General features: G+C 39.4%; 5 protein-coding genes across 7 annotated transcripts; 4 read left to right on the top strand and 1 right to left on the bottom strand.

Annotated features, from left to right (window-relative positions):
• Positions 1–6990: 6990 nt before the first annotated feature.
• LOC448276 (UDP-Gal:betaGlcNAc beta 1,3-galactosyltransferase, polypeptide 2-like) lies at positions 6991–8426 on the top strand (the record flags this gene model as incomplete). Its single annotated transcript, NM_001006126.1, is given in 1 exon segment — positions 6991–8426. A coding segment is annotated over 1 exon segment (1167 nt). The 3' UTR covers positions 8257–8426.
• A 19609-nt stretch (positions 8427–28035) lies between these two features.
• Positions 28036–66046, top strand: ivns1abp (influenza virus NS1A binding protein). 2 transcript variants are annotated; one of them, XM_012961453.3, is made up of 14 exons: positions 28036–28225; positions 38926–39050; positions 39880–40049; positions 44706–44781; positions 50607–50780; positions 51757–51882; positions 55071–55169; positions 55914–56040; positions 59154–59378; positions 61432–61553; positions 61925–62051; positions 63487–63618; positions 63708–63881; positions 64962–66046. In XM_012961453.3, the coding sequence occupies exons 1-14, from the start codon at positions 28159–28161 to the stop codon at positions 65213–65215; spliced, it is 1998 nt and encodes a 665-aa protein (XP_012816907.1). In that variant the 5' UTR covers positions 28036–28158; the 3' UTR covers positions 65216–66046. The 2 variants fall into 2 exon arrangements, with proteins under 2 accessions (XP_012816907.1, XP_012816908.1); XM_012961454.3 differs by lacking the exon at positions 28036–28225 and adding an exon at positions 28306–28406.
• Positions 66047–69000: 2954 nt separating this feature from the next.
• glrx2 (glutaredoxin 2) lies at positions 69001–77589 on the top strand. Of its 2 annotated transcripts, none has more exons than XM_031900091.1 (5): positions 69001–69106; positions 73711–73788; positions 74674–74731; positions 75881–76057; positions 76671–77589. In XM_031900091.1, the coding sequence occupies exons 1-5, from the start codon at positions 69054–69056 to the stop codon at positions 76788–76790; spliced, it is 486 nt and encodes a 161-aa protein (XP_031755951.1). In that variant the 5' UTR covers positions 69001–69053; the 3' UTR covers positions 76791–77589.
• Positions 77590–84205: 6616 nt separating this feature from the next.
• On the top strand, positions 84206–129545 carry cdc73 (cell division cycle 73). The gene is made up of 17 exons (NM_001016031.3): positions 84206–84346; positions 90582–90687; positions 91152–91221; positions 92940–93002; positions 93128–93180; positions 95202–95290; positions 95583–95799; positions 96606–96704; positions 96823–96901; positions 98115–98179; positions 118086–118143; positions 120554–120589; positions 120684–120771; positions 121570–121731; positions 124473–124573; positions 127554–127695; positions 128978–129545. The coding sequence occupies exons 1-17, from the start codon at positions 84216–84218 to the stop codon at positions 129012–129014; spliced, it is 1596 nt and encodes a 531-aa protein (NP_001016031.2). The 5' UTR covers positions 84206–84215; the 3' UTR covers positions 129015–129545.
• LOC100487440 (beta-1,3-galactosyltransferase 2) lies at positions 107790–113111 on the bottom strand. Its single transcript, XM_002932145.5, has 2 exons — positions 112438–113111; positions 107790–109991 (listed from the first exon to the last, which is right to left on the bottom strand). Exon 2 carries the CDS (start codon positions 109852–109854, stop codon positions 108589–108591), a length of 1266 nt encoding a protein of 421 aa, XP_002932191.1. The 5' UTR covers positions 109855–109991; positions 112438–113111; the 3' UTR covers positions 107790–108588.
• Positions 129546–144179: the final 14634 nt, after the last annotated feature.

Below are 144179 nucleotides of genomic sequence, written 5' to 3'. Positions count from 1 at the left end.
ATCGGGTCTGTTTCTAAAGGAGCTTGTCTTTTAATATTTTGCAGATCATCTCTCTGTCCCTGGCAACCTATTTGAAAGCCATGCTAAGGAAAACACTTTAGACTGAGACTGTTTAAATCAGGGATCCCCAACCCCCCAACCCACATTCTAATGGAAAAAGTGTTGGGGAGCAACAGAAGCATGGAAAAAGTTAATGTGGGTAAAATAGGAGCTATAACTGGCTATTTGCTAACCCCTATGTGGACTGGCAGTCTACAGAAGGCTCTGTTTGGCTTTACACTGGGTTTTATGTAATCAACACTTGCCTCCCAGCCAGGAATTCAAAAATAAGCACCTGCTTTGAGGCCACTGGGAGCAACATCCAAGGGGTTGGGGAGCAACATGTTGCTTATGAACCACTGGTTGGTGATCACTGGTTTAAATCAACTAATAACCTTTCTTACCATTTTGTTTATATATTCCATGGGCTTTAAATATCTCCAGCTCATACAAATATTTAGGGAGGTTACAGTCACTAAATCTATCTCAAATCTAAACAGTAAGATAGAGCATTCCCAGCTGTTCTATATTCCATACTACCCCCTTCATAGTGACCCCATTGGCTTTGAATACCAGCTTGCTCTCTTGACAGTGTTATTGGAACTTTAGCTTTCACTGTGAAGAGAAAGTAGTGTTTAGCATTGGAGTCATTGGAGTCTATAGGCGTTTTTTTTCACTGAAAAAACTTGTGAAAAATGACGCCCAACACTAGCCTGTGTCTCAGATATCATGGGTTATACTGATGCCTCCTTCAAAAGGTCTATGTGACCTACTAGTAGCAGGGCAGCAGTGTAGCCAAAGATTATATTTAGTTGCCCATCCTCCTCCAGGGCTATGTAGTGTATGGGAAGTACATCAATGTCTGTTAACCTTCAACATCAGTGATCTCCAACCAGTGGCTCCTGAGCAGTGTGTCACCCCCTTTGATGTTGCTCCCAGTGACCTCAAAGCAGGTGCCCGATTTTTAAAAATCTCTGGCTTGGAGACAAGTTTTGGAAGCATAGAGACTCCAAACAGAGCCAGCAGAAGGCCAGCAGTCCACATGGGGTTACCAAATAGCCAATCACATATTATTTTGAATCCTCAAGGAACTTTTTTCATGCCTGTGTGGCTCACAAACACGTTTTACATCTGAGTGTGGCTCGCGAGTAACAAAGGTTGGAGATCCCTGTTGTACATTATCTGTTCCAGTGAAACACTGAAATTCATTTGCTATAGACCTTAGCTCAGAGCTGTGTCTCTAGGGTTCAACACAATTAAGCAAGCATCATTAAGATGGGCTGCTTTTTGCCATCTGCTCTTTTTAAAGGAATTGTCAATCTGTGTGAAATCTGCGAGGAAATTTGTTGCAGGGAACAACTTTCTTCCATGATACCACACACAACTGAGAGCGGGAATTATACTCTGGAACAATATCTGCTTTATTTTTCCTGTTTCCTGCATTATTCCTGTCTCCTACTTCCTGAGTTTTCCAAAAATAACATATTTCATTCATCATTCAAGAAGACTCATTTATTTGCTAACGCTGCTATGTTTCCAGTGGTCCAATACAATTCTCAATTTCTCGAGTTCAAGACCTTGAAGACCTTTCTCTCTTGACATCATTTTCTATGACAAAGCTCAAGAGAAATTTCAAGGGAAGATCACCTTTAAATGAGCTTCTAGTATTATGTAGGCAGGAGATTTTCTCAGACAGTTAGCAGTTGGTCTTTATTGTTTTGTGGATTTCAACTACTTAGCTTTTTCAGCTGTTATCTGGTTTCTAGGGTCCAATATACCATAACTACCAGAACAACTGTGAGGTGCACACCGACAAGGAATGTTCTAATGCCCAGCTGCTTGGAATACTGCGATATGTAACCAAAAATATTGCAGCACTCTCAGGACTTGGTGAAGAACAAATTAAAATAAATAACAAAAATAATTCAATCAATTCAAACATTCATCAGGAATATAAATGTAAGTAAGGAAAATTATATACAGTACATTTTCAAAGAACCACCCTTAGGGGCCCATTTACTTACTCACGAACGGGCCGAATGCGTCCGATTGCGTTTTTTTTCGTAATGATCGGTATTTTGCGATTTTTTCGGAAAATTATCGCGACTTTTTCGTTACCAATACGATTTTTGCGGAAAAACGCGAGTTTTTCGTAGCCATTCCGAAAGTTGCGATTTTTTCGTAGCGTTAAAACTTGCGCAAAATTTTCTCTCTTCTCTCTTTAAGGATATAGATTGTTCAATACAAAATGACATTATATTGATATCCAACCTGTAAAAGTTAAAATGCAAATAAAAATCATTGAAAAGAAAACTTGCGCAAAAAGTTGCGATTTTTTCGTAGTGTTAAAACTTGCGCAAAACGTCGCGCCTTTTAAGTTTTAACGCTACGAAAAAAGCGCAACTTTTCGCGCAAGTTTTAACGCTACGAAAAAATCGCAACTTTCGGAATGGCTACGAAAAACTCGCGATTTTTTGCGCAAATCGTATTGGTAACGAAAAAGTCGCGATAATTTCCGAAAAGTCGTAAAGGCGCCAAAAAAAATCGCAAAAAATACGAAAAAGTCGCAAAATGTTCGTTTTCCAATCGGAATTTTTCCAATTCGGTCGGAATTCGTGTCTTAGTAAATCAGCCCCTTAGTGAGTTCACATCATTATATTTTTTTGGGTTTACACAAACCAAATAACAATGGAGATTGCCCACATCTAGTAACATCAGTGTATGGATCACAAGTAGCAAATTTAAGATTATTTATTACAGTATATTACCCTTAAAAATTTAAAATATTTGGAGAGCATTACCATGGATTGGTTCTACAAAAACATGACATTTTATTAATTTAGTATTTTATTAATTTATTTTATTGATTTATTTGATTAATTTAGTATTAATTTACAAAGTAGAATGTTATTGCTTAGATTTGTGTATTTCATTAATAGAAAAAAACGCCTTGCTTTGTATAAAAGGGTTCACTATCTAATTTACATGGAAAAGTAACTGTCAGCTTAGTTATTACAGGGAGAATGGCATTTTCCATTGTTGCAGGTTAGATGAAAAAAGCTATAAAATACAGCCATACCGATAAGACCTTGCATGCTTATGTGGTAGAACACAAGGTAGCAGCAGGGCAACTAGTAAGAATTGTATTCCTTGTGATAACATTAAAAAAAGAAACACAAGGATTTCTATCTTAAAAATCCCTTGGAATAAACATACATGCAGTTGTAAGTGAGGCAAATGGTATCATGCGTTTAAGCACGAAAAGGTGATGTACCGTGTTAGCCAGTTAAAATGTTTCCAGGGTAACCCTTTTGAAATAAAAACAAAAATGGTATAAAGGTGATACCTTTATTGGTTAACTAAGATAATCATAGCAAGCTTTCAGAAAATAATGGTGTGTCTGTGGGATACAAAATGGTATGAGCCATTATGTTATGATAGGGCCCTGGGGCATGTGATAGGATAAAGCACATGCCCAGTATAGGATTCAGGAAGAGGGTGCTTATTCCTGGAACATTCTTTTTCTAGCCTTCTTTATTCACAGTCTGCTTGTCCCGTGTTCTACTGTAACCCCCCTTCTCCCTTACATCAAGCCAGGGGGAGGCGTGAGTCAGTAAGACACGCTGGTGATTAAATTCTCCAGGCATATCATTAGTGGGAACAAGTCCCTGTGTTTGCATGAAGCCTGTGCAGTGACATAGCAGCATAGCAATTTCCCTTTCTCTAAGTCAGAGGAAACATATCATTAGGGAGCTGCAGTCCTTTAATATCAGCATGAATCTGGAGCTTACAACAGCAATGTCAGGAGGGAGCCTAGGATCAAAATGAATGTGTATTAAATCTCAAAGTCCTGAAACGGATGGAAGCATTGTTGATGTTTGGAATTGGTGCCAGGGCAGTGTTGTGTTTTTACAGATCTTGCTTTTTTTCTTACTGATCAATGAAAATGTAACTGTCAATAAGATTGCTGAAGACCACAATTGCTACCCAAGGAATGCTGCTTTGTGCAGTGCATAACATAATGATGATCACAGACATGGACAGGGTTGGCGGCAGATAGGTGGGAAAGATGTTTAGGGGAAGTACATTTCTAGATATTTGCAAAAGCAACTTTTCTGTCAGACAACTGATGGGAAACAAAGCATCCAACTTATGGGTGCCTTGAGAGAGTAAGGGGGCAGTGTACAGGCATGGGAGGGCGAAAAAAAAAAAAAAGCAGCAGTGACTGGCATTTTGGCTGTGTTTGCAGATGAAATGCCAGAGGTATTATTACTGTTCTTCTGTAAAACACTGATGATTTCAAAACACCACTTTAAAGACAGAGGGTTAACCTGTTCACTGCCAGACCATTCCCCACAAATATGTGTATCAAATGCCAATACTTTGACATAGACATAGGCTTGAATGCATGTATTTATACATTTATTACAAGATATATGGCTCTAAATGCCTAAAATGGAAACAAATAAACATATTTCCCAATAGAAGTGTGACATAGCCATATTCTTATATCCATGAAAACGGAAGCAAGCCAGAAAAAAATATATATATAGCTTCATCCTGACATGTAGAGATCATAGCTTCACAGCAGTACAAAAGCGTTGATTCATAGCACTGCACCAGAAATAAGTACACTTTAATGGCCACAATACATTCCAAAATACCTGAATATTGTAAATTCCACTGAATTCATAAAGCCGCACCATCATCTTTTTCCAGCATATTTCCAATAATATAGCATATTGTTTTGCAAAAACCCAATTGATGGATCAGCAAAGCACTGAAAAAGTGCTGCACGCCAATATGCCAATTGTGTTTGCTTTGAAGAATAGGGTGCAAGGAGCAGAGCTCAGGGCAGCTGTGTTTTATATAGGCCTTGAGTCCTGGGGTGCCATTGTGCGTTTTGTACCATAAGGATACCATCCTTAACTCTATTTATGATGCTGCACGCCCTTACATATTGGTTTATCTGGCACAAGTTGCATTGCACACAATTTTTTGCCAAACTTGTGTACATATTTAGTTAATGAGCCTTTATATATCCTACATGCTCTTAGGTACAAAAATAAAAGAATATAAAATTTGGCACTTTAATGCTTATATGGTAACAAAGTGCAAAAATGTACATAGTGGATATGAAGTCTCATGCCTGACATCTTGAGGTTTATGTAATAAAAGGTGCAACGTTTGCTATTGGTCTAGTCACCCATAGTAATCAATCAGCAGGAATCATTACTATTCAGCTGCTTAAAAGAGAAGGAAATATTTTAATCGCTCACCTGATAACCTGTGCCAGTGCTCCTGTTAGCAGAAACTGCACCAACCTAGGGTACTTCTGTGTGAGCTACTCGGCGCAATCTTCTTTCCGATTCCCTTCATTGTGCTGTGTATACAGGATAATTAAAAGCCAATCATTCCGTGGTGCTTGCTGAGAAGTACCCCAGACAGTGCAGTTTCCTGCTAACAGGACCTCCAGGCAAGTGCCGCCCTGCTCTCTCCCACTCCGTGCTTACAACTCCGTGCTTTTTTCATAAAAAAATGAAAATTCAGCCGCTTTTTGTCACCCCTGGTAACTGGCTGGTCACTGCCACCTTACCTCATGGCAGAAGCGCCCCTGCCTCCAGCCCAGGGTATCAGGTAAATGATTAAAATAATTGTGGAGTATTTAACTTTTGGAAACCCCCAGTGATTTAACCTTTCCTTTTTCTCAAAACACAAACATTTGGCACTTGCAAACACAAAATGTGTGTTTTATATGTTATAAAGCATCTAAACAGTATCTAAACTGTAGAAAACCAAGTATTTTGGAAACTGCACATTCTGAAAAATTCAGAATGCAAAAATATGTCTGTTTACCCAGACACACCTAACTGCAAAACAAACAAAAAAAATCACTCTTATCTCATACATGTTTTTAGGTACATCATAAATATGACTGCCAAGGCTATTCTGACTTCTTTCATTCCAAGAATATCCAAATATCCACATATGTGGCATGTAGAGAAAGGCAAGAGGTCATTTGCACTGAACTGTTATCAACAGATTAAGGACACTAAGACATTTTGTGCATTAAGCTACCAAGAAATGCCCTGCCTTTTACACAAAACATGGATTGTTTGTCCATATATTGCATATTTTCAAGCTACATCAAAGTCATCCCCGGTCTGTCCAGTCCCACACTCACTTTTATCTGATTCAGTAGGCTAATGCCACACTGAGCGTATGGCGTATATTTTCGGCAAGCCGAAAATTGCTTGCTGAAAATACCGCCATACACTCCTACCTGTGCCTGCACCTGAATGAATGAAATACGCTCGGGTGCAGGCACATGTAGCCGATAACCGACGAAGATACGAAGTCTTGAGTTTTTTGGTGGATACTGGCTACATGTGCCTGCACCTGAGCATATTTCATCAATTTGGGTGCAGGCACAAGGTAGGGCAAGTGCACAGTAGTGGGGCGTATTCTCTGCAAACATTTTTCGGCTTGCCAAGAATACGCCTGTGTGGCATCAGCCTTACATGTAAGTCAACTACATCTGTATGGGAATGGCCTGAAAGCACCTGGTGCACTTCATGGCAGGTGATTATGTCTTGAAAATGCTTACTGGTACACTCTCAAGCAATTCCTATTAAAATGAAAGCAGAGGTGGTTTAGAGCATCTTGTCCCCTGCCCACCAAGCTACCATTGCCCTAGAGATGCTAGAAGAACTGCCCAAAACTGCAGCAGAAGTGAGTCCTTGAAAGTTATTAACAGCAGAAGGAAACACAGAGATAAAATGCTTTACATGCTATAGCCCTGAATATAGAATGGCACTTGTGTTTGATAAGGAATTATCTCTGCCCACATAGCTGAAGTGGACGGGGTGATGTAGAAGTAGGAAAATGTCTTTCATTGGATAGTACTGATCATTTTGCATGTGTATCTGTAATTGTGTTCCTGTTTTGCAGGCAGAAAGGTTCCAAACAAGACAAGCACTACATGGATTATAACCAAAGGAAGTCTAGGTATAAATAGTTTTATTCATTTCAGATCCGGACAATTCTAGCATGTCATCCTGGAGAAGACGTCATTGCTTCCCTCTTGGGTGGAACTGGCATACCAGGCGCTTCATGTTCCATTGCTTTGTATTACTGGTCCTTTTCTTCTTTATGTTTGTTTTGTTTCATAATAATCGATGGCTTCCGAGGCAGATAATGGACAAAGGAATCATTCAGGTGGATAATACCAATAGTTTCCAGTCAAAGGAAAGTGAAACAATATCAAAGATGCTCCAGAAGTTAGTTGTCTTCAGTCTGAAGAACAATCGGTCTTATCACAAAAAGGTCTTACGTCAAAGAGTGACTACTGCGGAAATTACGTCTAACAGGGTGTCTCAGAATACACTGCATTATGGTTATATAATTAATGAGCCTGACAAATGCCAGAAAAGCACTCCATTTCTCATTCTGCTAATAGCAGTGGAACCACAGCAGCTAAGTGCTCGTGAGGCTATAAGGCAAACTTGGGGAAAGGAAGACCTTTTCCATGGAATTCTGATTGTTAAGTTGTTTTTGCTTGGCAGAGATTCTAAAGGAACGGACAGAACTGACCAAGCAATTGTGGATGAAAGTAACCAATACCATGACATCATCCAGCAGGATTATTTAGACACCTACAACAATCTGACAATTAAAACCCTAATGGGAATGCACTGGATAGCCACTTTTTGTCCAAACGTTTCATATATCATGAAGACAGACAGTGATATGTTTGTGAACACTGAGCACTTAATATACAGGCTTCTGAAGCCTGACGCAGCACCACAAACAAACTATTTCACAGGATATTTTATGAAAGGGTATGCGCCCAATCGTAATAAAAACAGTAAATGGTACATGCCCCCGGAGCTATACCCCGGAGATCTATATCCCCCATTTTGTTCTGGGACAGGCTACGTGTTCTCTGGGGACCTAGCAGAGAAGATATATAAAGTTTCTTTGAGTATTCCACGTTTGCATTTAGAGGATGTATACATTGGTGTTTGTCTTGAAAAATTAGGCATAAAGCCAGTGCCCCCTCCCAAAGAATCTTATTTTAATATTTGGAGGGTTTATTATTCAGATTGTGTGTATAACCAGATAGTCACCTCCCATCAGTTCCAGCCTTCAGAACTACTGAAATATTGGAATCAGTTGCAGCAGAACAGGCATGTCTGTAGCAAAACCCCCAAGTAAAGAACAATTCTGATCAATGTTGGGGTACTGTCTGTGGGGCAGCACTTTCTCTACAGCAAGATACCTTCAGGGAAGGGCACTTGCAAAGGAAAAGATAATGTTAATTGCCAAATAAATAAATAAGGTTTATTTTTGCACATTTTGATATGTTCAGCATATTACATGACAAACTTTGATATTTGTTTTTACTTTCATACCCACCTATTGACTTAAAATTGCTGTTACTTTTATGGTGTCTGCTTTAGAAGTATGAAGAAAAAATATGTTGTAAGGTAATTATCACAGATGTAGGGCTGGCACCTTTTTATAATAAAAACATGCAGCCTGGGGGCAATTGGGGGTACCAGGGGTGGAACAATTGATAATTATATATGAACCTGCCTTGACCATTAAAATACCGGCCAGGTGGCAATCCTACACTGCTACAAATGCCTTCATATACCGTATTCACTAGGAGATGTTGGACACTAGAAAACACCAATGAAAGTGTATACACTAAATATCAAATAAGTAGTCCGTTACTGGGTAAACTGTCCCTATTTTACATGGACACGCCCTGGTTTTGACTCTTGGAAAATTGTTGTTGCTGGAAATGACCCTAGTGCATAAAACAATGATAATCTAATGACCAAATAGCAACTCACATTGTCTGCTCTCACTCTGTACCCTATAGTCATTAAAAGGGTATACATGAAACTAGTGCTGGGCGGTATACCGGTAAAAACCGATCACCGGTGTTTTTTTTGAAACCGATATGTATTTTCTACATACCCCCATACCGGTGTGCTTGAATACTTCCGGGTGCGCACGTGACGTCAGCGCGCACGTGACGTCAGCGCGCACGTGACGTCAGCGCGCACACTCTACAAAAGCGCCATCGCATTCAGAGTCGGATACCAATGTGAGCTGTCGGGGGTGGGGGTGCCTGGCAAGTAATTATATTTTATGTGAAGGGGATGGGGGGGTGTTATTTATGTGAAGGGGATGGGGGGGTTATACTTATGTGAAGGGGATGGGGTTGTGTTTGGGGGGGTTGTGATGGGGTGGGGGGTTATATTTATGTGAAGGGGATGGGGGGCTGTTTGGGGTGGGGTGGGGTGGGGGGGGGTGTGCGGATGGGGGGGTGTTTGGGGTGGGGGGGGTGTGTGCGGATGGGGGGTGTTTGGGGTGGGTTGGGGGGGAGTGTGCGGATGGGGGGTGTTTGGGGTGGGGTTGGGGGGTGTGTGCGGATGGGGGGGTGGGTGGGTGTGTGCGGATGGGGGGGTGTTTGGGGTGGGGGGGTGCGTGCGGATGGGGGGGTGTTTGGGGTGGGGTGGGGACGTGCGTGCGGATGGGGGGGTGGGGGGGCTGCGTGCGGATGGGGGGTGTTTGGGGTGGTGGGGGGTGTTTGGGGTGGTGGGGGGGGTGCGGGTGGCGGGTGTTTGGGGTGGTCACCTAATCATGCATGGGGAAAAAAAAATACCGTCAAATACCGTGATACCGATATAATTTTGAAAAATACCGTGATATAAATTTTTGGTCATACCGCCCAGCACTACATGAAACACAACTGCACTGTTATAACCACGACTACTAAGCATATATGGCAGACGTGGCACATTATACAACTGAAGTGCAATTTTCATTTTACATTTAAAAGAAGTGCAACAAAATTTTGATTACTTTGGTTGATGTCCATTAACTAACACTGGGCATATTTGGATCTTGGCAGTAACTTATGCACAAAAATAGTGATTACTATTGGTTACTGCCCATGCAAATTTACAGGTGCATATCTGTCCAATGTCAGTAAATGAGTTCCACTTCTGTTACTATTCTCAGAGGTGATTGGGGCAGAGTATATAGGTCTCACAGTTCCACTATAGAGCATGTGCTCAACACTTTACTGTTTACCAGGTTTGGTTGAATGAAGGCCATTAAAGGGGACTTGTCACCCAGACAAAAAAGCTGTATAATAAATGTTCTTCAAATTTAATATGAAATCCAAACTCCCTTATTTTATTATTTTTATTTTATTTTTATTTATTATTTTATTATATTGCCTTCCGCGCCTTAGGCATAGAGGCGGGACAGACAATTACTTTCCTTTTTGCACTTCATAGATGTCACTGCCACCCTCCTCACTCTCCCCCCTCCTCACCATCGTATTGTGTAGCCAGTGCATGGGCATGAGCATCAGGTCCCCCATTCTGGAACATACACAAGATTTTGGCATGATGCAAAGCTTTCCTTACTAACAAAATGGCACCTCCCTGCTTGCTGTAGTTATGTTATGTAACTGAAGGAAATAAGCTTTAAATAATTTGTATAGTGTAAATGAAGTTTATTTTGCTTGACAAACACAATAGAAAGGAATTTGGAATTATTTCTTTGTGTGACAGGTCCCCTTTAACCACTAATTATGCTACTGTACATTCCATGATAAAAGTGTATGAATTCTCTCTGTTATAAATTTACAATGAAAGAGAATTCCTAAACATTACTTGAATATCTTTTATTCATAAACCTTTATAACCCAAACCATAGTGCAAAGAAATACAGAGGACTGCAGAGTCATACTTCACATCTCCCAACATTTAAAAATAGGAAGAGGGATAAAATGAACTCATGTAGCACAGTGAAAGATTTCGGCCACATTCATCCATATCACAAATAATGTATTATGCGAAAAACTATTTAAAAAAAAACAAACCTATGTGAGAATAAAACAAAACCTGTGTGTAACATATAACTGTGTGGTGTTGTGTTTTGGTTCACTAAAACATTTGCGTTGGCTGAAAAAATATTGGGCACAATGGCAAAATAAAACACTTACGTACAAGTGACAGTTTGAGGAATAGCCATGGCCATTTTGCTAAGTAGACTAGCTTTTCCAAAAAGTGATATATTACTTTCCAATTCTTTGGTCAGAAAAGTTTTTAAAAAGCAGTTTTACAGAAGAAGTGCATGTGCAGTGCATGATGAAATTCCTGGCTCCTTTTTTCTGGATACAACCCCCCTGGCCTGCTCACTCTCCCAAACAAAACCATAAACTGGCTTTGCATATTAATGAAATCGGAGCTCCAGTTTTCTTCTTGGTAAAATGATCCCAGTATTTTAATTAAATGCAGTGTCGGAACTACTCTGCGTCAGGCTCCCCTGCAAAAAAAAACCTTTGAAAGGGCCCAGCGCAGACTAGCAAACCACCCCCCTTCCCATCTCCCTCCTCCCTGTGCTTACGCATCCCCCTGCCCTTACGCGTCCCACAGACACATTCTTATTTAAATCCCCACTCCCGTCCCCTCTAATTGAGAGCCAGCGGTAAGCAGAGATCAAAACACTGGAGGAAGCAGACTCCGCGGTCCAGGCCCCCCTACGACTATGGGGTCTGCATCTTCTATTGTTACACCACTGAATCAGAGCATATCTGTCTATACAGATGGGTCAGTTATATGGAATCTATTGGCACTGCATTGCCTGATGAAAATAACATATAAGCTGGCAGGCCTTTAAATAAAGTGTTATACCACATTTTCCATACTTGCATTAGATGGTAAAGATTTGGTTGTGATCCCACAAATGTCCCATGTACATAACTGATCACTGTATATTGTACAGGCAGTTTCCACCAGGCCTTCCTTCCTTTGCAGCTCTAATTGCCATCCAGAACAGGAGATCAACTCAACCAGCCCCTTCTGATTTTGACATAAACATGTTTAGAGTTGGACTGGGGCACCAAGGGCCCACCAGAAAACCTGATATTAAGGGCCCACCAGCTGAAGCCCTAAAATCTTTTATTCTTGTAGAGGACAACTCTGGTATCCCCATATTTGAGAGATTCATTGATCAAATGTAACTGATTAATATTACCAAGCAGGCACTGTTCTTTGCCCACTAGATGCCAGTTTACTGAAGCCTATGGAAATGTTTTATACATAGAGATATCACAGAGATCAGTGTGGAAGCTTTAGGAATAATTCTATGTGGGCAGCTGTTCCCTCCTATGTGTTCACTTTGAAGCATTATTGCTGCCAAGTATTGGTTACTGCCCATGCAAATTTACAGGTGCATATCTGTCCAATGTCAGTAAATGAGTTTCACTTCTGTTACTATTCTCAGCTGTGTAATTGCGCAGAGAAATGCAGTGTATACAGACAGACTGACAGTGTTCAGGCAGAACCTCTTTATCTCAATGCTATTAACAGCCCAGGTTATAAGTTTTGTGTAATCTATTAGCTTTTGCTCTTTCATTTACACTGTATCAAATTTCTTAAATGGACCCCCCCCCCACACTATATAACTAACATCCTCCATGGATTTTCCTGCTTATCTGTGGCAATAAATGGGGCCTCTGCAATTTCGCTGACCCTATGACATACCATACCATATCACTCTACCCTTTTTTTCTCACTGGTCGGAAAAAAATTAAGCACACGCAGAACCTGAAAAAGGTATAAAAAAGAGTTAATGCTCTGGGCAAAGGGCCCACCCGGTAGGGACTGAATTAGGGGTAGTCAGAAGAGGCATCTGCCTAGGGTGCAATGCTGGTGGGGGGCGCTGGGTAGGAGGTAGGTAAGTAGCTGGAGTAGGCAAGGAAGCACATTATAGGACAGCAAGGGGACAATGAGTGGAGATGGCAAGAGAATCTGGGAGAATCAGGGAGTTACAAGATTGAAAGCATCAGGGCAGCAAGACGGGGCTTAGGTGAAAGGAAATCATTTGCTATACGTATGGGGCGTGACAGAAGAAATGTATAGTGAATAAAGTCATCCTGCACATGGGATTTTCTCTGCTTTACAGATCATGTACAGGAAAGCAACAATCTGGCTTGTGAGTTCAGCGAGTGATTGGGGTTTTGACTGGCAGAATCCAGTGAATGGTAAACATTGGTAGAGGCAAGAATGTAGTTATAGTCATTTACAAGGGTTGGCAGTTTCATATAAAGGCAGAAATTGCCTATTTTTGCACCTTATGATGACTGGATAATCGGCCTCTGAAACATAGGCAGATTTTCATTAAGACTTGGGAAGGCTAATGCTCCCCAAACCTGCCTGATTAAAAAAAAAAAAAATCTTTACTGACTGGGGCTAAACTGGGCTCAAAGAAGTGTTCCCTTAAGCATGTGCCTAACAGCAGAGGTGGGCCAAGCCAGACGGGCTCCCAAGGCAACCTGGCCGGCCAGCTCGCCTTGCTGCACGTGTGCACAGGGATGTCGTGGGGGGGTGTATGAAATGGTAAGCGGCAGCTGGGGAAAGAAATTGCAGGCAGACTCGGGGTAGGCAGAACCCCATTCCTGCCTGCCTGTGCCCCCTCATCATTGCACCCTAGACAGGTACCTCTTCTGCCTACCCCTAGTTCCGGCCCTGCCTAACGGAGCTGAATCGAATAGTGGAAAAATGTCACTGAACCTCGGATCTGAGTCAGAGCAGCCACTCTATAGCCCAAGCACCGTGTCCTGTCCATCACAAACTTATTTATACTTTAGTTGGATTTACTCTCTGTTTAATGTGCGGTTTCCCAGTGTCCAACTCTTTCCCTTAGAAACACTCTCCTCCACATTCTTATTCCTAACAGGTGTTCTCCTGCCTTTTGCTGCCCACATTCTCAAGCTAACCCAATAAATACTTATAGAAGGAACTGAACATAGTGAAGACTTTTGCTTTGCAACTTAGGTTAGGGTTATGTGTGGCACATTTAAGATTTAAAAATATTTAATGGTGATAATTGTATGTTGTAATAAATTATTTTGAAAGTACATGTCTTAGCTGGTGAGGCAAGTTTAATCAAAATATAGAAATGTGTGGAGCATCTGGCATGATCTGGCCCTCTTCAGCCTATAGTATATGTACCATGGAACCAATAAAAAATGTTTATGATAAACTTAAAGGAACAGAGACTTCCACATTTGTGAATGGGATAATTTAAAGACTTAATGCAGAAGAATTTGATTTCTTTTGCCAGAATTCTGCAGTAAAACAAAACATATAGCACTCTTTGCTGTAGCTTTATTAGGGAAATCACTGCAAAAATACACTTTAATAAACATACAACTACTTTTGTAAATTTGCTACCTTCACATGATGTTACTGGCTTATTCAGGCTTAATGCAATGTTAATAATGACTTTTTTTTCAAAGATATTTATACATTTGCAATGGTTAACTTACTGGCATGTCTTAATTTAATGCAGTGTTCATTATCCACTTGGATACTGGTACAGTGTGTGCAGTGACAGGTGAAATACATTTTTGTCAGTGCCAAATTATTAGCATGGTAGGGGCCAAATCAGCTGTTTCTGTGAAAGTGGATAAAACCACTGCCTGTGACATTAGCCTCCCCAAACAAAAAATCCCCCCCCCCCCCCCCCCCGTCTATGCTATGAAATTCTCCAGAATCTCAGGGGATTCCTAAAGCCTGTGCATAAACATAAGGTGCTTTCCCTTTGAAGTTTCCCAGTTAAGTCTATGGAACAAACTTTATGATGGTTGTTGGCAGCAGATAAAGCCTTATGGTCTGTAGTTTTACCGCTGTCAATTATCTCCTTTATTTAGGAGAAATGCAAATACAAAGCAATAGCGCACTCTGCTGGTAAAAGATACTAAATCAAATATTTAAATGAAAACACTTGTAGAACTGCACCACTGGGAACCACTAATATTACCTTGTCTGTATCTGTAAATGTTGCCATATTGGATGTTTCGTCTTTGACTCTAATGCAGTGCAGTTTGCTGAAAAAAGGCACTTCATTCAGGTATAATGTGAACCTGAGATGGCCTTAGTTTTGTTTTGTTTCCCCAATGTCTTAAAGAAGCTTGCTACAACATTTCTGATATCTTTGTAGAGTTACTGGTCCCAGAGCCTCAGTGAATCACATCTCTACTCCTCCTTGCCATGGCCATGACCCTCATGCATTTCTTTTTAAACAAAGACTGCCTCTTTAGGTTGGTCCATTAAATTCTGCGAAATACATAATAACATTTTGGTATTTTTTTTAAAGCGCCAACATATTCCGCAGCGCTGTACAATAAGTGGGTTTCATACATTGGACATACAGAGTAACATATAAAGCAATCAATAACCGATACAAGAGGTGAAGAGGGCCCTGCCCAAAAGAACTTACAGTCTACAAGGAGAAAGGGTTGAGACACAAGGTGTGGGAATGGGCATGACAGAGTTGTGAGAGGTGTGGCGCAGGGTATTGCTTTTAGCAGCACACTGAGGTTATGTTAAAGTAGACTAGGGTAAGCTTCTCTAAATAAATGTGTTTTTAGAGATCTCTTGAAGGCAGAGAGATTGGGAGAAAGTCTGACAGATTGTGGCAGCATCTTGGGTGATAAATGATCGTATTTTGAAAATATTTCTTAAGTGAAAGTGACGTGATTTGATAAGTGACTGGATATGAGGAGTGAAGTACAGGGCAGAATCAAGGATAACCCCAAGGCACCGGGCCTGGGAAGATGGGGTGATGGTAGAATTGTTAACCTTTATAGATACCTCAGGAACAATGTGGGCGCTGGATGGGGGAAAGAGAACCAATTCAGTCAGAGAGGTTTAATATAAGGTAACGTTGGGCCATCCAAGTGGAGATAGCGGACAGGCAGGAAGAGACACGATCCATGATCCTTTCTGATACAATAAAGCAAGAGGAGCATGCAGACAAAATAAACAGCTCCTCATCAATTAAAACCATTACCCTGAAAAAACAGCAAACCAATATTATTCCTGAATACATTACAAATTTTAAACCGTGAAATTCATTATAATATATTGTACAAAAGTGAAATAATTTAGTAGCAATGCACTAAAAATATTTATAATGCACTAAAAATAGATAAAAGTGTAATTTGCAATCTTTTTAGAATTCTAAAAAGATCTACAAAATATCATATTCTATGTTTCTCTTGTTGCAAATGGTCTATCTAAGGATATTCTATAACGTAGCATATTGATATTTTGTAGATCTTTTTAGAATTCTAAAATAGTGTCAAGAATTTATATACGGAGATATTGGTATGCATAGTTATACATTGTTATGGATGAGTTTTCAAATGTATGTATGCAAATAAAGTGCTGTCTTGTATAAAAAAGGGCATTGACTCAAGGGATGAGAACATAATTTTGCCCCTTTATAGGTCCCTGGTAAGGCCTCACCCTGAGTATGCGGTGCAGTTTTGGGCTCCAGTCCTTAAGAAGGATATTAATGAGCTGGAGAGAGTGCAGAGACTGCAACTAAACTGGTAAAGGGGATGGAAGATTTAAACTATGAGGTGAGACTGTCGAGGTTGGGGTTGTTTTCTCTGGAAAAGAGGCGCTTGCGAGGGGACATGATTACTCTGTACAAGTACATTAGAGGGGATTATAGGCAGATGGGGGATGTTCTTTTTTCCCATAAAAACAATCAACGCACCAGAGGTCACCCCTTTAGATTAGAGGAAAGGAGCTTCCATTTGAAGCAGCGTAGGTGGTTTTTCACGGTGAGGGCAGTGAGGTTGTGGAATGCCCTTCCTAGTGATGTGGTAATGGCAGATTCTGTTAATGCCTTTAAGAGGGGCCTGGATGAGTTCTTGAACAAGCATAGTATCCAAGGCTATTGTGATACTAATATCTACAGTTAGTATTAGTGGTTGTATACATAGTTTATGTATGTGAGTGTATAGATTGGTAGGTGTGGGTTGTGTGTGCTGGGTTTACTTGGATGGGTTGAACTTGATGGACTTTGGTCTTTTTTCAACCCTATGTAACTATGTAACTATATGGTGAGATTGCAAATTACACTTTAATCTATTTTTAGCACAATATAACTATTTTTAGTGCATTGCTACTAAATTATTTAACTTTTGTACAATATTTTATAATGAATTTCATGGTTTAAAATTTGTAATGTAACAGGTGTTAATATGTATGCACTAATAATAAGTGAGGATGGTCAGGTATTAGCCTATTTGAAAGCACATATACACACCACGATTGGATAATCACTTAATGGTCTGTTGATGGGGATTGGGAACAATTCCATTGTGTTTGTATTAAGAGTGTATTTAGTGTTTTGTTTAGACACTATTATACTATCCTTAAAGGAGAAGGAAAGATAAAAACTAAGTAAGCTTTATCTATTGTGGTAGAATGGCCCAACAAATGAGAGAAAAGGTGAGTTTTCCCTTCAAGTTCTCCATAGTGGGAGATGTAATCTCTAAGGGAGAGGATTATAAACCGAGAAGGTTTGCTCTGTTTAAAAGGTTGTGCTGTTTGGCCCTGGAAGCCATAGGGTTCTGGATAGAACAAGCGGATCAGGCGATCCATTCCAGCAGTCCAGCTCGCCTATTGGAGCATACTTTCCACAGGAAGGCTGTCCTGTGGAAAAGGTATTTAATGCTATAGAAAGGTGTGAGACACTCTCTCAGAGCAGGGCACAGAGCAGGAAGGATACCTCTCTGTGTTAGGACTCCCAGAGGGGCTGGGGGTGCTGCCTGCCACTGCCAGAAGCAGAGGGAGCCCAGACTTGAGAAAGCTGCCAAGAGACTGAGGGTCTAAGGAGCTGAAAGGAAAGCCAGGAGGCTGAGCTAATCCCCCAAAAGTGTTGTGAGTACAGGGGTGACCCCAACATTTGTGTTTTCCCACTGGTAGTCCACAAGGGGCCCAAGTTAGTGAGGGGACTAATCTAATGTGTGAAGGTAGCGCCCAGTGGGCAGGATTTATTTTTATGATTTGTTTTGTATGCTGAAATGGGCACCCCTGTATAAATAAACTGCCTTAAAGCCAAGAAAGTGTCTGTCCTGGATCCCGCTAGTTTACACTATGCAAATACAGCCATAAATACTCACAGAAACGCTGCACTGAGTTCTCTTTCAGAAGAAATACAGCATTCAGCTAGTGGCTTAAAGGTGCTTATTTATATGCTGCCATATTTTTTTCCTTACACCACAGTTCTAAAGCAGTGCCTCCCTTTCCAGTCACTGTAGCGCCACCAGCAGTGCCTCCCCCTTTATTCCATGTATGGTTTTATACACAGACGCAAGCTAAAGCCACTCGGTAGGATCTGCATTCCTTTTCACTCATCCCTCAGACTGCAGAAGCCGGGGTCTGCAGGCTGCCTGGGTACAATGGAATGCCAGCTTTAATGTTTACAAAAACATTTTAAACAACTGCAGCATTAAAAGCTGAGCTACAAGGGAGATATTGTTGTATGTCTTGTGCTTTTGCCCATCTCAGAAAATGAAATTAGAGAACAGAGAGTTCATTCTCTGATCAATTCTAAACAGAGTAACATCACAAGACTTCCTCTTCTTGCAAAATTACATTTTGTGCTATTGTTTTAAATTATATATAATAGCAGTTTAAAAACGAATATCTTGAAAACTTGAAAAAAAAGTCTAGAGCTCTCCGAGAGATTGCAAAATAATGTAAGAGGATTTACATTTGCTTTTTTTTTTTTTTTTTTTTTTCATCCCACAAAGTCTTGTGCTGCTACATGCATGGCGAGATTTTGTGATGCCCTTAAAGTCCCTAGTCTTAACTGTGCTTAGTTTTTATATTGCCACTGGGTGGATTCTCCACTAGGTGGCAGCAATATACAGATAATTGTGCAAAAGGAAGTGATGAAAATATTGTTCTTTGGGGTATAAATATTATGCACTAAGGTAATAGTTTTCACAATAGCTCTTGTTCTATATAATATTCATGTGAACATGTGACACAGCACAGTCAAAGAGATATTTTACATTATATATAATAGACAGAGAGGCGCACACCCTTCACAAAGGCAACCTGAAGTACTACCACACACAGAGGGACTTAGTTCAAAAGAAAAAAAGTTTTATTGAAAAAAAATCCAACGTTTCAAGCACAAACAGTGATCTACTTCAGGGACAAACCAACAGACTGAAATCCAACAACCACATTAAATACACCAGCACAAAAATGGTGCCAAAAATGGCCACAGTAACCATAGAGACCAATGTAAACAAACACCACTGAGAAAGAAAGTGAAAAAGTAAAAGCAAATAGAGTAAAAATAAACTTGCAGCAAAGTGCAAAATGAACTTAATGTTTTAAGATAGTGTTGATTTGAGATTGAGGGGCCGATTCACTGAAGGTTGATAACGCTTATCGCATGCTTTTTTGCATTAAAAAGCATCCAATAATTAAAGGAACAGTAACACCAAAAAATGAAAGAGCTTTAAAGTAATAAAAATATAATGCACTGTTGCCCTGCACTGGTAAAACTGGTGTGTTTGCTACAGTAACACTACTATAATTTATATAATAAGCTGCTGTGTAGGCATGGGGCAACCATTCAAGCTGGAAAAAAGGAGAAAAGGCACAGGTTACATAGCAGATAACAGATAAGCTCTGTAGAATACAATAGTGTTTTATCTGTTATCTGCTATGTGCCTGTGCCTTTTCTCCTTTGAATGGCTGCCCCCATGGCTACACAGCAGCTTATTTATATAAATTATAGTAGACTTTCTGAAGTAAACAAACAACTTTTACCAATGCAGGGCAGCAGCACATTATATTTTAGTTACTTTTATACACTTTCATTTTTTGGCGTTACTGTTCCTTTAAGTCCTGATTCATCAAAGTAATTTCGCATGCGTTAATCCGCATATCGCACGCACAAAAAACGCACTAACGCGTTATTTACCTCGCATTGCGCTAATTAGCGAATAGAAATAATACTAACGCATGATTCACAAACACATATGAAGCATTAAATGCGCTAAATATCGCATTAGTCTGTGTGAATATTAATACCTACTTGGGGCAGGTGGTACTTAAAGAAAATTGCGGCTCCTGAGCTTTTGGCAACACAACATGAACTTTGCAGTGGGATTTTTTCAAGTATGTGTTGGCCCTAGAGTGATGCAGCCTCCACTTTTCAGGGAAATGGTAATTTTCAGAACAGTAGTTTTCTGAAAGTAATGGTTACGTGCGTAATATCGTGCACTAAATATCGCACACGGCGAAATATATAATGCGCGACAGGAAATAATGCACACGGCGGGAAATAATGCAAGAAAATCGATCATCGTGAGTTAAATAACGCAAAGTACATCGCGTTTGAATTATGACAAGTGTCCTTTTAGTGAATCAAGCGTTAAGTCGCAAAAAATAAGAAGCAATAACATTTTTAACACATGCTACAAATAGCGCTCGTTTTATCGACCTTTAGTGAATCGGCCCCTAAGTTTCAAATCAGAAATGACCAAATTTTCAAAGCATTACAGCAGAATACTTTAGATTCCAAAGCCAAAAATCCTAGAACATTATGTTTAACCCAGGAAACCATATATTTTTGAAAAGTACACATTCTGCCGAATCCAAAATAGGTAACCATGTCTTTCTACTACTAAATAATGAACAGCAATGTTTTTTTTTCAACTTAGCAGTTTTTTGTATGAAAATTCTAAAAAATTGCCTCAAAGCTTCTTCTTTCATGCATCTTATCTCCCAAATAGTGTTAGGTACCAAGAAAACACATCCTAAATATGAAAGCCAAAGGTCCACTAAATAGTTAGATATTCATTGTGCACAAAAAAATTACGTTGACCAATCAAAATCATATATTTTTGGAGAGTACACATTTGGGTGAATTAAAAATGGGTACCCATGTTATACTCCAAATTACAGAGTTGCAATGCTTTTCCAAAATTGGCAGTTTTAATGAAATACCTAAAAAATGCCTTAAAGCTTCCATTTTCATGCACTTTATCTGCCACATAGCATTAGGTACCAAGAAAAAAACATCCTAAATATGAAAGCCAAGGGTCAACTGAATAGTTTGATGCCCAATGTGCATAGGATTACCAAATTATCTGGAATTTAGAGACCAAGCTTCCAGAGTCCAGTTCTCATGAAAGTGGTAAGGCTTCTACCTTAAGCAGTTGTCACCTAAATATTACACCTATAAGACAAACTGCCTACAAGGGACAAGGTATATGCAAACAAGTTTATAAAATTGCTTGTGACACAGTCTAACTGTAAGTTATTGTAGAGATATCAGCATATTATACTGAAATGTTTAATATAACTAATCAGTCAGTGAGAGTGGCTTACATTTTCTTGAAGGAAAAGTCCTATGGCCACAAAGATGTCACTACAGTGTCTTTTTTTTCCATTTGTAATTGGAGTACAGAAAAGCCTTTAGCATATCATTTATATTTGGGTCTGAGGGTAGAATTAATTATTTCTGTCTTCATACTTTGGCAAAGGAAAGAGACATGAGCACAGGGACGGACTGGGCCACCGGGACAGATCCCAGTGGGCCCCAGTGGCCCAGACCCGACCTTTGCCGGCACTCTTCCTGCCCGACCGTTCCTCCCCTGACGTGTTAAACTTACACGCGCTCAGGGGAGGACGTCAGGTGGGGGACCCTGCAAGGGGGGTTAGGCGGGCCCCTGTGGGGGGGGTTAGGGGATGCGGCCGGCGGGAGCCCCAGTGGGCCCTGCACCCCCCAGTCCGACCCTCCATGAGCATATGAATCTGAAGGAAAAAAACATGGTGGTTAATAATGTTTCATCAAAATATTGTACTATTAGTATCATATTCTGGTATAATAATACATAAGCACACACTGAAGCACTATAAGTAAAATAAACACAGAAGGGCTCATGAAGTAGGAGCAGTGCACCTAGCATTTGCATGTACTTGATCACTTCAATAGATTCCACAAGTCTCTGGCACCCTGGGAAATGTAGAGTATGGCTAGCCCCATGTGAAATTTCAAAATTAAATATAAAAAGAATCTGTTTGCACCTTTGAAGAATGGATTTCAATGCAAGATTCTGCTGGAGAAGCTCTATTAACCGATGCATTTTGAAAAAAAATGTTTTCCTATGACAGAATTCTTTTAATAATATTTGTAGGAATATCAATATCAGTAAAAGAGAGAGAACTTATTTATGGGTCTGGTAATTAGACATAGTAATGGAGAAATTATCATTTCTATACATTTTATCAAGCCAGAAATCACTCACTATCTCCACACCACTTGATGCATAGATATACTAGTATACTGCAACTTTGCAAATTTGTCACTCCAAGGGTGTTTCCCTGTGTGTATTGCTCCCAGTGTAATAAGGTTCCGAAATATACTACATTTATTTCACATACAAATTTGAAGTCTTACAAAATAATACTATTTCCTGTCAGTCTATGCACTGTGAATGTAGACTGCAATTTGAAAAAAAGCATTATGCTCTGTCAAGGGAAAGTCTAACATTAAAGGAGAACTAAACCCTACCCCATTCTCAGCCTCTTCAATGCCTCCCTAAACCCTGCAAGAGATACACTTTTCAGAAGTGCTAACCTGCTATAACTCTACAGAGTTGTGCGTGGAGTTTAACAGCACCATCTTCTGTCTGTCTTCTGATCCTCAGTTGTCAGTTTATCAGTACAGAGAGGATTAGAAGACACAGGAAGATGGCCCTCCTTGGTGCAACTCTGCAGATTTATGGCAGGTCAGGACACAGGGAGACTTCTGAAAAAAAATAAATGCTTCAGGGAGGGAGCTGGGTGGCAATGGAGGGTGGCTAGGGTTTAGTTCTCCTTTAATGCCGCACTGCCTACACCTTGTCATTAACACTGTACTGTATTTTATAATTGACTTAATTATAATTGAATCCTAGGTTGCTTTATCACAGTTGCCTGATTGTGCATGTTCACACTATTTTCTTCTGGTCTCATAAAATTTAGGTTTTATAGTATAGGAGCTTCAGGGTTGAACTAATGCTGTACACTTCACAGCAAAAGGTGGAGGTTTATATTTGATACAGTGAAGGGAGAGTTGAGGGAGAAAAGGAAAGAAAAGGTAAAGGAGTACATTGTGAAAACAGGAGCTTTGGTGGGCATCTAAGGGTATTGGCACACAATATGTTTTGTCCCCATACTTCATTTCCAGCATTCGCAACAACATGTACAAAAATACTTTATATTGGTTTCAGTGTGAATTTCTACCAATACTTATATACTTATATACTTACATATTCTCACCTGTGCTGGAGGAGATGAAGCAACGGTGACAAAACATACTGTACATAGTGTAACACTTGTTTGGCTTAATAGGGGTATTATACCAGGCTAGTTGGATAATTAGAGCATGGGTTACATTCAACCCCCTTTCCCAGGAATGGGCCTCCGCTATATGGGAGCTACGTCAGGCTAGATGAGGTAGTTGAACTACAACTCACACTGGTGTTGTGCAATATAATAAGTGATTGGACGCCAGGAGCTCTTGCAGTTAACTGAATAATGGTTTATTGAACAAGGCACATATAGAATAGTGCAACAGGGTATATACTCACAGTCACAGCAGTATAGAACTTGGTCACAGAGAACACAGCAGATGTGACACTCAAGGTAACAGTATAGCCCACTTGGAGGTTATGCAGAGTATTAGCTGTATGCCAGGAATGGATGCCCTTTACTGGAACGGATCCCCTCCAGCCAACTATGGTTCAGGGTAAGGAACTGCCTGAATCCTGCGTCTTAACTGTGGTCCCTACAGCAAGGCATACAAAGCCTGGGTTAGACTAAACCCTTACAGTCTCCTTTGATGGGGCTAGTGCTGCCCTTACTAAATAAGCTATCTATGCTCACCACTCCTAGAGGGTGCTATTACATATGACTGACTGTGCTGGCTTTATCTCATTCACGGGGCCCTGTCCCCGACTTACAAATCAGCAGTTCTCTTTACTGGGGCCTAATTGCCTCAGGCTCAGTGACATGAAGCCTCAGGACAACATCAGCCAAAGAGGAAGACACTTCCTTGTGCCAGACACTATATAGCCTGCACAAGGGGAGTGGTCAACCTGGGCTAAACCTATAGGGGGTAGCCTAATACTGTAATCTGAGTGTAGAGGGCTCTGCCCTATTACAACACAGATAACATAAAGGTAGGGGATAACACCATAGGGAACTTAACCCTATGGGTCCCTACAATAGCATGAAGCAGATTGTAGTGTAAGGTTAACAGAAATGTATGATGAATTTTATGACTGGGGATATCTGGATGATCTCTTAAAGAAACAGCTAAATTAAATTAGTTTGCAAGATAGAATATAAATGTTTGGAAGGTAAAAAATAGGTTGATAACCATGTCATTTTTGTCATGCAATACGATACCATTAGTAAGCAAATAGTGAAGATTCTGAGGTGACACGGGTCACTATTAAAAGATTATTATTATTAACATGTATTTATAAAGTGCCAACATATTCCGCAGCACTGTATTATAAATGGGTTTATTTATCGGAGGTGAAGAGGGCCCTGCACAAAAGAGCTTACAATCTGTAAGGAGAAGGGGTTGAGACACAAGCTGTGGGAATGGGCAAGATGAAAAGGTGAGAGATGTAACACAGGGTATTGCATTTAACAGCACACTGAAGTTATACTAGACTAAATGAGGTTAAGCTCCTCTAAATAAATGTGTGGTTAAGAGATCTTTTAAGGCCAAAAATAAAGGCTTATAAGAAAGCTAGACATTAGTGATGAACAAATCTGTCTCGTTTTGGTTCGGTGAAAAATTAGGAAAAATGCAGCTGTCCCTTTTTTTTATGTGACTGCGAATTTTTCGATGTGACTGCGACTTATTTGACGAGATAGTCACTTTTTTACATGACTGTGACTTTTTCCTCACTTGGCAAAATGTTTGGCATAATGAATTTTTGTGGCCAGTGGCATAATGCGAACTTTTGCAGTGAATCCAAATTCGCTCATCACAACTAGACATGTAATCTTCAGTAATGTTGGCTTAACCACTATAATAATAAGCGTTCATCACAATCCACTAGGACTTAATAAAGAATATGATTTCACACCGATTTTGGATTATCCCTTTTTTTTAGCTTTAATATACAAATTGCAATTTTTATTTTTTTACAGATTGTCAGAAAAATCCAGCCCTGCTGGTGACTTTTTGGGTGCCTATTGCTTCTTTCCATAGCAACCAATGCAATGCTGCATTTATGCCTGTAGTATGCTCAGATAACAATGAAAAGGGTAAAGAACTTTGCATTGGCAATGGAGATCACAGCAATATTATAAGCCACGTACTTGTGTAGGCATACCACCTGATTGCACATTTATGTTCATCCTTTATGTACTCTCTGGCACCCTTTCCAAATAGAGAAATCATTGTCTGTAGCAATGCTTATTGTACTGCTGTAACTTAAGTTAAAAGCCACCTACTTGTGTAGGCGCATATGATTGCGCATTTATGTTCATCCCCATGTGCCTGCTGGTGCTTTTACCAAACAGTGGAATTATCAATTGTAGCCTCGCTGGGTTGCCAATAAGTTCCAGTTAGTGCCCCATTAACCACCCTGCCTGGTGATACCACCTATTTTACTATTGTATACAGTATTGTTGAGCGCAGTCACAGTTGTCTTTAACCAGTAACCTTATCTCACATGAAGATACATGTCTTGGGACACACATTTTGCTGTACTACCAGGCAACAATTTCTTTCAATCATTTTTCGTTACATTTACTTTGAAACAATGCTTTGTTGCTGATATGACATATATGTTACTGTCTTAGAACATGTAACTTTGATGTAGTTTCAGTCCACTCCCAGTTTTGGCTCCGTGTTTTGTATTTAGTTTGAGCTATTACTTTGGCTAGTCCTTTGATGTGTCAGAAGACCTGTAAGTGTGGACCTTATTTTTCCCTGAGTGAAGGGTCTGGGGCAAGGCACCTGGACCAACTTTGTGAAGGGGTGAGTGAATGCAAATTGAGACTGGCTGTTTTAAATTTTACATTAGACTTGATGTGCTGGGTGGCTTAGAGCAAGTTTTGGTATTATTGTATTTGCTGTGGACCTTTGACTAACATTGCTAGTCTCATTTTTTTGTCTTTACAGACCTACCAAGTAATGAACCAACTTATTTGGTCCCCATCTTGCTTGATTTTTAAATTAATAGATATGTGGCTAATCCCTGGCCAGATATCAGTCAGGCAGGCTCACAATTTTGACCCCATATATAGACCAATAAGTTACTGACAAAAAGTTGACACCTAACATTGGCTATGTATGACCTATGTAAAGGGGTTGTAAACCCGACCATGATGCTGTCCCACTGTGCCCCCTAGTTTTGCTATAAAAGTTGCCAAAAACATAATTACAGATGCAAGAAAATTCACCAATGAGAATTCTACTGATAAAAAAACTTCATTATAAGTAAAAAAAGAATTGACCACTGAGATCGCCGATTCCCAGCACTATGTCAGGCGTTTTGCTGTTATCTTACATATAGAGATAATTATATCATTTGTTCCCTTCATTATATGACACTGTAATCAGAAATGACAGACTTGATCAGCGCTCAGAAACTGTGCTTAAGGGCTCTGGCACACGGGGAGATTAGTCACCCGCGACAAATCTTCCTTGTCACGGGCAAATCGCCGAAGTTGCCTCGCGAGGCATTTTTGGCGATTTGCCAAAATCGCCTGAGCAGCGTGTGCCATCCCACCGGCGACTTACATTTTCGCCGGTGGGATGGCAATCCGGGGAGATTAGTAGCCCGCGAACAGGAAGACTTGTCGCGGGTGACTAATCTCCCCATGTGCCAGAGCCCTAAAGCTCCCAACTCCAATTGCAGAAAAAAACAACATGGAGCCCGATTTATTCAGATCAGCTAGGATTTTCATTGGAGGATTTTTCACATTTTAAAGCAGTCGCTGGCTGTGAAGATTTGGGAAAAAGTTTTGGAAAAGTATTATTGTGCAATATTACTTTAAAAATACAACCTTGATGTTGTAGAACTACAGCTCCCAGCATGCCTCAGCCTTCATTATGTTACATTATTCTGGGATTTGTAGTCCAGCGGCAACTGATTAAAGTTTGATTGAGCAGTGCTGTGCTGTCCTACATTTAACTCCTGCTCATTTAAAGGGACAATATAAACCCCTTTTCAACATGAGCTCAATGAATAGGGTTTGTGCTGAGCATACTTTTTACCTATTATTTTAATTAGGAAATATAATTATATTTTAATATATATTCCTGGCACTAAACAGAAATATGAATAGCCAGTTTCACTACTTCCTGATGCCAGCGAACTTCAAAGGACCTGATAAAACCAATAACCAGTCCACTGAGAAGCCTCTAATAATCAGCAGCGCAAAGGTTCCTTATATGTTACTGTAGGGGGTACTTTATTCACTATATACACCTATATATAGATTAAAATGGTTTGGTCAATGAAACATTATTTACCCATGGCATGGCATATTAGGTTTGCAGCAGTGCATATTTGTATTTGGTCCTTGTATTTATAATAAAACCCCCAGGGCTATTCCTGGGGCCAGCCAAACACCCTATTATTTATAATATAGCTTGCAGCTCTGCACTACAATTGGCTGTTTAATTATCATATAAAATATCACCATTGCTGTACTATACTATATACACACAATATCCCACATTTGCAGCCACTCTGCCGAAACATAGCGAATCTGTGACTGCGGGGTTCTTGCCCTCAGAAGGAAATAAAGGCAGATGGATATCAGGTAAAGTATTACTCGCCAAGGTTAATTACTAGTATGCACCTTGCAACGTTATATCCCTCACTCTCAATAAGCAATTTGATAGAAAAGTCGCAAAATAGCACCTTAATGATTGCAACTCTCGCAAAGACGCTCCTTATACCTTGTAACTATTCCGCTGTCCTCTGCTTTTCTTATTATTTGTATTTCTTTCTTCCCTATCGGCCATCTTTGAACAGGTCCAGTACCATACAAAGTAAAGACATGTCACTGCAAGATTCCACCTTTTCGACCAATGGCTGGCGAGTTTGCAGGACTCAATTCAGGGTGCCGAAGCCGCCCGCCTCCGCTCCTAAGGCGTGACGCCAGCTGTTGCTAGGCAGGAAGCGTGCGAGTGCTGCTGGCGCCATCTCCTTGGTTTCGCGCGTTCCCGTGTGGGATGCAGTGTAGCTCTGTGGCATCGGCCGGCTTGACATTACAGTGTCGGGACTGTGGTGTGGCGCAAGGTAAGCCATATCTTCTGGGATTTGTCAGCCCCGGGCGAGTTTATGGTTATTGCGTTGTGGGTCATGGGTAAAGATAGTTTGTAGTGAGTTAGTGGAGGAGGGCAGCCTTCCGCTGCTGAAGTGAGGACGTGAGAGAATGATACACTAGGAGATGGCGTCATGTGCTTGAGTGCATGGCAAGGCGGTTCATTCACTTTGCCTCTCAGATATGTAGCGAAGCACTAAGCTCCCATGGTTTGATGGATACGAATGGGGGACGTTGCATTTCATCGGCGGCGGCGGCGGCGGCAGGTGGAGGGGCCGCGCTACTGGGTTACTAGGGAGTCGGGAAACCTGGGAATAAGCGTGAGATGCGCTAGCGGGGCCCCTTGTAGGGGATGACGCTGCTGGAATGTCCCATTGGTAGCGGAGGGGAAGGGACCGGCGGCCGCTGGAGGGAGGAAGCGTGCTCGCATTGTCAGGTGGTGGCCGCTTCATTGCGTTCCTTCTAATGGGCCTCCGCGTATGCTCGCTGCCAGGGGGCGCGCTGGGCGACTGTGTCCCATGCCCGCAGCGCTATGGCTGCCAACTGTGATGTGGCTTCACCGACCCATCCACTTACATGGGCTGCGCCATCGTTTGCCATTATCTTATGGCAGGGCCGCTTGTTTCGGATCCATAGTATGAGAATGCCCTTGGTGGAGACAAAAGGGCAGGAAATAAAATAATCGTTTTAGTATATAAAGCATTGTTGCGCAGCCTGTTGTTAAATATGCTGATATTTGTAGTCCAACTACAGATTGGATTTGGATTTATGTAGCTATTCCCCCCTCCTGTATTGCCATGGTCTTTCCTCTCCAGCTCTGACCTTGTACCAAAGTGCTGTGTATATTTACCTGTCGGCTTAGTTACATTTATAGAGCTCTTCTGAGGCAGAACTGGCTGGCTGGCCTGGGCAGGGGGAGCCTATGTTGCAAGCCATAAGTTGCACATCCAGCATCTCTTACTCTCCAGTAAAAGAAAATCTTGTAATATAGTTTTTTTTACGAATTATTTTTCTTTTTGCAGTTCCTTTTATGATTTGCGAGATTTTGTTTTTTGCGGCTGTAACCAACCCACTCATGCTGTAAGTTGCTGACCAAACTTGTCTGCTCTAACTGGTTGATTTCAGCTAGAGTCAGCAACTTGCAATGCAAAACTGATACACAGAAAGTCTGAATTGTTTGCAGTAGGATACAAACGTATCAAAAATGATTAGAAAAATTGAATACATTTGTGAAAAAATGAATTGTTAAGCTTCCACTGCAGTTTAATGGAGAAGGAAAGGTGCAATCAGTGAAGTGTGTGGCAAAATGTTAGGCACTACCCAGTTTTTGTACCCTTCTTTCTCCTTTAATTTTTTTTAAAGCAATTGTTTTGCATGAAGTGCAGCGCAACTAAACTTAATGATAGTTTGTGTAGTTTACCTGGACTATGTCCTCTTTTTGGTTAGTGCCAGAGGGACCCTCAAGGTGGCCATGTGCATCCACATATGGTTGTATGCCATCAGAATGGTTGGAAGACAAATTGTTTGGCATACACTGTATAGTTTAATCTACTATTAACATAAAGACTGCTGTCTTGGAGATATGATTGTAGTAAAATGGCAGCTTGATTCTTGGATAGGACATCGTCACCTGGAAAGATACATACAGCAACTGTCATGTGACAAGGTGACACATCCAAAATATTCGATCTATCCACTATCCATGACACTGTGTCATCTGTCCTAATCATTTGTTTAACACAAATAAACAGATTATTGTACAAAACCTTGTATCTCATTAAAAAATCTGTACTTTGGTGGCCATTTTTTTTTGTTTTCTGGGATGGCTTTATCCGATGCAGATTGATTTGGTGATCCTCCTTGAGTAGCAGCTTATCTGTCTGTGTATGGCCCCTCCCAGTCTGCCTTCTCAATAGTTACGTGGCCAAAGATTGACCAGATATCTATTAGGTAGGTTTGAAAATCTTGTTGGATGGGGAGTGTATTGGCGCATTGGTGAAGGCATGTGTTGGCCCCTTTTAAGAAACTATATTTTGGCCTGGGATCAAATGGTTGCATCAGTCCGGTTTGGCCAAGAATGTAGGTTACAAAATCAGGCAAGATTCAGTTGTTCACAGACTGCAAATTACAAGCTCACAAAAATCTGAATGGAATATTAATAGTAGAGTGTCTGAGAAAAATATAGGCTGCTGAAAATTGAACTCTTTAAGTTGCACATCAAGATAAAGATGAATAGGAAGGTAATAAATAAAAAAAATAATTGACTACCTGTTAAATTGTTTACAACTACTTCCATTATCTCCCCAATTAGAAGGTCTGTCGTGGTGAAATTCTAGTGATGGGAGAACATTCAGGCAACAGCTTTCTTAAAATCATTGGCTTGCTGTGCTGGTCCTCTCCCTGACCTATATTACTATTGTTGTCGCCTGGCTCTGACTCCTGAAACAGTGTTGCAACCTAGATGATTAAAAGAACTTGAGGAGACCTGATTCTCTGTTACATTGTTTTAGAGTCACATCCAGAGAACAGAAATGATTAAACACTGTTTTCAAGTGAAGTTACATTTATAAATTAGTTTTTAAAATGCCTAATTTTTTAATTGGTTTATATTTGAAAGTTGCATAGTATTTTATAGTTAAATTCATTTTTTTTTTGTAATTTCTTTGTTAAATTTTGTAGTAAATCGGTTTTTGGGTGGAGGTCCCCTAAATGAATTTTTTTGTGCTTCTAAATGGCTAAAATAAGCCCAACAGGGGTGATTGGGATAAAAAAAAAAAAAAGCATTGGAAGGCAGAGAAAACTGCCCAAAAGTTTTTAAATGTTTAAGGAAGCTGGATACATTTAGAGTTCTTGCATACAAGCATTCCGTCCCATTCCCACACCTTGTGTCTCAACCCTTTCTCTGTGTAGATTGTAAACTCTTTTGGACAGGGCTCTCTTCACCTCTTGTATTGGTTATTAATTGCTTTATATGTTACTCTGTATGTTCAATGTATGTAACCCACTTATTGTACAGCGCTGCAAAATATGTTGGCACTGTATAAATAAATGTTAATAATAACTCTGTCATGAGTTCCCCTGCATTGACTCTTTCATGCATTCAACTGCAAGGAACCACGTGATTTAATACAGCCCATTCTTTGCTTGCTGTTTGTACCTGCTGTGCTGCACGGAGGCACTGAATGCAGGTGGAAGCCATGACCAAACGTTTGTGTGTAAAAGACCTTAGTAAGGTTTTAGAAATGTATAAAAAAAAAAAGTGGGATAATATCATATTTTACCCACTAAGGTCGTACAGCTGACCTTTAATATAAGAAAGAGGTACATATTTTATCTTTTTTTAACCCATTAAAACTCACATACTAAAGAAAATGCAAACTAAAAAGTTAAAGCATTCTGTAGTGGTACAGCAAATATATCTGTTTGTGAAACACCTTGTCTCGGGAACATTGATCTCTAAATAATCTGTTGTACTATGGCCCCATATAGATATGACATAACTGTGAAGTTGCAGCTCACCTTTCAACAGATAGCTGTTAGTTCTGTTACAAATATTTGACGTTAAAAGATTTATACAATGGAACCTGATGTTATAAATATACTTCTATACTGTGGAATTCCTGTAAGAGCCAGCCATTCTGGTCATTGCAGACCAGCCTAGTTTGTAGTGTATATTTTCTGTCTAATGCTAGAAAAAGGTCATTTGAGTTTTCCACTGTCAACAAACATATTATCATAATAATCCTTAACATTCCCAAGCTCTAGTCCAAACAAGTGTTTGTTATTACTTTAGTATTTTCTGATGATAAAAAGGGAACAGTGAATTACCGTGAATCATGTCCTGATGCTATTAGTGCATGCATCTCAAGAGAAGAAATATAAGTACTCAGGGTGTTGGACCTGCTAGTGAGGTAAGGTACTCGCGCTGAGTTTACTGTTGTACATGTTGAACCCATCGTGAATTGATTGTTGAATGAGCTTAAGTATATATGTGGTGAAACATATATATGTTTTGAATGGGGTAAATAATTTTTTTGAGCCTGAATGTCCTTTTTTACTACACCCAGACACCTGCATTTTTTATTACCTTTATGTCCCCAGAGTATGTGTTCTCCACCCTCACTATAAGTGTTTGTTCATTTCTGCCAAGTTTGATGATCAGTAGCTTCACTGGGCAACATTATCACACCAACTTTTTTTTTTTTTTTTTTATAGCCCAAACCCACCTACAGATTTTAGGCCAGTGCACAACTGCACACATCTCTGGTTAGATGTAACATTGTATGCTGCTTCTTTGAGTTAAGGTACTGTTACTGCTGTTTCTGCTTGCAGTTTCTTATTCTCTTGAGGGTCATTCCAAGGGTGTCATCAGCTCTTTTCCTATGGCCCTGACTACTTGACCCCCTCTGGGGCATTCTCTGAAAGCAGTTGGTAATCTGACTTGCTCTTTTCTACAAGCTGAGGAACTGAACTAAATAGAACTTCATCACCCCCAGAGGCTTTGTTTGTTTACCGAGACTTCACTAGCAACTGATTTGCATTAAGCCAAATGACACCTTCTATTCTGCCAGGTTATTCATCCTTTTCTTGTGCTCTCAAATATAAAAGAATAAAGTTTAGCTATTACATTTTATAAAGTAACATACCTTAAAAGCCACAGCCTATTCAGATGGTGGTATATAATGGAGTATGTGTGCTGATTCCTCTGTGTTGCTAGGAGAGGCTGAATCCACAAATGATTGTTTGAGAATGAGAAAACCGAATTGTTTGTGCATATGTCTTGCATTATTGTGGGAGAATGGTTACCTATTGACTGTATTCCAATATAACATTTATTAATCATTTAATGTAGAAAATAGTGGCTTACTAGATGTCTAGTTATACTTCCACATGTAACCCATTTGTAGATTTCATATTCGTTTCAGCAGGAATAGTTATATAAGATTCCTGTGAGTGTATGTTTTAATTGAGAATGTTGGATAAGTAGCAAATTATCCTGGGTTCTCTATTTATATTTGTCATATTAAGTGCTGTTGTGTCACGTACACCTCACGACGTAGATAGCTTTACTGCCTTGCAGCTTAGGGGTCTATGGTGTTATTACAGCCAGGGCACTAAATGCTTGTGTGGGTTTCCTCTAGTTACTTATGTTTTTGCAGTGTGGGAGGAAACAAAACCAGTTAACTGGTTCCAGATAAATCCAGGCCTTTTTATGTTAAAGTATGTAGTTTCCAAAGCTACAGGGAACCACAACCGTGCTTTACTGTTGCCTGCAGATATTCCTCCATGTATTGTTCGCCAGCTCTTTGATGGCAGACTGCTTACTGTTGGAGCTCAATAAGCTATTTGAGTAAAGGATAATAGTGTTAAGTCTCTAATGGCTTAATATATTGCAAAAGTTCTAGTAAACCATAGCAAGGAACCAGCAGGTGGTATTGATTGGTCATTTGTTTGAACTCAGACATTTCTTACTGCTTATTTAGTTGCTCCTGGAACCCCAGCTTAGGGCGAAGACACACAGAGCTACTAAGTAGCAGCTACTTGTCACGGCTACTAACCCCCCAAAATTACCCTGTCATAGACAATACTTAGAATTGCCTCTGCTAAAACACACGTAGAGACTAAAACAAATGTAGAGACGATTATCAGTAAATGATCAGCATTGTTTGTTTTAGTAGCTTCTACTAGTAGCTTCATGTGTCTTCACCCTTATTTATTAGCCATCCTAAGGGCTCTGGCACACGGGGAGATTAGTCGCTCGCAAATCGCCGAAAAAGCCTCGCAAATCTTTTTCGGCGATCTCCCGAAATCGCGCCGCCGCGTGTGCCATCCCACCCGGCGACTTACATTTTCGCCGGTGGGATGGCAGGGGAAGGCAACTCGGGGAGATTAGTCGCCCGCGAACAGGGAGTTTTGTCGCGGGCGACTAATCTCCCCGTGTGCCACAGCCCTAAAAGTCATTCAGACTTGCTTAATATCTAATATATATTTTTCCATATGTCTGTAAACTTGTGGTGAGCTAATGGAGGCTTTGGTCAATTTATGTACTTCAAATTGGGGGTTAAAATATAAGTTTGTAAACCACTGCAATAGGGCTATGAAAACTTGGTGTGCACTGGTTGAGAATAATGTAATTTCAAGTAATGTTAAATTTCTGCCTTTAAACCAGACATACATCAAGGTCAGTCAAGGACCAATTCCAGCCAGATTTAACCAGTCTTTTGATTGTTTGCTTTTTCCTGATGAAATAATTATCAGTGCATACAAAGATTTTATCTCAACTGGCGTCAACTAGTCAGGTTCTGCATGTAAGCATTTAAATCCACCTGTCACTGTTCCCTATGAGATCTCAAAACAGTCTTTTTTGAAGATGGTTGACTCACAAGGCAATTTTCTCAAAATGTAAGGTTGTTCCAGGTTGCTTCCCAGTGTCCTGGAATAGAAGTTTGGTCATAAGGGCTTGTACTGCAGTTGTTGAGAAGTGTTTTGGCAACAGTCCTAGCTTAAAGGCAATTTGCAGTATTTCTTTTTAGCAGTCCCTAAAGGTGGCTGTACATGGTAAGATTTGCTTGTTTGGTGAGGTCGCAAAATATTTCCCCCCGATATGCCCACCTCGAATGGTCGATATTCTGCTAATTTGATCGTTTGACACTAGTGCCCCCGATCTGGCAAAAAAATATAAAAAATGATCAGGATTTTCTATTTTTGTAGTCGTGGCAAGTAACTGCTACTAGTAGCTCTGAGTTTCTTCACTCTTAAAGACCCGAATTGTCAACTGGGCCGTGTATGGCCACCTTTAGATTGTGTTCTCTGTTTGTAAATAGATATGAGATTTATTGTCCGGAAACCTATTATGCAGAGTCCTATAAAAGTAAGCTTTGTTTAATTGTTCAGCTTTTTCAGTGTTTCAAAGACGGTAACATTGTCCCCCAACTTCATTTTAGCTTGCAGTGAAGCCCATGCCATATAGCCTGTTATTTAATTGAATGTCAGTGTTTTCTGGCCAAAATCCACCTTTGGCTTCAGAGTTGCAAAATTCCATTCAAGTAAACAACACTGTACAGGCACATTTGGGCACTTTAGTGCTGGTTAAAAGAACAGCATGTGCCATTGACTTTAACGTTCATAAGTTTAGTAGCATTAAGGCATTGTGCTTCAGGGAAAAACATTTGAAATACCCCATTTCCTTAACATTCTGAATAATGGCTCTCGCCTCCAGGATGCCCCAACTTTTACCCTTTTTCTCACTTACCTGCCCCTGCTTTGTGGTGTCATTGCTTGGAATTTTTTGGAACTGTGTAAATTTAGGGGCCCAGTAACTAGAAACAGTAACAATAATGTGCTAATAAGTCAATATTTTAATTGGGGGGGTCAGTGGAGTTTATACGTAAGTTACATTCGTTTCATGGAGAGTAACACATGTTTTTTCATAAATTATGCAAATTGCATAAGCATAGGGGCCCAGTGATGTTGCTGTGGGGCCAAGTAACCAGTCATTCCCCTGCTGGAAAGTTAGTAGGAGATGCTCATATAATTTAGTAAATAGATCCCAATATAAACAGCTGATGTTACTATATAATATGCAGTTCATATAAATAGTTAAAAGGAATAATGAATGTGCTAATATGTCAGTCAGTTCATGGGACAGGGGAAGGAGAAGGAAAGGTAAAAATCGTAAGATTGTAATCGCTTACCTTTTACCCCGGGCTGGTGCTCCTGTTAGGGGAAAACTGCACCAACCAAGGGTAGCTGTGAGTCTCCTCTTTCTTCTGTCTTCTGAATCCCAGGGCCGGCACATGTGCAATAGAGTGAGAAAGACGACTTTTTTGTTAAAGTTCCGCTATTCACTCTACTGCGCATGCGCTAATAGCACAGAGAAGATAGAGGAGGTAGAGGAGTCACTCTCTTGCAGTTTCCTCCGGGATGGTGCGGTTTTCTTCTCACAGGGGAAACCAATCTGAGGTAAAAAGTAAGTGATTATAGTCACTAGGGGGTACCTACGTTTGGCAGCCCCCAGTGATTTTTACCTTTCCTTCTCTTTTAAGTTGTTAATTCATTGGTGGTCAGTGAAGTTTGTCCCTGCAAAGCTTCTCTGCATTGCCTTTTACTTGATACCCAAACTACTTTCTAGGCAAGTTACATAGGTTTGTAGGCAGTTTTTGTGGAAGTTGCATAAGTTTTGGAGTAACTTTATATATAACTTACACAATTTGCATAACTTGTGCGGAGTGACCAGGCCCCTTTACAGAAGAAAAAATTCACGGGTTTCGGCACAATATCCCCTCTCCCCCCAATGGCGGTCCTGCTCACCTCTAACGGCTCAATGTCCCATATTCCATAGCCATTATATTTTAACTTGGTAAAGTGTTTATGCATATCTTTTGCTAAAATGTTTACACTTCCATATAATGGGCAGTATGGGATGTATTCACTGGTTAAAACATTAGCTCTCAGTACTTTGATTTGCATCTTAAGTTTTATTTTAATCAGTGTTAAGAGTTACACCTCCTGTAAAAAGGTTACATAAAATAAATTGCTGGATTAGCGTAACCTAATCCGTGTACCCTCTCACTTTACAGAGTTTGGATTGGAAAGTAATATCAGAATTTGGCTACTGCTTTTGCTCTTCAGCATTCCCTGTTTTGTTTTAGCAAGAAATTAAAGGAACAGTAACACCAAAAAATTTATATATTTAAAAGAAATTAAACTATAATGTACTGCTGCCCTGCACTGGTAAAAGTTTTGTGTTTGCTTCAGAAACACTACTAGAGTTTATATAAACCCTGGTGTGTAGCCATGGGGGCAGCCATTCAAAAGAAGAAAAGGCACAGGTTATATAGCAGCTAACAGATAAACCCTGTAGAATACAATGGTGTCTTATCTGTTATCTGCTATGTAACCTGTTCCTTTTCTCCTTTTTTCCAGCTTGAATGGCTGCCCCCATGGATTCACAGCAGCTTATGTATATAAACTATAGTAGTGTTCCTGAAGCAAACACCCCAGTTTTACCAGTGCAGGGCCACAGTACATTATATTTCAATTACTTTAAAACACTTTCATTTTTTGGTGTTACTGTTCTTTTAAACTTGTGGTGCTTAGATCATTCGACCCTTGTTTAGATTGTACATTGCTTCTTTGTGCAGTGGAAGGTAAACTGACATGTAGCTTTAAACAGTCATGTGCAGAGACTGCAACTAAACTGGTAAAGGAGATGGAAGATTTCAGCTATGAGGTGAGACTCTCAGGGTTGGGGTTGTTTTGTCTGAGAAAGGTGCTTGCGAGGGGACATGATTACTCTGTACATGATTTCTTTTGGTAATGCCTTTAAGAGGGGCCTGGATTTGTTCTTGAACAAGGATAGTATCCAAGGCTATTGTGATACTAATATCTACAGTTAGTATTAGTGGTTGTATTTATAGTTTATGTATATGTTGGTATTGATTGGTAAGTATAGGTCATTTGCTGGGTCTACTTGGAAAGGTTGAACTTGATGGACTCTGGTCTTTTTTTCAACCCTATGTGAGGGCAGGGGTACACAGGGAGATTAATCTCTGTGAGACACATCTTCGTTGTTGCGGGCGACTAATCTCCCTGCAACGCCATCCCACTGGCTAGAATGTAAATTGCCGGTGGGATGGTATACCCGGCGCCGTGATTTGCCAAAGTTGCCTTGAGAGGAAACTTCGGGCAACTTCGGCAAATCGCAGCACCATGTATGCCATCCCACCGGCGATTTACATTCTAGCCGGTGGGATGGCATTGCGGGGAGATTAGTCGCCCATTAAACATGCTGCCTGTGGCACATGGCAGTGAGAATTCCTAAATGGAGTACTGTTACAGGTAAATACCATATCTTTCCAGAGACAATTCAAGTGTTTTGTTTGATTGGAAATCATGCTCAAGAGTTGTCAAGAATACTTGAGTTGCAGTACTATTAAAGTCTCTGTGAGAACCATTTGCAAACGCAAATTATTTTTGCAGGGGTTTTTATGATTTAGAAAATTTAAACTAGAAGAAATTATATATAGCCAGCAACAAAAACATTTCTAGAGTTAGTCTGGCACAACAAAACAGAGTTTTTGGGTATCAGTACCCTCTGCTTCTCAATGTATAATATATTTACAATGTGGGGATATTGTTCTTATAGGTCAGTATGCCATTATTTACAAGTTTATGTATGGCCTTTATTGTTCCAACTGCTTCATAGGTTAAGTTTTTAGATTTTTATTTAAGCTAACGAAAAAATGCCTGAAGGCCACCCATTCCACTTTCTATTAACATAAATAGTAACTGCCTGACACAGGAAGTACAGATGGTTCTTGCATGTACGGCAAACTTGGACAATATTGGGGGACCACAGTGGTGCAGTTTGAGAGGGGCAAATGAGATGTTTTCAGGGGTGCTTACTTATATAAATACGTTTCATCCTCCTTTAAAGTTAAATTATACAAAAAAAACTTATTTGGTCTAATAAACGAATTTCAGTGCCGGATTGTGTGAGGAGCTCTATCCACCATCACAGTTTCCCTTTAAATAAAGTTTTACCTGTGCCATAGGGAAGTTTCCAATACTGTATAAATACATCATCTAAAATCTTGTGTTGCCATCCATAAATCTGCGTCGCAAACTGGTGATAAGTTATTTTAGCTTTTTCATCTAATATTTTATTAAACAGGTACACACAGGAAAATGGTTCCCAACGGATCTTTAAATTTTGAAGATGAACAGTTTATTGAGTCGTCTGTGGCTAAATTAAATGCCTTACGCAAAAGCGGACAGTTTTGTGATGTAAAACTACAGGTATTGTGCATTCACATTTGTAAATAACAAATTATTTTCAAGCATATGTTTGATGGGACCTTGTGACTGTAGTAGACCCTGTGTTTGCACAGATACATTTATTACCAGTGTTATGGTGTGTTAATGTCAGCTTTTCATTCGTTTACTTTTTTTTTTTTTTTTTGCAGAGCAGATCTTTGAATGTAGCTGAACTGAAAAGCTATATCTATCTGTATATCAGGCAAGGGCACATAGGGTGATTAAACACTTGAAAATTCCTTGCCATTGCCCAAAATACAAATTGTCACTTGTATGCTGCTCATCCCGCAAAAAAGCCAGGGCAATGGCAAGGTATTTTCAGGCATTTTGTAATCGGGTGCGAAACCACTCCATGTGCCATTCCCCTTTTGCATAATGGAAAAACTTAATTACATGTAATTTATTTTAATACATTTATATTGGAAAGTTGCTTAGAATTACATTTTGTCATTATCCCAAAAATGGGTAATTTCATACTGTAGGAATTTTCTTATTGTACTTAATACTAACACCTCTGTTGCAATCCCAGAAAATTACGTGACACTGGATAAGACTGTTGACATAGTATTCAAAATGTTTATATACTTTAACGCTAAATCCAAATGCTTATATGGTGTTTGATTTCATGTTAAACTAATAAAAACTGCAAATTAAAAAAAAAATAATTACAAAATAACACCTGTAGTATGTAATTCTTTAATCAAACTGTATATGTGATTTTATATGCAATATCCATTGGGTATTAAATACAACTGCAAGTGGTCTGTTTGCATTTCTGATTTATCCTAATTTGTGTTTTCAATCCTTGAAGGTCTGCGGCCATGAGATGCTGGCACACAGAGCAGTTCTTGCCTGTTGCAGCCCCTTCTTATTTGAAATTTTTAACAGTGACGGTGAATCTCATGGTATTTCCCTTGTCAGATTTGATGACTTAAATCCAGACGCTGTTGAAGTCTTATTAAATTATGCGTATACATCTCAGTAAGTAAGAAACATTTGTGCGTAATTCAAAAAATTCTGGAAGCGAAACTGTTTATATTGGTTTTGGCTTTTATTTACAGAGCATGTGGGAACGAGGTCAAAGTTAGAGAGACCTGTAAAGGAGAATAGAAGTGTGCAAGGCTTTTTGGGGAATTGAGTCTACCAGAGAGCAGGACATAAGGCTGTTAATAGCAATTACATTTAAAAATACTGTAACTTTTAAAATCCTTAATTATCTGTAATGTGTATTGAAAAGTTGCTTAGAATTAACTTTTTCTTTCATCATGCAAAATGTATTTATCTTTTTGTATTTGAGTGTAGTTTCCCCTTAACACTTAGGGCACCTAGCTGTTTTGACTGTGGTTGAGCATTTTTGCTCATATTTACTTGTATCTACTTCCTGAATGTCTGATAAGGTACGTTACATAAAATACTACTACACACATTGACAGGTGTAGTTTTGACCAACGCTGTTTCGCACCCAGTGTTCATTTGCATTAGGGTCTGTGAACTTTAGAGACACACTGTAGGTTTGCCAACTTATGACCATAACCTTTAGAAGAAAAACTATTTTATAAATATCTTTTAACCCTTTTACTGCCAGCCATTTTGGTCAAAGCGGAACTTGTATTGCCAGACAGTTTTTGAACATTTTGCACTGTTTCACTTTAGGGGCCTTTCCTCGGGGGGACTTTTAGTTTACCAAGGAAAACAATATATCGTTTTTTTCAGAACAACCTAAGCTTTCAAAATATGGTAGAATTTTTGTGTAATTCCAATTCTGTAACAAGATATAGGCTTCTAAATGTCTAAAAATGCAAAAAAAAAATCAAATTTTCCATAATATAATCACACATACTAGAAACAAAAATTATTTTATGCACGAATATACAACTGATTTGGAAAGTCCCATGTCTCCTGAACGTGCCAATACCAAATATATATAGTTTTATGGAGATTTCTCACTTGTATAGGTCAAAAACTCCCAGCAGTACATTACCAAATTCCCAAAGCACTGCTCCAAAAAAACTGCATACTTTGGATTTCAAGGCCAAAATTCCACTAACAGAAGGTTTATCCCAGAAAATTGTACATTTTTGGAAAGAACAGATTCTGGGGAATACAGAATAGGCACAACTGTCTGTCTACTCCAAACTATCAAGTCGCAATGCTTTCCTAAAGTTATTGGTTTTTATCAAAATTTGTGATTTTTTTTAAAAATCGCTTCAAAGCTTCTAGTCTATAGTATCTTATCTCCTACAGGTCATAAAGGCCTGGGGTCCACTGAACAGTTTGATGCCCAATATGTATAGGTTTACCTAAGTATGTGGCATGTAGGGGCCCCAATGTGAACATACCCCATATGAACTGTCATTTCTGTCATTTCAGCTTCTGCAAAATCAACACATTTACATCATTATATGTGGGATGAAGCTAGTAAAAAGTACGCTCACCCCAGAAAGTCATATATTTTTGGAAAGTACACATTCCCCCGAATCTAAAATGGGTACCCATGTCTTTCTACTCCAAAGTACCAAGCCGCACAGCTTTTCTAAAGTTAGCAATTTTGATGACATTTCCAAAAATCCCCTCAAAGCTTCCATTTTGAAGCATCTTATCTCCCACATAGCATTAGGTACCAAGATAAAACACCCTGAATTTGAACGCCAGGGGTCCACTGAACAGTTTGATGCCCAATATGTATAGGTTTACCTAAGTATGTGGCATGTAGGGGCCCCAATGTGAACATACCCCCATATATACTGTCATTTCTGTCATTTCAGCTCATGCAAAATCAACACATTTACATCATTATATGTGGGATAAAGCTACAAAAAAGTACGCTCACCCCAGAAAGCCATATATTTTTGGAAAGTACACATTCCCCCGAATCTAAAATGGGTACCCATGTCTTTCTACTCCAAAGTACCAAGCCGCACAGCTTTTCTAAAGTTAGCAATTTTGATGACATTTCCAAAAATCCCCTCAAAGCTTCCACTTTGCAGCATCTTATCTCCCACATAGTGTTAGGTACCAAGATAAAACACCCTAAATTTGAACGCCAGGGGTCCACTGAACAGTTTGATGCCCAATATGTATAGGTTTACCTAAGTATGTGGCATGTAGGGGCCCCAATGGGAACATACCCCCATATGATCTATCATTTCAGCTCCTGCAAAATCAACACATTTACATCCTTTATGTGGGATAATGCTACAAAAAAAGTACATTCACCCCAGAAAGCCATATATTTTTGGAAAATACACATCCCCCCGAATCTATAATGGGTAAATATTTCTTATTGCTACAAAGTACCAAGCTGTAAAGCTTTCCTAAGTTTGCAGATTTATATGACATTTTCGAAAATCGCATAAAAATGTTGCAATTTGCCGCATTTATCTCTCACAATTTCTTGATAAAGATCAGATAAAGACAAATCACCCCAAAAAGGAACACCAGAGGTCTACTGAACAGTTTGATGCCCAATATGCATAGATATACCAAAGTCTGCGGTATGTACTGAACCCAAAATGAAAATAGCGCATAAGGATTTCTCGCCTGCCAGCTCAGCTTTTGCACACAGAGCCCCCTGTCAGTGTATTATGTGCCAAAACTTCCCCTAACCATACAGTGACCCCCACAAAACCATATATTTTTGGAAAGTACACATTCTGACAAATCCAACAAGGGTAAAGAGTCCTTTCTACACCAAAGTACCAATCTGCAGAGCTTTCCTAAAGTTATTGGTTTTTATGACATTTCAGAAAATTGCCTAAAAATGTTGCAATTTGTCACATTTATCTCACACAATTTCTTGCGTACAAAGGCAAATCACCCCCAATAGGAACACCAGAGGCCTACTGAACAGTTTGATGCCCAATATGCATAGATATACCAAAGTCTGCGGTATGTACTGAACCCTAAATGAAAATAGCGCATAAGGATTTCTCGCCTGCCAGCTCAGCTTTTGCACACAGAGCCCCCTGTCAGTGTATTATGTGCCAAAACTTCCCCTAACTATACAGATCCCCCACAAAACCATATATTTTTGGAAAGTACACATTCTGACAAATCCAACAAGGGTAAAGAGTCCTTTCTACACCAAAGTACCAATCTGCAGAGCTTTCCTAAAGTTATTGGTTTTTATGACATTTCAGAAAATTGCCTAAAAATGTTGCAATTTGTCACATTTATCTCACACAATTTCTTGCGTACAAAGGCAAGTCACCCCAAATAGGAACACCAGAGGTCTACTGAACAGATTGATGCCCAATATGCATAGATATACCAAAGTCTGCGGTATGTACTGAACCCTAAATGAAAATAGCGCATAAGGATTTCTCGCCTGCCAGCTCAGCTTTTGCACACAGAGCCCCCTGTCAGTGTATTATGTGCAGTAACCCCCCCTAACTATACAGTGACCCCCAGAAAACCATATATTTTTGGAAAGTACACATTCTGATGAATTCAAAATAGGTAAAGTTATTTTTGTACACCAAAGTTACACCTGGCAAAGCTACGCTAAAAACAGATCAGGAACACTTATAAAGGGATAAAATGTGATAAAACCACAAAAATTGTGCAAATCAGTGAAACAACAAAATAAGTTACATGACAGTGTAATTAGTGGCCAGAATATCTGATCCAATAGTTACGCTGTCAAAATAAACAGTTTTTAGGTAAAAGAAAATAAAAACAAAGTGGTAAAATGAAAAAAAAAAAAAAAGCAAAACAAAAAAAAACCAAAGTGTTTGTGTATACATGTGTGTACATGTGTAAAAGTTGTGTGATAGTGTGTAAGTGTGTATATGAGTGTAAATAAGTGTATAAAAGTGTGAAAAATGAAAAAAAAAAAAATAAAAAAATGCTAAAATGTGTGCTGTAAGTGTGTATAAATGTATGTAAATGTGTGTAAATGCAATAAAAAAAAAAAGTCCTTACCTGTTCCTGAAGACCCGATCGCCTCCTTCCTCATTTGGGCCGGCGCTGGGGGAGAGGGAGGAAGCAGCAGATGCGATGCGATCGCGTCTGCTGCTTCCTGGAGGGTCCTGCGAGCGATCGGCTCGCAGGACCCTGATGACAGCCCCCCTGGCACATTGCCCAGGGGGGCTGTCATTGTTAGAAGCCCTCTGCAGCGGCGGCACATGCCGCCGCTGCAGAGGGCAGCGCTTAAACGCCAACGACGTATGAGACACGTTGTTGGCGTTTAAGCCCTTTTACTGCCAGCACGTATGCCATACGTGCTTGGCAGTAAAAGAGTTAAGTGTAGTGGCTGTCAGCAGTAAAAGGTCCCCATACACAGGCCGATTCTAGCTGCCGATATCTGTCTATTAGACCGATTGAGCAGCTAATCGGCCCATGTATGGGCACTACCGACGGGCCTGGCCGACCGATATCTGGCCTGAAATCGGGCAGGTTAAAAGATGTAGTCGGTTCGGGGACCGCATCGGCTCATTGATGCAGTCCACGAACCGACTTTTCCTATACCAGTCATTATAATTCGATCGTTTGGCCCCAGCCCATAGGAGGGGGTATCGGGAGAAGATCTTCTCGCTTGGCGACATCTGAAGGTGTATGGGCACCTTTAGAATAGAATCTGCCGACTCGGTTTTGTTTTGTTTTAGCACTTTTATTAATTGTTGGTTTTTATTTTAGGCTTAAAGCGGAGACAGACCTTGTTAAAGATGTATACTCTGCAGCAAAAAAGCTTAAGATTGATCGAGTAAAACAGGTAATTGTTTTCTGAAAGAATATACATATTTAAGTAAATATTACATTCAGTTGTGGCAAGCTTTGTGCACACACAGTGGCTGGTCCTGCAAAGAAGCCATCAGGATGTTACTGTTCATATGTTTGTAGAACTCATTGCTTGTATAGTGCATGTTAGAAATGCAGAAGTGGCTTGAAGTGCAGATTGAGACTTAAGCCACAGGCTGTTGTCGCTTCCATTAATCTTTGCTTATCCATACATATATGTAAAAAATGCTGATGCACACCAGGAAAATTATATCAAAAAAAAGATACTTAGTTTATTTAGATCGACGTTTCGGTCCTCACCCGGTCCCGGGTGAGGACCGAAACGTCGATCTAAATAAACTAAGTACTGTATCTCTTTTTTGATAAAATTTTCCTGGTGTGCATCAGCATTTTTTACATATTTGCATTGTTTATCTGATTTGCACCCAGGTTGTTATCCCTATAAGTGTGTGCCTCAGCCTTTTTCTATATCTATATATATATATATATATATATATATATATAGATATATAGATATATAGATATATAGATATATAGAGAGAGAGATATATAGAGATATATAGAGATATATAGAGATATATAGAGATATATAGAGATATATAGAGATATATAGAGATATATAGAGATATATAGAGATATATAGAGATATATATAGTGACATGCTGAATGCCTGTACATGCAATTTTGGGGGGAATTAGCAACGGTAGGCAGGCAGGCAGGCATGCAGAGGATCTGGAGCATAGAGACAGGGACACCAAGTCTTCAGGCAAAACTCAGGTTTATTAAGGGCCAGTTCTTCCCAACAGAAACATAAAGACATAAGTTCATAAACAGTTCAGTGTTATGATATGTCCCTCCTTCAGGGTTCTCACCTTCCAGGGTTGGTTCCACACTCTGGAACACTCAGGCTTCACAGTAAGCCTTGCTGAGCCCTCTCAGCACTCATCCATTTGGTCAGAACTCCCTCTGCTTCCTGGCAGTGGCAGGAGGCACCCCCAGCTCCTCTGGGAGTTCCTAACACAGGCAGCCCTCCTGCTCTGTGCCCTGCTATGAGAGTCACCTTCACACAGTCCCGGTTCAATTCCAACTCTGTGTAAATCATACAGCCATTTTATTGGCTGCTCACCTGCAGCCTAATGAGGCAGCTCCCCACAGCTGGCCAAATCAAACCTTAAAGGAGATTTGCTCCAACACAGCATTACCTGCTGTAAAACCAGGCATTTTACCTTGGGCCATTTGTATCCCACCTTAAACACTGGTGGAAATACACCAAATAAGGACCTTTCCCATTGCATCTCTCACATATCCCCCCCCTTTGTTTTGACCCAGGGGCGAAACACCTTGCAACCCCATTAGAAACTCTCTTTCTCTTAAGTTTTCCCCCTAGAGTTCTATCATTGGAATTGAACACATGTGTTTCTATGGGAGAAGCCACACACACTTTCTTCTCCTGACACTCCTCAAATGGGGAAGAAACAATGGGCAGACTTGTACCCATACTGTCAGACACACATGCCTCCCCATCTTTGTCACAATCATGCACACTCTGCATTTTATACTCAATCTCAGTTTCAAAACCTACAGGGGGCTTTCCTTCAGCCTGCAACACTGGGTTTTCTTGCAAATGTTTGTCTTTGCCTTCAAGCTCTTGCTCACCAGATGCACCCTGCCCTCTGGTAGCATTTGCTACTTCTTGCACACTGTCTTGTGTCACACAGCTTGGCACACACTCAGTGTTCACATCCAGCACACATTTTGGCTCATTTGGATTAACACTCTATGCCAGACTCACATTTTCTGTGTGAACATCTCCTTCCACAGCATTTGGCAAAGACCTCATTACTTTGCCTTTAAGACATTCCGCAGTCACTTGATTCATCACAAGGTTCTCACTGCAGACAGAATCTGAGGTGCCCAGAACCTCACAGCACTGATTAGGAGGAAGTTTCAAAGCAACTCCACTTTCCTCCACAGTCATTCCATCTGACTTACTCTCATTGGCAATGTGGCTGCCAATTATCTCAGAACACTCAGTCCCCTTTTCACACAAAACCTGACACTCAGTCAGCTCAACCCATTCACCTGTATCAACTTGCTCACCCAACTGCAGGTCATTTGTCTCTCTCAGCTGGGCCAACGCAGCCGCTGCCTTCACAAATGCACAATTGTCTGCAGTATGACCTAGGGCATAGCAAAAGGTGCAATTTACCAGTTCCACTTTGCACACACACTCAGACAAGTCATACATGGTGCAGGTCTTGTCTTTCACCTCACCTTTAAGGCACTCCCAGGTGGACTCACAACCACACAACAGGGAGACATTCTCACTTTGCATTAACCCTTCAGGTAGCAAAGCACACTTTTCAGTAATGACATTTTCCTCTCCAGCACATTGTGTTTCCACTCTCACACAATTCAGCTCACTGGAGACTAGTTCAGTGGCTGACACATCCTCACACACAGAATCAGGAGGTAGTTTTACCTTTTCCTCATTTACCTCCTCAGACACACCGTCTGGCTTACCACCATTCACTGCAATGTTACCATTTCTCAGTTCAACATTTCCAACAGCTCTGTTCACACACACAGCTTGACCTTTAATAAGTGCAGGAAGTTCCCCTGACTTCTCACTGAACACACTTTCAAGTGCCTTACTGCCCCAGCACTCCTTATAGGCTTCTAGTGACCTTTGCATTGCTGCATATACAGGACAGGTAGCAGTAACATGCCCAGTACCATAACAGTGGGTGCATCTTTCCCTTTCAATTAGTTCAGTCAATTTAGCTATAGCAGTTGACAGAGATTGCTCATTAGTACACTCATCCCCTTTAAGACTTTCAGGAGATGAGCTGCAGTAGGGCAACAAAGAGTTACTCTCAACACATGGCTTTAACCCTTTGTTCACTGAAGAACTTGAGCACACTCTGCTCAGCAGTTCTACATGCTCTTATTTGCATCAGTTGCAACATCTTTTTGCAACAAAGCCGCACAATCATTACCATTCACACTGGTAACATTTTGGTCTGTTTTATCAGACTCAGAGCAGTTTACACTCACTGCATCAGTCACACGTGCTAGGGACACCTTTACATTGGGGGGCACCCCTACTCCCTTTACCTCAGGCACAACATTGGTACATTTCTTACTTAAGAAATCTTCTTGCAGATACTCCTTCTCTGCATTCAGGTGTTTCCCACTGTGAATTACCTCATTCACGCTCTCTAGGGGAACATTAATACCAGGGGTCACCCCTAAACTTTGTATGATGGGGGTTACCTCACACCCCACAGTCACACTTTTCACATTTGGACATTTCACAGCAAAGTTACAATTAACATTTTGCATAGAACAAACAGTATTAACCCATTGATTTGATTGCTCCTCAACCAAAACTTTGTCATTCCCCCATAACTCCCAGAATAGGGGAAAGTCTGTTCCCAGAACCAACTCCTCATTACGGTTACTGGAAACCACAAGGGTGTGACCAACTGTCCCTTGTGTTGTTTCAAAAGTCAGACATACAGTTGTCTTCTTGCAGTCCTCTTGCATCTCGGGGACCTCCTGCGGTGAAAGAACATAGAGCAGCAGTTCTTGCCACGCCACAGACACAGTGAAGTTGGCATCCAGTGTAACCCACAATGGAATCCCATTCACTTTAACTTCCACCAATTTTTCAACCGTCCCTTTAAGAGACACAGCGCACTCTGGCCATGCACTTAACTCTTGCTGTACCTCAGCTCCCAGGACCTTGCCTTTAATTAAAGAGTCCCAGTCTTTTACCCCACCAGCATATTGTTCCCTTTCCACCACCCCTTTAAGAACAGTCTTACCATTTCTGTAGGGCATACACTCTGGAACTGCTGTGGGTAAACTCTGGCCAACCTCTCCAGACCAGACCGTGAAACCAGCATAGCCACGCTCCTTGGCATGCTGCACTTGTGCCACCTTTACAGGCTCCAACCTTGGGGCACCATCTCTTTGGCCTTTTCCAAAACCTCTTTGGAATGCTTTTCCTGGCTTGCATCCAGATGAAGCGACCACCTTTGCCACTCGCGAAGTCTCCGTCACTTCCTTTGCCATCTGTTGCAAGTCCACACACCGCTGTTGCAGAAACTTGGCATTAAACCACTGCTGCCAGTCTCGCAGCTCTTGTAGCACCCTGCTACGCTCACTTTTTGGCTGTGGGTGTCTCAACATACTCCCCCACATACTTTTGCCTTCAGCAAACTAGTCCCTCACTGGTGCCATTTTGTCTCAGTCTCTTAGGGAAACGCTCACTAGCCCTTTAAATGTGTATGTCTCTTTAACAGCTCCTTAGTGCCCGCATCCTCCACCATATGTGACATGCTGAATGCCTGTACATGCAATTTTGGGGGGAATTAGCAATGGTAGGCAGGCAGGCAGGCATGCAGAGGATCTGGAGCATAGAGACAGGGACACCAAGTCTTCAGGCAAAACTCAGGTTTATTAAGGGCCAGTTCTTCCCAACAGAAACATAAAGACATAAGTTCATAAACAGTTCAGTGTTATGATATGTCCCTCCTTCAGGGTTCTCACCTTCCAGGGTTGGTTCCACACTCTGGAACACTCAGGCTTCACAGTAAGCCTTGCTGAGCCCTCTCAGCACTCATCCATTTGGTCAGAACTCCCTCTGCTTCCTGGCAGTGGCAGGAGGCACCCCCAGCTCCTCTGGGAGTTCCTAACACAGGCAGCCCTCCTGCTCTGTGCCCTGCTATGAGAGTCACCTTCACACAGTCCCGGTTCAATTCCAACTCTGTGTAAATCATACAGCCATTTTATTGGCTGCTCACCTGCAGCCTAATGAGGCAGCTCCCCACAGCTGGCCAAATCAAACCTTAAAGGAGATTTGCTCCAACACAGCATTACCTGCTGTAAAACCAGGCATTTTACCTTGGGCCATTTGTATCCCACCTTAAACACTGGTGGAAAAACACCAAATAAGGACCTTTCCCATTGCATCTCTCACAATATCTATATATAGATATATATCTATATAAGATATATATATATATATATATATATATATATATCTCTATATCTCTATATCTCTACATCTCTATATCAAAATAAAACAGCCAGCACCAAGGGTCTTTGTGTTTCAAAAAATCTCTTTGTGTATTATAATTGCATGTACAACCAATGTTTCGGTCCCTTTTGGGACCTTTTTCAAGGTGCAAATACATACAGCGACTCGGTTTAAATAGCCTCCTCCCATGAATCCAGGGAGGGCCAGTGACATATGCACATTAACCCCATAGTGACCATTAATACCATATACCAATTATATATTTTATAAAAGTGCATTCATACTTCATAATAAATCTGTTGCACATATTCAATACCCCAATCTAGTTAAAACTGCAACGATATTAAACAGCATACATGTGTATAAAATTGCCCCCACATCTATAAATACTCGTGCAACATTGTATATTATGTGAACATTATGTGAACCATATAAAGTGCAATTTTGCTAAATTAGTAAAATTTAAAAACAATACATGACTATGCACAGTTTCCTATGTCCATGGTCCCAAAGTTTCCCATATTATTAACCCATTGACTCCTATTCGTACAATATATATATAATATATATATATATATATATATATATATATATAATGTGTGTGTGTGTGTTTGTATATGGGTTTTTTTTGGTATCTGTTTCTATTTTGTAGTGTTTGGTACCTTGTTATATCATATAAAAATATTTGCTCTTTACGTAAAATTGAAGCCTTGCATTTATCCCCTGCCAATTACTATCTATTTTTCATGCAGGTGTGTGGAGATTACTTACTATCAAAAATAGATGTTCAGAGCTGCATTTCTTATCGTAATTTTGTAAATGCAATGGGAGATTGGCGCCTTTTAAGTAAAATTGACAATTACATTCAGGAGCATCTTCTTGAGATTTCTGAGCAGGAGGATTTTCTTAAACTCCCAAGACTGAACGTAAGTACAACATTAGAATTTTCTTTCACTTTACATAACACACAATAAATATATATGTAGAAAGGAAGTTCAACTAGGGCTTCTAATGTTGCCTTTACATGACAAGCTTGAACAAGATGATAGCTAAATATAGACCAGGGGGGGGTGGTATTCCTACAGAATTTTTAATCAAATGCCAAATTCTGGCATGATGGCCTGAATTCTGTAAAGCTTTCCCTAGCCCCCCGGACCTTGAGGCTTACTATTATAGGTTAAGGTTACAGTATCTTCATTTGGTTTAAGTGTATATACTGCTACCAACCTTTTTGTTTGTAACCAAATTTTTCATATGGTCCGAACAATGTATTCCTGGTGACTTTCCATTAGGGTAGTCTTCACAGACAGACTACCCTACAAAATAGAATTTAGGACTGTTTATGGCACAGGTTTTATGAGTATTTCTTTCCATGCCACTAGTAACTTGAATTATGAACATTGACCATTTCACTTATATAATGGGAGAGAAGACATTAATACTAGGTGGTCACTTTCTGAACCTGGAGGATTCTGCAGCATCATGTTGGAGGAGAGGAAAGTAGAGGTGCCTGTTATAGTTTTACCACAACTATGTTGGTGGATTTCACTCTTCTAAGCAGCCTTTTTGTGAATTCTGTAGGGATCTCTGTACCTTTTAACCTTCAAACTTCAAAAAGTGTTTTAAATCTGATGTTAGATAGACTGCATGATAGGGGGTGTGAAAGGCTTAGTGATTTCTTTCATGCTTGAAGGAGATTTCTCCATTTGAATGTTTGATATTTGCAATTTTTCTTCAGTATTTGTATTCTTTCTACACAGATAAATGCCCCTAGTAGATTGCTAGACTATAGCACTTTTAAATATGGCAATAAATGATTAAAATAGCTATAATATGTTTTATTATTGTTAATTGCAGTCATTTGCAAAAAGGTAACACTGCTGTGCTTTCCCATTTGTCCAGCTGGAAATAATGCTAGAAGAAAATGTTTCACTTCCCAGCAACGGTAAACTGTATACAAAGGTAATCAACTGGGTTCAGCGGAGCATATGGGAGAATGGCGAAAATCTGGATGCCCTATTGGAAGAGGTTAGTCTGGCAAGGGAACAACTGTAATACATGTAGGTTCCTAGGAAAGTCATTTTTTTACTACTAATTCAATTGTCCTTTTATGATAATCAGAGCCCAAAGTAAAGAAAGTATCTGTTTTCAGTTCAAAACTGGTAGGTTTGCAGGTGAGACTGAATCTTATTTTCCCAAAACAAATCTTATGCTCTTTTCCCATGGACCCCCCCCTTTCACTTTTTCACTGTTTTAAAGCTCTAACATTTTTTGATTGAAAATTACTATAGACCTTCAACATTTCCTTGCAGGTTTAATGCTTGAATTGGTCCGTTTCTTTAGAAAATTTCTAATAGTTTTTTCCTCCCCGTTGATTATATTTTCATAGGTTATTTAACAAAAGTAGGATACCCAAGATGGAAGATCAAAGAAGATACCTCAAGGTTAAACCGTATTGAAGCTCAAGTCTGCCCTATGCCTTCTAAGAACATCCACTCTGGGCAGAGAACCATGATGATGATTTAATGGTGTTTACTCCTTTTACAGGATTTGTGTGACATGTACAGTCTAAATTTTTCTAACTAAGAATTGCCTGCCTTTTTTCTTACTGATACAAAAGAAGGCATTTATAAGATTACCATTGTGTTGGTTAATTTATAATTTTTTTTTTTTTTAGAAACCAACATAAGGGTGGTTTTATATTCATAACTTCTTACCAGGCATACAATTATAGTAAAGGTTGCATGCACCAGCAGTTTTAAGATTTGTATATTTAAAGAAAAAAAAATATATGTATATTGAATTTTATTCAAGCACTGAAATTCAAAGGAATAAATGCATTTAGTACTGATGTCAATGATGACTTGCTATACTTTTTATTTGAATGCCCTACAATGTACACAAAGGTTAATCCATGTGTAGTGTGCACATTTATTATAATACTGATACCATTTTTTTAACCCACTTTCTGTACCACAGAGTACTTTAACCCAAAAGGCATTACAGTTATCTGTGATGGTATAAAATTTGGAAATAGTTACTTTTGGTAAAAACAAATTCCCACACACTCTTCACCTAAAAAAGCAACTGGCTAGAATATTGTAAAGGCTGAATATTAAGCATAACTTATTGGTACAGACACCTTACTAGAATTGTATTCCTTCAAGTTCATCTAAAATTATTTTAACCTGTAGAATTGTGTAAATGTTTAATTTAATGTGCATTTGTGCATGTACATTATACAAAAAAATCTAATTTGTTCTGGGCTTTTTATGACATTATGTAAAAAAACTGGCTTAATGCAGGCCCACCACCGTAAAAAATTTATATATATTCTAAAGGAAAACTAACACCTAGAATTGGAAAAGGCAATACTTAAGTGCTGCACTTATCTTCTATTTTCTATGTAGGGCAAAGAAGAATTAAAAATAGCCTCTGTCTGTGATGTGTTTGCTGTGGTAGCTGACCCTAGTTAGAGGCATAATTGAGAAGGAAAAGGGACCATAAACAATTTAGAGCTGTTGCAAAGCTGCTTAGAAATCTTTAGAGAATACAATCATACAAGTTGTTTTAAGTGAAATAGCGTTAAAAAAAAAAAATCACTTTCGTATTTCAACAAATTCATGTTTTTAAGGCAACACGCTTCAAAGGGCAGGAATGTGTAGGAAACTTGTATAGAGAAGGAGAAAGGCAAAGGTACTTAGCTCAGAGCTGCTGTTCAGTGTATTGCATTTCGTGGATATTGTCTCATGACCTCCAATTCCCAAAAGATGTGTACAGGGATCACCTGTGTTAGGATTTATGCAAGGGTTGTATCCAGGAAGTACTTCTTGGCCTGTCCTTTTTCCCTGTGTCACAGAGGTCTATCTCTGTGTATTAGTTTTAGCATTAATCTGGTAATCTGTTGGCTTCATTTATGCATTTCAGATGATTTTCCATATTTGCTAACACTAACCAATTGAGATGTTTAGATGGATAATCAGACCTCACTCTTGCCTTCCACCTATAGGTGCACACCTATGTTGTATATATCTGTAGGTGGCTTACAGTTCATTTAAATAAAGGCTCTGTGCCAGCAGTGGTTGGACTTTTTTAGTTTAAGCCTCCCTTGGTGGTGCAACCTTCATTCAGGCCCCCTTTCATTTATGGTAAGGTTATAGATATAGGAAAATATTAGTGAGTCAGCCATGCATGCACATTTCCAAGAATATCAAATAAGTACTTTTCTTTTACATAGATTCAGTATAGAAATTCATATCATTGGAATATGTGCAAACACCTGTATTGGTAATTTTAGTATAAATATGTTTTGGGTGCGTAATGTTGAGTTTTTACTATAATTAGCATGTAAATTCCTGCGACTGTGGGGAAAAATACCTAGAAACCCTCGGATGAAGCACAAAAGAATTGTTGTTTTTTGTTAGTCTTCATAATGGCCTTTTATTGAAGACTTTTTTTGTTCTGTAGAGGTTTTCCAGGACATTTAAAAAAATGGTTTGTGATTTTGGGAGAAATGGTTTGTGGATTTTTTGATTATTTTAAACAGAAACTTTTTAACTCCCCCTTGATTTGTCATCTTTAGATTAATCATTCTGTTTAGGTGTTAGTTTTCCTTTGACATTTACATTTGAGTTGAGGCTATTTGTTTTGCATCTTGATTGGAGTGAGCATGATAAAAGGGCAACTTTTACTCCCCAATACATATTTAGTATGGTAACCGATTATGAATTTTAACAGTCTTTGCTAAGTAAGCATATTTTGATACTGCAGAACTGTATGTATAAACTTGTTTGCCCTCTTGCCCCACTGTATTGTAGATACTGGTACTGAATGTGTTTCTTTTATGAAACTTTATTTTATACTAATGTATATTAAGAGTATCTTGTATGTGTCTTTGTATACATCTGTGCTTCTGTCATATCTCGTATCTCCTTTTTCTTTTATTTACTTTATTTTTTCCTGTTTCTCCTTTTTTTTTTTTTTTTCTTTTTTTTTTTTTTGTGTTTAACACCCCCACTCCTACCTATTGGAAAATGAAGATTTCTTCAAGAAGATTTGAGTTATTAGAAGATTGACATCATGCAATATAATTTTTTTTGATTGAAAGTTTTCCAAGTGGAATCTTTACTCACAATGAAGATAACGTGGATTATAGGATCACAAATAATAATATTTTTAGAAGAAGTATCCATATGGCTTTCATTTCTATTTTGCAGGTACAAACATTGTATTACTCAGCTGACCACAAGTTGCTTGATGCTAGTCTTCTTGGTGAACATACTGATGCATATGAGGACAATATACAATTGATTCAGGTACATAAATGCTTTTTTGGGAACATATTGGTCTAATAGTTGCTTTAAAAGTAAGACTAGTGGGTTTCAATTTAATTATGGTTGTTGGTGCATTTCATGATTTATGATTTGCAATAAAACAAAGTATGGGCAGGTAAACATTTCATTTATTAGTCTGTAAATGGTTTGTAGAAACACCCCCCCCCATTACATTAGGGTAGGTATTATATAATTAAACTTATATACAGAACAATTCTAATGGTGTAACCATTTTAGAACTGGGGATTATTAAAATAGTTGTTTTCTCTTTAATGTTTTTCTTGTGTAAAGCAGTGGGCAGAAATGTTTTAGTCAGACTTGCCCTGTGTTTCTTATTCTGATGTGAATTGTCCTGAAAATGTTTAGTGTGGGAGCCTTGGAGGCGAATTAAATAATAGGACCTTTGTTTTTTATCACACACAAGGATGTTAAATACCCAAGTCTAAAATTATTATTCTAGGATTGTGTTGCAGTAAACATATATAGTTGGTTGTTAAACATTCCAGTGAGCCCCAAGCAAAAACACTGGGGCTCAATTATCAACACTGCCCAGTTGTGTGGGGGCAGCAACCCATAGCTACCAATCAGTGATTGGCTTTTTTATTCAGCCAGCTGCAGTCATAATAAATGCAACAATTTGGTTGCTGTAGGTTACTGTCCTAGAGCAAATTTGCTCAGCCTTGATAAGTGACCCCCACTGAGTTTAAAATTTGTTTTCTTTTTCAGAAAAAGTCCCCACGTGAAAACAACCATAAGAATCTAAGCAGCAGCTCATCCGGATCTCTGTCTCCTACTGCCCTGACTCAGAGTCCTAAGCATGAATGGAAAATTATTGCATCAGAAAAGAAAACAAGTGAGTCAACCTTCTTTTTTTTTTTTTTTTTCCATCATGATCTAAAATACAGATGTGAAACCTACTGTAGAATTATGCCTTTTTACATGGAACAAATTATAGATGCTATAAACCTTTTTTTTTTTTTTTTTTTCTTTTTTGAGTTTTAATTAATATCTTGTGCTGAACAATCTTTGTCTATTTTAATCATAAAAAAAATCTATGGTTTATTTCCTAAACAGGACAAACAGGGAGACCGATGGTAGTCCATGTTTGCTCCTTGTGAGTTACTTTATTATATTACAGCCCCCTCCCTTGTCCTTTCACTATGCAGGGGTATTTGTCAGTACAATGGTAATCTAATTACTTACCACACAAGGACAAAACATAAGAGTAGCTTCAAGGGTTCTGTTTAGCTTAAGAAAATACAAAATCTTTTTTGTGACTAAAACAATAGGCAAAAATTACGCTCAGTACAAGCTATATTCAGTGAACTATTTGAGCAGGGTTGGGTATACTGCCCTTTTAAATACAGTTTCTGGATATCGTGTACTTTGGTAAGAATAATGAAGAAGAATTCTAGAATAGATTATATGGTGTAGTTATGTGTAAAGGTTCCCATACACACACCAATGACAGAATGAAACAAGGTTTTGTACTATATTCGGTGCATGTATGGTGGGTCGACGAGGCGACAAATATTGGCAAAAGCCTTGGATTGTCTCATTGATCAAGCTGGTCTGAAAATTTTGATCGGGCCCCATTTTGAAGGCACTTGAACATCGGCGATAATTGAGGTAGAATTCTATTATCTCTACCTGCCTAACGATTCAGCTCTTAAGGTTAGTGGAGTGGACAAACGACCTTGGTCATAAAAATTAATATTATTGTAACCTGTGTGGCCACCTTAAGGCTTATGGCACATGTAGCAGCATCTGAGCTAAAATCCCTGGAAACTAAGATTGCTGCAGGGGCTCCAGACAAAAGTCTCAAACAGACATTTAGCCTTCTTTAAATATGCATTAATACCTTGGAGCAGATGGCTTTCATGGATAACTTAAAGAGGCAGCATATACCATATAAGCCTTGAGCAGAAAAAAAATGATTAGTAAAATGCATAATGCCTATTCTTTTAATTTATAAAACTCAATATTTTCTTTTATTAAAGGAACAGTAATAATAAAGTAAAATGTACTGTTGCCCTGCACTGGTAACACTGGGGTGTTTGCTTCAGAAAGACTACTATAGTTTATATATTAAGTTGCTATGTAGCAGTGGGGGCAGCAATTCAAGCTGGAAAAAAAGGGAAAATGCACAAGTTATATAGTAAATAACAGAAAAGTCCTGTAGAATCCTATTCTATGCTGCAGAGCTTATCTGTTTTCTGCTATTTAACCTGTGCCTTTTCTCCTTTTTCTAGCATGATTGGCTGCCCCCATGGCTACACGTCAGCTTATTTATATAAACTATAGTAGTCCTTATGTAGCAGACAACTTTTACCAGTACAGGGCAACAGTACATTTTATTATAATTACTTTAAATGCCTTTTGGTGTTACTGTTTCTTTAAGCAGTTACATTGAAAGAATAACCTTGCTCTGACCTACTAACCCCAGTAATTGGCTAAGTTATTTTAGCCACAGCTAATGATCTCTGTAGAACCCACTTTCTTCACCCCTTTGTTGTGACTAGCTTGCATGGCTTATGGTTAAGCAGAAGTACATTATGCACAGGTTTATCTGTGCACTGATAATCTAATTATCTGCCTTAAAAAAAACTGAAAGTTAGAAACATGGAGTAGCTTTAGATTTTCTCTATGCTCTGTTAAGCTTAAGAAATAAGACAAACTAGAGCTTTACTTTTTTGCATATTGATTTACTTATGTTTAGCAAAATCTCTATTAATTGAATTCCTTGCCCCTTAAATGAACACTAACACCAAAAAATGAAAGAGCTTTAAAGTAATAAAAATATAATGCACTGTTGCCCTGCACTGGTAAAACTGGTGTGTTTGCTACATTAACACTACTATAATTTATATAATAAGCTGCTGTGTAGCCACGGGGGCAGCCATTCAAGCTGGAAAAAAGGAGAATAGGCACAGGTTACATAGCAGATAACAGATAAGCTCTGTAGAATACAATAGTGTTTTATCTGTTATCTGCTATGTGCCTGTGCCTGTGCCTTTGCTCCTTTGAATGGCTGCCCCCATGGCTACACAGCAGCTTATTTATATAAATTATAGTAGCCTTAGTAAAGTAAACACACAACTTTTACCAGTGCAGGGCAGCAGCACATTATATTTTAGTTACTTTTATACACTTTTATTTTTTGGTGTTACTGTTCCATTAAGGTATTGTCTCAGACCAATGAGACTTCCAATCAAAGTTGCACGAACCCCTTAGATTGTTGTGGTGCTGGTCCCCTAGACAACACAATTCAACATTTTGGGGCGAGGGTGGGCACTACCTCCCTTCATCAGGATACAAACAGTGAAGTGGCAGAACCTAAATCAGAACTACAGACCCACCCCCAATCCAAAGCCATACTTGGTTATCAGCAAATGTCCAATTCCAGGGTGAGGCCCGGAATACAACCATATGGCACAGTTTTTGTTTTTTTCCCAATAAAAAAAAGTTCATAAATTAGTGCACATAGTCCCTTTAAATAGGGTTGGGTCTGTATATCTGATTTAGGTTCCGCAACTTTACTGTGTTTGTATCTTGACAAAGGGATGAAGTGCCCCCTCAAAACTTGTGTGGTTAAAATGGAATAATAAATAGGGTAAGCCAAAAATTTCCTGTGTGTCCGGTCTCTGTCAGACTGATGAGTCTGAAGCAGGGCAGGACTACTTTGCCTTCCAGTTTTTTGTTTTGTTTTGTTTTCTTTATACTGAACTATCTCATATGAGCCTGCTAAATAGTGCCTGTCATCTTACAGCAGCCCCTGTTATTTATCAGAATCTCTAGATTGCCAGTCAGGCCTTGTTTGGCATAACCTGAATATTTATAAATTACTTGGGCAAAATATTCAGCTCCGTTTTTTAAATAAAAATGAATGTTTTCCAATATATAGTATTAATATATTTATGCATCTACACTGTTTCACTGCTCTTATAATACATACTTTTGTTGCAGATAATACCTACCTGTGTTTAGCTGTGCTGAATAGCATGCTATGTGTTATATTCCTGCATGGACGAAACAGCCCGGTAAACTCTCCATCCAGTACCCCTCGACTAACAAAAAGTTTAAGTCTTGAAATACAGCCCGATGACTCTCTGGAAAGGGTCATGTCTCCCATGCATTATGCTCGGTCTGGGCTAGGAACAGCAGAATTAAATGGCAAACTTATTGCCGCAGGTAAGTGTTAATGCAAATGCTCTGCTTGCATGCTTTCAGCCTTTTGTGATCTGAATGTTTTATATACCTCTACTGGAATCTACACTTTGGATTTATAGAATTTTGACATGTATGGAATTCTCAGAGATATCTCACCCAAGGAAACAGGAGGAAAGATTACAGATGTATAAAAACAATGTTTTATCAAGCAGCCAGCCAAAGTTCTAAGAATGTCAAGAACAGCAAAGTGTTTGCCTCAGACTGTAACTGACCTTCAAGCCGGGTTCCCAGAAGTATGTAGCAGATTAAATAGGCCCATATTTGGGATCCACTGTAGCACACAGGGCTTTTTTTAGGCAACTAGGCAATTAATGGGCATACACTGGAAGATTTCAGCTTCCGAATTGGGTCCTTTAGACTGATATAGGCCCCCCCCGACAGGCCTAGCCAACCAGTATCTGGCCAAAAATTGGCCACCTTAGGTGGGCATATCAGGAGAAGATCTGCTCACTTGGTGACCTTGCCAACCAAGCAGATCTTACCATGTATGGCCACCTTTAGCTTCTGTGGGGCTCTTTCATGCACTGTAAGGGCTCTGGCACACGGGGAGATTAGTCGCCCGCGACAAAACTCCCTGTTCGCGGGCGACTAATCTCCTCCCCGAGTTGCCTTCCCCTGCCATCCCACCGGCGACAATGTAAGTCGCTGGTGGGATGGCACACCCGGCGGCGTGATTTCAGGAAATCGCCGAAAAAGACTTGCGAGGCTTTTTCGGCGATTTGCACGAAATCGCTCCGCCGCGTGTGCCATCCCACCGGCGACTTACATTGTCGCCGGTGGGATGGCAGGGGAAGGCAACTCGGGGAGATTAGTCGCCCGCGAACAGGGAGTTTTGTCGCGGGCGACTAATCTCCCCGTGTGCCAGAGCCCTAAGGCCCTATCACTTTAAGGTAGCAATTCTAAAAACTGTGCTGTACAGACAGATCTTCATTTATTCTAAACCTAGCAACTATGTTGTTGTAGAGAGCACTTGCCCTTTGCAGTGGCCTCTCTCTAAGGGCTCTGGCACACGGGGAGATTAGTCGCCCGCGACAAAACTCCATGTTCGCGGGCGACTAATCTCCCCGAGTTGCCATGACCTGCCATCCCACCGGCGAACATGTAAGTCGTCGGAGGGATGGCACACGTGGTGGCGCGATTTCCTGAAATCGCCGAAAAAGACTTGCTATGGAAATCGCGCCGCCGCGTGTGCCATCCCGCCGGCGACTTACATGTTCGCCGGTGGGATGGCGGGTCATGGCAACTCGGGGAGATTAGTCGCCCGTGACAAGGGAGATTTGTCGCGGGCGACTAATCTCCCCGTGTGCCAGAGCCCTAAATCCTATTGAGGCAAGTTAACAAATGAATGCCTTTTCTGCATCACTAGATAATTGCATAGTCTGTCTGTCTCTGCCTTGTCTGCAATTTAGTATAGAAACCTGCTGCTTTCTGTAACCTTGCAGCCAAGGACAAAGCAGATTTGTTTTGGGCAAACATGGATAAAGTGAACGTTTATCTCCCTCTGTAAGAACTAAACTTGTATTTTACACAGTTTATCTGTTATTTGCTATGTATCCTGTGAATGGCTGCATCATTCCTACACGGCAGCTTATTTATAAAAACTATAGTAGACTTTCTGGAGCAAATACAGTTTTAACTGTTCAGGGCAACATTACAATATCTATTAATTTGCTTTTACTTTAATTAACATAGAACTCATTGAGAGGCCTGTAGTGATCTTAAATGCCCATGTAACATGGACCATAAACCTTACTCAACTGCTGGTTTTGTGACAGAAATAAAGAGAGTTTTTAGAGAACAAGTACAAACTTTGTTGTTAATTTAATCCCTTAAGTGGTGGGGATACTAAAACCTACAGCAGTGGTACCAGTGTCATACATTGTACAGACTGGTTAATATTTGCTCTTGGCCACTGTTTGCTGGCATCACATGGTAAGAACTTCCAGTTCCGGCACGTAAAGGCCTAATACTAAAGTCACACCAGCAAGCTTAACACTAGCTTCTATCTCCTTAGGTGGCTATAACAGAGAAGAATGTCTGCGTACGGTTGAGTGCTATGATCCAGAGACGGACATTTGGACCTTTATAGCACCCATGAAAACACCAAGAGCCCGATTCCAAATGGCAGTTCTGATGGTACATATTTTTTTTTAATAAACACCATATTTATGAAGTAATATTTAGTGTGCATAGACTGAAATGAACTCTCAAGGTGATAGCAAGGGCTTGTTGCCTGTGCAAGAGGTGATTTCCTCTAGATGAAAAAGCCTCCTATCTGCCATCACTCTGATCGATCCATGTGGTCCTCTTGGGTCCAAGAAAGATTGGAGATGCCTTCCTCTGGATCAACTAGCATTGATGCAAGTTTTATGTCCTGTTTTTTTTCAACCTCATGTTATTTAATAAGATTTAAATAACAATATAAATGTAGTTATAAATTAAAAATTACAAATACATAACCTACTGAAACCGAGAACAGAGAATAAAGTTGTTTTTATCTATTTTAGGACCATCTGTATGTTGTTGGAGGGTCAAATGGTCACTCTGATGACCTCAGTTGTGGAGAAAAGTATGATCCCAAATCAAACGTTTGGATATCTGTTCCTGAGCTAAGAAGCAACCGTTGTAATGCTGGTATGAATAAAGAAGATCTAGCTAGGATTTTCTCAAGTGCTATATGATGCATCTTCTAGACCAGTAGCACCAAGAAACTAAAATACCTTGAAAGCATTTACACAAGCTTGCTTATTCTGCACTTTGTAGTGAAGTAGCTTAAAGTTTCCTTGTGAGGCTAATTTGGGCTGCACTAATTATAAAAAGTCTACATACCCCTGCAAAATGGACAGTTTTTGTTTAATTTAAAAAAAAAAACAACCCTGATAAATCCTTTCACAACCTTAGTGGTCAGGGAGGTCTACGGCAACAGAAAAGGGGCTGCAGGATTTCTTGGTATGTATTGGTTGTTCCCTACATGTGACAACAGTCAGTTGTATTCTTCATCATATCTGGGTTCTGGAGTAGGGTAGCAAGACCAAATCATTTACTCACAAAAAAAAAAAACATCCAAACAGGTATACCCAGTCTCCAACATGTATTATGTTTTATGGTCTGATGAGACCAAGGTTGAACTGTTTGGCCATAATTCCAAAATGTATGTTTGGCACAAAAATAACACAGAACGCCATCACAAGAACACCATACCCATAGTTAAGCATGGCGGAGGCATCATGCTATGGGCTGCATTTCATCAGCTGGAACTGGTGGTTTAGTCAAGATGGATGGAATCATGAATAGATCGGCCTATTTTGTAAGAACTTTCAATCGTCTGCTAGGAAGCTGAAGATGAAGAACTTCAACTTCAGCATAACAATAGCCCAAAGTGTACATCTAAATCAACAAAGCAATGGCTTCTTGGTAACTTTTGCAAGGAGTGGGCAAAAATTGCAGAGTCTATATGTCCCAAAAAGACTGAGTGCTGTAATAAAATCAAAAGGGGCTTCAACCAAGTATTAGTTTAAGGGGTGAGCACACAGGTTTTTGTATGGTCTATGTTTTCCTTCACTAAACTGTTTTCAGCTTCTTTGTATAGTTGTCAATAGCTGGCTTAAGTTCTGACAGGATTTATATCCAGTGTACTTATGTATGCAATGTGTAGGGTTTCCCACCAGCAATTACAGTCACATTACTGCTGGTGAGAGGGAAACTGTTTTGTTGCCACAGTAGCACAGTAGCCCATTGTCCTAAAGCTTTGTTTAGCTAGTTTAGTGATTATAGCTCCTTTATACAAAAAAATGCCTTAAAAACAAATGATTTCATGCAAACTGTAAACAATATAATGTGTGTGTAACCTTCCATGTGGATTAGATTTATTTGGAAGAACACATTTATTTTTTCAATTTACTTTGATGCACTAAATATTAATATTTAACGTTTTGTGTGCAGCACAATTTCTCAGTGCAACGTATTGGTTATTCTAGTGTTCAAGAGTTTATAGCCTGTGCATCTACCAAACTGTAAAGGTAATTATTTAAAGAGGTTTTATAATGTTTTTCTTAATCTATTCCTGAAGGTGTCTGTGCTCTCAATGGGAAATTATATGTTGTTGGAGGTTCAGATCCATATGGCCAGAAAGGCCTTAAAAACTGTGACGTGTTTGACCCCATAACAAGGATGTGGACATGTTGTGCCCAGCTAAACATTAGTAAGTGCCTAGACTTTGCTGTCCTTACAGAAAGTTGTTTTGGTGGCCACATGTTTAATTTATTAATGTTTTTTTTCCACATCCTCCAGGAAGGCACCAGTCTGCTGTTTGTGAACTAGGCAACAAGATGTACATTATTGGAGGAGCTGAATCTTGGAATTGTCTAAATTCAGTAGAATGTTACAATCCTGAAAATGACACCTGGACATTGGTGGCGCCTATGAATGTGGCTCGACGTGGTGCTGGAGTTGCTGTTTATGAGGGTAATCTTAATCATATACATAGAAATGCACCTTAAATATCTGAAATTTTATATCCATACAACTTCTCATACAAAAGCTCAGTCAGATTGTGTTTGGCAAGCCACATGGCCTCTTAAATCAGCAAGAACTTGCGATTAGTTGCCTGTACCTTTACTCACGTGGGTTTTTTTTTTACCTCCATGCTCTCAAAAAGAGTCCAGTCCCTCTTTATGGCTATTTTACAGATAGCTATATTTGTAAAAGAGCATTATTTTACCTGGGATCGCAGATCATGAAACTTGTACCATTAACCACTTAGGTACATATTGATATTTTAAACTGAACTATATTTGTGCCCTTTTTAGATGAAGCTTAAAGCACAATAAATATTAATGACACACCAGACCTTAAAAGGAAAAAGAACACACTGGCCCAGGTACTATTCACATGAGCACCTCTTCTCCATCTTGTCTCTTGTCTATGGATTCATTGTGGCTGCTTGGTGCTGTGCAAATGTGTAGTAGAGTAAAGTAAAAGTTGCAGCTGCAAGGGATCCCAAGAACAAGATGGCAGAGTACCCAATATGTTATGGTATGAGGTTACCAATTTTGTTCATTTGGGTTGCCTAAAATGGCACTTTCTGATAATTAACCCTTTAGTTGTCCAATTTAAGCAAACAATTCTTTTATTTTGACTGAATTCTATAAATCGACCTTTACCTGATGGGTATCCAACCTGCATGAATCCATTTTGATGGCAAAACAATCCTATTGATTTTTTTAATGCTTAAATATGTTTTAGTGGCCTTAAGTCATGGCACTCCAAATTGCAGTAAGGCCCCTAGTCCAAAGAAACTCAGATTCCCAGCATTCCAAATAGTAGATCTATACATTTACTAACTTCACTGTTATTGTATAAAAGAAGAGCAAAAATACAATTTTTTCCAGATGTTTGGCAAGTAAATAGACCAACAACTTGTTTAGTGCCATGTTAATGTTTTTCATTAACATCAACTTTTGTGTATAAGTATTTATGGAAAGCTGTTTTTGTTGTTTTTCTTGCTGCTTGTATGCTAAACGTCCTTTGTCCTATTTTAAACAGGAAAGCTATTTGTGGTTGGAGGATTTGATGGTACCCATGCTCTAAGTTGTGTCGAATCATATGACCCCGAAAGAAACGAGTGGAAGATGATGGGGAGTATGACCTCTGCAAGAAGCAATGCAGGAATGGTTGCTGTAGGGGATCAAATATATGCTGCAGGTGGTTTTGATGGCAATGAATTCTTAAATACAATTGAAGTTTATAACCCTCAGACAGAGGAGTGGAGTCCATTTACACACCTGTGCAAATCCTAGTAATCCTCATTTCTCATCAGATCTGCTTGGGCTTAAGTCCCTCATGTTTGTTGTACCAGCAACGTACGTTTTTGCATATTGCATATTTTCAAAAAGTTGTAAATACTTATTTTTCATTTATTTGTAAGAAGGAAAGGTTAAAATAACTTGTGCTAACTTTGTAATTACTCTACTGTGGAATTCTATGAAACACAGGATTTTTTTTTTTTGTTCCTTTCTGCAAGCATTCTTGTGTATATGTTCGCTCTGTTCCTAATGCACTGACGTGTAGAGTTCCAGTTACTGAGTAGTTACAAAATCTTACACGGTTTTAATTGAATGCAAGTGATTTATTTTCTTTAGTATAAAATAATGTGCTTTAAAAGCCTTATTGAATCAAGATTTTTGAGTAAAGAAGTGCAGGTATGCCAAAACACGCACCTTTTGGATTGCCTTTTTATTACTGTTTTATATACTCAGTGGCAGGCACAAGGAATTGTCAACACTTTATTAATGTATTTATCCTTCAAGCTGTGTATTTTGATAGACAGCATCATTTTTGCTTTCATGTAGGAAGACAGCTGCAGTCTTTTCAAATGCATTTTTTACTCTTTAAACAAAGGAATGTCTTGAAATGCAGAGACCGAAGCCAGTTGTTTAGAAACAGATTTGTCTGCAAATACTCATTTTTAGAGTCTTTGATCAAGCTGAATCTTTTTGTAGGCACTCTGTAAAGGAAAACCACCAACAATATTTTATCATCGAAACAAGGAAGAAAAAAAACATTCAATAACTTTTTTTTCCCCACTTCTAATGTACATTATTCTTAAATAAAATTGACTGTAAATGAAATTGCTCGGTATTGACATTTATTTTAGCAACATCTTGTGTCATTTCTGAGGTGGCTCTTATCCTCTTGCCCCCCACTTAGGATCAGTCTTGCAACCCCTCATTTGAGGGTTTCTGTGCTTTCCATAGTGGTGGGTGGCACCCAGAATCCACCTCAGAGCTCCTGTATAAAACATTGAGCCTGTGGACATGTACCATAATTATTTTGCTAGTGCGTGAGCTAATAACCTGGAGGTATGTAGGCCAGTCATCTGAGACATACAGGGGATAAAACTGCCACAAGGCCATGGCAAAAAATAATTATGGTCTAGTTTGACAGAGGGCTCTATACATGCTGGATGATTTTAGATGTTTAATGGTGAGCCTACAGTCTGCTACATCTCTTCTTAGATATTCAGGTCTTAATCCTTTCAGGGTGCTCTATACCAGCAGGCGTTTTTGTTTCCAAGCCTCTGTACCAGTGGGCATAGATGATCAACTTTGTATACCCATTACTCTGAGCCTGCTCCTAGTGAATAATACAGGGATTTACATCATCTTTAGTTTCTCTGTGACCCCAACATGACATCAACTGACCCCCCGATAACTCCTAAAAATAATATAAACCAATCTGCAGCACTGAAATGGGTAACCACAAGCAACAATTAAAAGAAAACAGTACATAAAACACACTGCTATTTTATTTTTTAGAGTTTTTGAACCATAATGAATGTAATTGCCATGTATTAGTTTTCTAGCAGTTGAACCCCACCTAGATGCTGTAGTAGTCATCAGAGCTTCATACCGTCCTTGCCTTCATACCTCACCATGACAAAGCACATTCTAATTTGGCCATACGTGCTCTCATGTTGTTTGCCTTAGTATTCTACATATGCATTTGTACTGAGTTAGTATTTGGATCTATAAAGAGCCACACCCTGAAATGTACTTAATATAATTGCTGATATTATATAAAAGAACAAGCACTGCCCTTACATTATAGTAGCACAGGAGGATACAAACTAATGCCAAATCTCTAGAGTCAGATGGCACACTCCAGGGATGCCCAAACAGGGCCTTTCTTTGCTTATCTGCAGCTCCCATGGTAGGAGAATTCATCAATAACTGTTTATTTGCTGTTTTCACATTGGACAGTCCAGATCCCAGCCTGATCCTAGGGTGACAAGTATTTAGGGAGGCAGGCTGTATCAGTGATAACATTTTACATATCACTAGTAATAAAAAGATCGGAGCTGAACTGTGATTGGCTGCTTAGTATCGTTATTCTAAAGCCAGCCATACATGCACTGATAATATAGTATGAAACCTCGTTTTGTACGATATTCGTGTGTGTGTATGGCTGCTCGAAGAGGCAACCAATATTGCAGAAGGCTGTGGATATCGGTCGATCGTCCAGGTTAAAGATTTTGATCAGGCACCCGATTAAAATCTACATTCAGGGCTGCACAAAGGTATATACAATACCCAAATCCTCAGCGCTCAAAATAAAGTTCCAGTGAAGTGCTGTAATGGCTGTGATGCTGCTGCTCCTCTTACGAAAATAACCCCTTTGACCGGGTCTCAAACGTGTCCAGAAAAGTGTGAAGGGAGCGCATATATAAAATGAAACAAAACAACTAATAGTGTAATAATGTTTTAAACCTTTGTTCAACTAACAAAGCCAATCACCGTATTGTGAATGATAAATATTAATATATCCACCACTGTGTGCAGTAACTCTAAAGGCTCACCGGAAGGCGATGAAATCAAGCTCTACAGCGGGAGAAAAAGGTTAGATGTAGGCGAATCCACAGTTCAAACAGAAAGAGGAAAAAACGCCAAATAGTATAACATCGTTTAATATAAAATTTCTGCTAAAAATAAAACTACTTACAAAATGTAGAAGTAAGCAGGCTGACATTCAGGGCTGAATCGGCAGGTGGAAGTAGAATTTATTTTGTTTCTACCAAACATATCTGACAATTCAGCCCTGAATGTCAGTGGAGGGTTGGAACGATGGTCGCATGAAAGATTGGAATTGCTACGTGTATGGCCACTTTAAGACTCTTTGTTTGAGGGAAAGGGGTGGGGATAACTACATTGAAGGTGAAGACACACAGCTACTAGTAGCAGCTACTTTTTCCTGGCAACTAAATGCCAAAAAATACCTTGCCATATACAATACTGAGAATTTCCTCTGCTAAAACACATGAAGAGACTGTTATCAGTAATTGTCTATTCTAGCAGCTCTGTGTGTTTTCACCCTGAAAGCTGTCCCTGGACTTAATGTTAAATAAATAAAACAACTGTGATCCAGAGAGAACCGCCCATACAGCACACCTTTTTTGCAATCTCTCTAAGGGCAGTGACACATGGGGAGATTAATCGCTGCGCGACAATTCTTTGTTGCAGGCGACTAATCTCCCCACAATGCCATCCCATTTGGCTAGAATGTAAATCGCTGGTGGGATGGCATTTGCGGCGCCGCGATTTGCCAAAGTTGCCTTGAGAGGAAACTTTGGTGACTTCAGCAAATTACGGCGCTGCGTATGCCATTGGGATGGCATTGCGGGGAGATTAGTCGCCCGCGACAACGGAGATTTGTCGTGGCCCTAAAACACTTCCCTGATGGCACTACTATATTTAAAGTAGGAAAGGGGCTGGGGTGGGTGGATTAAGGTGCAGCAGACCCCACGGTCCAGGTCCCTCTTGCGACTTCGGGATCTGCTGTATATATAGTTATGCCATCAAGCCCACACTGTTTCCTGCCAACCCATTATTTTCTGACCGACTCGCTAAAGGAAAGCTGTAAGTAAATTTATTGGGTTTTGAATGTAATTGTTGCATTCAGACAGCATATATAGCCTCATATATGCCCATAAAAGTGGGCATTTGTAATGCAAATGCAGCTTATCCTTCTAGGCTGATATTTGTTCAGAGATCGGTACTGTCTCTTTAACTAGTAGAAGGCCTGCCCTCCTAAAGCATGCTGGGATATGACACTGCGGAAGGACAGTTGGGTGTGTGAGAGATGTGGCATGTGCTGAGCCGGTCGGTGCCACTACTGCAGGCAGCCAAGGGTAGGTGAGTGGCACATTGCGCTGCCGCTAAGTTACGCACAGCCGCGTATCACAATACAGCGCAGCCTGGGAGCGCTCACTGCCGCATTTTTCTGTATAGGAGATGTGGGATCTGTCTGGGGGATTGATTGCTAATGCCTGAACAAATGCTTTGTCTTCCTTCTGGGAAATCCTTCTCTGTCCGTTATCCTGGGACTTATTAACTCTTCACAGGGGGAAGGAGTTCTCTGGTGTTGCTGGATCAGAGGTACATGTAACTAGAAGTCCGTGCGGGTGGAAGGGAGGGAGAGACGGGGGAGTTAAGGCTACTTCTTTTTCAATGGAGTGCGGGGGTATTTGTAGCTAGAAGTCTGGGGACATGCTTTTTGGGGATAAATGAGCCCGGAGCAGCTGCAGGTAATGATTCAAGCTGTTGCTAAGATAATTTTGTATATAAACCAGCAGTCACGCTGCTTGTAATGTATGAAGTCCAAATGACTGACATTTTTGCCTGAGAGCATCTGCTATATGTAGGCTGCTCGCCTTTACCATTTAATTATGTTCCCCAGCAGCATATTCGTTATATAACTGCAATAAACTGGGAGACACAATGGGACCCGGACACTTTATGGCCACAACAAATATTGTATGTGAAAACTATGGCAGCATTAAGATTCCCCTGTACTAAGCACAGTTCAGCAGGAACAGCCCCCTAAGTTTGCTCGTAGCCTGTACAGAGCGATACCATAAAACTATGGTAGCATAGGGATTCCCTTGTACTAAGCACAATTCAGCAGGAACAGCCCCCTAAGTTTGCTCATAGCCTGTACAAAGAGATACCATAAAACTATGGCAGCATAGGGATTCCCCTGTACTAAGCACAGTTCAGCAGGAACAGCCCCCTAAGTTTGCTCATAGCCTGTACAAAGAGATACCATAAAACTATGGCAGCATAGGGATTCCCCTGTACTAAGCACAGTTCAGCAGGAACAGCCCCCTAAGTTTGCTCATAGCCTGTACAGAGAGATACCATAAAACTATGGCACATAGGGATTCCCCTGTACTAAGCACAATTCAGCAGGAACAGCCGCCTAAGTTTGCTCATAGCTTGTACAGAGCGATACCATAAAACTATGGCAGCATAGGGATTCCCCTGTACTAAGCAAAGTTCAGCAGGAACAGCCCCCTAAGTTTGCTCATAGCCTGTACAGAGAGATACCATAAAACTATGGCAGCATAGGGATTCCCTTGTACTAAGCACAATTCAGCAGGAACAGCCCCCTAAATTTGCTCCATATGATAGCCACATGAACACTGCTCAGTGCTGCTCTGTTCTGCTAGTGTTGGGTGAGTCTGGGAATGGGAGTACACTGAAGGGCAAATTGCATTCTTTCCATGGGCATGGCAAATGTCCCTATTTACATTTTTAAAATATTGGGAGTTGTGCCTGTATTAAGCACAATTCAGCAGGTACAGCCTAAAAAACCATAAACTATGGCAACATAGGGAATCCTCTGCACTAAGCATAATTCACAATCTACTAAGGGGGCCCCGCAAAAATTGTTCCAATTGGGCCCGCAGTTGGTAAGACCGGCCCTGCCCAGTACCGCCGCTATGTATATGCAGAGTGTGCAGTCTGCGCACCAACAGACCAAGTCATCGTCGGCAGCTCCTTCTCTCTTATGTGGCAGCGTCAGGCCTTTTTATAAGGGTTCGCCCGTGCGTATGACGTCACACGTTAGCGACGAGGCGCAACCTTATAGAAGTGCCTGTTGCCGCGGCATAAGAGAGAAGGAGCTGCCGACGATGACTTGGTCTGTATGGGGGCAATTGGGGGCACTGTGTGTGGGGGCTACTGTCTATGGGGCAATTGGGGGCACTGTTTATGGGGGCAATTGGGGGCACTGTGTATGGGGCACTTTCTATTAGGGCACTGTTTATGGGGGCAATTGGGGCACTGTGTATGGGGGCACTTTCTATTGGGGGCACTGTCTAAGGGCAATTGGGGGCACTCTGTGTGGGGGCTACTGTCTATGGGGGGTACTATCTATGGGGGCAATTGGGGCACTGTGTATGGGGGCACTTTCTATTGGGGGCACTTCCGTAATATTTGGGGGAGGGGGCACAAAAGTAAATTTCTGCTTAGGGCACCCATTTGGCCAGCAGCGGCCCTGCCGCCATGAAAATCAGATTGTCAGATAGCCTGAGCACTTGCCCACTGTGCTACATGGGAAGTCATTTAACCCCTTCAGCACCCATGTTACTTCAAGTGGGGACCTGGCTGCTGAGGCTACAGAATTTGCTTTGATTCTTTGATCTCTGCTTATATCCCACAATATGTAGCAACACATGGCAAGATCAAAGATCTATAGCAGGCAAGGGGTTAATATGTTGAAAATATTGTATAGCAAAAAGAACATACAGTGCCTTCCTACTAATCATCAGGAGATGGTATATTGATTATTCACAATAGTCTAAACTATTAGCTCTAGTCAGGGTCACCTGGGGTGTCCCCCAAGGGCCTCTACCCCAGTGGTGCATCCTGAACACATGTTCTACACCTGCACCCCCCCCTGAGAGCGCATCACATCGCCTTACTGATGCGGCAGAAGTTCAGGACAGGGAGCAGACCTAGGCAGGTGGGGCCCACTGGGTTTTTTCCTGGATTCCCGCTGGCCCAGTCCAACACTGGCTCTAGTAACTCCTTTTAGAACAATATGCTACAGTGCCCTGGAAGATTATTTTGTATAGTATTAAGGACACAAAAGAAAAGAACTGGCACACCTAGGAGGTAAGCTAAAATTTAGCTTACCTCCTAGGTGTGCCAGTTCTTTTCTTTTGTGTCCTTAATACTATACAATATAATTTGATAGATTTACTGTGCACCCTAGGACATAGTGCGAGGTTTCCTTACATATTGTGTCTGGAAGATTATTTTGTCCATCACTGCCATGTTATAATTAGGGTTGGGAAAATGAGTAATATTGTTGCCTACAACATTTTTATATTATGCAGGAGCCACAAATATCCTGTGAATTGCATACTTGTTATAATCTGTGCCTAGAAATGGGATGTGTCCATGACTCACTAAGCTATATAACCAGAAACACCATGTATTCTAAATGACTACAGTTCTTCAGTTCTAATAGAAAAATCTGAATACACTGAAATATAAATATAATTGCCTCACTCACACACACATTTCCATGGTTTGGATTAGGGAAGGTTCTAACATTAGGCAGCACAGCTACACACTGCCTCGCAGCTCTGCTTTTATGTTCATCTTCATGAATATACACTTTTACTCATAAAGCTGTGTTGCATGCAATATATTTTTGTATCGCTAGAAAAAAAGAGGACCAAGAGTGTAGGGATAGTGTAAAGCTAGCAGTAAGTAGAGTTAGCCATGCCGTGGTATTTAACTGGCCCCCTCAGAATAAATGACACTTGATGCCAAGATATTCATAGGTAAGAAAGTATATTTTCCCAGAAAAGGTGCCGTCAATAAGTACAGGGCTTTCTAACCCAGTGCCCTCATGGTCAGTACTAGTGATGTGCAGGCCGGCCCGTTACCCATGGGTCGGGCAGGTTCGGGCTAACCTTGCCACATCAACTGCGGGTTGCAGGCAGATTTTGGTTGAGTGTTTATACTCACCCTCCCCGTCTGCAACCTTACACTGCCGGCTTCCTCTTCCAGCTCTTTAATTTACAGGCCATGCCCCCTTTTGTGACATCATTGTGGGGTGGGGGCAGGCGCAAGTCTTTAAATAGAGGGAGGAAGCCGGGTTGGGAGTGGGCGGGTTAGGGTTAGAGTATTTCTCGACCCACACATCACTAGTCACTACCATGCCAGGCCCAGTCTGGCAATCTGTGGGTTCTGGCACATGCCAGATGGGCTGCTGTAAGATGCCATAGACCAGTGGTCCCCAACCAGTGGCTTGTGAGCAACATGTTGTTCTCCAACCCTTTGGATGTTGCTCCCAGAGGCCTCAAAGTAGGTGCTCATTTATGAATTCCTGGTTAGGAGGCAGGTTTTGGTTGCATAAAAATCCACTGTAATTGCCAAACAGAGGCTTCTGTAGGCTTCCAGTTAACATAGGGGCTATCAAATAGCAACTATCATTGACACCTCCAAGAATATTTTTCATGCTTGTGTTTCACTCCAAAACTTTCCATTTAAATGAGGCTCACGGTTGGGGTTACCTGCCATAAAAAGTCACTATTTAATGGGCTGGCGGGGGGCTGTTTGGGCCTCTGTGTAACTGAATGCCAGAGCCTACTTTGAATCCCAGACCGGGCTTTCCTGATGCTACCCCTATGGACATCCACCGGTGATTTATATTCTTGCCGGTGGGATGTCATATCGGGTAGATTTGTCGTGGGTGACTAATCTCCCCATGTGCCGTGGCCCTTATGCTTGCTTTGTGCCTGGGGGATTCATCCACTCCCCCTCTCTGGCCTGCCCACTGCAAACAGGCACAATACATGTTGCCTGTGTTACATGTACCAATATGATACAATACCTACGTACAATATTCAGTGTGTGTGTGATACAGGATGGAGAATTATCAGTTAGCTGGCAACAATTTATTTTTTTTTCCTTTGTGTAACTGTGTGTTTCTGCTGCAGGAAACAGAACTATTTAAAACTGAATGAGGCCACATTTTGCCATTTGCTGAACAAATTCTCTACTTTGCTTGCAACAAAGTAAGTTTGTTTTTATCTATGGAATTGCTAATCATCATCTCAACTAATGTGTATGTAATTATTAAAAGAGAAGGAAAGGCTACATCACTGGGGGTGCCAAAATGTTAAGCACTACCCAGTGATTGTAATCGCATACCTGACACCCCAGGCCGGTGTTCCTGTTAGGAGAAAACTGTTCCGGCCGGGGTATATACGAGTGAGAGTTCTTCTTCTTTCTGTCTTCTTCTTCAGAATCCCAGAGCCGATGCATGCGCAGTTGAGTAAAAAATTGAGCTTTTCACTATACTGCACATGTACGGAGACTGAAGAATGAATGCTCACCTGCATACACCCTGGCCAGTGCTGTTTTCTCTTAATTGTCCTAAAAGGAGCATCGGCCAGGGGTTTCAGGTAAGAGGTTACAGTCACTAGGGGGTCCTAAAGGTGGCCATACATGGGCCAATTGTAGCTGCCGATATCAGTCCCTTGGACCGATTCAGCAGCTTATCGGGCCGTGTAGGGGCAGGAACGAGGGGCATGCCTGACCGATATCTGGCCGGGTTAAAAGATTTAGTCGGATCGGGGACTGCATCTACTCGTTGATGCGGTCCCCGAACCGACTGCCCCATCGAATTAGCCTACATGTTCGCCAATATCGCCCACCCTTAGGTGAGGATATTGGGTGAAGATGCGCTCGCTTTGCGACTTCGCCAAGCGAGCGGATCTTCACGTGTATGGGCACATTAACATTTTGGCACCCAGGCTCCACTGATGGAAACCCCTCTTTCTTACTCTTCAAGCAAAAGAGCCTGGGAATGCTTTTTGCACTTATGTTACGTCTGCAAAAAATATAACCAAATAATATTTATAGTTATAGTAACATTGTGTATTTGCTATTTATTTTAGAATGGGAATCAGTTCTACAAAAGAGGTATCTGAGACAGAAGCCACTGATATAATAAAGGTAACTTTTTTTTTTTGTTTTATTTGACTTCTGCATAGTTTTTGCCCTGGTAAAGCAATGATTCTTAACAGTTTTTTTCTGGGAAACACCGATACTAGGTTTTAGGATCAGCGTTTAAACCACAAGTCACTTTTGCCTATTATAGCAAGTGTTACACTGTATAAAAGAGGATCATGGGGAGCAATTTCCCTTCATTAAAGCTTTTCACAAGGTGGAAACTTAAGACTGAATTACTTTTTGGATTATGTTTATTATAATCTACTAACTTATTGTCATACTTATTGTTAAAAAATGTTTTTGCTTGAACGTAGGGTGAATACATATCTTTTTAGCCTCACTATCCACTTCTGGATATTCTCATTATTTCTTTATCTTGTTACAGCATTATAATGTCCATAGTTCAATGTTCTTGAACTAGCAGCTGTTCTTGTGCCAATTCAGAAATAGATGAATTGTTTGCATCTTGTTCATGGACGAGTCATATTTTACAGCAGAAATGCAGTTTCCTCACATAAGCAGATAATGTCAGTCTATCTGAGCAGCACAGTGATCTGGCACTGGCTGGCTTGGACTGAGATTATTTTCTTATTGGCATCTGCTTTTAATTAAGCATGATAGCAAACCTGATCAACTGATCACATCAGTATGGGTGGGTATCAGCTAAAGGGCTGCATAGATGTTCAGAATGATCTTGTAGTCAGCTGACTGCTGAAAAACTGTATATAGAATATTACCATCCATTTTGGCCCATGTGTCTTTTTACCCTGATTCCATAACAGTATAAAGCCTCATTTCAGACAAGTATAGAAATCAATATTGCTACGGTTTATGAATGACTCCACTGGAATTTATGAAATAATGGAAGGTTGCATTTAAAAATGGCTCCTCGTTAAGAAGTATGAATGAGTCAGGTGATTATATGGTTGTGTAGACTGCGTTAAGCTAGAATATGCCATGCAGTGTGAGCTCTGGAAGCAGACAATACTAATATGGGGATAAGGAATGCATTTGTAGCAGTCTGGGATATTAAGTAGAAGTGATGCACAAGGATGATAATCTTCTTATCTTGTCTGTTCCACTACGCATTCATTGTAATAGTATTACACACAGTACTTTGTAAATCTTAATCCTTTCATTTCGTTATTCCAGAACACAATTGCAGAAAACTGTGTAGTGATATTCTCAAAAACCACCTGTCCTTACTGTGTAATGGCAAAAGAGGCCTTCAAAAATATAGATGTGCAGTACACGGCAGTTGAACTGGATGAACTAGAGAATGGAAGACAGATGCAAGTGGCACTTCAGCAACTAAGTGGAATTAGGACTGTGAGTAATGCACACTGTCACAAATATGTGGGTGTTACCTCCATGAACTGACTGTGAAGTGCCATCTGCATTTTGGATACAAATAATTCCACCTATGACTCTTCCCATTATATTGTAAAACATACATTTACTTACAAGGCATGTGTGGCTAAGGAATATTTATACCTACTGAGTTGGAGCCAGCAACAAAGTAGAGGACAGTGCATATGAAGTGAAATCCTCCCTGTCTGCAATAGCATATATGGAATATTTTAGGAACATTCCCAAGTGAGTGAGTTACTAACTCAAATACCCCCAGTTATGAGATATTATCAACAAAATAGGCATAAATGCATTTCTTCTAGGTAGACCAAGAAGCTAAAACAATCCTCTGTAATCCGTTTGCCACGCACAATAGCTAAGCGCTAGGAAAGCTAATTAGTAAATATTTAGCTTCACCATAGGCCAGCAATGAGAGAGGGATGGAGAAATGGTATAGTCACTAGATATACTTACTAGTATTGAGCTCAGGTGTCACAGTCGTGTAAATCCCTATACAGTACTTTTATACATTGAATATCATTGTCATCTACAGTTCTTTTATTGGTAACTTGTATTTATTTTTTGCTTTCAGGTCCCCCAGGTGTATGTTAATGGCAAATGTATTGGAGGTGGCACTGACACACGTAATCTTGAAAGGGAGGGCAAGTTACTGAAATTGGTTCAAGAGTGTAATCTCAGTGCTGCAACATAGTGAACTAGAACAGCTTCAAGATCTACATCAGCTCAGGAGAACTGGATGTACTGAATCAACAACATGTGCCTGTATGGTTGATTTAATGGGCACCCACTGCCAAAAATGAGCCAAATAAAAGCAACTGATATATACTTCTACAAAAAAAAAAAGGACAGTTAAAATCATTGATAAATGCCAATTTGTTAGGCACCCTGACTATACTTGCTAACCTATTACTCTGGGCCACAGCTCCTCCTTAAATAATTCAACAGCCTGAAAAACATTTCCACCATTGTCATTATACCCAGGTATCCTCGGCACTGCTTCTAGTTGGGCATAGGCACGGTACAGAAGTCCATGTGCCACCCAAGTGGGAACAGGGCATACCTGTGAGCATACCAGGGAGCACTGAATCTCTGCCCAGGTAAAGTTGGTGATTTTATTCACCGTGGAGTCAGGGGTGACTAACATATTGGCAACCCCAGTGATTTTGTCCTTTTTTTAATAGTAAAAACGTAACTATAAAAGTCCGGTTTAAAATTAACATTACCTTGCTCTGTCAAAATTCCCATTTTTCTTGTCCCAATGATCTTGCCATCCCTGTTTCAGTAGTTGGCTCATCCACACTTCCTTTCAGCCAGTCACCTTTAATTCCCAGAATCCCTTTCTATTCTTGGCACCTGAGCTTCTTTTTCAAAGTTACCAAAAAAGAAGCTAAAGCTATCAATGACTTGTAACTAATATTATTTATTCAACAGTTAGAAAATGTTTTTCAATGTATGGATATTTTTAAATTTAATTAAAATGTGTTCCAATATGTCTGTTTAACTTGTAAAGCTGCTTATTCAGCAGGCCAGTGTACATGGACTTGGTACAAAATATTGAATAGCTATAGAATGTAAAAACAAGCAAACATCTGGGTTGTATGGCATTTCTTCCTGAGTAATACCAGGGTATACTGATTACTAGGTAAGCTGTGCAATTATTCCACTATTTGATTATTTAGCCATCGCAGATTGGTTTTCAGTAGATGAGGTTTCCTTACCAGCATGGCAGCACCCCCTGTACAGCAATGCATGTTAATATTTTCTGCTGAATGTGTATGGGAAAATAATGTGATTGCAAAGGATACTTAGAAATCGGATATCTCCAGTGACCCTTCCTGTCAGTGTAAGGGGTTTAGTTATCTTCACATCTGGCAGCAGGACAAAACTTCTTAACTCCTTCTCTGGCCTGCCAAAGTCTTCAAATAAGAGAATATTTGCTCAGACTGTCAGCCACAAATTCCCCCTTGGCACAAGAGACCAATCTGTCAAGTGCATGGACTAACCAGCAACACCCCTGATTGTTTGATCTTTGACACAATAATCACAAGGGACTTGCTCCCCACTGCAACTGCCTTGAAGTGCTGGTACCTAATCATCTTTGCACTATTTGGGGGTATGCCATCTCCCCAGAGGATCGTGCACGAGGCTACAGTTATCCTAGAGGCTTAAGGTGGCCAAACACGTGGCGATCTGACGAAACATCGTCAGATCCGCCACATACCGTTCAGGGCTGAAACAGCAGATAAGGAGGTAGAAACAATAGGATTTCTACCTCCTTCTGCCGATTCAGCCCTGACGGCAGATTTTGGTCAGGCGCCTTCTATGGCACCCGATCAAAATCTTTTAACTGGTCCGATCGGCGAGTCGACCGATATCAGCAGCTTCCTGCGATATCGGTCGACTCGCCAACATGCCATACACGCACCGAATATCATACGAAACGAGGTTTCGTACAATATTATCGGTGCGTGTATGGCCAGCTTTAGGTGTGCCCGTAGACTTTTTTTATAGCACACACAGTGAACCATCAAACTTGACATAGAATGGATTTATTCCAGCATTCAGTTATCTATTACCCAACCCAGTAAGGGGTACTGACATACAGAGAGATTAGTCGCCCACAAAATGCTTTCCCACCAGCAATAAACTGAATTGCTGGAGAGAAAACATACACTACTATTTGGTTTTCGAGAAGTCACCTGAAATTGCCTCTCAAAGAAACTTTGGCAACTTCAGAAAAAAGGAGTGCAGTATATTTTTTCCCACCAGTGATTCACTTTATTGCAGGTGGGAAAACATTCCCACATCCACTAGTGTTAGCGAAGATTTATTTAATTATTAATACTCTAAAAGATGGCAAGAGAAACCGAGAAGGGAGAATGGCCCCTACACCCTTGACATTTCAACAGATAATCAACAGGTGGAGACAGCTGGATATCGGCATGCTAGCATCAAAGAGAAACAACAAACTACCAATCTATTGGTCCAGGACCAGCATCTGTGGTTGCTCTAGTCATCCCGTGGACTTTCAGAATAGCAAATTCATTGTGAACTAATACTGACCTATTATTCATAAAATTAAAAACAAAGCATAAATGTTTGCCAATTATATTTTCAAGCATCTTTTACCTGTGTGTATATACCTATTTTTATTGCCAGCGTTTTCTTATTTGATCGGCAAATGCACTCCCAGGACAAGGACCCCCTAATATATGTATAAAAGGTAAATAAGGGAATAAAAATAATTGATAAAAAGTCTAAATAAAGAAGCTGGTGTATAACAAATTAAATGTCATATTAAATTATAAGTCAAAACAGAAATAAGGTATTCATGCTTTAGAAGGAGGAAGTACAAACAGGAACAGGGTCATAAAAAAAATAGGCAACTCTCTAGGGACATCTGCAGGCAGACTTGTGAATCTGCAGGCACATTTAAAAAAAAAAAACAAAAAAAACAGAAAATGTCTTAACTAACATTTTAAAAATGTACAAGTCACCTAAACCTTTAGGTGAATCAACAAAAATCTATTCAGGGACATTTCATAAACTTCTTTAGGTGAATCAGCAGAAATATCTTGCAATGAACCAGTGAAATGGTCTTCAGGCAACTCAGCAATAAACCCTTCTGCAGGCTTATCAGCAAAAATGAAGGTGAATAACCTGACCCTGCATAAAAGTCACTTTGCAGAAACCCCTTTGCATCTAGTTAGAGAATGGATGAAATGGCATGTACTGGAAATATAGCTGAGAAGTCTAATTTGTAAAAATGAATTAGCAGGCTCTTGAGACATTACTTGGAATGCTAGATGATCTGGACACACAGCATTGGTCTAAACAGCATTGGTATAAGGCTGACCTACAGGCTGGATTACCCATCACAAGCAGTGTGTTATAGGAGAACCCTGAATAAGTGCATGGAGTCACACAGTTACATAAAGTAGGGTTCAAATTTTGAACAATACTGGCATGACATATTCTCTTCCCAGCTTTGGGGTAGATACAACAGATTTGGACCTACTCTCATATGTACCTTATGTAAAGCTTGATGGTCACAGTATAACAATTATAACACAACAGAATAGTAGCTTAGTATTCCTGCCTCTGAGGGGAGCAAAGTGAAAGGAACAGCACCTCTTGAAGTGGTGCATATGGTACAGGTATGGGACTTGTTATTCAGAATGCACGGGACCTGGGGTTTTCCAGATAAGGGATCTTTCGGTAATTTGGATCTCCATAACTTAAGTCTGCTAAAAATCTAAAAATCATTTAAATATTAACTAAACCCAATAGGCTTGTTTTGCCTCCAATAAGGATTAATTATATCTTAAGATCAAATACTGTTTTATTATTACAGAGAAAAAGGTAATCATTTTTAAAAATTAGAATTATTTACTTATAATGGAGTCTGTGAGAGATGGCCTTTCCGTAATTCTGAACTTTCTTGATAATGGGCTTCCGGATAAGGGATCCCATTCCTGTACCTGAAATAGAGGGTATAGTATTAATGGTTTTAGAAATTCTTAACCCTTCAGGGGGAATTATTCATAAATAAAAATGCACATTAAAAGGGCCATTTACTAACCATTGTATTTTTTTTTTACCCGATTTGGATTTTTAGCGATTTTAGTCGCAGAAAAAAAGTTTAGACTTTTCTAAGATTTACTATGCGTCCAAACAGGTAAGTATCTGAATCCGACAATTCGCCAGCTAAAACTTGCCGAGATCATGTAGAAGTCAATGGCAGATGTCCCTTTCCTGTAGGATTCTTTTGCTTTGATGCTTTAATGCTGTTTTTTGTGTGACAATTCAAAAAAGTCACAGTTTTCACATTGACAATTGCTTCATGTTCTTATATGATCTTATTATATCCCGTCTCTGTTTCTTCAATATTTTTTCTCTGTCTTCTCTCACTTAATAATTACATATTATGTGGATTTTCAAAAATATCAATATTTTTTCAAAATGCAATAGACGATGTGGTGGTAAAAAAAAATCCTCACAAATGATATAGTTACTCAGTTTTAAACATTTCCATGTTATCCTCCAGCATTACTGACCCATGTTATGTAAAGAAAGAAAAACTTTCTGACTGTCCATTATACGCACATACTTACAAAAGCAATGCTTACATTGTATATAAATACACACATGTATATATTCATTTAAATAGACAAAGCTAACTGTAGCTCTGAATATTTTGCCTGTTAAAGGGGTGGTTCACCTTTAAGTTAACCTTTAGTATTATAAAATGGTCAATTCCAAGCAACTTTGCAATTAGTCTTCATTACTTAATTTTTATAGGTTTTTAATTATTTGCCTCCTTCTTCTAACTCTTTCCAGCTTTCAAATGAGGATCATTGACCCCAGCAGCCAAAAAACTATTGCTCTGTGAGGCTACAATGTTATTGTTACTTTTTATTACTTATCTTTCTATTCAGGATCTCTATTAATCATATTCCAGTGTCACACTGAAACCACTCTCTGGTTGCTAAGGTATTTTGGACCCCAGCAACCCCACAGCTGCTGAAATTCAAACCGGAGAGCCACTGAAGAAAAGCTGAATAATTCAAAAGCAACAAAAAATAAAAAAGAAGACCAATTTCAATTTGTCTCAGAATATTACTCTCACGTCATACTAAAAGTTAACTCAAAGGTGAACAACCCCTTTAAAGAAGCAGGGGCATAACTTGAGGGGAAAAAAATCCAGCCCCCAACGCACAAGATTGCAGGTGACCCATAATATCACATGTGTATGGGTCACCCTGGGCCATACTGGCCCCTCTGTGATTGCGGGGGCTACTCTTTAAAATACTGATGTCAACTAAAAATTACCTATAAGTCATGTTGATCATTTTTCCCTGATAGTTCTGCTTTTGTAAGTACATTTTACTTGAAGTCCCTAAACCTGACTGTATTGCCAACCTGACTGTCCCTTCTCAGCCTGTCAGTTACAGCTTCTAATGCTAAGGGACTCCCGCTGCAAAAATATGGCAGCCCCCTCATAGAGGAACATGGGGGGTCAGATAGGTAATGTAAAGGCATCAGGCAAATATTTTTATGGCAAAATTATGAATACATTGAAAGACAATGTTATGATAGAAATAAAAAAAAGTTTTATTTCTGGTGTCTCTTTAATGCACTGCTACTGGGTCACTGCATACCTCCTTATAACCTTGCCAGCTACCACTTGTGGAATTTCTGATTCATACATAAACCCCAGGTTGTTTAGTCTTTCAAGCCTAACTAATGCTAATATGGATTGATAGGTATGCAACACCTGTCCCATCTGATAATATCTTTCCATACATTCCCCTTAGCATATAGTATAATGTGATGTGACTCCTGACAAACATGCTCCAGTCAGCTGTCTACTCTCAAAGTCACTGATGTTTCCTCCTAGTGGCATAAGAGGCACAATTTATTTTTTCTGAGTAATGGCTTTAGAGGGGTGCATTTTAGTTCAGAGAAGCCCTGGTAAGGCATATATCTAAGTAGGTAGCAAAACAGGAAGATAACACGGCAAATTGTATTGGATCATGGTTTACCAACACTGATAAATATTATCTTATGATATACTTAAAACATTTGTTAAAAAAGGGACTTTTGCCACTAACTCAAATGCTTTACAACTAACATTGGCTGCATTGTACTAGTCTTGTCATTCAAGCAACAAGATGGATAAGAAAAAGGATTTAATACATTTGGGCGCAGCGCCTATAACATGGCCTTTACTTCCTTGTTTACGCATACTCACTCAGTAGAGCAGGTACACAACCTCTTTTACCTATGAGTCACATTCAAATATAAAAAGAGTTGGGGAGCAACACAAGCATGAAAAATGTACTTGGGGATAGCAAATAAGGGCTGTGACTGGTTATTTGGTAGCCCCTATGTAGACTGACAGCCTCCAAGTCAGGAATTAAAAAATAAGCACCTGCTTTGAGGACACTGGGAGCAACATCCAAGGGGTTTGGGAGCAACATGTTGCTCAGGAGCCACTGGTTGGGGAACACTGCAGTAGAGGATCCAGAAAGTATGTAGGGGTGTTCTCTGAAGCCATGTATTGTATGGCATGAAACAATTGTACAAGAAACTGTAATTATATCTACAGGACTGGATTTCTCTTTAGGCACTCAGAGGCTAGCATCCTCAGCTTCCCCCCACCCCTCCCACAGGGTCGCGTCCTACATCTGGCGCACAGGGGACAGGGTGCATGGAAACCTCCCGTGCATAATCCCCAGTGCCCTGCATGTAAGTAAACTTCATGTGTGGCTTGGGCGGCATGCCGGCCCTGAATGTGTGCTGCCCTAGGCCTAATCTTCATGGCCTTGCCACAAATACCGGCCTGTATATCTACAAACATGAAGTTCTACCTTTAATTGTCCTTAAAAACTTGCAGTAAGATGATCAAATAGGTTAAATAATTGATTGATCTTAATTTGTTCTGTTGTGGTGGGAATATAAAACAACAGTACATCACCCCATACCAGCTGCCATTCTCTTGCTATGCACATTTCTATAAATATAATTTTTAGTCATTTTGCACATCCCTACCCTAATTGCTATATCTTTTGCACATCCCATACTCCTAGGCATAAAAAGTATATACATGGAAATAAGGTGCAATTGTTAAATAAGAATTTCATTTTAAAAAGAATGATTTTCTTTTTTTAATGTGCCCTTGTTGATCAAATAATACTTCTATTTTGCTTTTACCCCCAGATTTTACCCATTGCACCCAATAATACTGGAGGCCCAAAACAAATACACCGTTTGGTTTTCACAAACTGGCAGAGTTGTTTACACTACCTAGTTACCAATACCTACAGACGGGCATACCAACATGCAAGAGATGGATTGCTTTTGCGCATGCGTATGGCCTGCATTCTGAGCAGGCATTTCCTGGGACACCTCTCGCGTTTGCGTCCTTGTTGTAGATGGTTCCGGCTCGCTTGGCTCTTTGGTCCTGTGTGAGATCTGAGCAGGCATTACATAGGGCAGCTTGGCCCTCCTGGGTCCTTGCTGTTGTCGGAACAGGCTTTCGCTTAAGCAACACCACCAGTAGGTTGTACGCATCCTCGGGAGTAGTGAGGAGGCGGAGGAGGAGAAGAAGAAGATGGCGGACGTGCTGAGCGTTCTGCGTCAGTACAACATCCAAAAGAAGGAGATCAATGTGAAAGGAGATGAGGTTATCTTCGGGGAGTTCTCCTGGCCCAAGAATGTTAAGACCAACTATGTCATTTGGGGGTGAGTATGGCGCAGAAGCGGGGAGCAATCGCTGTCATTCTGTCCTTCCCCTGTTTGGGTGCTCACTAGGCATGTGCAACACACACACACACATACACACACACACACACACACACACACACACACACACACACACACACACTGCACTGGCCCCGGGCCAAGCACAGACAGATTTATCCAGGTAACTCCAACCTGTAACTCGTGGTGCCTGTGCAACTACAGCTCCCAGCATCCCCAAATTCTGTCGAAGTTTTGAGGGACTGTGGCAGCTGCCGTTTATGAGCAAAAGTAGAATCCCACCCATAGGAGTTCGGCATAGGTTTCTGTAGCGCCCAACTCGGCAGCGATCACTGTACTACAACTCCCAGAATCCCAGGACAACCTTATTCTGCCCAAGTGCTGCTGAGAGCTGCACAAAGTCCCTGAAATCACTACTGACTATATGTGTATGGCACACTCTCCCCACTTGGGCAAATAGACTCCTGGCATTGCCTCTTATTTATATCGTTACATTACTATTCACACATGCTGTACATCCATACCTTCCTCCTCTTACTATCTGTGTCTGTATGTATCCATTGTGACTAAATGTGCCTCCCCACAACTTACTGAACTACAAATCCCAGCAAGTGTAAAGCTTTAATAGATGCTTAGGATTGTGGGAGCTTTAGTCAGGCAGCATCTCTGGCCTGCACACATAGTATTTATGCTTTCATGTTTGCATAGAAAGGTAACATCAGAAGGATACAGTTACACAATAGTATTATTTTTATGTATGTAAAAGTAATGAGATTTTGAAAAGCTGTACAGGTGCTTTTTTCATGCAAGTTAGTCCTCCCCAGCCCAGATTAAAGGGGAAGTTCACATTATCAAAAACATAGTCCTTTTGTGTAGTTAGGATAATTTTTAGGTATTTGGGAATTGGAAAAGGCGAATTTACTCATGGATGCCAATATGTGAGGCACCCATCAGGGAATTAAAGCCCTACTTTTTTTTTACCTTGGAGAAAGAGCACAACACAATGCAGCCACCTACCCTGACCCAGGTGTCCCAAGCACAGATTTAAACAAGAACTCAAAAATTAATATATATAGAAATGCTTTATTTTATTTTTTTTTTAAACATCTTTTTATTGGTGACTATAAAGGCAATACATGCTACAGGCAGTACGATTCCTTATAGCACTTTTCAAATAGATATAATTTAAAATGTCATACTTTATATATTGAACTTATTGAACACCCCTAAAGGGTTAGCGTTTCTGTAGTAGTAGTTATTATTGAGGACTTCAAAATTGTGCACAGGAGCTCCCAATTTTAGATTGTTAGAAGTGTCAGTAACACTGCACATACTCTGTGTTCTCAGAGCAGCTGTTCTGTTGATAAGCTAAGCTTAGTGGTTGTTACAAATTTTTGAGCAGAAAATGTGTTTTGCCTGTCATAGAAGCTGATGCTGCAGGGTTGATTATTACATACTGATGCACATTGCACTGGTATCAGAGCTGCCCTGTACTAATAATCTGTATTATTGTGACATTTATACTGTGTACATGCACTGTTTTGTAAGTTAGTTCAGCACAGAGCATGTGCAGTGCGTCAGCAGAAGGAAGATGGGGAGCTACTGTAGGTATATTTCGGGGGACAGATCCTCCAAGCTGAATGGCTGTTGTTGCCTTGTGTTGGTACAGAAGCACAAAACATAATGTGCTGCATTTCTGCTCTACTTCTCAAACTTTAGTTCTCCTTTAAGCCCATGCAAGTGCAGTGGAGCACAATTAAAAACTTTTACTCTGTTGTACAGGTATGGGACCCGTTATCCAGAATGCTCAGGACCTGGGGTTTTTCCGTAATTTGCATCCTCATATTTTACTTAAAAATCATTTATAAATTAAATTAAGCCAATTGGATTGTTTTGCCTCCATTAAGGATAAATTATCTTAGTTGGGATCAAGTACAAGAAACAGAGCAAAAGGAAATATAAAATTTTTAAAATGTAAGTTCTTTCCTTAAAATGGAGTTGATGGGAGATGGCCTTTCCGTATAACTGGTTTCCAGATAATGGGTCCATACCTGAACATTTCAAAGGCTATGTCTGAAGAGGGACAGCTGGGAAATGCTGGTAACCTGGCTGTGTTGCTGCATTACTTTTTCCCCCTGGCTGGTTTTATTTTATTTTTTCCTAAAAAGAGCATGGATGGAAAGTATGGGTCAGGGACCCCCCCTTCCCACATGGATTGGATAGAGGCGTACTTGAATAAACACAAAGCAGTCAAAAACATTTTTGAAACATGGGAATCTTTTATTAGTATAATTCCACATGCACTGAAAGTTAAAATACTGCTTTAAAACTACCAATTGGTATATAACAGACTCTGAGAGGTAACCCACCTATACAATTAGAAACAGAAAGAGAGGTTAAGGCTGATGCCACACGTGGCGGTTTTACGCTGCGTATTTTCTAATTCTCTCGGCGGTTGAAAAACGCACAATATCATCATCCATAGAAATAACTTAAACAGTCTCGATGCTAGAAATACGCTAGAAAACGTGTCACCACGGAATTTTCATGCGTTTGCCGAAATACGCCGTTATTTGCACAGCAACCTATTCCTTTGTGTACACAAAAGCAGCTGCCAGACCTTGAGGAAATATGCAGCGTTTTTACTATTTCGCACTATTAGCACCATGGGAAACGGGATTTGCTACGTCACCAGTACTAGGCTGAAAAACGCCATAGTCAGGGGCTGTGTGGGTTGTGCAGCGTTTTTAGGCGGAGAAAATACGCAGTGTAAAAAAGCCACGTCTGGCATTCGCCTAACCCTAGATAACCTCCAATACGAACTTAACCCTCTGAAGGAGTAAATTATTAGTTTATAAAAAAAAATATATATGGTACTTTCTATTACAAGATACAATTATAACTTAGCAGTGCATCCAATGATCCACGATTTACATGAAAGAAACAGCTGCTTTTTAATATGTCGATTCTCCCTAGCCATATAGATACCATAAAGCTAGACAACTAGACTAATGCACAGGGATAATATGCTAATGGTCTTGAAACTTGTATTGAATAATCTATGTGAAACATTCTATGCACTGTACAATAATTGATGAAGTAAAAATGATTCTTAATAAAAAAAAAAGTACTGGCCCAGTGAAGATATGTGGGTGTGTGTAACCTTTTAGCACCTGAATGTGACTTTACCTTTCATTGTCCTTTAAAACTGTAAAATGTGCCCAGGAAAAACAGGTATGAGCTGAAAGTTCAAGTTTTGTTATAAATGTTACATTTATATGCTTACTCTTTAACACCCCACAACTTGCACAATACAAATATAAGATAAAACGCTACTACAAATGTTGTAATAGAAATGTTTTGACAACTTGAAAATAAAAAAAAAATTAAAAAAAAAAACTGTAAAATGTATAACTCTAAAGCTTACTTAGGGGCACATTTACAAAAGCACGAACGCTCCAAGCGTATTTTCGCCGATTTTTTCGGGCGTCCACACGACTTTTTCGTACAGCGCACGACTTTTTCGGACTTTTGCACGAAAAAATCGGAAAGGGTTTACCGTTGTTTACAATTGTTCGGTACAAAAATTTTGTGACTTTCGGATCGCCAATACGATATTATCGTGACTAATACGATTTTTTCGTAAGCATTTTCGTTATATTTGCTATCTTCCGAAATTTTTGTTTCCAATACGATTTTTTCCCATTCGTGATTCGGATTCGTGGATTAGTAAATGTGCCCCTTAGTGTCGCAACTAGACAAATGCGTGACCTACCAGAATTAACTGGCAAATGAACATGAGGATAAACTCTTTTAGCGCCTTTTAAAGTGACTTTAAAGGAGAAGGAAAGGCTAAGTCACTTGGGGGTGAAAACTGCACTAGCCCAGGGTAGCTGCGAGCGTGGTCTCCTCTTCCTTCTTCGTGCGCTTGCGCAGTACAGCGAATAGTGGAACTTTAACAGAAAGTTGGCTTTTCACTCTACTGCGCATGCCCGGCCCAGGGATTTTGACACAGAAGGAAGAAGGACCCGGGTTGGTGCGGTTTTCTCCTAACAGGGGCACCTGGGGTACAAGGTAAGCGATTAAAGTCACTTGGGGGTGCCTAACATTTTGGCACCCCCAAGTGACTTAGCCTTTCCTTCTCCTTTAAGCTGTATTTCAGTATGTTATATAACATGTTATTCCTGGCAACATTTAAATTGGTCTTTATTTTTAATAGTGTTAAGGCCCTTCTTTTAGTTTGCCATTTAAACCACTGCTGGGTTGCTAGTGTAAATTGCCCCCTAGCAATCAGGTAGCTACAGGTGTTCTAAGCTTGAAAGCAGCTGAAAAAAACAATCAACAAAGATAAATTGCAAGTTCTCAAAATATCACTGTTTACATCATAGCTAAATGTAATTTAAAGGTGAATTACAAAGTGAAATTTGGTTCACTTTGGTCACTTTGTTTTTCAATTTGACATTGTCTGTGACTTGTGCCGTTTAAAGGCCTAGTTTGTCCTTGAATGAACTTTTTAGCATGGTATAGATCAGTCATCCCCCCACCAATGGCTCAGGAGCAACATGTTGTTCACTAACCCCTTGGATGTTTTTCCCCGTGGCCTCAAAGCAGGTGCTTATTTTTTGAATTCCTGGCTTGGAGGTTGCATAAAAACCAGATGTACTGACAATCAGAGCCTCCTGTAGGCTGCCACTCCACTTCCAAATAGCCAATTGCAGCCCTTATTTGGCACCCCCAGGATTATTTTTTTCATGCTTCCCAACTCTTTACATTTGATAGTGTCTCACAGGTAGAAATGGTTAAAAAAACTTAACAAACAAGCGTATACAGAGTAACAGTAGGAGTTGCTCGCAAGACATTTTCAGTTGTAAACATGAAAAAAAGCAAAATATAAGACTACCTGGAAACTTGCCAAGAATAGGTCCATCAATAAATTATTACTAGTAAATTTAATGATCTTGGAGAACTTCCCCTTAGGTCTATGGTACACATTTTCCCTGCCATCTATCCTGCATCTGGTCTTTCTATGTGCAGAGTGACAAAAGTAAATATAAATCAGTCTGTCACTACATGCACATTCAGATTTCTATAAGAAAATGCAAACGTGAGCATTTTCTGGCCAAAATCCACCCATGTGTGCAGAGACAGGCAGATCTCATTTATTTCTGTCAGTGCACACATAGGACACTATGCCCTTTTCTCTGCTAGCAAATTTACCAAAGTGGATAAAACATGTGCCATATGACTTAAAGCTTCTCTTTGGAGATAGTTCTAGCACCAATACATGTTTTTACAAGCTTGTTACAAAGTTGTTTAAATTATCTATAACATATTGAAAGTAACTACATGTATGGGACCTGGAGTTTTCTGGATAAGGGATCTTTTCATAATTTGGATCTCCATACCTTAAATCTACGAAAAAATAATTTAAATGTTAAATAAACCTAATAATATTGTTTTGCCTCCAATAAGAAATAATGATATATTTGGGATTATTACAGAGAAAAGTGTTTTTTTTTTTTTAATCTAATTATTCGATTAAAAAGGAGTTTATGGGTGAGGGCCTTCCCTTAATTTGGATCTTTCTGGATAACTGGTTTCAGGATAATGGATCCCATGCCTGTATAACACTTTCTTATATCTGATCATACTCATGCCATGTATGCATTGGGTGCATAGGACAAGGCATTGCTTACTCTCTATTTTAATAATGATGCAATAGAGCCCACAGGCTGGATGTGGCCCCCAGTCTGCTCACAGTTTTGCATTATGTTTGCAGCTCTATTCTATCAGCGATTGTGTCTATTTTCAACAAAAATGGGCTTGAGATACAGAGAGTACATCTATACTAGCAAATACAAATAATGCTTGGGTAAAGGAAAGTACAGATTTATCAACCACTTGTTGTTCTCATTTTACTACTACCTGTAGCCGGTCAGAGCATTAAACTATTCATCAGTCCCTAGTTAATAAATTAAAGTTAGATTTTAACAAAATCTAAAACCTAAGAAAAAAATCATATTGAATGTGTGTGTAGATGCTTAGTTACCTTCTTATAAGTGCACAGCTTGTAGAATCCTTTGCTACTTTATCAATATAGGGAAGAAGCCTTCCACTAGTAGTGGGTTCTTTCATTGGTATTGCTTAAAATGCTACATGTGTTTTTCTTTCAACTGGAGGCTTGCTGTTAAACATGGTTTTAATTGTTTTAATACAGGACTGGAAAAGAAGGACAGCCCAGAGAATATTACACGCTAGACTCCATTTTGTTCTTGCTCAACAATGTGCATCTTTCTCATCCTGTGTATGTCCGACGTGCTGCAGTAAGTGGTACACAGAAAATAAACAAAAGTTAAATAAGTTTTTTACTGTTATACTATGGGGCACATTTACTAATCCACGAACGTCTGAAAAGCGAATACAATTCACGAAAGTCATAATGGCTATGAAAAAGTCGCGACAATTCACGAAATTTGTAATGGCTATGAAAAAGTCGCGACAGCTCACGAAAGTCACAATGTCTATGAAAAAGTCGCGACAATTCACGAGATTTGTAATGGCTATGAAAAAGTCGCGACAGCTCACGAAAGTCATAATGGCTATGAAAAAGTCGCGACAATTCACAAAATTTTTAATGGCTATGAAAAAGTCTTGACAATTCGCGCAAGTCGTAACGGCTACGAAAAAGTCGCAAAATGTTCGTTTTCCAAAAAATTTTTTTACTGAAAATATTTTTGAGAAGTGTGTACATCATCTAATTTAACTATTTTCTGTTCACCTTTTGCAGACTGAAAACATTCCTGTGGTTAGAAGACCTGATAGAAAAGATCTTCTTGCATACCTAAATGGGGAAACGTGTAAGTGCCATTTGCATTAATAAAATGATCATTTTTTTAATATAACGGACCAGTGATAACACAAAATTAACAATATGAAAGTTATTTAACATAACAAAAATAGCAAATGCAAGTCAAGTTTCTTGACCATTTCTATAGACCATATTTGTATTTGAATATACGTGTAGATTTCCAGTAGATACACAGAAGGGGGTTGTGGGAGCACTCCAAGGCTAAATAAAGTATACAAATACAATGGAAGTGCGACTGATCTGGCCAAATTAACTACAATCATACAAAAAAGAGGGGGATTGATCAATGCACATTCCCTCGTCCCCTCTTTCATAAGTAAATTATCTATGCTAGTGCATGTATTTACAAAAAACGTGTTTTTAGTTACAAAATTATGATCATAAGATTGGTAAGCCACCATACCACGTCAAGGTAAACCCCGTATGGTGGTCCTATCTATTTACCTCTGGTCATATATTTCAAAGGCCGGCACTCCCGTGCACTGTTGCCATTCTTGACCTGGGGGCTGGTTTGAGTCAGTCCACCCCCATGCCTTTAGCTTTTATAGAGAGAGATTGCCAGGACCACAGCTTGGTCCTACAGGCTTAATCCTCCACCACTTGTGGTTTGTAAAGGAGATTTCCAGTAGGACTTGTGCTGCAGCAGTTCACAGGTCACTGTAACTCCGTTCGCAGCTGTGCATCCCAAAGTCTATATGGAACCCTTCTGTGAGACATCATGCCAGTCTAACCATGTGTTATGTAACTGTAGGATCACTATCTTTTTGAGGTGCATATGGGTGAAGTAAACACTGCACATTTAGTTTGGCTGTACTGTTGCGTGGAGAGTTTGTTTTCTTGACATCAGTCTTTTAGGGAGGTCTCTGAGGAAGTGCGCTGTCACGAAACGCGTAAGACCTCAAGCTGTGTTTTTTAGATGTGCAAATAAAGGTTGATCAACTTTAATATCATCTGTTGCGGCTTTTTTATGCTGACCTGGAGTGCACTGCCAATGTGTGAACTTTTGTGATCAGTCTTTTAGGATACCCAGATTAAGGGGGCATTTACTAACCCTAAAAGTTACAACTTTTTTGAGATCTACTGTGCAACAAACTGGCTAAAAATCTGAATCCGACAATTTTCCAGTTAAAACTTGCTAAGATCATGTAGTCAAGTCAGTGGCAGATGTCCCTTCCCCTTCCCTGGAGGTTCCTTCTGTTGCTTCATAACTTTAGAGGTTTCAGATTTTTGATGCTGTTTTTTGTGTGACAATTCAAAAAAGTAGTAGTTTCGGTGTGGCAATTTGAAAAAAGTTGCGTTTTCCTGATTTTTCTGCAACTTTTTCCCACACAAGTAAATGTCATAAATTTGTGGAAATTAGTTTATTTAAATTTTTAAATTTAAAGTTAAAAAATAGAGCTATCCTCTTTTTTCCTGGAATTTTGAGGAAAGAAGAGGATCGCTTGCTTGCATGTACCCCAGGCCGCTGCAGTTTTCTAACAGGAGCATCAGCTTTAGGGTACCAGTGCCTTAAATTTGGCACCCCTAGTGATTTATTCTTTTTCTTCTCCTTTAATGCTGTGTATTCTGAGTAATAACTTGAATAAGCAAATACTGTGATGAGTTGACCTTTTTTCTGCCGGTGTATTGAAATAATCAAACTGACTGCTTGTTAATATCTTAGTTCAAGTATAGTTACTTTATCTCAACCGTTTCTGCTTTCTTTAGCATCATCTGCCAGTATAGACAGAAGTGCGCCACTTGAAATTGGTCTTCAGAGATCCTCACAAGGTATGTGCATAGGAACATTTATGTCATCTTTATTCTCTTGGATGCAAGGATGGCCCCCTAGCGCTCTTCATCATGTCTAGCAACAAGGGAATTAAATGAGTTCATAACAATTGTTTTTATTGTAGTAAAGAGAGTTGCAGATGAAATATCCGCTGAGGCAAAGAAACCAAGAATAGAGGTGAGTTTTCCCTTTCTGCACATTATAAAGGTGTTAGGAAGTTTTTGTCAGGCTCCCTGACCTGTTTGCTACAGATTCAAATAAAAAGGATGTTAAATTTTTTTTGAGAAGTGTAGCCTTGGGAGCTATATTGCAGTGGATTGATTTTGTATAGGTTAGATGAATGACTAGAAAAACCCACTTGAGTCTCTGCAAATGTTGAACTACCCTCTACCCGCTGACAGCTGAAGGATGATAACTTGTTATACTGTAGTTCCCTTGCTTGTAAATACTCCATTGACTGTAAATGTATTTGGTTTATAAACAGCAATACAACTTCTTTTTTGGAATAAAATCACATATTAAATGTTGAAAAACGCCTTTATGTTATCATATTTCAACAAGCAATTCTTTATTCTACATTTTCAATGATTTTCTGTGTAATAAATTAGTGCAGTGTATTTGATGGTAGTGTTATGGAAAATTCAAATACTGAAGGTCATTTGGGGTAGAAGAAGGTAAGGTTTATTTGACACGTATGTGGGTTCTGAGCAAAGCTAAGGGTCAGAACAACAGACCAAAGACAGCACTGTATTTTATAAATTTTGTGGCATAGTAGAATACAACATAAAAAATACATTTGAGCTACCAGTTTACCAGTGTAAGCGCATAGAGATATGTGTTCACAGTTAAGAAAACAAGGAACTGCTTACAGCCAAACAGGTGGCTCTGTCTGCAAGGCCAGAAAAGTAGTAACCAAGGCTAGCTTGAGAGCAGAATCCATCCAAGTCAGGGGGGCCTGTGGTTAAATCTGCACACAGAAAATGTATTCCTTATCAGTTGCTTATCATAAATATATACTAATTGCAAGACTGTCAGTACTGTTTATAGCTGAAACAAAAAGATTAAAATTCTAAAAAAAAAAAGGGTGACACTTGCAATAATGCAGACACACTTTTGCTGCTGACTGGATTTGCCTTTGTTATGCACAGTAGCTTTGGCTCTGTGGATGAATGGATAGGTAAATAGACAACACTACTATTTGTTCTTTATGATATACCCTACCATTTCCAGCAACATGTTGTTTCTTTCCCCCATTGATTCTTTGTTGGGTTCATTCTCAGTACAGGTATGGGATCCCTTATCCGGAAACCCGTTATCCAGAAAGCTCCGAATTACGGAAAGCCCATCTCCCATAGACTCCATTTTAATCAAATAATTAAAAATTGTAAAACTGATTTCGTTTTTCTCTATAATAATAAAACAGAACCTTTTAATTGATCCCAACTAAGATATAATGAATCCTTATTGGGGCCAAAACAATCCTATTGGGTTTAATTAATGTTTTATTGATTTTTTAGTAGACTTAAGGTATGGAGATCCAAATTACGGAAAGAGCCCTTATCCGGAATACCCTTGGCCCCGAGCATTCTGGATAAGGGGTCCTATACCTGTACAGATATAGGATCTATTCTGAATGCTTGGGTCCTGGGGTTTTTTGGAAAAACAATCTTTCTGTTATTTGGCTCTCCATACCTTTTAACTAAAAAAAAAAATGTAAACATTAAAAAAACCAATAGGGTTGTTTTGCCACCAATATTGATTCATGCAGCTTAATTTATTTGCTTAAAATTTAGTCTATGGGAGACAGCTTTCCCTCAATTTGGAGCTTCCTAGATAACCGGTTTCCACATAAGAAATCCCATGCCAGTAAACACGTAAAAATGACTGCTGCGCAGCTCCTCTTTAAGGCAACCCTAAGACACAACTTTTCACTGTGTGAAAAAAAGAAATGTCAAGAAATATTAAGGTGCAAGAGTATTTCAAAAATACTGAAATTTGTCTAAAATAGCAGTCACTACTCTGATTAGCTATTAGAAACACAATAAAGCAGATAATATACACATGCAGTACTTCTTAAGCTTTCAAAAAGAAACTGTGATTCTTCCTTTTTATCAATTGTTTTAGATTAAATATAACAATAAAGCAGTTAAACTGTATTTATACCAAATAAGTGAAATATAACACAATATATATTTTAGGATGAGGAACGCGTACGTCTTGACAAGGAGCGCTTGGCTGCTCGATTGGAAGGACATAAAGAAGGCATTGTGGCGACAGAACAAATTCGGTAAGGACAATATCTATCATCTATAGAATATTTTATAGCTAATAAGGAAATAATGTTCCCCTGCAGTGGATTGAGTTCACCCTTACCAGAATTAAAAATGTAAATGGCATGTGTAACATGGTAATCTGCTTCTTTCTCTCTTAAATGCCTTACTAAAAAGTGTTTATCTTTCTAACCACTTAATCCTTTACAATGAAATTGTTTGTTGCTAAAGCCTTAGTCACAAGTAGGTAAATTGGTAGACTGGTTGAGGTTGCTGGAAATTGATTCCCATATATTCTCTGCTTCTCAGCTCACTCTCAGAGGCTATGTCTGTTGAGAAAATTGCTGCTATCAAAGCAAAGATCATGGCAAAGAAACGATCCACCATCAAAACTGATCTAGATGACGATATAACTGCCTTAAAACAGAGAAGCTTTGTGGATGCTGAAGTAGACTTTACAAGGGACATTGTGAGCAGAGAAAGAGTGTGGAGAACGCGGACAACGATCCTACAAAGTACCGGCAAAGTATGTTTGTTACGATCTCTAATTTTCTCACTGCTCTTTGATTTCACATTATATCATGGTTTATATAGTTGCATGGTACCTAATGAGGCACTTTATAATATATCCATAATTTTCTGCATTTAGCAGCAAACTACTTTAAAGGAATGCGGTCAGTTCAGTTAATAGAGCTTCTCCAGCAGAATCCTGCATTGAAATCTTTTTTTTTTTTTTTTTTTTTTTTTTTTAAAAAGCACAAACATCTCTTCTTAACTGGGTGTATGCTTCAAATATTTCTGCCTATCTACTGTCTTGCATTAGATGTCATTTCCTGAATAATTTGATCTAATTCCCAAAAATTCTTAATATGGTCTGATCTGGTGGCACTTGCTTCCAAAGGGTTGCTAATTAAGAGGCTGTCCTGCACATATCTTTGGTTGGGTTATGATGGGTAAATATTTCTTTTGTGTCCTTGCACATCATAGCAACTGGAGATGTGCTAAATCACATTCAACTGAACCCAAACAACTGAATGCAACCAAAATTGTTCTTTACAACTGATGCCATTTTTTATCTTTGTCAAATCCTAATATAGACATAAAGTTGAATCAAGATATAGTGGATTCCCTGCATCCCTGATACCATCTTATTTATGGGTGGATAAAGTTCCCATAATTTTATTTTAATCTTTTTTTTTTTTTTTTTCCACTCCTGTAATCGGTGTTAATTTAGAACTTGATAAGTGCTTGTTGCTTATTCATGGTCTTTGAACTGACTGGAATAGTCAAATGCAGATAACCAGTTTTTACATTCTATTATCCCCCCTTCAGAACTTTGCTAAGAACATATTTGCAATACTTCAGTCTGTGAAGGCTCGCGAAGAGGGCCGGGCTCCTGAGCAAAGACCAACTCAAACAGCAGCACCAACTGTAAGTGATTAATTTATATTGTGTGTCATGTGGCAGATTTATTACAGTGGGTCTGTAGCTATAAACAGAAATCTTCACTGCACAATATCCATTTTGTAAATGTTTTTCTGTTTTGTAGGATCCAGCATTAAGAACCAATAAGCCAGTTCCAGCAGCTTACAACAGATACGATCAGGAAAGGTTCAAAGGAAAAGAAGGTAAGTTAGGCTTCGATATCCTAGATTATTGTTACTCCCAATAAAGGCATAGTAACCTTTTTAAAAACAACTTTCCTATGTATGTAATGTCAGTCTTAATATACTATGACATTTGAGCTTTTGGGCATATCCATGCTTATATTAAGGTATTTTATATTTCTTTGAAAGGTTATAATTTTTTTTTTTTTTATATTTAGGTGAATGTGCCAAATTTGCACATTAGTTGCTGCTCTCTTTCTGTGTTCTGGAACATTGCTTACTCTTCATTTAGCTCCCTAAATTCCAGTGCCTTAGGTTGTTCTTTCTGATTTATCTTCTGTTTGGTCTAACTTCCTGACTCCCTTACCCAACACTTTAATTGTAATCAATATTGTAAAAAAAAATTGGGGCTGGAGGGGTGGAATATATAGTATTGCTTTGGTTTTTACTATTTGAGAGTGCTGACTACAGGCCAGTAGTACCACACATGCCAGGCAATCTTGTTTGTTGCAGCAAAACTTCAAACTAAGTGCCAATATACCCCCTTTATTTACAGCCACTCTCAAACTGGCCTAGTACTTTAAATCCCTTATCCTGTCAGTTTGTAATCACTGGTGCGGTATGCAGGGTTGTGGACTCTGCAACAAGCAAGATGTAAAGATGGCAGCATATACTCATGGGGATAAAACATGTTCCCCATTTCAGCAGCCAGCAGTGACTCAAGTAGTCTGTGTAATTAACATGTTCTCATGTCAGAAGTCTTGCATTGTGTAGATTACCTAAATACTGTATGTTTAGAAAGGACTTTTACATGAATTCCTCTTTATACATATATATTTAAAAAGTTTATGTAGATGAAGCTTTTATTTTTAGGCAAGTTTGTGTTATATCTTGCCTACAGTATGGCATAACCCACAATGGCAGAGATTTTTTTTTTTTTTTTTTTTTTTAAATTAGCACAACAAGGTTGTATGTGGCAGACATGTCTGTTTATATGTTTATGAAAGGGACTGGCTTGTATTTTCTCTCCTATAACAATATGCAAATACACAAATATTTTCCTGTGCAGTGTACGTGTTGCCACTTTTTTTTTTTTTTTTTTTTAATTCTGTCCTTTGTGGATAATGAATTCTAAAGTAATTCTGACTAAAAAACATTTTTGTTATTTTAATCGTTGCTCATCCAACTGTGTAGATTGAAGGGAAAGGCTAACAGTTGTCTTAATCCTTTATAGAAACGGAAGGCTTTAAGATTGACACTATGGGAACATACCACGGCATGACACTGAAGTCTGTGACTGTAAGTCATTTGGTACTTTATTTTGGCAGATGAATGTTGCAGGTGCTATATAGTATAAAATTCCACAATGATCCAGGTTCTCATTTATACATAACTAATAATGTTTTAACCTAAATTATAGAAAAGTATGGGACCTATTATCCAGAATGTTTAAGACCTGTTTTTTTTTCCAGATAAGGGGTCTGTAATATGGATCTCCATGCTTTAACTCTGCAAAAAATTGTTTAAACATTAAAAAAAACCAATAATATTGTTTTGCCTATATTAAGGATGTATTATTATTAGAATTAGTATTATATTAATATTTATGCTAGATAACAGATCCCATACCTGTAATTTGATTATTTTTACTAATTTAAAATGTCTCTGTATTTGGGTTGGGTGTATACCACTGTCAGGCATCAACGCTTTTGGACAACCTGAGAATTTTTCAGCATACTTTAGAGTTTTTTAGTGTCTTAATATGTTACAGTATGTTTTGACTTTCCTGTTTTTATAAATATTTCAAAAATGTTCATTGGGGCTGACGTTCAGGAAATGAAAGCCATACTTTGGTTTTTAGATCAGCCTGACACAGCTTTGATGCATGTTTGTATAGTTGTATAAGTATTGTCTTGTAAGGAAAATGAATCCTTTTCACACAGCTTACTGTCACACAACATCTACTGCAATCTAGCTTAAGCGTATGTTTGGTTTTTTTTTGTGTTTTTTTTTTTTTTTTTTTTTTTTTATCCCTGCATAAAATAGTATGGGTAGCATGTTGATTCAGTAGTTAGTGTTGCTATCTTGCAGCACTGGAGTCTTAGGTCAATGTCCTGAATTTTCCTAAGTTCCAAAAACATACAGGAAGGTTAATTGGCTCATGATAAAACTGACCATAATGTATGTGTGTGATAGGGACCTTGGATTATAAACACTACTGAGGCGAATTATGTTTAATTTTGTTTAAAGGAACAGTAAAACCAAAAAATGAAAGTGTATAAAAGTAATAAGAATAAAATATACTGCTGCCCTGCACTGGTACAACTGGTGTGTTTGCCTCAGAAATTTATATAAACAAAGCTGCTGTTTAGCCACGGGGGCAGCCATTCAAAGGAGAAAAGGCACAAAGGAGATAACAGATAAACACTATTGTATTCTAGAGAGGTTATCTGTTATCTGCTATGTAACCTGTGCCTTTTCTCCTTTTTTCCAACTTTAATGGCTACCCCCATGGGTCCACAGCAGCTTATTTATATAAACTATAGTAGTGTTAAGGTGGCCATACACGTGGCGATCCGACGATGTTTCGTACGACCATCGGTCGCACGAAACATCGTAAGATCCGCCACACACCATTCAGGGCTGAATCGGCAGGTAAGGAGGTAGAAACAATAGGATTTCTACCTCCTTCTGCCGATTCAGCTCTGAAGGGAGAATTTTGGTCAGGCGCCTTCTATGGCGCCCGATCAAAATTTTCAAACTTGTCCGATCGGCGAGTCGTCCGATATCGGCAGCTTCCTGCGATATCGGTCGACTCGCCGACATGCCATACACGCACCGATTATCGTACGAAACGAGGTTTCGTACGATAATATCGGTGCGTGTATGGCCACCTTTACTGTAGCAAACACACAACTTTTACCAGTGCAGGGCAACAGTACATTATATTTTAATTACTTTAAAACACTTTCATTTTTTGGTGTTACTGTTCCTTTAAGGCACTGCAAAATATGTTTGTGCTCTATAAAGGATAATTATGACTTCTGCAAAGGTGTACCTTGCTAAATCCCTTTCACGGATTTGAATATGGATTTAGAAATGATTTATATTTTTTTTTATTATGGCCACTTGGGGGTAGTATGCTTCTGTTATTTCTTTCTAGTGGCGTTTCACTGGTTTGGTATTATTTCTTTAAATGGTCTAGATGTAATTTGGCAGAATTTATTTTTCTCCTTATGTCCAAAACAGCCTCTTTCTTCAGTGTGTTTATCACTTCTGCTCAACAAATTCTAAACTCATTGCACAAGTATAGTAACCCTTTGCAACCAATCAAATATTTGATATTGTTGCATTTTCTGTTACAAGGCTAATATTTATTGCTTCCCATAGTTTATTGCCCAGATGCAAATTTGCCTAGTGTTGATAAATGAGCCTGACTGGAAAAAAAGGCATATTTAAAGGGGTAGTTAACCTTCACCTTATTGTTAGAAACTATTACACTACAGAATGACTGTCTGTCTACTTTCTGGAAGCCCACTTCCTCCCCAGTGCTTGGTCTGCAGCTCTGCACTAAACCCCTGAGAAAAGGGACAGTCTGCAAGGTGTGCTGCTTGGAATGGTGATTTATTTTATTTCTATGTAAACGTTATAGAAATGTAATTGCCCCATTTCACTATCTGTACCTGCTGATCAGTAGTAAGCTTCGGTTGAATCTGGAGGCTTTTTTTTTTTTTTCCAAGGATTGATGGTGTAGATCAGGGATCCCCAACCTTTTTTACCTGTGAGCAACATTCAACTGTAAAAAGAATTGGGGAGCAACACAAGCATGAACACTGTTCCAGGGGTTACAAATAGGGGCTCTGATTGGCTATTTGGTAGCGCTTATATGGACTGGCAGCCTACATGAGGCTATGTTTGGCAGTACACCTGGTTTTTATGCAACCAAAACTTGCCCAAAAGCCAAAAATTCAAAATTCAAAAATAAGCACCTTCTTTGAGGAAACTGGGAGCAACATCAAAGGGACTGGTGAGCAACATGTTGCTCACGAGCCACTGGTTGGGGAACACTGGAGTAGATGAACTGGAACAATGCTTCAGGTATGAAACCAGGGATACATAGAATCCATGCATATTGAATTTGACCGAATACCAAGTCCTCCACAAAGGGTTTTGCCTAATACTAAACCAGATCGGAACCCCAAATTGCATATTCAAAAAAATCATTGCTTTTAGTTGCCAGAGCTTTTCACTGGCATATACTGGATTCAGTGTATCCCAAAAAAAAAACCCTCACAACTGAGTACACTGGAATTATGTCTGTTGTTTTGCTGTTTAATCCCTTGACTCTAAACTAGAATCTGATGGTAATATTTGGTTCCAGAGTAGGTGCTGGCAATCAAGGGGTAAAGTCAGCTGCTGACATCCATATATTTTTCTTATTTGGGTTTTCCTTACGTTGTTGCAAATGGCTTACATTTTAGTAAAATCAATATGTTGAATAATGAGATCAGGTTCTAATGACACAAGTAGCTCCCAGTTGCAGGCCATGAATAAAGCAGCTACTCCATAGGGCTCTTCAATGAGAGAATTAGAGCTGGCCCTGTTATTCATCAGCCTTCTGATTGGCTTCATTAAGTGGTTGCATTTCTGCGAACTCATTCTCATTCTTAATTTCAGACTTGTCTTTTATTTGTATCTAGGGGATCAGTTAAAACTTTCAATCCTACTTATTACTATTACCAAGTCGTCTGTATCTTAGTATGCATGGCCTTGTTAAATAAAAATTCATAAGCTTGTACCAAAATCCCCTCCACTGGGTATTATTCTGCAGCTTCACTCATCCAATTACTTCTGAAATAACCGCAGCGGTGAATGCATTAGCACTTAGTAGTAAATTCTATGGTTAGAGCAGAAAAGTGGCTGAATTACCCAGCAAAACAAAGCCTTACTATCATTCAGTATGAGCCTTCTCATGAGGCTGTCAAAATTTAAATACTTTGCAGCAAGCTCCGAGAATGGTTTCCATGGTAATGTTGTACGGCCGCATTAAGGCTTTCATCTAAGAGCATTTCGTGATGCACCTGTCACGTTTTACTTTTATTCTCCCCAAAATGATCCAACACTGATATCAATGATATGTGTAAGCAAAATTGCTCAAACACAAAATGTAATTTTATATGTGACTGGAAAGTGTTGGCCAATATCATTTTCATATTTATTATTCAGTGGTTCCTTTAAATTGGTTTGGATGTTATAAATGTGCGTTTTTGCTAAGTTCACATGTCCAGCGTGACTTGGTACTTGGCCCATATGTGGCCAGAGTCAATGGTTGTGCCAAACTTTTGATCCTAAATTTAATGGCAGACCAGACAATTTCTCAGTGTTTTGTTGCCAGATGATCTTCTGAATCCATATGTGGGGGACAAAATGCTGGAAAATTTAAAGTCAATGGAAATTATCTCCAATACCTTGGCAAGCAGCAGGTGCATATTCTTAAAGGAACAGTAACACCAAAAAATGAAAGAGTTTTAAAGTAAATGAAATATAATGCACTGGTAAAAGTTGTGTGTTTGCTACAGTAACTCTACTATAGTTCATATATAGTAAGCTGCTGTGTAGCCACGGGGGCAGCCATTCAAGCTGGAAAAAAGGAGAAAAGGCACAGGTTACATAGCAGATAACTGATAAGCTCTGTAGAATACAATAGTGTTTTATCTGTTATCTGCTAAGTGCCTGGGCCTTTTCTCCTTTGAATGGCTGCCTCCATGGCTACACAGCTGCATTCTTTATATAAACCATAGTAGTGTTTTCTGAGGCAAAACACCAGTTGTACCAATGCAGAGCAGCAGTATATTATATTGGAATTTCTTTCATACACTTGAATTTTTTGGTGTTACTGTTCCTTTAAAGAAAGAAAAAAATGCAGCACAATGCCAATTCGAGTAATATGCATAGGGTTGACATCTGCTCAGTTTTGACCTGAAATGTAAATTTTTTTCTTAGGGCGGTTTGGGTAACAGCCTTGTGAAACGAGAATAATTATCTGGGCAATAACCACTCCTGATGTTGTGGCCCCACCTTCCACAAGGCACAACCACTCCCACAAATGTCATGACCACACCCCCATATGTCACTGCTCTGCCACTGATGTCACCATCCCACCCTCTTGTCTGGTTTTTGCCGGGGTCAAAGATGGCAACCCTACACACCGTATATACTTGAGTATAAGCCGATCCGAATATAAGCCGAGGTAACTAACTTTACCTAAGAAAACTGGAAATACTTATTGACTCAAGTATAAGCCTAGGGTGGGAAATGCAGCCGCTACTGCTAAGTTTCGATAATCAAAATAAATACCAATAAAATTACATTAAATGAGGAGAAAAAACATTAAATTAGCTCTGTAAGTGGAGAAGAGGGTCAACAAAAACAATATGGTATCAACAATGATACTTTAAGAGTAATACCCCCTTAGCTCAATCAGCAACCAAGCTAAAACATAGTTAAAATCCTTCAAAACTATATATAGTTTAAATTGAATATAAAGGGCAATGTCTAGTGCAGAATGGGACAGGTGAGGATGGTAGATGAAGATGAATTTAGGAGTGGGCCAGGGCACTGCAGGTTCTTGTTGCGGGTGGTCTAATTTGCACACAAAGAACAGAGGGTGCTAGTCTGGAGGGACCGATGGCACCTGACTCGAGTATAAGCCGAGGGTGACTTTTTCAGCACATTTTGGGTGCTGAAAAACTAGGCTTATACTAGAGTATATACAGTACGCATTTGCTGCTAGGCAGGGCCTGGAGCTTAGTGCCGATTCCTATTCTGGCAATTATTAGTTTTTTACCCTCCTCCCAGAGAGTTAGAAAAGGCTCTTGCGACAAAATGCTAGAAATTTCCAATTCTGCCATTATCTTTGGAGTTGTTTTTTGCGGATCTTACATTTCTAAAAAGGAAATTTAGTGAAAGCTACAGGTCTAATCATCTATTACAGCTAATTAGGAGGTAGCATTTACTGGTCTCCTGCTTAAAGAAAAACATCTGATCGGTTGCTATGGCTTACTGGGCCTGGGAACATTTTGCTTTGTGTATTGCATACCTAAAAGTTTTTTCTTTTTTTTCCCCCCAAAAAAGTTTTATGCAGATAATCCCTTAAATTGTGAACACTCTCAACATAAATGCCATTTTTAGAAATCTGCTAATTAGTGGTCTTCCTTGCTTGCTTGAGCTTGTTTCTCCAGTTCCAAGCCTCTGATGGTTAGCAGCATTGGAATGTGGTCAGTCATTATAGAGCATCCCATCGTAGCTAATGAGTAGGCCATGGCTGGACCAGTATTTTGCTCATCTGTATTTCCAGGCAGTTGCCATGACTCACCGGTCCCTTACAGCTGTTTAATTTGCAGTGTATGAATGTATTCCCACATTTTGTAATCTTTTATCTTCCAGGAGAAATAGCAGGTTAAGGCCCTGCAGGTTTGGTTTTTTTTTTTTCATTTTTTACGTTTGTATACAATAATTACATGACATCATAAATACGTTGGATTTTTTTTGTTTTTTTTTCTTTACACACACCCTTCTTAAATTGTCCTTTTCTATATACAGAACATTTATTTTGACATAAAGGAAAACTATACCCCCTGAATAAATACTTAATATGATAAACCATCTTTTGGTTAAGGGACCTGTTAAAGAATCTTACCAAACTTGATCCACCATTTAGTGATGGGCTGTTTGCTCCCTCAGAGATCACTTGACATGAAATAATGCAGCTCTAACTGTAACAGCAAGAAGTGCGAGAGTAAAAGACAGAATTCTGTCCAATAATTGGCTGATGTTACTTAACATGTATGTGTGCCCTTGGTTTGTGTGCGCTGTGAATCACATAATCCCAGGGGGGTGGGTCCTCCTAGTTCTTTAAAGGGCAGTTTTCTATTTAGAATTTTCCAATGGCATATAATGGTGAAGTATATTTTTTATGAAAATGGTTTATTTAAGTTAAGCAGGGTTTTTAATATGAGCTGTTTTATGCAATACTGGGGGCCTGTGAGTAATAAGGAGTTTCTTGGGTGGAGTCTCACTGAATTAAAAGTAACTTCACAAGTGTTGATTTTTTTTTTTTTCTTACCTAAAATAGGAACTCTTGGTTGGGGTTGCCAGTGCGAATGAAAACTAACCTTTAATATACATCGGGCACCTTATAAGCATATAAACGGTGAGGGCAGTGAGGTTGGGAAATGCCCTTCCTAGTGATTTTGCAATGGCAGATTCTGTTAATGCCTATAAGAGAGGCTTGGATGAGTTCTTGAACAAGCATAGTATCTAAGGCTATTGTGATACTAATATCTACAATTAGTATTGATGTTTGCATTCGTGTATGTGAGTGTATAGATAGGTCAGTATAGGTTTGTGTGGGCTGGGTTCACTTGGAAGGGTTGAACTTGATGGACTATGGTCTTTTTTCAACCCTATGTAACTATATAACCATTGTTTGGTACAGGAACTCTGTACCGACTTATCTGTGAGGCTGAAAACTGTAATCAAAGCTTCGTATAGCAGGCAGTGTCCCAGGTCTGCCTCTTGCTTCCATGTTTTTTTGCATAATTGATTATTGAAGCTTCTTGCTTTCAGTTTTTTTTTTATCTCTTCAATTATCTACCATCAGAGAGAACCTATCTTCTTGGATACTTTATATTTTCCGGCAGTTGTATAACAAGAATCTCAAGGAAAGGTTTCCCATGGCGCGGCTGCATCCCAGATACACCTGATATGTAATTTGCTGTCCTATTTGTGATTTACTTAAAAGCACATTTGGTCTCGGTAAAAAGGCCCAGCCTTACTTTCCTTATGCTACATGTACTCATTACAGATCAAACTATATGTGTCAGTGATTTTTGGCTTGCTTACCCAGGCTCAAAGGAAAAAAACTGACACGGCCAGTAACCGTTTCCTTAAAATATAATACAGGTATGGGATCTGTTATCTGGCAACCTGTTAGTCTTTCCTTACATTGGAACTTTATGGATATCTCCAACAGACTTCATTATAAGTGAATAATTCAAATTTTGTTGAAATTATATTATTGTTCTCTGTAATTATACAACAGAACCCAGTATTTGAGCCTAAGATATCAATAATCCTTATTGTAGGCAAAAATATTGTTTTTAACTAATATTAAAATTATTTTTCAGTAGACTTATAGTATAGATATCCAAATTACGGAAATACCCATTATCCAGAAAACCCCAGGTCCTGAGCATTCTGATTAACCCGTCCCATACCTGTACTTTCAGATTCCTGTGGCTATCAGAGAGGGTTAACATGTTACAAGCTAGGTTATGCTGCAGAAGTAGGCTCTACAGTGTACCCTTATGGCTGCAGCACAGATATACTATGGGTAACCCTGCATGGGGGGGGATATGAATGACAGTTGCTTGTCTCTTGTAGAACAATGTCTTTTGGCAGCAATACACTAATGATAACTATCCTAGAATTTGCAATGTAATGTAATGTCGCTGGGCCTTCCTGAGATGTCAGCAGTGGTGTGGGAGCTCACTTCTTGTTGGCCTTAGCAGCTGAACCTGGTGTTGATGTAGCTAACTCTTAACCAGATAGTCATTTCTCATTTTTTAAACTTAAATTTGGGGTAATCATCTTTACCAAAAGCAGTCACAGCATATAAAGTGCACTTCTCTGTGGCAGTCTTGATTTCTCCTAGACACAATGTTTTTTTTCTTGTTTACCAGCACTTTTTTATACCTGCTTGTATTGATTTCACAAGTGTTTTACTGCACAAGCTTTGCCCACTTTTTTTTCTGCCCATTCATGTCCTATTCGTCCCCACCTCTTTTACTAATAAAAGCCCCCTCTGTACTTGGGCAATCCCTTTTCGTTTCTAGGCTAATATATTTCAAATAGAATCCTTGTTTGTCTTCCCTAGGCCTTCCCATCATTCAGTTCCTGCTGATATTATGCATTGTTTATATACGTAGCACTTCACAGAAACTGCTCATAGTTCACAGCAGTCCCTACCCCAGTGCACATAAATCAGTGGTCCTCAACCTTCCTAATGCCCTTTAATACAGTTCCTCATGTTGTGGTGACCCCCAACCATAAAATTATCCCTAAGACCATCAGAAAGGGTCGTTCAACCCCCAGGTTGAGAACTGCTGATGTAGAGGGTATTTTTCTGTTTCTTACTCAGACAAAAAAAATACATAATTCACATTTTGCACAGCCATAAGTAAGTAATGCCGCTGTACCTTTTTGCCAAGGGGGTACAATTGTATGAGCCAGAAGCATATATGGGGCAAATGACCATACTTTTCCCACATATTTGCATCACTACATGAAATGAACTGTTTACTGCTTTTAGTGTTTTTAAGGACCAGCAAACAATTGAGATATGCATCTGTTCATCAAGCACCTACAAATGAATTATTTCTTGCAAATAAATGCGCTATATTATGTGAAAGCTTTTCATTATATTATACTTCTCTAGAGAGCCACACATTGCATTTGACCTTCCATTATCTTACAGTGTAAGAAGTAAAACCCATAATTCTACACAGTTTATCTGCTATGTACATGTGGACTCAACAGCCTAACCATTCTAACTTGCCTGGCACTCCCCATGGCTATGCAGCAGTTTATTCATATAAACTAGTAGTTGGCCAAACTTTTACCAGAGCAGTGTAATGGTACTTTATATTTAAATGCATGCAAAACACTTTGCTATTCATGTGGTATGTGCAGGGGTGTAACTTTGTATTCCCAAGTCCCTTAGCAAAGTATATTTATGGGTCCCACCATTACCTCCTCCACCCCCAAAATTAATTGGAAAAGGCCAAATTTAAGTCACAAAGGTTTTCATTGGGCAACACTAACTAGAAATACAAGATGAGAAGGAGAATATATTCCTTGAATTTTGGTCAGTTTTATTTGTACAGTCTAGGACTTAGGTATTAAACAATATACAAAGAAGGATTTGGTGTTTTGCCAGTGTAAGTCTGCTCTGCTTATTCATGAATGGGTCACGTGAGCATTGCTGTGCCCCCTCCCTCTCTTTGCTTTTGGAAATATTTTGGAGGGTTTTGCCAGTAATGAAGTTTAGGGTTAATTCTATTATTTTTTACTAGCCCATAAATATATAGAAGTTGTGTTATAGCACTGATACTATTTATTATTTGTATAAATAGGGCACCATAGGATATTAAAACTATGGCAATGCCCTATTATTGAATTTATAGATCACATAACATTCCACTTGTAAAATAGAAATGGTGGAAAAATCATCTTAAATGTAATGCAATGCTAATTGTAATTGTAAAGCTAGCGTCTTAGTGTTTCTATTGCTAGAGAGTGTTTAATCTGAGGTGTGTGTTTCCATTAACAATAATACATTTGCCTTGTGTTTGTATGCAAAATTGGACCAGTAGAATTTTATTGGCACATAAAAGAGCAGGTGTACCATGAAAGTGTGCATGCGTCTTATTGCACAGATTTAACACACAACATTTTATGCATTTTTGTCTTGTAGATACCCTTTAGTTTCTGTGTCTGATCATTTATTTTCTAATCTTCTGAAAATAAAAAAATAATTTTCCCATCTTTTTGAAAAGCCTTTCACCATAAGCTTTGCCCGTACGCTGCACATGCTTTAGTATATATCAATTTGCACAATAAAATCTATTATTTAATATGTTGTCCATTTAGTGCATTTTACGATGCCGGTACTTGCTGGCTTTTTCCTTGGCTGCATTGGCACAGGCATTGTGCTTATTCTGTTGTAAGTGATTCCAGTATTTAATAAGTTCTCCTGGCTGGAACTGATGGGAGGTAATTAGGTGACTATATTTACAGCTCGAGTATGAAACTCTCCAATGATTGAAGACAAACTCATTTGGCGGGGGCACAGGGTCAATACGCAGCTTTGCCAGACAAATCCCAACATATACATCCTCTAAGTGCAAACGTCTGATGCTTAGAGACACTTTGAAGATTTTCTCTGCCAGGTCCCCAGAGAACACATAGCCAGTCCCTGAGCAAAATACTGGGTAACGCTCACTTGGGTATAAATCCTGGGGCATGTACCATTTGCTGTCTTTGTTACGGTTTGGTGCATACCCTCTCATTAAATATCCAGTGAAATAATTGGTTCTTGGGGGTAGATCAGGCTTCAGCAGCTTGTGTATTAAGTATTCGGTGTTAACAAACATATCGCTGTCCGTTTTCATAACATACAAAACCTTTGGACAATATGTCGCTACCCAGTTCATGCCCATTAACGTTTTAATGGTCAGATTGTAGTAGGTGTCTAAGTACTCTTGCTGGATAATGTCATGGTATTGCCTGCTTTCATCCATAATGGCTTGCTGGATTAATCCATCTGCCGTGGCATGTAACCCAAGTAAAAACAACCTTACTGTTCGGAACCCTGGAGCAAGGCTCTCGTTACCCCAAGTTTGTCTAATTGCTTGTCGAGCCTCAATCTGTCTCGGTTCTGCTGCTATGAGCAGAATAAGGAATGGAGTTTTCTCCTGACACTTCTCAGGCTCGTTAATGATATACTTATAATGATACACATTTTGGTGTCCTGAGCCTTTTTCACTATAAATACTTCCATTTGTGCTTAGTGTGTTCTCCAACCCAGTTACTCCTTGTTGTAGCAACTCTGTGCTGCTCACATTAGAAGCAGTGTGGGGCTTTAATGTTTGGTGAGTACCATCCTTCCAGATACTCCTTAGCGAGCTGTTGGTATCACTTTTTGTTGCCCTGTATCCTCGTATTGTGTGCGTCACTGGGTTCTCTTTTAGTCCAGTTCTTCCCGAGAGTGAGCTATGGTGGTTAAAAAAGAGCAACATTGCGAATAAAAACACGAGCGATAAGAGACCAGTGAGGTGAGTGCGGAACAGAGACCTCTTGCTATTCCAGGTCATTTTGACAAAACAGCAATGGCGTCTCCTCCACTGAAGCATGCTGTTTGTGATGCTGTGGTGCACTGTGTGGCACGGGTCCGTAGTCGCTTGTCCCACACTCCGTGCAGCTGTCACTCTTCTTTGGTGTTAGGCGTCATTATTTCATTTTTCCATTGGCTTATCAAGTAAAGGCGGATCTACAATGAGAAGTATTACAAGTACTTACAATAAACCAATGTTTCATTATAAGACATGGCGAAAAAAAGCACCTATTCCTTTTGTGTAGGTGTATTTTCTAATTATCTAGCTGCCCTGGCCAAAATAGCCTGATGGACCAATTAGTAGATGTCAAATTATTGACCAAGCTGCTGAATAAAGACTTTGTCCAGGTGATTTACTGCTCGCTTGCTGCTGGAGATGCTTAACTTATCTACTTGGGCCAGGTTTCCAGTTTGGTGCATAATCGTGCAGCTAATTTAGTGAAATAACCCGCTCATTTAATCTGCTGGTTTTGTTTTCAGCGCTTGTCATGTGCATTGAGGAGCCTGCTGCACGTGCAAGGTCGATTGGAACTGTGTTGTGTTAGTCACACTACGCTGCTTAGCATGTTTTCATTGGCTATGTTCAAAAAGTCAATGAGAAGATGCACTTGTCAAAACTCATTTTCAGGGTTCAGTAGCTTCCCCGTTCAGTCTACTTACACTTTATACACTTAAAGGAAATTGAAGATGTAATGTCAGAACAAATGCTTGGAGAGTCAGTCATTCAAAAATCCACTATTATATATTGATTTTTTTTAAGCTGTGATTGCTAAAATATTTAAATACTTTGTGAAGCATCACACTGGGTTTCGCTGTTTTGCACTGTTACAAGTTGCTTCCTCAAGAGGGAGCCAGAGTTGCATCCATGTGGGGAATCTGTATGTTTGTACCGGACTAAACTAAGGACACTCCATTCGCTAGGCATGGGTGAGATGCTTTTAGCTTGTTATATTCAAGTTTTTCTGCAGCGGTACTCTTATAAATATACTATGTACCAATGCATGTTTTAATATGAAACTGTGATGCTTTCCAGCCCCGACTCATACATTTTAAAATGTGCCTGCGTTGTTATACTATAGGAAATGCAGCTTTATTACTGATTTGCAAGTGTGGAGATTCATTTTTCGGAGAGGATGTTCTATTTCCAGTTTGTTTACTGATTGGGATATTTAACATGCGGTTACATTTACTTCTTGATGGAGTATAATAATGTTTATGTAAGCTTTTTTTAAATCAAATATATTTTTTCAGTTGTAATAGATCTCTCAAGTGAACAATACATGTGTTAGGCTGACACATTTTAGCTGCTTTTGTTAGTGTTATTCACCCCAAGATAATATATGGTAATGCTATTCAATGTATCCTCTCCTCTCTGCTAAAGGAAAATCAAGATTTCTGTTCCAGATGCACCAGTGCCGTTGCTTCCTCCTGCAGCCTGGGAAATGCCATTATTAAGAGAGTCCAGCTATAAACACGGCCACTGTGTAGATAATAAAATCTTGTGTCTGACAATGGGATGGCTGGCACAGTGAAGGAATGGTTTCCATAAATCAAAGCACAGAATAGTGTGCATAGGAAGATTTCCCAAGCCTGAGCCATAAGAAAGGAATGTAAATTTCCCCTGGCTGTTGTAAAGACAGCTTAGCAGCACAGGGTAGCCTGTGGAATTAATTAAGCAAAGGGCTGAGGTTTTTAAGGTTTTTTTAATTTATTTATTTTTTTTGTTTAATAATACTGCAACATATGTTTATGTTGCACCTTTATTGCATGTAGTGTCTATCAGATTCTGTGGTACCCTGTATTCCCTATCTGGGCATGCTTTGTATCCCATTGCAGGCCACATGGATTAAAACAATTGCTATTTGCCATGCCCCATTTCCCTTTTTCCTATGTGTATAAGGACTAACAGCATTACCCCATTAAGGCAATGTTTTGCTTCTTGGTGTTGTATAAAGACTGAAAATCCTCAGCAGTGTTGCATTATAGAAACCGTGTTCTACTATCCCAGACCCCTATGGTTTTCATCCTGTAAAACAGTTTTTATTAATATAAGCTAGTTGGCAAAATAAGGTATTAAATATTTTGCACACTTTATTGCATACAAATCCAGTTTGAGTCCTAATTCTACAGTTTGAATAACTCCCAAATGTAAACATCAATTTTCAACTATTTCCACCCCCCATCACAGTCCTTGCAGCCCATTTAAATGCAAGGTAGTTCTCATTTTCCAGTGAGGTATAAAGACTTTCCCCTAATCCCCACAATGAGAACTGCTTTCTGATTCACAATCTGCTTGAATGTAAATTGTGGCTCTCTTATTAATGACTCCCTAATCTCAGCAGCTAGCCAGAGTCACTGGGGTTTACAGATTACTTCAGATAAAGATTAACTATGACCTACTTTATAAAGGGATTTAGCTTTCCCCTGTATAAGTGACATTCCCTGTGCCCAGCAGCTATGGACATAGTGTGGGATTCATGTTATACTAGTCACTGAGATTCATGGCTAACACTAGCTGTTAGTTTCTCTTGCTGGGCAAATGATACAAACATTTGTATTGAACAGTTTAAATGATTGAAATTGCTGATATTTAGTTACATACCTTTTTTACTGTATTTGCTCATGATGGTTGAAATTCACTTATTTAGAATAGTTTGGGCACGTCATCACTTGGCCAGAGAAAATGAGTAGTGGAACATGCGCACTTAGGAAATTTCCTCTCTGCGTATGATTGTGCCTACTGTCCGTCTGCATGCAGCTTGCCCTAGTGCCCCTTCCATTCATGGGCATTTTGTATATTCCGCTGGCTGGTGGGCTGAAAGATCCCCGGCATTGTCTTGTGTGCAAAACCTGCTTGCCTCCCGAGTGCCTCCGAGTGCGCTGAGAGCCTCATCAGATGCTGCCTTGTGTCCCTGATGCGGTGTTCAGCCATCTGTATCCATGCCCGTGTTGGCAGATATCAGCAGCGCTGGAGGAATCTCAGCAAGAACATAGTCTACTTGAATTAAGGAATAGTAGGGGATTTACCTCCGTCCTTGTTGCTAGGCTGCTTCAGTGGAAGACTGAGCCGTTTGGAGGGGGCGGGGGGAAATCTATGGAGCAGAGAAGCAGGTCTGTTTCCCAGGCTGCTGCTGCCTCTCTCAGAGTCAGTGGTTTAAATGTGGGATTTGACAGATGCCGTCTTCTGACAGAGCAGAATTGAACGTCACAGCTAGGCTAACACTCACGTGACAGGCGTGCATGCATTTCTCCCTGTCTACAAGCAGCCAGCCAGCCCCCGTGCTTTTTGCTTATGACAATCATTAAAAAGACCGCATGGATTTTAACATCTACACACGGCTTCTTTGCTGGTAGCCTGACCCCAGCGTCAAGATGTCCTTTCATAAGAATTCTGCTGCTGCCTGCATACTGAGTGTCGCACATTTCCCGGGTTAAACCCATTACTGTTAAGCAACAATGGAAATCTAATGTAATACTGAAGCGTATTTATTCAACATGCCTGCAACATGAACTGCTCTCACCACCTTGTGCATTCTAGATTTTATTAGCCACTTTTTTATTCCTTCCAGCACTGCTGGGAAGGTCACGAAACTGGAACTGCCTTCTAGTCCTTTGGTATTTTGAAATAAATCTTAATGAATATGTATGCCGTTCATCTGGAAAACACCAGCAGAGTCAGTAATTTCCCCTTTATTCATGCTTTTCCTACTGCAACCATGTAGTGAATAAGCAAGTTTATAAACATAATCATTTTCTACCCCTTTTTTTGTGCCCATATAGGTTACACACTTCATTTTACATTAATTGAATTGCGTTTTCAATTACATCTATGGGAAACATGGAGCTACACCCTTATAGGCCAGATTCAAGTGTAAGTGGTGTGAATATATGCACCTCCCAAAGCCCACGCGAGCCAATGAAATGTATATTTCTTCTAGATACAGATTCTGGAATGGAAATGTTCCAGTATCCTCATTAATACATTATCTGCAAAAGAAACTGCTGACCCCCCATATTAAGAAATCTGTACATATTTTATCACATTATCAAAACACCCAGCTTTTAATGTGGTGTTTGGGTTGCTGCTTAACACTGCGAGTCCCCCTGAGAATACACACACTGAAACCACTGCAATAAATAATGCAGCACATCATTCATCACATCAACTGATGGCAATAACTGACTTGCAAAAGAGCTTGGGAAATATTCTCCGAACAGTTCAGGAACTAAAATAGTGCAGACGTGCTGAAATGAAGCTAAAGCTAAATGGTATTGTGTGGTGATATGTAATTATAAATCCAATGCTGGCCCTGGGTCTAGTAAGTAAGAATGCACTGCATTTGTCATTTTTAGGTTAAAATTTTTCAAAATAACATATCAATTTGCACAGTCAGATTTCAGTGATGTCAACAAACTTCCATCATTTGGGAAGAAAAAATTGTCATCTTTAATACCCAAGTCTAGGCTTTAAAGAACAAAGTAAAGCTAATCACAAATATTGGTTAGTTTAAAGGACGCAATGAGCTTAGTATGAAAATGTTTAGGTTGCCACGGAAGGCTGCTAAGCTTATTGAAATTGTGCTGCTTTACTACTTCCACTACCTCTGGATGCCCTGGGGCATGCTCAGTTGCGCCAGCAGGAGGTATTGCTGTATTGCCTTGAGTTACTAGTGACTGGTAATTAAGTATAATTTGGCACCTTACAAGTATCCTATAGCTTTGCGAAATGAAACATTAGCGGTTTTGGTTGCAGTGAAGGTGGGTGCAGCATTCAGTTTGGCTGCACACTCCAGAATCTTGCGATAGGATAGCATTCAGATTTAGGCCACAAATGGTTCTGGATTCAGTGTATCTGTACCAGTTACTTTTAACGACCAGTTGGTTGCACTTTTAACTTTCTGCTATTTTAAAGTGCTGTTGCCAGTTTAGTTGCTCGATTGCCCCAGTGCACCAGTACCACTAATGACAGATGTTCCTTACAGTCATACTAATTCTCTGTTTCTGCAGGTGATTGTATCATTGGTTAGACTTCACTGAATTATGAGATTTGTGCATTTATTTATGGCAATTTATAATGTTAAGAACAAAACCCCAAACAAGCATGACCATGGCCCTTTAAATCTTGCATGAGACTTTTATTTTACATTGATCCAGATCAGTATATATGTGCCGGTCTATTTTAGGTACTGTTCTCATCATGCTCTTTATGCTGAATCTCTTTCTCGAAAAGTACTACGGCAAAAAGAACATGTCCTCTGGCTCACACATAACGTTCAAATAACGATCACATTTTATAACTATAATTTTCATAAAACTAATGTTTGTACTTCTAAATCCAAAGCTAAAAAGCTCCGTGTTAGCTTGTCCCTTTCTGCTGGCTTAATTGCACCAGTGAGAAAAATAGCAAGAGCTAGAGTTCTGCTTAGCTTTCATATTTAGGGCTGTGTAAAGAAATAGAATTTTTTAAGACTTTAAGTCTCTTTGGTTTTTCATACATTTCACCTTCAATAGGTAATGGTTTCTGTCTGAGTAGTAAAATACACATTGAAAGATCTATAAAACACTTGTTGGATCAATGGAAGGTCATATATATTTTATATTTTGTTGGTGTATGGGAAAACATAGTAGAATGCTGCTTTTGTTTTTTTCCCCTGTTTTTGTTCTGTGTCCCCAGTTGAGTTACTGTGCAGTGTTGAAAGGAGGGATTTTTTTTTAGCTGTATTTAAGATTTTCTTTTTTGGGAACAAATGAAGCAATATCTTTCACTGTATTTTGCTAATTAATTAAGCAGTAAAATGTATTACCGATCATATCTATGTTGCTTGCTGCACTGGTGTCTGCTTATTAAGTAGGTTCATCATCTTCTGAAATGACTGGACTGATTTCAGGTTTAGGTTGAAATTTGGGCAACCACTGAGGGTTTGATTTGCGTGAGAGTCAGACTGGGAAGTACATTCCATCTCTGCTCCTAAAGATTCCCTGTCTTGGAACCAGAGACACATCCATAAATAACGCATGGAATGGGAATATGCGGATATGGGTTGGGTGCAGGTCCTACAATGGCAAAGTTTTCTGGATTAGAGTTGGGTGCGGGTTGAGTCTTTTCTGTCTCGCACATCCCACCAGCTGTTGTATCAAGCTATGTAGTGGCTTGAGTGTGAGCAGTTGTGAAACTTGTAAACCCTCTTTTCATCTATCGTGTGGTGGGGAAGGGGTTAATAAAAATTAACCCTTAACCTGTTTTTGGTAGAACTTTAACATATAACAGCCCCTGTATTCTTTACCACAAAAGCCCCCCCCCTTCCTGCTCTCCCTTGTAGACTAGGGGAAGGGCTCAGCTGTACCTTCAGCTTTTCATTAAAAGACATTTACTTTATAGACAATTGTATGTACAATGATCATTGTAGCATGTGTTTAAAGGAATGGGGCATACAATACCTGCCTATCCCATATGGACAAACATTTTGCTTTAAGTTTAAAGGAGAAGGAAAGGCAAAGTCACTTGGGGGTGCCAAAATGTTAGGCACCCCCAAGTGAATTAAATCGCATACCTTTTACCCTGGGCTGGTGCCCCTGATGGGAGAGAACAGCACCAGCCCGGGGTAGCTGCAGCGCTTCCTCCTTCCTGGTTCCGTGCACGTGCATGCGCAGTAGACTGAATAGTCCGCTTTTCACTCTACTGCGCCTGTTGTTTAGTCCTTCCAAAACAAAGCAGGAAGGAGGAAGCGCTCGCTACAGGTACCCCGGTACAAGGTAAGCGATTAAAGTCACTTGGTGCCTAACATTTTGGCACCCCCAAGTGATTTTGCCTTTCCTTCTCCTTAAAGTAAATGGCTTTTCTTACATATTTGATTTGTGATTTTAGGTTTGTCATCGTGGAGGGAAGGTTGAATATAAGTGCAGTTTGTTGAATTGCACAGTAGCTAAACGCTGAGTAACATCTAGTCTTAATATCAGTGCTAATGACCTCCATCTACATCAAAATAAGGTTTACATGAGACACCAAGCAAATATGTATTATCTCAGTGTGCAATTGCTGGAGGTTATATTACGGTGTTTACATTGATCTGTGCTGTTGTGTGATATGCAAAAGATCTTTACATTTATGCAGCATGTTATTGCATGTTGTCTGCAGCTTTATAACTTGATAGATCAGCAGTTTTATGGCATTTTTTTCTAAACATATTTTCCCAGGCAGTTTCTTTGCATGGGTGATGTGGAACTTCTTTAAGGACTGGTACCATAGAGGCTGTGATACTGAGTCATAGTGGGGTCACATTGAAACCCACAGCTAGCAGCCCCTGATATCAGCATATTGTAATGTGATGGGCACTGATTGAAATACATTTTAGAACTAAAGCCTAAAATGAGTGCCTAGTGAATCTGCATTTTATATGCTAAACTTACTGTACCAGCTCAAAAGTGATGCAGCTTTATAACATTATTGGTTAAGCCGTTTAAATTATGTCTAGGAGCTCCCCATCTTGGATCTTGTTAGGTCATCTTTTGCCTGCCAGTGGTACCGCACGTGCTCAGAGCTGTGGTCTGCCAATGAGAAATAAAGCTTAGGGAGTCAAGGAAATTAACAAAACATTACCTGAAAGTATGGTTATATCTATTGTAGCTGCTGGATATGTAATGAGAATTGCATAGTAATTATCTGAATGAATTACTAATCAGACTTACAGCATTCATTTTATATTTTATTTATATTGTATTTTGTGAGCTTGTCTGGGCTGCTCTTAACTGAGGTCAGGGACCAAGTGCAGTTAACTAGCAGAAGAAAATTTTGGAAGTTAGTGGGGGCATCTTCAGAGCCACAGATCTTTACTAATAAATGGCCGGCATAACCTGGGGCTTTACAAAACCCAAAACATATGCTGTAACATTTGTAGACTAATTCTGTTGCTCATCTTTAGTCCTCCTTTAGGGCAATGGCTCCGGCATTAAAAAATCGCTACTGCGGCAATAAATCTCTCCAGAAATGCCTTGCTAACATTGGAATCCCTGCAAGTGAATTACATTACTTGCGGTGATTTGGCTTAATTGTGAAAAAAATGCGAAAGCAGGCATTTCCCTGTGATTAAGCCGAATCACCCTTAAGGTTTTGCTAATTCCAGGGGCTGGCATCTATTCTATGTAAGGCGCACAAGACATTTTGTAAAGGTGACTGCTATGATTGCACATGCAGGCTTAGAAATGATTACATTCAGCTATTTATATCAACATTCTTGTTTTTATATTTTCTAGGAAGGGGCATCTGCCAGGAAGACACAGACTCCAGCTGTACAGCCTGTGCCAAGACCAGGTAACTACATGAACCCGCAAATTATTGATATTTGGCTCAATTTTTGATAATTCCTATTTTTTTTTTTTTTTTTTAGTGTAAGTCCAGCCATAAACTCACTCTCTCTTATGAGATAGGGAAAATGAGAAGCTGAAAAGACTTTGGAATCCAAGCAAAGTGATAAGCAATGAGATAAAACACTGAAATTTGAGAGCACTTTTCATAATGTCACAAGCCTGAAACTGAATCTGTTTTTTTCAAATTGATTCATGTCATGTATCCTATCAAACAGCTGGTCCCTCTGGGCCTAAAGCCTGTTCCCTATTAACCCTTATATGTACTACACATTACTAAGGGATAGTCAGCCTTTTCTAACATTAAAATTAATATCTGTTGCAAATAAAAATGTTAAAGCTGCTTGTTAACCCCTATCTGACTTATTATATATCCTATATTTCACAATGTACAGTTGACTTTTAAAGTTTGCATTAATCTCAAGCTAAATTCATGTATGTTTAAAATTTCTGGATGGTTCAGAGGCACATACCAGGCATTTATAGACTGTTTTGGAATGGCAAATGGAAAGGTTTTTGTAATGAGGTATGTGAAATATAGGACCATGACTGATAAGAGATCTGGCTTGCATGGATCATGGATCGCAATAAGTTAGGAGAGCTGAGCATTAGTTGGCAGAATATATAATTTAGTTTAAATATGGTGCTGCACTTATGTGAGTTATTGATTGCCAGTCAGGCACGGTTTGGCTGCCATCAAGTTAAAAGTTTAAGCATAGACCCAAAGCTCCTAGTGGTTACACTGCTTCAGCAGATTGGCAGTTTAGGGCCAGTATTTTGGCATAATGAACAATATGTTTATAAGGACTTTTTTTTTTTCTCCATAGTCAGGCCCCATTTACTTGTTTTTTAACTTAATAGTATAGGGCCATAATGCCAGCCCTGTATATACCTATATTTTTTTTTTTGGTACACTTGCATAACAAAGGCCTTAAGTGTATGCCATGTTTCCAACTAACTAATGCAATGGTGCCTATTCACAACTAATACTCTGAGTCGGCCACCTCACTGTGCTTTCATTCTGTATGCCTTTAAATCAGTACTTGCTTTCTCTGGCTTGTCACAATGTATTCCTTGTATCCTACTCCTGCAATGTAATGTAGCTATGTAATGTACAGCATACTGAGTGGCACTGTATATGTCCATGTTGTGTTTCCTGAAGTTATATATGCACACTGCATATCTTTATTAGATTATAACAGGAGTGCTGTTGCACTGGGTGCTGGGTTCAAATTGAGAAACAAAAGAACTACATAATAAAAAGTAATTTTGCCAGTATTTACAGTATCAGTTTTCTATAAATGCAACACTGTTTTGACTGAGTTGCAATTTGGCTGCACTTTAATGAAACTTTTAATTTAAGAAGGGAAAGGTAGACTGCAGGTGTCTGCATGCTCCCTTCTCTAGCATCCTGAGATATGGTATTTGCAAAGCCCTGTGTATGAAATGCTTATCAGCACTAAAAGGTCAGGATTGCTGCCCGACTTGTCTCATTGTTGCGAAACAAGGGGATAGATTTAAAATTGACAGGCCACAATGTGTTTGTATCTTTCCATGAAGCTCGGTTGTGTGCTGCATTCCAAGTAATTCTGGCAGTGGCCAGCAACACAGAAAATTCCATTTAAGATAATAAAATCCAAATGAAAAAGATGCTGTAACTATATATGGCTGGTTCCTGGGCTTGTTGTGGTTGAAAATACCACTGTTAAAGCAGAACTAAATCCCAGAGTGGAACTTTTTATATGTGCAATACAGTGGTGGCTTACTGATGCTTAATTTCTCCCTGATTTGACTGATGTCTGATCTAAAATAGCAGTCAAGGGGGAACACGTTTGGTCACAATTGGGACTACAAATTTGCTGTACAGCCCTGTTCAATACTATGTCACTTTATAAATATGGGTTAATGATAATAGAGTTGGCAGCATGCCATTACAGCCTTTAGCTGGGAGCTGTAGTTCTGCCAGTTGGGAAGCTGTTATCAGTCTAGGCAGCCTCTATGTTGGCAGTTTAAAGCACTGTGTGCCCATGGGAATAAAGGCAACATCCCCCTGCAACTAGGTTTTTAACTAAACTAAGGAAAACCCACTGGCAAATCTCCTGCAACCCTCAATCAGATCTCTAATTGTGCCTAAGTCACCCGTGCCAAATATGTTCTCTAGTCCTTAGTTCCATGTATGGCTCTATATTCTAACCGAAGGCATTGCACAAATATTAGAGTGGTGTATATATAGTTACAGCTATGTAGCAATACCTCCGATCTCTGTTCCTTTTATTTAATCTTTTTTTTTTTTTTTTTTTTAAATAACAATTTTTGTATGTGGTGAATTTTCATTCCTTTTCTTTTATTTTCCCCAGTTTCCCAGGCAAGGCCACCTCCAAATCAGAAAAAAGGTAACCTTTTCTTTAAAGAAAAAAATTAATAAGTAAAGAGTGAGATTTTGAAATGAATGTATTTAAAAATGTTCTGTATTTTTACTCCACGCAGGATCACGCACGCCCATCATCATTATACCTGCTGCTACCACTTCTTTAATTACTATGTTAAATGCTAAAGACCTTCTTCAAGATCTCAAGTAAGTGGCTGTTAGCGTTCCTTTGTTTGAAAATACAAGGGCCCTAAACAAATAGTACTTACTGCTTTTGCAAAGTATAAAGTGATACCAGCATTTTACTACTTATTATGACTTTTCTTTATTTAATATAATATTGGCAGTGATTTATAAATATAAGTTTGCCCTTCCCCAACCCCCTTGCTGTTTGTGGGCCTCCAAAATATTTATACAATACCCGCTTGCCTGTGGGCTCCATACAGTGCTGTGTTTGGCTTCATCATTTTGATATGTCAGTCCATGAATGTATACCAGGTACCTTGGCCCCACATGGGAATCGCTGTGCAGTGCTGCCTAGTATTCGCAGACTGATAGAGTACAGAATCTGAACTCCTCTGCTTATGGGATACTGTTTATGATCCTGGTGTCACCTCTTCGTTTTTAAGTGATTTGGGCCTTTGATATGTGATCATGCACCTACATTTATCCATAATAAATACAGTTGTTTTAACATTATCTTTGTGCAGCTTACTCTAAGGTCCCCACCACAATCACACCATGTGGTCCTTTTTATTAGGAACCAGTTAACTAGCCTGTTATGTTAATAATAATAATAATAATAATACCCATGCTCGCACAGGAGAACATACAAACTCCTTGTTTGAACCTAGGACCCCAGTGCTGCATGGCAACCATTCTATCCATTGTGACACCATAGAGCATCTATAGAGCTATAATTTCCCAGTATACTTTACTTTCCAAATGCTCAAAAAAACTCTTTGGGAAATGCGCTTCTAATTGCAAATATCTGCTTACTTTAAGGTTTGTTTCATCAGAAGAAAAGAAGAAACAAGGTTGCCAGAGGGATAATGAAACCTTAATACAGAGGAGAAAAGACCAAATGCAGCCAGGGGGGACAACCATAAGTGTTACAGTTCCATACAGAGTTGTGGACCAGCCACTAAAGCTGCTTCCTCAGGACTGGTATGGCATAATGATACTATTTTTCTTACCTTTTCTGTAGCATAAGTGGGTATTCTCCATAAAAGTTATTTTATTCTGAGTCTTTTGTAGCTTTTTAATTTACTGATACTCTAACTTCCTGATTTTATGTTTAAGGTTTCTCTTTACCATTCTATATTAAATCTAATTTGCTTGATAAGGCTGCTATCTCTAGAAGACAATAACAAGGCAGCTGTAGCTCTTTCTTTTGGTTATTTTGTAATACAGGTATGAGATCCCTTATCCAGAAATCCGTTATCCAGAAAGCTCCAAATTACAGAATGCCCGTCTCCCATAGACTCCATTTTAATCAAATAATTCAGAATTTTAAAATTGATTTCGTTTTTCTCTGTAGTAATAAAACAGAACCATTTAATTGATCCCAACTAAGATATAATGAATCCTTATTGGGGCCAAAACAATCCTATTGGGTTTAATTCATGTTTTATTGATTTTTTAGTAGACTTAAGGTATGGAGATCCAAATTACGGAAAGACCCCTTATCCGGAATACCCTTGGTCCCAAGCATTCTGGATAATGGGTCCTATACCTGTATCTTTGGAAAAAGAGAGTTCTTTGCAAAGAGGCTGGGTAATGCTATACTGTTTTACACCCTAATACATACAAATGGCCTATCCTACCATTATACAGAAAAGGAGTAGCAAGCTAACCCCCAATACCCCCCAATACACTGCCATGTAGAGAGCACTTCCTGATTGTATGCAAAGTCACTTGGCCTTATATGCCACCGTGCCATGTTAGCAGTGCTTTGCAAATAAGACACAAATCTTTGAAACTAGAATTAAAAAAATAAAATGACGCAAAGCCTTTGAGCCAGAATAGACTGAGCAAAGAGGTATCAGGAGATGCTTCCACCCCAGCTTTACTGTTCCTGAAGGGAGGAATATATATACAATTATTTTCGCTTTTCTAGGTAAATATATTAAGAGTCAAATATGTGGCTGTAATATTAAGCGGTACAGCAGTGGGGGAAGAGACCAAAAAGCAGGGGGTGTGGTATAAGCATTTTGCACATCATTTTTGAAATCTGACTACCTGTACCTTGTATGTATTTAGTTTCAACCTATCATTTTAGTTTTCCATTTAATATAAGTAATATTTAAACTGTTAGAATTTTTAATTATTTTCCTCTTAGCTCTAGCTTCTATGATTTTGATCCTGACTCTGCTTGTGGTCTTAGGGTAAGAACCAACGTAGCGGTTTAGTGCAGATCTATCGCAGATGGCTAACCTCTCTGAAATGTCTTTCCACCAGCAACAATAGGAAAAGGGAAAACAAAAAAGGGAAAGCCCTTTGTATCGCCTCCATATTCCTAAAGGTCCCCATACACAAGCAGATCCATCGCCAAGCGAGCGGATCTTCACCCGATATCCCCACTTACAGGTGGGCGATATCAGGGAGCGTTTAGGTAAAAAAAAAATAATAATTTGATCGGATTATGTGGGCGGAAATGGGGCAGTCGGTTCGGGGACCGCATCAATGAGCCGATGCAGTCCCTGATCAGACTGAATTTTCCAAACTGGCCGATCGATATCTGGCCAATTTTAGGCCAGATATCTGTCGGCCAGGCCCCTCGGTTCTGCCCCTACACGGGCAGATAAGCTGCCGAATCGGTCCAAGGGACCGATATCGGCAGCTACTATCGGCCCGTGTATGGGGACCTTAAGTCGGGCAAAGATTCCTCAGTCAACTTCGGAAAACGAAGCAATGCAGAGGGCTTTCCATCAACGACTCCTATAGTTACTGGTGGAAAGTCATTTCAGAGCAGTTAGTTGCCCGCTATAGCACAGATGTGAGGAACTGAACTGCTCCGTGGGTCCTTACCCTTAAGGCATACACGGGCCGATAGAAGCTGCCGATATCAGTCCCTTCGACCAATTCGGCAGCTGATCGGCCCGTGTATGGGCAGAAACGAGCGGCCTGGCCGACCAATATCTGGCCTGAAATTGGCCAGATATCGATTGGCCAGGTTAGAAAATCCAGTCGGATCGGGGACCGCATCGGCTTGTTGATGCGGTCCCCGAACCGACTGCCCATGGCTGCAAATGTAATCCAATCGTTTGGCCCCAGGGCCAAATGATCGGATTATTTTTTTTTAAAGTAACTTGCTACCCGATATCGCCCACCCGTAGGTGGGGGATATCGGGTAAAGATCCACTCGCTTGGCGACATCGCCAAGTGAGCGGATCTTATTGTGTATGGGGACCTTTAGTCTTGTCTTAAGATTCCATTGTTTCAGGCTGGCTGGCTGGCCATAGCTTCTGTTTTTCACTTCCAATACTGATATCTCCAGTATTCTGTTGAGACATGCTGTAGTAGCATTTTTTTTAAATCAAATACCTTTGCAAAATGCAGAGATGAAAACATACCCAAATATAGTTGTTTGCAATAAACAATATCCCTTGAAATGGTGGTGGTTTTCACTGATGGACAAATCGTACTTTTAATCAATCGTTTCAGAATAAGCTTGGTCCTTCGATAAAGAAAAGATCTTTTAAAAATCTTAACTTGTATGGCCGGCTTCAGGTTTAGCTACCGAGCTACAGTTTATTTCCCAGAGAGGATTTAGCCACACAGTTTGGGAACCACTCCTTTAGGGATAGCATAAGTTATTAGTTTGCTCTGTTACTTTTTCAGCCTTTGGAAATACTAATATTCATTGTTTCTAAAATGTTTGTTGTTGTTTTTTTTTTTTCTGCTAGGGATCGTGTTGTGGCAGTGTTTGTTCAAGGTCCAGCCTGGCAATTCAAAGGCTGGCCGTGGGTGTTGCCTGACGGCTCGCCTGTAGATATATTTGCAAAAAGTAAGTTACCATCTTCGCTAATGTTGGTGCAAACTACAGTGTTTTTCTATATATGTGTATGGGAAAATGTTTTACCAACTGTAGCATGATCTACATTAAAGTATTACCTGTGCAACACACTTAAAATGGCTAATATACTTTTATAATAGCTAAACCTCTGTTTAAAGAATTAGTGTCCATACTTTTAAACATAATTTAGGCACTGTGAGAGAGTCACCAACAGTGTTGTGTAGGGTCCCCAATGGAATCAAACACACTCATTAGTACCGTATATACTCGAATATAAGCCAAACAGAATATTAGCCGAGGTACCTAATTTTACCTAAGAAAACTGGAAAAACCTATTGACTCGAGTATAAGCCTAGGGTGGGAAATGCAGCAGCTTCTAAGTTTCAATAATCAAAATAAATTCCAATAAAATTAGGATCTATCAATCTTACTGAACAAATACGTGCAGGGAATGAGTATGCAAGATGCCAGGCTCCCCCCTACTCCCCCCCCCTATTCAGTGTGACTTTTACTTTAAGGAGTTCCCCCTCCCTCTGTGTCACTCACTTGCTCGCTCCTCGCCTCCTCAGCTAAATAGCATGCAGGCTGGATGGTTCCGTTGCCTGCCTGCATCAAAGACCTCTCGCCACACAAAGAGATAAATAGCAGGCCAGTTTGAGCTTTTCCGTGCATGCCTGCTCTACCTCCCCCTCCCCATTACACACATACACACCGCAGCTGAAGCAGAGAGCGTGTGATGTCACACCGGGGGGCGGGGCAAGGAACCAGGAAGGAGCAGCACACAGAAGAGCATGCAGGGAATCAGGTAGCAGAGGGACTCGAGTATAAGCCGAGGGTTAATTTTTCAGCACATTTTGGGTGCTGAAAAACTCGGCTTATACTCGAGTATATACGGTTACTATAGGGGAACAGTGTGTGTATAGCTTCTAGGGTTGGTGTTCAGCTTTTAGATGAAGTAATGTAATCTGGACAATATCAAGTGGTCCTGAATTGCTGGCGCTACTTATCATTCCATTTGTATAGTTGGGACTTGCATGTCTGTGCCCCAAGCTATGCAACATTTCATTTATGTAGCTTACATCAGGCAGGACCATGTCAGGTGTTTAAATCTTTCACCCTTGCACTGGTAAATCTGATATATTTGCTTTAGAAAGACTACTATAGTTTATATAAATAAGCTACTCTTTAGCAATGGAGGCAATTGAAATAGCGCTAAATGGCATAGGTTAAATAGCCATTAACAAATAAGTTCTGTAGAACCACATTATGTTATACATAGCTTATCTGATATATTACCTGGCCCTTTTCTCCTTTGAATGGCTGCCCCCATGACTACACAGCGGCTTGTTTATATAAACTATAGTAGTGTTTCTGAAGCAAACACCAGTTTTACCAGCGCAGGGCAACACATTATATTTTGTTAAATTTAAAACTCTTTGATTTTTTTTTGTGTTACTGTTCTTTGAGTCTGCATGCATAACAATGGTATTCTAAATAAAAAGGTCTTGACTGTATCCATTTAATATCCATAGCAAGATTCTAGATCTTCTGTTTAACTATTGTTAACAAAAGGTATTAGAAGTTACTTCTACATTTTAGTTCTTTGCTGGCAGCATGCAGAATAATGTACAAACATTGTATTGGCATTCAATAGTCACTGCAGTTTAAATTCCATATTTCATGCAAGGAGAGAATTCAAGGACTCGGTTAACTGGAAAAAAAAGTTGCTGATCTGGAACTATTTAATTATTTTGGCTCTGAAATCTGTAGGACAAAATGATTTGCTTAACTGTAGAAATCTGACTGTCAATTCCAGAAACTAATACTTTATATCTGGAATTATCAGAATTTTTCTCTCTGCCTTTGAAAAAGGCATTTTAAGTGCTTGCATTTACCTACTTCTTATATATCTACTTCCAGACTGGGTTAGAGCACAAGTACTTACCCAAGTTATATGCACAGTCCTGGTTTCTCTTTCCTTGTACAGTGGGTATCTGAGTTTGCTGTTCCTTTAGTTATGGAACATGTCATCTTAAAGCCTTTTCTTGGCTATATGAATGAATTAGAGTTCAGTTGGCCATACACCTGTAGATTCTCTCTTTTGGTAAGGTTGCCAAACGAGCTGATCTTTGCCAATCTTTTGACACCTATTTGCTTGGCTGATCCAATAGTGGGGCTTTTGGGTCTCTGATCTGATGATCATAACGGAATCCATTGCAGGCCTTTGGGAGAAGTCTGTGTTAAAGGGGATGTTCACATTAAAGTTGATGTAGACATTGATATTCTGAGACAATTTGCAGTTAATCAAAATTTTTTGTTGAGATTTTCATTTGTTAAGCTTTCTGTTCAGCAGCTCTCCAGTTTGGCATTTCAGCAGTTATTTGTTTGCTATGGTCTTATATACCTAGCAACCAAACAGTGGTTAAATGCAAGACTGCAATATAGTAGCCTCACAGACCAGTAGTTCTTTGGCTGCTGGGGTTATTGACCCTCATTTTACATATGGAAAGAGGTAGCAGAAGACAACAAATAATTCAAAAACTGTAAAGGGTACATAATGAAGACCAATGGAAGAATTGCTAGAAATAGGACATCCCAGAACCCCTCAAAGTTAAGGTGAACCACCCTTTTAAATGCCCATATTCGGACCGTTTATCTGCCCCCATGTATGGGCCTATCCAACTTTCTTCCGACAGAAATCTAGCCTTAAAGTTCCACTTTTAAACCCTTTGATGTCTTCGGTCATTACTGATTCATTGTGCTACTAAAGCAGTGCTTTTTTCATTCTACTGTACTTTTTACTGGGGAAGGAGAAAGTGCTAATTTTGTTTATGTATTTTTAAGATATATTAGGTTATATGTTCATATGTGTTGTATTTTAATGGCTTTATAAATAAGATCTAAATATGATTGGTTATAATAAATGGCTTAATCATGCATGTCTGAGGCCCTGTTATGTTTTGACTTGCAGTTAAGGGTTTCCACCTAAAGTACGACGAAGTTAGGCTTGATCCCAATGTGCAAAAATGGGATGTGACGCTTCTGGAATTAAGTTATCACAAACGGCACTTGGACAGACCTGTGTTTTTGAAGTTCTGGGAGACTTTGGACAGGTAACCTTTTTTGTTTTATGTAGGGAAAAAAGCCAATTTTTGCTGGCAAATTTTTAAAATGTATTTTGCTGTAGTATTTGAAACATAACAATGCTATGTGAGCTAATAAGAGGTTTTTTTTTCTGGATGTTCTCTCATTTGTGTATCGGTGGGTCCATGTAATATACGTAATATACATATATGTATGTATGTATGTATGGTAAATCAAATAGTGCCAAAACTGCACATAATTTAACAGATCCAAGTTAGTGATGTACAGGCTGGCCCAAATGTGTGCCCACAGCCCCAACCACCAATGATGGTACTATACATTAGCTTATTTATATACACATGCCTGCCTGCTCCGCCTCCTGTTGTGACTTTAGAGACAAGAGGGTTGTGCATGGGTGTATAAATAATAACAATGCAGCAGGTCAGGTTGGGTTTGAAGCAGACAGGTTAGGGTCAGGTGTGTGTCATTGTGACCACTGGACAATGGAAGGCCACGTCCAGCACTTTTTTTGCCGATTTGTTTTTCCTGATTTACTTAAAGGGGAACTTCAACTTCTAAACCAAAATTTGTTAAAGAGCCCCACCTATAACAGAAACCCCTAATATACCCTTTACTTTAATCCTTCAAAAAGTATAAAATTCTTCTCATTCTGCATCATTTGAAATCTTGGCAGGGGGGAAGGGACTAAAACATTAATGTTACAAATTGTAACTACTTTGGTTCAGTGCATCCATTAATTTACTAGACTTGTGCCGCTTCCTTCTCCAAGTTCATATCCGTTCATTTAAGTGTATACTTATGGTGTAACATAGTGGCATATGCACAATGATAAATAGCAGTAGAGCAGGAACTAAGCTTTAGTTTCATATCTGTAGTAATAGTGTTGGTATTATATTATTGTATTATATAGGATTGCTACTATTTCTCTCTCTACATGTCTAGTTAAATATCCAGTTTTAGGTTTCCTACAGTTCCCGACTGTTTCCCTGAGATGACATTCTTACAAAAATCATTTGGCTATAAGCAAAGATGAGCATGAGTAAAGGCTTTATTGTTTTATTGAACACATTTATATCACATCTTATGTTTATGCTTTGGTGAAGCAGTTTACTTTTTACATGGCTAGAGGCACAGTGTTAATAATTAAAGATCAGCCTTCTGAAAATAAAGTACTGCGTGTCTCAGAATCCAAGGCTCTCTAAGCCGCAAAGTGCATTTTCCAATTCATCCAATTACTTTTAATTTGATTTCCCATATAATAATCTCCATTTTTCTTTTTTCCCCCGCTAGGTATATGGTGAAAAACAAATCCCATTTAAGATTCTGAAAAGCTTGGGTTCTCTCATTTCTCCATGGAAAGAAAGAGTTGTGACTTCACCTCCATCTAGAGATTAGGACTCTATTCACATTTGTCCAATGAACCTACCTTGAATATACCAGGATTGTCACAATTTTTTTGGACAATTTGCCATCATTTACAAAAAAAGGAATAGCATACTATTTTTAAAAAAAAAAGGTTTGCAATGTTTGCAATTCAAATTGTATATTTTGATAGTAGGGAGAGCATTTGTTTTAAACAAATACTTCTTTTTTTTCCCCTTTTCAAATACAGTATACTTATGTGTATGTAAATGTTACATTCTCTCAAGTACTTTTTTTTTTCTTTTCCTTTTTTTTTTGGAATTTAGTTCATTACCATAAAGAACTCTTTTGTGCTGTTTAGCTTACACATTTGCCAAATCCGTTCCATATGGCATTGGGCGTGCTGATTGGTGGGCAGTGTGAAGAGAAGCATACAGCTTTGTATGTGGATTAAAGTGATATTCTTTGTGTTTCTAATAAAATGGTAGACACACAATACTGTTATGAAATTTTTTTTATTTTTCCTTCTCCCAAAAGCATCTAATATTAAAAATAAAATAAAAAGGGAAACTGTTGTACTGCCATCTTTAATCATTGGACCTGGGATGGGCTGAAGCATCTGTGCAATTCTATACAGGTAAAGGACCTGTTAAGCAGAATGCTTGGGCCCTGGGTTTTTCTGGATACAGGGTCTTTCTGTAATTTGGATCTCCATACCGTATCTCTAATGAATATAATTTAAATATTAAGTAAACCCAATAGGATTGTTTTCCCTCCAATAAGGATGTATTATATCTTAGTTGGGATCAAGTACAAGGCACTGTTTTATTATTACAAAGAGAAAGGAAATCCGTTTCAAAAATATGAATTATTTCATTAAAATAAGGTCTACGGGCAGTGGCTTAAAGGAACAGTAACACCAAAAAATGAAAGTGTATAAAAGTAACTAAAATATAATGTGCTGCTGCCCTGCACTGGTAAAAGTTGTGTGTTTACTTCAGAAAGTCTACTATAATTTATATAAATAAGCTGCTATGTAGCCATGGAGGCAGCCATTCAAAGGAGAAAAGGCACAGGCACATAGCAGATAACAGATAAAACACTATTGTATTCTACAGAACTTATCTGTTATCTGCTATGTAACCTGTGCCTTGTCTCCTTTTTTCCAGCTTGAATGGCTGCCCCCATGGCTACACAGCAGCTTATTATATAAATTATAGTAGTGTTACTGTAGCAAATACACCAGTTTTACCAGTGCAGGGCAACAGTGCATTATATTTTTATTACTTTAAAGCTCTTTAATTTTTTGGTGTTATTGTTCCTTTAACAACATGCTGCTGGCATTTGCTTTAGATACCAGGAATAATTGATATCAATTGTTAACTTTGCTGACTCCATGCTATGTTCAATATATTTCTTTAAGCATGGTACAATTAGACCCCCTTTTCTGCAAATCCGCATTATACATAATAGATCCCCTATGTGCACAGTAGGAAGAAATGATGCCCCATAAGGGAGCTTGAACTGAAAGTCTAAAGAGCGCTTATGACTAACATGAAAAGGGAGAAATTCTGTGTCTTCAGAAGGGTCAGCTATACATCTCTAATATGTGTACATACATCCTTGTTTGGCTAACGTTTGGCTTCGAAAATGTCCGTGTCATTCTAGGAAGCCATATGCAGGAACTGAAGTGACTTTTCCTTATCTTGACATGGTACTTGTCTCAGCACTTTCATTAAAATAGTCACCACCAACCAGTGCTAAAGCAGAGCTCTGCATTTTAAAGAACACATGTATTATCACCTGATTTTGTAACCTCTGTTCTAGCTCAGCTCAAGTATAAGCACAACCCCTATGCTTAGCTTCTCAACTGCTTATCACACTGCACTGGGCATGTGAGTGTCACATTCTAACAAAACCCACAATGGGGAACTTTGAAGGCCTGTGTCATTACTACTATAGAGATGCTGGACCTTTAAACTGGTGCAGTTATATAAAACATGACGTTTCTAGACATATTCATTTTTTGTTTTCCTTTAACACTGTAGAGGCTTGCCTTTGTGATATTAATGCCAGATGCCTACTGCTGCCCTATGAACATCTAAGCTGCAGCCATTGGGTGTATTTGTTGTGGCTGCTCACTAACTCCAGCCATTGAAAACCCACAAGGAAGCCTTGTGACCAGTGAATGCGGTCAGAAATGGCCATGGCAGTTGACTGGAGACTCTAAAGTTGCACAGCTAGTTTTTTTTTTTTTTCAATAGCTATTTAGAGCACATACAATTTGGTAATAAAATAACCAGTCATAATAGTATTCCTTTGAACATTCTTTCTGAGGGACATAGCCCATGACAGGTGTGACAGCATGTAGATACTTAGAATATTTTTATCAACTGCAGTCATACTGAGAAGAGCGTGGTTTAGAATGTTATGGCTGCTGAATGTTCTACTTCCTAATACTAAATCTCCATTGAGGATATAGGTTCCTTTTGGTTTCAAGGTCTTGATATGGTTTTTCTGCGACATTTAGAAACAAGGGGATTCCTAATTTTCTAAAACTCATGCTATTATGTTAGTGCCAGTTCTTTTCCTCCCAGGGAAGTTTAGGGCAATGCCCTTTTTGTTTTCTGAGATTCCTGGGTTAGTGGCTAAGACATTATTGTGCTGTCAGCCCAAGTGTAGAGGGACATTGTGTGCTTGGGCAGTCTCTCCCCAGCATGCTGCTGTGTGTTCTGCATTATTCCCTGCAGCTCTTGCCAGTTTTGCATGCTGCTGTTTGCATCCTTTCTGAGCACGTTTTTCTTGCTGCCTGGACTCTAGTCTCACTATCATTAAGGCTAAATTGTTTAGTGTGTGTATGTGACTGGGGTTTTTCTCTATGCAGTCATCTGGTAAAACTCGTCTTTTCTCACTGTGTTCTTCACCCTCTATCCCTCTGGGAAGCATCTGGCATGCTGTGCAGCTAGTGGTGGCTTTCTTCTATGGGTGCATATGGGGCTAAGAGTTAAATTAGTTGGTTGGAAAACAAATCTCTGCTGACTTGGCAAAAGTTGAATCTGAACCTGAGACATTCTGCTCTGTGACTTGCTGACCTGTATAGCCTCTAGGCTAATGAACCTGAAGTCTGTAGTCTTCTGCGTTTATCCCACTAAAGCCTTCCCTCATCACTCTGTGCATCACACTCTGCGTATCACAGCTGTACTGCAATATTCAGCAGATGCAGCTCATTGCCTGATACTTCCCAGCAGAGGCTGCCTGTATAATTCCCTGCCCTGTACTACTTTAGCCTGCAACTCTCTTTTTAAAAGTTCTCAGGCTATTCCTGGATTTTTAGCTGGTTTTTGTTCCGTCCATGCTTCTGGCCCTTCTTGCAATCCTTTTTTTTTTTCCTTTACCCTGTTTTGTAAAGCTTCTATTCCATCTGGTTTTCTTTTTGGTTGTGGTTCTAAACTTGTTCTGGTTTATGATCTGGTTCTATTCTCTTGTCCTTTCCCTATCTAGTTGACTGTATTGTGATTTATACTATTGGTTTTGACTTTGTGTTGGTGTCCTAACCTTAGATGTATTTTTTGTTTTTGCTTCAGCAATATATGACCATAACTCCTTCCTTTTGTGTGTGTGGGGATAGCTCTCAGGACCCCTTATGAAATGGGTGTCTGGGTTGCCCCACATGACACCCGACTGATAGCAGCAAATCAAGCCATCTGTCAAAATCTTAGAATGCAAACACATCTCTCTCCTTTTACTGATAGTTTGTTGGGAAGCAAGCAAGACTTCAGTTTTAAGATTATGGATGGAAAGAGTAAGAGGCCTGGATTAGTAATTGAACAAACATAGTATCCAAGGCTATTGTGATACTAATATCTACAGTTAGTATTAATGTTTGTATATATATAGTTTATGTATGTGAGTGTATAGATTGGTCAGTATAGGTTTGTGTGTGCTGGGTTTACATGGAAGGGTTGAACTTGATGGCTTTTTTCAACCCTATGTAACTATGTAGGTTTTCTTCTAGTTCGATGGGCCACTTAAGCTGAGCAGGATATAATGAGCTATTTTTCCAAAACTTAAAAACGTTTGGTTATTATTTGACATCCACCAGAAACTTCAGACCCACCAAAATCCCTTGGCACCTTGGCACCTTTATGCTGTCTACAGTTTTCTCCTGTACTCTCAAAGCAAAAGCATCCATCATTGTGAGCATGCTAGAGAGCTCGGCCAAAATATCCAGCATCTTACCCAATTCTCTCATTCTACTGAATAATAATTCTGTTTCATTGGTTTCTTATATTTTTATATGAAAGCACTGAACTTTAAGATTAGTCATTTTAATGTAACAGTGATATGCTGCATATTGTATTTCTCTTGGGGTACATATATACAAGATTTGCACACAGGTCTTGAATTAACTTGGTCCTTTTTTCAAATAGATGGAGTCTACATTACTTGGTGGATGATGCTTGTGTGCCTTAGTTTTTAATTAGTGCTATTGATTCTCAAAGGTATGAGATTAGGGCATTAACTGAGCCATTGTTTAGACATTAATTTTTTTTATAACCTCTCAAGAACTGCTTTGGAACTGTGTATCTGGGTAACTGCCTGAATTTGGCACCGTGCATATTAAATTCTGTTTTAAAATGTCGCCTAGTACCCGCTGGTAAAAAATCAACCCAACATCATGATGCTGCTTTCAATGTAGGCATGGGGTTAATTTGAGATGTGGATTTTCATCTCGCACACAGCTTTGAATTTTGGCTAAAAAGCTCTGGCTTGCTTTCATGTACGTGTATACATTTTGATGTTGATTTGACCAACTACAGAGAAGCCCAGCTACAATCCTGTGGCAAAAGAGTGAAGCCAATTTCACTCAATAAAAAAAATGAACTAATTAAATAGTCATGTTCATTTGTTCCTTATTAAGGAAAACAATGCATTGTAACTATAGTACTTATGTACAGAGTAAAAGATTTTTTTTCCCTTTTAATGATATTGAGTGGCTAAAGCAAGCCAAACTCTCCAATGTGGGTCATAAATACAGAGCCATGCCCACTGTGTTGCGTACCTTCAGTAAAGAGAGGTGTATTTATTACAATAAAAGGTTGATTAATGTTAGCAGAAGAGCAAACCCTTCTAATAATAGTATGTGGTTTCACCTGGTTAAACTGCTTTCTGTTGGCCTATAAATCACTCTTAAGTTTTACAGCTTTTCCTTTCTAGTTTGGTTATCATGCCAGAAAATATCTGCAACATTTGCTTATCGATAGCAATTACTGAGCCTTTCTGTCTATAAAGCTCCTCAATAATGCATCACTTCCTAATGATTTAATGAGCATGGCAGACACCAATGAATCTCCTTTGTGGGCAAAATGTGCCATTATAACAGTAGTAATTGTAAATACCTTGCTATAAATGTCACCCTGCCACCCCAAACAAGAGCAGAGAAAAAGAGGGGGAGGGTCTTCATTTTTAACTTGTAATAAAGAAAGGCACCTCAGTCTAACGTAGGGGTGCCAAGACCAGACTTTTGGGTGTCTTTACAGAAACAACCACAAAAGGCAACCTGACTCTCCCCTGTATGCACTACACATAACAATCATTGACTAAAGGAAAGCTTCTATCAGCGAAGGTGATATATACACTGGACTAGTTTAGAGGTATATCCACCCTTTAGTATATAGGGTCCAGGTGCTCAACCCTCAAAAACCATCAACCCACAGGAAAAACTCTGAAGAAAAACCAGTTAGTCAAAAGTGGTGCAATTAAAATATCTGGCCCATATAAGGCCCCATAAAAAGTCTGACAAACTGCCGACTCAGATTGTTGGCAGCTTTAATTTCTTTGCTAATTCTACTATTTTCTTATAGAAGAACAGTATTGTGATCCCCGCAATAATGATCCCACCCCTTTGCCCACATCTCGGAGCAGGAGGTGTAAGCAAGGGTAGTGGTGGATGAAACCCTAGATTTAGAATTTTCAAGATACCTCCAAATATCATTGAGGCATTTAAGCCACCAGGCAATGTGAGAATGGCACAAAAAGTTACCCCTGATAACATAAGAATAGACAAGTTTTTTTTAGTTTTTTTGGAGGCACCAATGTATAATCAAAAATGCCAAAATATAGACGTCTTTCAGGATTCATTTCCATTAAGATTTAATTACAAGTAAACCTGAACACTGGCACATGACAAATCCACGTTTACCCAAGAGCTTACAGTTGCTTTGCTTATGAGTTGCGTGAACAGTCACAGCTCGTTGCAACTTTTTAATTTGCTCTTCTACTTTATTATCTCCAAACAGCAACGCTTGTTTTCGAAGGAAGAAATTGTTGAATGATTTATGTGGTTTAAGGAATAATAAATACTGTAAAGTGAGGCGACTGGAAGACACATAGTCTAGAGGAGAGTAAAATATTTATGGTATTATTCCCCCAACAACAGCAGAGGAAAACAATATGGCCATTTGGGCGTATTAAATTCCCACAGACGGAATTCATGACCTGATTACTGCTGACATTATAACCATGATGGCTCCCCTGCTCTCAACAGGAAAATAATGAAGCAAATGAAATAACGAGTGCGACGCAATTAAGTTGGAAGGCTTGAGACTGCATGACTTGAGGGGGAACATTTTAATTTCCTGCTCCCATTTGGCATATTACAAACAAAAACTTTTCATAACAGGGGTGTGGTTCTAATTAGTCTCTCTCTTTTGATACTTTTTGTCCACCAATAATTCCCCAACCCTCCATTATTTAAAACCATGCCAATATCCCTTTAACCAATGTAGTGCTTAATCCAAGCAGAACTTTATATCAAAGGAAGTTTGTGCTTGTGTAAGCCTGCATTCCTCATTGCCTCTCTTAGTAACTTAAAGAGCCCAAGTTCTGATTTTTGAATAAAAATGTTGGCTCCTCTAGTGCAGAGAGTGCTATTGCGCTCTCTGCACTAGTGATGCCGCCCCCTCTTGCCCCCCTCCAATTATAAAAAACTAAGTGTGGAGGGACGAGGGGGTCCCCTAGGCCACATCAGGGTGACACTAGGAGCCAAAACACCCCTGGACAGAAAACAATGGCTATTGCTCCCACTTCAACGTTGGTATTGAAGACTTCATTACAAACCAATATGAAATTGGCAACAATGAAAAGTTTACCCGAGAAGCTATCTCCCCGCTGGGCCATACATGGCACTGACAGGCAGTGTCTCAGAGTTGCAGCCAGCTCCATATAGGGCAACAAGGCTAATAAAAGAATAGCCCAGGCTTCATTCAGTTATCACCATGCTGACAAGTGCTGTAGGGCAAATAAAGGGTCAGCTTTGTCCCTTTTTTTTGTTTTGTCTATGTAAAGTTGGGGGGAACACGGGCCAAAAAATGTCATTATGGTAATGATGCTTCATTGTTATTTGTATATGACAATAAAACTTTAAACTTCTAAATCTGATTCAATTTATCAACATCCTCCTTGTGTTTGGGGAAAGGGGTTACTAGCAAGATATTACTGGCAAGATATAAGCCAAGATTAAGGAAATAGTAGTTGGACCTGGTATGGCTATATTGCACGGCTTTCTGGGTATCATATAATACAGGTAGGGGATATTATCTAAGTAATACTTAAATTGCCTTCTGGAAGCAACTCTGTTTGAATGCCCCACAGATGCAGAATTTCTCTGAATATTTAATCAGTTCTCTGTTAAGTGCTGGAGAAAACATTTGCATTACTTTGGAAGTATTTGCCTTACAAACCATCTGGAAATAAGAGAAAAAAATCCCTGTACAACCCCCCCCCCCCCCCACAATGCACTGCTTTTAATAACTTCAGTGGGAAATAACAAGGCAGCAGTTGCATTTACATGAAAATGAGTGGCGACAGGGAAGGCAGGATATATTTAGCATTTAAGCATAAGTGCTTTTTCTGACTATACCTTCCCTATTTTAAATGGGATAACTGCTGGATTGCCATTCCAGAATTAGTGCTGGCAGCAGAGAAGGACAAAAGAGCACTGGCTTGACTCAAATTTAAATTAGGATAAAGGCGGAAATGGGGTTTCATGTTTTTTTTACAGTTGTAAACACAATTAAAGAACTTTGCAAGATTTGTTAAACATTTACTGCTATTAACATCCAAACTGCTGGGAATTAAATAATGATATACCCAAAATTCCCACCTTTGGTTGTTATTTAGTTTACTAAATACTGCCCCCATTGCCTTCAGGAATTTGGAAATGCAACTTTATTAATAATTACAAAAACAAAAAAAAAAGTACATCTAGAAAAAAAATGCTATTATGTGGCTGTCTCATTTTTTCCCACTATCTAAATCCATACTGTGCCTCTCTAAGAGCACTCATTTCTAATGTAAGCCTATCATATGCAGGGCCGGGCTGGAGTAGGAGTAGGCAGAAGAGGTACATGCCTAGGGTGCAATGGTAGGGGGGCGCTAGGTGCAAAACTCTTATGCCTACTTACAACTTGTTTCAGCTTTTACTTTTTTTAACTCTGGAGCAAGACAAGCAGGGGATGCCATGTAACTTGGTAACTTTAAGAGCCGAATGTTTGTTTTTTTTTAAAATGAAAATACGCTAATACGCTCTCTGCACTAGTGATACAGCCCTAGAATCGCCACTGGATCAGCCTAAAGGCTATTTACAGAAAAATTTTGGGAAAATGCCTAGGTACTCCTGAAAGCTTAGCTTGTAGGTCATTTAGGGGTAAAAAATATATTTTCTGTGTTGTCATAAATATTGTAGGACTTATGGCTAAATGACTTATAAAATTAAGTGTTTCTCTATTTTTAAGCTTATTATAAGCTAAATGGCCCCCTGACCAAAGGTTCTACCTGTGAGGGGCACTGGATCTGAAACAGTTTGATAACCATTGATATGCCATCTTCAAAGGCTTATTTGTATCACTGACTGTGAACTTTATGGGATGAGTTTGCTGCGCTTACTCCATAAAGGTAAAAATTGCAATAATATTATTATTATAGTTTTTTGTGTTTAACAATGACATTTTAACAATAAGGATCAATGGGGGACATATTGCTTGTGTGATTGCCAGAATGTGGATTGCTCTGTGCTGCTGCTCTATACTTGCCTGGGACTAGCATTCTCTAATGATCAGCATTTTGCGCAGCGTTGAAAAGTACGAGATTTTGTCTAACGAGTTCCGATGAATCACTTATTTGTTCTTTAATTAGATTTACCATTGATCAAGTTGTTTTCTAATTTCTTGACTCTTTGGAGAAAATAATGACGATTCACTTTCTGGTAATGAGTATTTCATGACTCAATATATTCTTTCAGAGATAAGGAGTGCGGAGACAGACTTGTTTCTGTGAATAAATGCACCAATATTAGCAGCAGTGGCAAGTTGAGCCACTTAGAGCCATCATTTAAAATGTATTATAATTGTATGCATATTGTCTTGGACTTTTTTTAACTAAAATAGAGTGGCGTAACTGTAGAGGAAGCAGTTGCGGTGGAGAAACTATAGTACATGGCTGCCTGCCCAACTCATGTCCCCTGATCCCCAGCTCTATAAAAGTGAGCGGGTGGCGCAAGCTGGTGGGGAGTGGGGATGGGTCAGGGGGGGTGGCCTTTTATGGGTTGCTGTGCACCAGGACCCTCTGTAGATTTATTGGCTGGGCCTGGACCATGGGGTCTGCTTTCTCTATAGTTGTATAAACTGTTGTACCTGGCCACCTACCCCATTCACATCCCCTGTTCCCCTGACGTTCTTCTACCTAAAAGCATAAGATGGTGGCATAAGCTGGTGGGGAGTGGGCGATGCAAGTTTGTCAGACAGCCATTTACAGGGGGTGGGTTGCTGTTGCTGTGTGCAGCAGGCCCCTCTGCAGATTTTTTGGCTGGGAGGCATAGTTTTGAGGTAACAACCCTTCCTCAGGTAAAAATGTCACCTTTATCAACTGAAGAAAGGTTGTCATTATACTCATTATATTGTGAATCTGGTGCTTTTTAGTTTCTTGCAGTTCTGGTAATTTTTCTTGAAGGTTTCTGTAATGTATATTTTTACATTTTTTTTTTGCTGCTTGAAGTAAAAATGGGGATCTGCATTGTACAGGGGTGAGCTATACAATATGTCGTCTCATGTCTTCTTCTATCATTTATTTGCTATAACCTTACTGACATAAGCAGCATGCTTTCTATTGCAGTTCCTTTGGACTGGCCTACAGATAGGTGAGGGATGGTAATGGGGAAAATGCATTGTAAAATCTGCCCAATGACTTTGTAAAAGCAGCCTTATGTATGACCCCCATGTTAACTGACACTGTATAATATAGAACTCTCATTAGCAAATCCCTTTGTAGCTAAAGAAAATATCCAAATACCCTTCTGCAACAGACCAAGTGGCTGGTATTCCATGCAGCTTAGCTGTTTGCTAGTAGTTCAACTTCAGGAGACAAAAGAGGCTACAATTTCTGATTAGGCAGCGGGAAAGCTTATTCAAGGATACACAGATGGGATGGCAGATTTATAAAAGTCCAGTAAGAACATTAATCTGGGAAAGCAGTTTGAAACAGAGGCCAAGAAAAGAATGAATCTGCAATTGCATTGTTCAACATAATGAGAGTCTATTAAATGATGAAGTAGCAATAGCCTCAGGCTGAAATACAGAATAAATTGTGTTTTCGGGAAGGTAAGGAATAGTAAATGGGGAAAGTACTGCTTTACTTTCAACAGTGCTGTAGCATCTCTTCAATACAGAGATGGAGCCAGATTGCTCTGTGCGTTTAACACAACATAACTGCACTCACACACCAGTTATGCCACAGCTCACAATCTAACGAAGGAGAATTGTATCTGCATGAAAGAATTCCACATGGTGCAATACTAAGCAGGCATTTATAATACTACACAATCCAAGTAACTGAGAAGACTCCAGCAAAGTACTTAACATTCAGTGTAATCACATACAGGATGTTTTGTCGTCCGAGAAAAATGTCTTTGTATTGAAGAGCCTTGAAACCACCTGTTGCCAGTTGAATCTCAAAATGCAGAAAAAAGGATTTTCACCCAATTAAACTGACCAGGAGCAGAAAGTTTTGAGGCTTTTCAATAAAAAAAAGTAATTTTGGTTAGGTGACAAGACACCCTGCGTGGCATTGTGCTAAGAATCAAGTAGTGAAAGCACTAGTTTTTGCTTGTAAAATAGCAAATCAAAAAATTGACAGCATGCTTACAGTATGCTGTCTATTCAGAGACTCAGAACAAAGAAATGTACAGTACATTTGATAGTTTGTCTAGTGAAATGGAACATATTGTGCAACTGTAGCTTTGCATCTGCCTAATGGACATATGGAAATCTCTACTGGAGGACCACCTTATGATACAGTGAAACCCTGTACCCTCATTTTATACTGTTTTTATGTAGATCCTGACATTATCAACCTTTTCCTAAGAAGGTGCTCTCTGCCGGATCTCTAACACAGCTTGAATGAGCAGCTTGATAAGCCTGGAGCTTATCAGAACATTGCCTGAGCCCCAAGAATGATGTTACTGAAGCTGCGCTGTGTCAGGGATCGGTGTAAGGGTTAATCTCTTTAACTCTGTCTGTGCTTCTCTGCACTGTATCTAAGCAGTCACAAACTGGTTCGATTTAATCTGTGCTCGGTACAAGCTACTAAGACATGGGATAGAAGGAGGCAGAGGGGCACCTATATTAAAAAAGGTAAACACCTGGGATTATATATAGCTATAGTCATAAGTTCTGTTAAAATTCAAATGTGTCATCATCCCTTTAACATGAGTCAATCTGTATGTCATAATACATTCCATACCTTGCACTTCAACACAACATAATTTTTAGCTAGAATAGACCATGCCCAGTTGGATTGGTTAGACCATGGGTACTTTCCACAGGATGAGCCATCGCTATGTGTAAGAGAATACCTGGTTGGTGTTGTGGAACTACACCCCCACTGCCAGATAAGGACGCAATAATTTAATTTGCCCAAGACAAATGGTCCCTTCACTAAGGCAGCAAAGCCTTTTATGAGACTGCTCACTGTCTCTCCTGGTTGGAGCACAAAGAGCTTCCCTTACAAGCTATTGCTGAACTATCTCACTTTCCTAGAAAGTGCTGTTAAGAAATTATTTTGTTCTTACTAACCCTTATTCACCCTGTCCCCGACTTTACTAGAAGTAAAGGTCCCTATAGGGCAGAAAAGCTTCTGGGCCTTGTTGAACTAGGGTTTAAAGCCATAGGTGATGTTAACCCTTTGTGTCCCTGCATTATATTATAATGTATTGACTATCCAGGCATAATTGTACAACCGTACAACCTTTTGGGCAGGGCCCTCTTCACCTCTTGTATCAGTTATTGGTTGATTATATATTACTCTGTATGTTACTATGTATGAAACCCACTTATTGTACAGCGCTGCGGAGTATGTTGGCGCTTTATAAATAATATTAATAATACTCCGAAAAGAAAATTTATTGACTAGCAATACAGCATTTAGTAGCTTTTGGTAAAATTGTCTGCCCCACACCCAATTACATGTGTTTTATGATCACATACAATGAATTTGGTCAATACATCATATTAGAACCCTGTAACGTAACTTATTGGATTGAAAATCATCACTTGTTGTATAGCAAAATACTTAAGACAAAGGACCTGAATCACCACCTCCTTCTTTTCAGCTACATGTCCTTGATATTCTGTTTATTAATTTTTTAGGGGTTTCCAAGTTTAATATGATGCTAAGCGCTACAAAGCACAAATTTCAAATGAGCCATTCTATCAACTGCTAACTTTGAGGCCTGCTGAGCCATTATTCATCTCAACCCTAACAGGTAAAAGCTGTATGCCAAGGTTTCAGTTGTGAAGGGTAGTGGTGTGTGTGTTGTATCCTCTGTCAAATTAGGGCAGAATATATTTGAGATGTTGGGCAGAGGGAGCTAAAAATTTGAGCAGATTATGTTAATAATAAGAATAAGGGGAATATAAGGAAATAGAAACAATGGAGTTACCACTGGAGTGAGTGCAGGGGGAAATCTGGGCACAGAGACAAACCAATAGAGGATGTTAGCAAAAGGGATCTAGAGCCAGCAGGGGTATTAGGATTGTTAATGGGCATGTTAAAGCCCCCTAAAATGATGGATAGGGTGTCAAAGGAAAGGACATATTAAAGCAGAAAGAAAGTTGTTGAAAAAGTGTGTGGTTGGTCCAGGGGGTTTGTAAATGACAGCAATGTGATGTGATACAGGTGAAAAGAGCCCAACAGAGTGTACATCAAATGAGGAAAATAAGGTGGAGCATTTGGAAGAACTTTAAAATGTGCAGCAAGGAGAGAGAAAAGAACATAGAACCAGAGGCCACCCCTTTAGAACCGAGGAACCAAATCTACACTTACAGCAGTTTAAATGACTCTTCATGGTGAGGGCAGTGAGGTTGGGGAATGCCCTGCCGGGTAATGTTGTGATGGCAGATTCTGTTAATGGATGATTTCTTACACAAGCACACAAATATCCAGGGTTGACTTGACTTCAGCACCTAACGCACAATTTTATTTTTATGCACTGTCTAACCAGCACTGTCTAACATTGTACTAATGTCTCTCTTGACTATTATATCTTCCTATATAATCTAGCAATGCTAAAAATTGGTGCAGTCTGCCATTGTGGGCTTTTTTTGCACTTTGCACACTGCATTCTAAGTGGTAAATGACCTCACAGTAGTCTTACAGCCACCAAAGGGTTAGCTTCTTGCAAAAGGGTTTGTTTAATACAAACACACACTGCTTTCTTTCTGCCAGCAGTCAGATAGTTAATTAGCAATTAAATGGCCAACCTTTCCCTCTAGCATCCAGAGAGTTAGAAATAGAACTGACACACACTTTCATACAGGCTATGGGTTCATTTAGAACATCAAGGACAGACTTATAAAGCATTTAAACATGAAATAAACCCAATAGGATTGCTTTTCCTCTAATAAGAATTAATTATATCTTAGTTGAGATCAAGTACAAGGTACTGTTTCATAATGACAGTGAAAAAGGCAGTCATTTCTAAGAATATTAATTATTTGATTAAAAAGAAGTCTGAATCAGAAATACCTACATAGTGAGAGTTACCTAGATTCTAGGTAGCAATTGCCTTTGAATCCCCTGAGACAGGGTGAAACACTGAGCACCCAGTCCCCAAGGGCTAGACAATTTGGTTTCCCCATTAATTACTTGTATGCTATAGAATGCCAAATTTTCAGGAGTCCTTCATTATTTATTTGTAATAGTTCTTTAATGATTTGCCTGATCTTTCAGCTTTTAAATGGGGAGGGTCACTGACCCAGGCACCTCAAACCCATTGCTCAGTGAAGCTATAATTTTATCGTTATTGTTACTTTTTTATTACTAATATTTTTATTTAAGCCTTGCTTGGCTGCTACGAACCAGATAATAGCTAAATTTCAAATTGGCTGCTGATCAAAAATCTTAATAATTTAAAAACCACAAAAAAAAAATTAAAAATGAGCAGTTATAAAATTGTCTGAGAATATCACTGTCTACATCATACTAAAAGTTAATTTCAAGGCAAACTACCCCTTTAACGTTAACCTGAGAATAAAAATGTCCCAAATAAACATACAACAAGCACACAAGGGGTCATTATGTTCACTACTGCAGTTAGTGGTTGTACAAATTTTCCCACAGTCAGTTGTGTGTAAAACCCCATTCATTAAAGGCACTTGCCTCAAAAGGGCACTCTTTGCACTTCTGTAAAGTTGCGCTTGCTGCGGCTCAGCTGCAATTACATCAGGTGCAACTCCCCTGAGGGAGAAAAAGCAGCATTCTGGTAAAAAACATGGCAATTTCACTCTAATTTGCACTTGCTCATTGCTCTTGTGGTAGTAAGTGATCCGACTATGTCATACGTCTCTTTTCATAAGTAACTTACATAAAAGTAAATTACAACCCCCAGTAAGGGGTAGAGAAAATGGAAAAATTTAATGACAGAAAAAAGTGAATAGAGTGTCCCGAATCCGCAGCTGACCCAAGCTTCCATTCCTCCCTGCCCAGCAGGACCATAAAGAGAAATTACACTGTCATTATAATAACCGGCATGTCTTGGGGGAATCATATTGTCAGAAAAGCACAATGAATGTTGTAT

The sequence above is a fragment of the Xenopus tropicalis genome, chromosome 4 (assembly GCF_000004195.4).
Source record: "Xenopus tropicalis strain Nigerian chromosome 4, UCB_Xtro_10.0, whole genome shotgun sequence".
NCBI classification, from domain to species: Eukaryota; Metazoa; Chordata; class Amphibia; order Anura; family Pipidae; genus Xenopus; species Xenopus tropicalis.
Note: the sequence above shows the minus strand (reverse complement) of the source record. Positions and strands in the feature narration are given on the sequence as shown.

What these genes read in the sequence shown, in the direction of transcription:
- ivns1abp (XM_012961453.3), top strand. Translation starts at nt 28,159, where the DNA reads ATGCAGTGTAGCTCTGTGGCATCGGCCGGCTTGACATTACAGTGTCGG. An exon ending in ACAATATACAATTGATTCAG is followed by an intron (nt 55,170 to 55,913) that starts GTACATAAATGC and finishes TTTCTTTTTCAG; the next exon opens with AAAAAGTCCCCACGTGAAAA. An exon ending in TCCAAATGGCAGTTCTGATG is followed by an intron (nt 61,554 to 61,924) that starts GTACATATTTTT and finishes TATCTATTTTAG; the next exon opens with GACCATCTGTATGTTGTTGG.
- glrx2 (XM_031900091.1), top strand. Translation starts at nt 69,054, where the DNA reads ATGTGGCATGTGCTGAGCCGGTCGGTGCCACTACTGCAGGCAGCCAAG. An exon ending in AAGCCACTGATATAATAAAG is followed by an intron (nt 74,732 to 75,880) that starts GTAACTTTTTTT and finishes TCGTTATTCCAG; the next exon opens with AACACAATTGCAGAAAACTG. An exon ending in AACTAAGTGGAATTAGGACT is followed by an intron (nt 76,058 to 76,670) that starts GTGAGTAATGCA and finishes TTTTGCTTTCAG; the next exon opens with GTCCCCCAGGTGTATGTTAA.
- cdc73 (NM_001016031.3), top strand. Translation starts at nt 84,216, where the DNA reads ATGGCGGACGTGCTGAGCGTTCTGCGTCAGTACAACATCCAAAAGAAG. An exon ending in TGTATGTCCGACGTGCTGCA is followed by an intron (nt 90,688 to 91,151) that starts GTAAGTGGTACA and finishes CACCTTTTGCAG; the next exon opens with ACTGAAAACATTCCTGTGGT. An exon ending in CTCAAACAGCAGCACCAACT is followed by an intron (nt 96,705 to 96,822) that starts GTAAGTGATTAA and finishes TCTGTTTTGTAG; the next exon opens with GATCCAGCATTAAGAACCAA.
- LOC100487440 (XM_002932145.5), bottom strand. Translation starts at nt 109,854, where the DNA reads ATGCTTCAGTGGAGGAGACGCCATTGCTGTTTTGTCAAAATGACCTGG.